Source organism: Vicia villosa, linkage group LG3, assembly GCF_029867415.1.
Source record: "Vicia villosa cultivar HV-30 ecotype Madison, WI linkage group LG3, Vvil1.0, whole genome shotgun sequence".
Classification (NCBI taxonomy): Eukaryota; Viridiplantae; Streptophyta; class Magnoliopsida; order Fabales; family Fabaceae; genus Vicia; species Vicia villosa.
In genome coordinates, this window is record NC_081182.1 from 112,786,254 (window position 1) to 112,930,432 (window position 144,179).

A 144,179-nucleotide genomic window follows, 5' to 3' on the forward strand; every position below is an offset into this window, starting at 1 on the left:
GCGCTTGATCTTCATCATCGATCTTCACATCAATATTTTCAAGATCAAGAATCAGCTTGTTGAACATATCCAACTGCTCAGCCAATACTTTGTCTTCAATCATCTTGAATGAATACAAAGCTTGCTTCAGGTAGAGTCGATTTACCAGCGATTTGGTCATATACAAACTTTCAAGTTTCACCCATAACCCTGATGCCGTCGTCTCCTTTGATACCTGTCGGAGAACCTTATCACCAAGGCTCAACAAAATTGCGCTGTGTGCTTTCTCGATCATAGTTGTCTTCTCCGCTGCCGTTAATGCAGCATTCATGGCTGCCTCTCCCTTCAACGCTTCCAAACAACCCTGCTGAACCAGTAGGGCTTTCATCTTCAAGCGCCACAGACCGAAATCATTCACTCCGGTGAATTTTTCAATCTCATACTTTGTTGACGGCATCTTCTCCACGCTCACCGCACCAATTTGTTGTGAAAAACGATACCAATAACAAAGTATAATAGGGAATTATAGGGGAGAAGAAGAACACAATAATTGGTTATAACCGTTATTCTTTTACTTTCTCTTAAAACAAGATTACAAGTTTACAAGAATAACAAATAACCTCTCTCACCCTAAATTAGGATTTGCAGCTTAGCAATGATGAGAGACTAGTATGCTATTTATAATAAAACCTAACATACTAACTAATGGGCTTTTTCCACAAGGCCCATTACACAAGTCAACTTAATAAACAAGCTAACTTAACAAATTAGGTTTAAACACTAAAACCTAATTTAACATGCTAACAACCCTAGCATCTTCGACACAAGCATGTGAACAACCTTCGACTTCATGCTTAACCCTGTCGAACCAAGAAGCTACCCTTCGGCCATACTAGAGTTCGATCCAAAATCTCACAGTGAGCTTACCCTGGTGTAAAAGATTTCATTTTGTTTGTGGGGTTATCCATAAAAATATCTATTTGGTTTCTAAGTTCAGCCCGACGTAAGAGCTCTGCTTGGTTCTAATATTATCCTGGTGTGAAATTTAATGTTTGAATTGGAGATAAATTCTCTGGTGCAATTTTTTCAACCCTTATCTCTTTATATTTTTTCCATTTATTTATTTCTATTGATTGCTTCTCTTCTTTACTCTAATTTTTTTGTCCTTAATTATTTTGCTGCGTATTCTTTGTTTGATTTACAAAATCGTATTAAACGTCTCCATTTATCAAATAAGTTTTTATTTGACATCGTTATTCAAACTTTCACAATTTACCTCCTCTATTTTGTATTTGGAGTCATTTGTCCAAATATATATATATATATATATATATGGATAATTAAAGAAGGCCCTGAGGCAAGGGCGGGAGGCGCACGCATTATCCTTCTAGAGTCGTCTCTTTACTAGTTTGAGCATCATGCCTCTAATTCGATCGCCCCTTGAACAAATATGTTGTCCAACTTTCATTTCCCCATCCAAAAAATGCATTTGTCGGTGTAGCGTGTAATAGGTCAACACAAGGTGCCCAAGAAGTTGCGGGGTCGACCATTCTCTCCTTGATTTATATACACTAACTAACCACTCTTACAAGGATCATGGGGGGATAGAGGGAATTGATGTTCTTTATATAAGGACCTTAGGGTGCTATGAATAGAGGGGAACCATGATAACATAGAGAAAGCCACCACACATGGCTTCTTAGTATCCCCGTGTGAGATATCTCTAAAATTTAACAAACCCTAAGCCTCTGACAGTCCCAATCCTTTTGTGGTTGTTACGCTCAATGCACTTATGTTACGCGTAGTTCTGGAGAGTTTGATCACTTCCTGGGTCGCAATTATAGGTCCCTCTATTTAGCCTAAAATAACTGTCCCTAATCTCTTTCTCTTGCTTTGTAGGAGTAGGGTTTTAACCATGATTTCTTTAGTCGGCCGTTTACCTGGCCTACATAAGTAGTCCTATCGTGACCTCATGGTTGTTGGGAGCTTAGATCTTTTAAATGTACCATATTTTCTAGGCATATTTCCACCTGTATCATCTTGATGACCTTTAGGATCTTAGAGTACTAAGCCACTTTTAGAAAAATTTGTATCATTGGTAGTGCTCATTTCCTTCTTTGTTTTAAGACATCAAACACTCCTTTGGGACAAATATAAAGCTTTTTAGACTTCTCTACCTTTGTAGTTGCACCGTCTTAATTCTCTCAACCCATTTCCTTCTCACTCTTCCAACTTTCTCCATCTTTTCCCTAAAGCATATGTTCAATGGAGATGATACACACCATGCACCTAAAATTGGGAGAGGATATTTTCGACGTTTGGGTCGACCTTGAGATTTTGGAGAATACTTCCTCTTTTACTCGCGAGGGAAATCTATATAAGGCTTCATGTGAGGTGGGATCTTCATATGATTGGGGTGTATTGACTCAATATAAATATAAAGAGATATATAGTTAATATGGTGGTGCATCATTCCCTTTTATGAGTGTAGGTTTTTATTGTGGGTCTCTGATTGCCTCTTAACGAATTAGTTGTTGGGGTTTAGAACCACTTGGTGATTGCTCATTTCAATTGAATCATGTGATTTGGAATTTCACTAAGTTCTTTCAATACTGGTGTGAATACCAAGGGGGAAGAAATCTTCGTATTTCTTCTAATATCTTTTCCAGGCCCAACGCAGTACAACGAATGATGCATAGGTTAGGATCTGATTACCCTAAAGCAAGTTATTCACTACTTTGAAGTGTACTCCAACAGTGTGAATCACTTCATAGATCAATTTTATTTGGTGAATCCCCTAAATGAAAAGGCCAGTGCAAATATTTGTGTTATAGAGACTAAGCAAGAGCACAAGTTTACAAATTTTTTTCGTTAGTTCTTGAGTTAAAGGCACTCCTTGACGGAAAATGGGCCATATGTTTACAAGGAAGATGACATGTCCCAAGAATAACTTTATTTGAAGAAATGATTAGTAACTTTCATCAAAGAGTTAGGTCACGCGATTCCCCGTTTACTACTACACCATGGAGTCCTCGGGATGATGCTGAGGGTTCCTCATAGATGCCACACCCTGCAGACATCATCGGGGCAGTTCTTCTACTTCTACTCCTGTGCCTATGCTAGTGATGGCTGTTGCAGGATCTACTGTGCCACCTTCGGAGCTGCACGAGGATGAGTGATCGGTCACCATTTCTACCTAATTTCTATCATGGATTCGGTCTAAATTTGTTGATTCGGTAACACTTTGATCAATGTTTTATTGTTTTTGTTTAAGTATTTCATGTTTGATTGTTTTTATGCTTACTTTGCATTATGTTTTAATTTAAGTTATTTAGATGCTTTTTATGCCGTTTGGTTAGTTGTGTACGAATTTCAGGTTTGAACAAGTCATCTTAAGTGTCAAAGCAACTATGAAGGAAGGAGAGGCAAGAGAAAGATGAAAATTCAAGGTTCTGGGGTCTAACACGGCCGCCCGTGCTTCCACGCACGACCCGTGTCAGGAGAATGGCACTCTCCATACAAAATCCAGGGACCACGCACGGCCGCCCGTGCTTCCACGCACGGCCCGTGTCAGGATGGCTGGGAGCAAAAATAAAAATAAAGAGCAGCACGGCCGCCCGTGCGTCCAAGCACGGCCAGTGATGCTGTGAGCGTGAAAACTTCCAATTTTAGGGCTTTTTCACTAAATCTCCACCTTGAGGGTACTTTAGACATTTCATTGGCCTGAGATTTGTACCTAGACTATTTAGTTGAGTTTGAGAGAATTATTTTGGGACTTTTGCATCATACGATAGAAAATCACAGAAGAGAGAAGAAAGCTTCATCAAGGGTTTCGGAGACGGAGAGATTCAACGGTGGACACCATTGAAGATCAAAGTTCCCAATTATCTTTGTAATGTCTAAATTCTTTACTTTGTCTTTCTTGAATATTATGAGAGGCTAAACCCCCCAATGCTAGAGGGGTGGTCCTGATTTGGTTTTTGTAATAACGATGAATTTGTGATTTCGTCAATACATTGGTTTATATTATTCAGTTAAATTATGCAATATTCTTCTTGTTTTCTTTATCGGTCAAATAAGGATGAATATATGGCTAACAAATACAGGACTGTAGTTGTTAGGGTTTGTGCATAATTTGATTATAGTAGATATCACCTAGGACTAGGGATACCCTATAATTACCACATAATCTTGATTATATAAAAGCTTGGTTTCAATTTAGGTTCCTAAGGACTTAGGATTTAGATTGGAAGACCAAAGGTTTCCTCACTAAGGACTTAGGAGGAAACACCCTAAGGATGTGGTAACTGAATGTTATGAACTTGTTGAAGAGATCTTAATTCTGAAAGTGTTACATGCCAAATCAACCACTCACCCTAGCATCTCATATATTTGATAACAAAACTAAATTTATTTTTCTCATTATTTTTCTTTGCAAGGATTAAATTCCCCAAAACCAAAACATTAGTTTTTGTTCAATTGAATTATATTTTACGAATCTGTATTTCCTACGCTGTCCTTGAGATCGACATTCGGGGAATTTCCCCTATTATTACTACAGAGGCAAAAATAGTACACTTGCTATTTTTCCGATCAAGTTTTTGGCGCCGTTGCCGGGGACTGCCAAAATACAGATTTTTAACTTAAGTTCAATTGAAATTTTGTTGCTCTGCGACTAAAATTTTATTTTCTGCATTTTTAATTTTTTTTGTATTATTCTAATAATTGTCTAATCTGTTTATGCGAGGTAAGGCCTCAGCTGAATTTCTTTTTGACGCAGAAATTGAAAGAACCTTGCACGCAAGGCGCAAACAAGCTCGTCGAGAAAAACTGGAATCTGAAGAAGAGATTATTTCAGTTCATTCTGGTTCAGATTCTGAAAGTGAAGAAGAAGTTATGGGCGAGAATCCACCGCCACCTGAGAGGCTTCTCGGAGACTATGGTGCTACGAACACACCGGGTGGTAGACTAACAATTGTCAACCAACCGGTAAATGCGGCAAATTTTCAATTGCATCCGAGTACAATAAATCAGCTGGAACGAAAACCTTTCACCGGAAAGGTTAATGAAGATGCAAACAAGCACCTACAGAGATTTCTGACCATGAGTACAACTCTAAAAATTGAAGGGCATACATAAGAGGCAAAGAAGCTGAGAATGTTCCCGTTCACATTAGCCGAGGAAGCAGAAGAGTGGTTCTATTCTCTTCCAGCAGGTAGTATCACATCATGGGAAGAGATGGAGAAGGCTTTCTTGAATGAGTATTTTCCCGCATCTGTATTTATAAGGAAGAGGTATGATATCTTGAACTTCAAGCAGAAAGAGGGTGAACCCTTAGGAGATGCCTACAAAAGATTCAAAAGAATTCTAGTAGCATGTCCCACTCATAATATGGACAAGACTGAACAAATGCAAGTATTTGTCAATGGGCTCAGAATGAAAACAAAGCAGTTGATTGATACAGCAGCTGGAGGCTCAACAAATTTCACAACAGCCTCCGGCATCATCAAAATCATTGAAGCAATAGCTGCAAATGAACATTTGGAGTTGTATGACAGGTGTGCTAGCAAACCGGAGGGAATCATTGACCTTAAATTGGAAACTTCAAAAATCCGGGTTGAAGATGCTATAGCTGCAGAAGTCGAAAAGAGACTGAAGGCTATGAACATAGGTACACAACAGGTGGCTCAAGTTCAACAAGCTCAACCTGTAAGTTGTGAAATTTGCCAAGGTCCTCACCAAACTGTATACTGTGTTGCTACGCCCAAGCAGATTGAAGAAATCAAATTCCTAAGACAAAACAATCCATATTCTAACACCTATAATCCAGGGTGGAAGAATCATCCCAACTTTGCTTGGAAAGATCAACAACAAAATCCTCAGAAGGCAGAGTGGGAAGTAGCTATGGAGAGACTGGTTGGACAATGCTCTCAGTTTCAAGAAGAAACCAGAAACAACCAAAGGAACACCACAGCTTCGATCAAAAATCTAGAAGTTCAAGTGGGTCAAATAGCACAACATCTCACTCTACAGGCACAAGGTAGCTTTCCGAGCGCAACTGTGAAAAATCTGAAAGATCAAGAGAAGATTAATGCTGTTACTACAAGAAGTAAGAAAGTGGCAGAATCGGAAAAAGAAAAAGAGGAAATAGATGACCCCATGGTAATAGAGGTGGATTTGGAAATAAGAGAAAACCCAAAAGAGCCAGAAGTTGTGATACCACCGGTTAAACCAGTTGAAGAAAAAAATAAGAAAAAGGCTGAACCGGCGATCAAACTACCTTTCCCTTCCAGGGTGACAAAGAAGGATTCAAAAGACAAAGACTTTGAGAAATTTACTGAATTGTTCAAAAAGCTAGAGGTGAATTTACCCTTCTTCGAAGCACTTGAGCACATGCCATTGTATAAGAAATTTCTGAAGGAGGTAATGACAAAGAAGAGATCAGTGGAAGGAGAACAAAAGATTGCAACTGAGAAGTGTGGTTTAGTCTCGTCAGTAAGGAAGATCCCAACCAAGAGGAAAGACCCTGGAGCTGTGGCGATACCATGCACTATCAAGAATCGAATGTTCAAAAAGGCACTCATTGATTCTGGTTCCAGTGTGAGTTTAATGCCACTATCTATTTTCAAAAAGCTTGAATTGGGAGAGGTTAAGGAAAGTAAGAAAAAGTTAAGGTTCGCTGATCACACCACCCAGAAATCTTATGGGGTAGCTGAAGATATACTAGTGGAGGTTGAAAAATTTGTATTCCCTGTTGACTTCCACATCATGGACATTCCGGAAGACGAAGAAACACCTATCCTTCTTGGGAGACCCTTTTTGTTGACAGGCCGCTGCAACTTTGACATTGAAAAAGGGACACTAACGCTAAAATCATTTGATGAAGAGGTAACCTTGAAGATGTTAGGAGTTAAGAAACATAGGACAGGTGTAAATGATCAAACTTCTGTGGATATGGCGGAAAGTGAAAAAAAAGACAAAAGGCTTGAACAGCTCCAAGAAAAAGTCTCAAGCATAGCTTCTCGGGTGGAAACAACTCAGGGAGCTATCAAAAATCCGAAGAAGGCTAAGGAAGTCAAGAAGAATGCGGGAAGTGAGTTGAAGAGAAAAGTGGTCCATGCTTATCCTCTTCATGAGTTCTTGGGTGAGAAAGTAACAAGCAACAAAGTTTGGAAAAGGAAATACCCTCCATAATAAAGGGTAATGGACCGTCGAGCCATGCGACGTTAAACGAAGCGCTTCGTGGGAGGCAACCCACAGTTTTAATAATTTATTTCTCTGTTTGTTTATTTTATTTTCAGGAAATAAAAGAGGGCATCTCTAGTGAAAGCTCGGAAGTGATCATTGGAGTGCAATACCCTCTGTAAGTAACCTCTCCAAGGCTTGTTCTAAAACATTGAGGACAATGTTTGGTTCAAGTGTGGGAGGGGTTCTTTTCATTTGCTTTTAATTGTTTTCCATTTTTGTTTTTGTTTGTGTGTTATGTTGACATTGTGTTATAGATCGACTTATGGATGCCGAATGAATGATGAATGGTATTTAGTGGATGAAAGGTGCAACCTGAACCTATTCCCCCGAGGCACCCTGGAAGTTGATGCAGCCGAAAGAAAAGTAACTGTTGGACGCAACTTGTTGATACTGGACAAAGAGGATTGTATGGTGTACCTACGCCGGAAAGAAGCCACATGACACGAGGAGTGCTTTGGAACCTGTAAGCTTACCCAACATGGCAAGGTTATAAAAAGCCAAACACAACAGATTATCATCAAGAGAGTTCATTCAGGTATGACTTTATCATTTTGATTTTGCGTATGTTCTACTGACACAGCATAATATGAGGACACACACTGAGGCATTTGTTTGTTTTACCACCTGAGCCTTTCTAGCCATCGAAATTATATGTTTATCCGTTGTTACCCCAGTTGAGCCATATCCTTTTGTTTGTTATAACCATATATGTAACCCGCAGCCAAACACTTCCAACCCTTGCTCGGCATAAATGTTGTGGTTTTCAGAGTTGTACTAAAATCTAAGTTTGGGGTAGTAATCATCAAAGAAGAGGGCAAGTAAAAAAAAATGAAAATAAAAATTTTGAGACATATGAATGTATATCCCATAAAAAAAAGAAAGAAAGAGAAAAACTTGCCCGAATGAAAGACTCAGTTACATTAAGCACTCACGGAAGAATGAGTGAAGCAAAAGAGTCTAAGTCGAATAAATTCCCAATGTAACAAGTTGAGCACAATTACGAGAAATACAACATGAATGTTGAACCCAAAACCAATTGTTTATCCATTTCCTTGTGTATCCCACCGTACCTAAACCCCATTACAACCCAGAAGACCTCGAAAAGTGTGTGAACTTTGCTAGTGTAGTGTAGGTAGAATTTATTCAAAATTAAGAGTTGATATTGCATACCTGTATTTTGTGAGTGCAAAACACTTTAACCCTGAGAGATTTGGCGAGAAGTGTGAAAAAGCTTGCAGGTAAAAAGGTACTCTGATGTGGAAGTGTGGTAGAAAGTTTGGTTCGGCAAGCCAGAGATTCTAATAGAAAGGTAGACGTAAGCGAATAATATCGGCAGTGTTGTGGAAAGAAAAATCCAGGGTGACCTCTGTTTGGTCTCTTGCATCGCTTGAGGACAAGCAATGAGATAAGTTTGGGGTTGTGATCGGTCACCATTTCTACCTAATTTCTATCATGGATTCGGTCTAAATTTGTTGATTCGGTAACACTTTGATCAATGTTTTATTGTTTTTGTTTAAGTATTTCATGTTTGAATGTTTTTATGCTTACTTTGCATTATGTTTTAATTTAAGTTATTTAGACGCTTTTTATGCCGTTTGGTTAGTTGTGTACGAATTTCAGGTTTGAACAAGTCATCTTAAGTGTCAAAGCAACTATGAAGGAAGGAGAGGCAAGAGAAAGATGAAAATTCAAGGTTCTGGGGTCTAACACGGCCGCCCGTGCTTCCACGCACGGCCCGTGTCAGGAGAATGGCACTCTCCATACAAAATCCAGGGACCACGCACGGCCGCCCGTGCGTCCAAGCACGGCCAGTGATGTTGTGAGCGTGAAAACTTCCAATTTTAGGGCTTTTTCACTAAATCTCCACCTTGAGGGTACTTTAGACATTTCATTGGCCTGAGATTTGTACCTAGACTATTTAGTTGAGTTTGAGAGAATTATTTTGGGACTTTTGCATCATACGATAGAAAATCACAGAAGAGAGAAGAAAGCTTCATCAAGGGTTTCGGAGACGGAGAGATTCAACGGTGGACACCATTGAAGATCAAAGTTCCCAATTATCTTTGTAATGTCTAAATTCTTTACTTTGTCTTTCTTGAATATTATGAGAGGCTAAACCCCCCAATGCTAGGGGGGTGGTCCTGATTTGGTTTTTGTAATAACGATGAATTTGTGATTTCGTCAATACATTGGTTTATATTATTCAGTTAAATTATGCGATGTTCTTCTTGTTTTCTTTATCGGTCAAATAAGGATGAATCTATGGCTAACAAATACAGGACTGTAGTTGTTAGGGTTTGTGCATAATTTGATTTTAGTAGATATCACCTAGGACTAGGGATACCCTATAATTACCACATAATCTTGATTATATAAAAGCTTGGTTTAAATTTAGGTTCCTAAGGACTTAGGATTTAGATTGGAAGACCAAAGGTTTCCTCACTAAGGACTTAGGAGGAAACACCCTAAGGATGTGGTAACTGAATGTTATGAACTTGTTGAAGAGATCTTAATTCTGAAAGTGTTACATGCCAAATCAACCACTCACCCTAGCATCTCATATATTTGATAACAAAACTAAATTTATTTTTCTCATTATTTTTCTTTGTAAGGATTAAATTCCCCAAAACCAAAACATTAGTTTTTGTTCAATTGAATTATATTTTACGAATCTGTATTTCCTACACAGTCCTTGAGATCGACATTCGGGGAATTTCCCCTATTATTACTACAGAGGCAAAAATAGTACACTTGCTATTTTTCCGATCAATGAGTCGGTGCCAGAGTTTATCTGATACCCGGGGATCCTATAGACGCATCCCTTTTGATAGGGTATGACGATCATGCAGCTCGTCGTATCTAGGATGGAGAGGTATATTTTCTTTGTTAATTACTTTTTTTTTCTTCAAGTTCTGAATTTGCTTATTAATAATCGTGTTTATTTTTGAAATAATTTCAGGATAGGGATCCGCAGAGGTTCTACAACCACTGCTGAAAGATTGCAGCTCTTGTGCAGCCTGACGAGTCATGGTTCTAAGATGTACTAGCAACTTCTAGCCTGAGGGACCTCTATCAGGTGGGCTACACGATGATACATGATGGGATGCTGATGGCATTTGCGGAGAGATGGCATCCAGAGACTTCCTCATTTCATCTTCCTCACGGTGAGATTACCATCACTCTTGATGATGTGACATGCCTCTTGCATCTACCTATCTGGGGTACCCTCATTGGTCACAGTAGGCTAACGAAGGAGGAAGCAATGGGGATGCTGATGAGCTAGGGTGTGATCCGCATGACACACTTGAGAAGGTCGAGAGGACCCACGGGACGCATGTGAGGTTTCACACATTAAAGAGGTTATATGATGCAGAGCTTCTTCCGGCACATCAGACTGCTGGCGATGAGGTGGAGGCAAATATACACAGAGAGCGTCGTTTATCTAACGCACTTATCTAACGTACTTCCTATATTTGATAGGCACTTAGCTCTTTGTAGAAACGAGCTCGTCGTACACATACGTCGTTTATCTAACGTACTTATCGGATACAGAATGTATCCATGAGTACAACTAGGGAGCGGCTGTACAGGCGTACAATTACTACAGACTCTAAGAGGGATGCATGTGAAAGGCAAGCACAGTGGCAGGTAAATGTACCTTTTTAGTGGTAACAATCTTATCCCCTTCTACTTATTATATATTTTTGATAACAAATTAAAATAACCGTGTTTTTTTCCAGGCTTGGATACTACATCACTTCCCAGACATTATTGGCTAGGAAGAGGTGCCTACCTACACTGAGCTCATGCCGCGTGCCAGTAAATTCAGTCCCCGCTGAGGGAACCAAGTGTCGGATTCTTACAGGCGCAAACTTGATCGCATGGCTTCCGAGGACATACATTATGACTGCTATGCTGAGCACCGGGAGACAGTTCCCTTTGATGAGATAACATTGTATTCTGGATGGTTGTCTGCAAGCTCAACCATCATTGTACATTATCTTCTGGAACGCGTTATGAGTCAGTTTGGCTACGCACAGATGATACCTCACGACCCTATAGTTTCTGCTCCTATCACCATGACTCGTAGGCAATTAGATGAGGTCTTTGCAGACTAGGAGCATCATATGGTTCCTAAGGAAGCTCGGGAGACGAGAGTAGAGAAGGACTAGAGATGCGTCAAGGGGTACATCATATGGTACTACATAGTGTCACACCCGTACATGGTGCTCGCTGCACCTGGAGATCCGCCCAGACCAGCCCACAAGGAGATTATGCAGGTTCATAAGGATGAGTTGGACCACACTCACGATTTTCTTCCTCGGTGTCGTCAGATGGCTGACACGGATCTGGGAGCCATTGCATATGGTTTATTCCCTGAGGGGTCTGAGGAGAGGCGTGTGGTGGATGTTATGATTAGGCTGGCACATGAGGCATTTATGTACCATAGAAATCGTGCCAGGACTGGTGGGGCACTTGACGCTAGAGGCAGAGCCAGGAGAGGGCATGGTGGACGTAGAGGCGGAGGTGGGGCCAGAGGCAGAGGAGAGCAGTGGGATGATGTCCAGCACACACAGTAGGGATGCCTGTGATTTTTTTGATGTTTGTATTTCTTTGATGATGTATGTATGTTACTTATGTTACTTTGATGATGTATTCTACATTATGACCGACATTATTTATACGATGTATTTTTTTGGTTTACCTACTATTTTATTTAAAATGCATTACTTTAATTTTATATTTTTGTAACCAAAATTTAGTTTTTGAATGAAATGAACATGATTTGAAAATATAGCAGACTGTTCCGAAGGTGCATCTACGAAACACTCTATTTTCACCATGTTCCGTAGATGCATCTACGGAAGGCTTCTTCAACTGAAATCACTTACTTTTATACTATACTATTTTTTTAATGCTTCCGTAGATGTACTACGGAAGAAATCAATTTTTTGGAAAAAAAAGGTGCTTCCGGAATTGCATATACTGAAGCAGGGGCAAAAATGGAATTTCACGTTGTGTGTAAGAGATCTATGAGGTGCATTGAGATATTATCTTTTTTTCTACCTCATCACCATTACCATCATCATCTTCTTCCAAACCGAGAGGGACAAAATTGTAGGGATTTTAAGAAGTTTTTTCTTCTTTCCATTATGTGAGACCCATGTTTCTTTGAATGTTTTCCTTTCATTTAATTTCATCATGTCCTTTTACAATATTAGGTATTTTGCACAATATATCCCTAAAGAAAAGAGGGGGGAATGTGGAGGGGAAAGAGAAGGCATGAAGAAAGGAACAACACAATGTTTTTCCTCCGAATCTTCATCTCATGATAATAAGAATTCTCATGATTTTCTGATAAAGTTTGAAACTAAAGACACCGAAACAGAAGGCAAGCACATAAATAATATAAAAATTACTATTAGAAAATATCTTCTTTACTTAAATTTGGGATGTTGAAAAAGAAATATAGAAAGATAGATGTTTTTCAATTCTCTACCTACCGAAAGGTTTGCTGAAAATAAAGAATAAGGATTTTGAGGCTTAAGAATTACAATGTTCCTGCTTTATTTTTTGAAAGATCTGAATTGTTAAATTTTTTTAACAAATCCAATTTTTTTAACAAATCCAATTTTTTTATTATAGAATTAATTTAGGTTTTTTTTTCTTAACATCTTGTTCTTTATATTAAATAGATTAATACCATATCAAGTTTTTTTAATGAAAAGTTTAAATAAATAAAATTGTATTTTTAGATCAACTCTTCAATTTTTTAATTTATTTTTTATATTCCAGCATTTGTAAATTTTATGTTAAATAAAAAAGTGCAACACATAAATTAAATTTGGTGTCATCTTTTTTTCTTCTTCTTGTATTTCATAAAAAATATTATTCTTTCTTCTTTTTTATATAACACTAGTGGGGTGCTCGTGCGTTCGTACGAGTACCGATGTGTTAAGCGTATTTGTTTCTAAAATATAAAATGAAAAGAAAGATAAAAAATTGCTTAATCAAAAGAGTTTATTATTTTTTTCATATATACAAATATTTTAATCAATCACATTTTTTCTCGTATATAAATATTTTTATTTTTTTGACATTATTTATAAATATATTCGAATCAATAATAAACTTGTTCTCGTAGATAATTTTAATTAATTTTTTTTTTAAATCTAGCCAAATCTATATTTTTTAAATAATTAAACATATTAAAATGAATTATACACCTTTAGAAATAAACATTATTTAATGTTGTATTAAATCATAAAAAATTGACAATAGTTTAACTGTACTAAAGTTCATACACAACTATCAACTGAATTGACTTAAGATACGTACTAAAGTTCAATTAAACTATTATGGTAGATTAAAATAGTTTGTCTGATACATTATTATGAAAGTAATCAAATATACCTTATCATATATAATAGTAATTGGTTAACAAAATTACAAATTTAGCTATGAAGTATACTACTGGTATGCATACATTATAAGATGAAATGTATCTTCAAAGTTTCTTGTTGATATAAAAGATGAATATAATATTTAAATATATTGGTATAATAAAGGTCTAGAAAACAAAATAAGCTACTACCAAATCAAAAACATCTTGCACAAACTTTTGATTACTCTTTCTTGAGGTGTTTCAGTTTGGTGGATGCCTCTTTAGGTGTTAGAAATTAATTTGCAGATAGCTCTTCAGGACCAATTGTGAACGCCACTCTTTTATGATCTCATGCAACACTCCAATAACATATAATAGACAAATAGAGACCCGTGTTCAGATTGTAAATTCATAAACTTTATAGAATGAAAATAGATATAAATATAGACAACACATGAATCTTACTTGTATATTCAGGTTGCTTATTTACATATACATCTAAAAAAATGAACAATGAGACTTAGATAACAAATATAGAACAGTGAGTAGTTAACAAACATATAAAGTAAACCAAACTTAAATATCTTATATCACCCACTGTAAATAAGGTTTGAAGTTAGCAAAACCAGCAAATCAAATCGAAACCTGAGAAAATTACAGTTCAAACAAAACTTGAATAGGGGTTGTTAAATCATACTTCAAAAATATGGAAATTATATAACAAATATATAACAATGAGTAATTAACAAAAATGTAAAGTAAGCTAAACCTGTATAAGGACTGTAAAATCTAAGTAAGCTAATGTTTATTGCAAACAAAAATTTGTAAAAATCATTGTCGTAGAAATAGAAGAAAAACATAAATCTATAAAATTTTGTAAGAGTCAAAATAAAATGAAGAACATCCATCTATTTTATTTCACACAAATAATATCATAAACATATAGTAGTCATAATAACAAATTAAAAACCATTGACCAAAGCAAAAAGAACCAAAACCTTTTCACAAAGACTAATGAAAAATTAACTTAACCCATTATTATTTCAGTCAATAAAACATAACAACCATTTCAAATACGACCACAACCACACTCGCCGCCGAAAACGCTATGCCGCTACCACAAATCTACAGCGCGAAACAGTGCGCCGCTGAAAAAAAGAAAATATTAACACAAAGACCAAACAAAATTAGAAATATGAACACAGAAAACTAACGATGCTAAAACTGGTGACTTTTTTCGAAACAATAACCATTGTATTCTTTGATTGTCAGAAAACGATATAGCAACACTTTTTGCATTATCAACAACCTGTCAAGTATAAATTACTAACAGTGGCATCATATCATGTTGGACCACAATATATGCACAAATATGGAGAAATTTACACTATTGACAACCAACAACATTGATTCCTTCTTGGCTTTGATCCAGAAGCATCATGCACCATATTCACCATCTCAATCACTATCAATATCCAAGCTGCAATATAAAATAAAAACAAAATCAGTTACAAATTTTCACAAATACATACATGAAAACACATAATTCTCTTTTACACGTTAGAAATAAAAGATCATTTTTAAGTTACAACAGGGATTAACCAAGAATATTTAGAAAATAAATTTGATAGTAATCAAATTCCCATTCTTCTTTTAGAATATCAAAGTCACAAACCACATCAGTGGAAGTGAAACTTAAAACTGAAGTAGTTCCAATATAGTACATAACAATATCCTAAAAACAAGATAGCAGTCAAATATAATTTTATTCCTAAACCCTTAAAATGATACCAAAATATTCATGAAGAATATTAAAAACAGAACGAAGAATATACCAAAATAGTCTTCACAAGAAACTGCAATATGCTCTCCGTGACAAGTTTCAACAGCCAGTTCAACAAATTTGCGCGTTCAATATTCACCTGCAAGAACAGCGATGCTATCGGACCTTCTCCTACATTTCTTTACACCTGCAATGGCTTCAACAAATCCTGCATGGTTTTTGTGAGATTCAAGAGCACTACGTATCAAGATCAATCTCAAATTCAAGAAGCAATAAAAGATAGTTGTCTATCAAAGATCCAAATGATTGAGATCCAATCCACTCTATTTAATCGAAGGTATAAAATCACCATTCAAGATCATTCATTCTCCAACTGCATTCATGTCTAGTTTTTTTTGAATAAAACAGTGACATCATCTATGCGAATCAAATTCTGATTCCTACGACTTCCACAAAAATAACATTCACTTCACAACAACATCAAGTGAACTTAGAAGTTCTAGATCTGGGTCTTCCGACTTTAGGCCCAAATCTCTTATTTGTCAGTTGGTGACCTTCTTAGGTTATCAAATCAAGAACAAACCGACTTTTAATTTCAATGTTTTACGCAAATTCGCAAACACTTTCCAACTTTACTAGTTGTAGCTTCATCAGATTTAAGAATCGAGAAACGCTAAGAAGCGTACACGAAGACCTATCACAACTGATTGAGTAGGTCATCGTGTTAGCTGCGACTCATCGAAATACAAATCTCAAATTTTCTTGAGAATACCGCAAAACAGCAAAGAAAGGATCTTAGATTCAGATCTATGGGTCCTCCATGGTGCGAAGGAAATTACCATGGAGGTCACACCAGTAATTCATGGTCAATAATCCGATATAAAGTTACCGGGGGACTCATGATTACGACCTAGAAGATAGTACGAGTTCATCGTTAACACTGGGCCCAAATCAAGTTCTAGGGAACCTTCCATGGATATCAAGGAATCTATGGCCATTCGATGAGCCTACCTTAGGTTAGATCTGATGTTCTCCTAAATGCTTGGCCCCGACCCACTATGGATCACTTAAGGTAGATACTCATTCCGGAATAAGAAGGAAGTCGGGGGGCCTCGACTCTTGTGATCAAAAAGCACCTCGCGCGAAGCATCAGACAATGCAATTCGACGGGCCTAAAGTTTCAACGTCGGCCTCAAGCTACATTCCCTGAGAAGCCGACCATCCAACTATATATCAACGGGAAAATACCAATACTACTCCATATAAGGGAAAAGACAACGCTTTTTTTAAATGCTAAAGCGCTACCTTTTGTCCCTTTTAAGCAACGCTTCATTTTAAAAGCCCTTTCTATTGTATTTTTAGGCAGCGTTTTTTTCTTGAAAAAGGCTTTCTTGTTGCTCCCTTTAGACAACGCTTTCTTTAAAAGTGCTTCGTATTCTCCTTTATTTGCAACATTTTTTTTATAAAACGCTTTCTATTCTCAACTTAGGCAGCGCTTTTTTTAAAAAGTGTTGTCTAATGTCTTATTTAGGAAGCATTTTTTGTTAAAAGCATTGTCTATTATGCACGTATGATAGCGTTTTTTGTTAAAGCGTTGGCAAAAGTCTTATGGGACCATAATTTTTAGAAGCTCTAGCACTATATATATATATATAGGGTCATGGAAGAACCTCCCCGTCTGTTCCATAACTAGTTCACAAATTCCAATCACGTCTTGTATAGTCTGCTCATGAGTCATGTAGCACCTGCTTTAGATCTGTGAAGACAAGCCTTCCAATATGTTTTGATGAAGAAAAGCTCCACAATGATCTTATCAAAAAGAAGAAGCAAGAAAAAGATTGAAGCATGTTCTAAATTGCAAAGCTTTGGTCAATCAAGTATAAAGGTATATGAAACTCTTAAAACATATAATTTTAGTGCTCAATCTTTTAATTCATGCATATAACATGTGGAATATGTTTTTGAAGTTGGGTTGATGACCTTCGTTAAATATTTGTAGACTTGCATGTTTATAATTTTTAACTTAGAAAATTTTCAAAAAAATTTAGAGTGCAATTAATTACAGTATTAGTACAATTGACTGTAATACCCCCTACCTGCGTTAAATTTCCATTTTTCACATATGACAATCGATTGTTGCTTTTATGCAATTGATTATTATCAATCTAGTTTTTAAAATTTTTAACATTGGCGTGATGTGCAATCGGTTGTTGTTATAGTACAATCGATTTCACCTATACTAGAAGTGAAAAGTACTTCGTTTTATTGCATCCATTCATCACCTCTTTTCATGGAAATCATTGCCATGTTCTTCAATGGTTGTTAACACTACTATAAATTGAATTCAAAGTTTCAACTTTTATTTACCTCTTTCAACCAAATTATCAAAAACTCTCTACATAATTTCTCCAACATAATTTCCATACTTATATACTTTTTTATCATACTTTCATATCATATTCAATAAAGTATCTTGAACACTTAAGATAGTATATGTTCTTGAGTTTCGTACTTGAAAGAGAAGAAGTTCTTGCATAGGATTTTTGTACTACAAACTATCTACTAAAAAAAATCTCTTGTTGTATAAATATCTTATTTTTCTAGGATTGTTTGAAATAAGATTGTGTGAAGTGTATTGCTTGTTTTTTCATAATTGTTGGAAACAAGTGTATGCAAGAAAAGGGAGAATTGTTTTCCTTTCTCATGGAACAAGTTTCAAGAGAATTGTTCTTGATAGCTTGGTTAGAGTCTTATTAAAGAAGATCTAACAATAATAAAATCTCCTACAGTTGATAAGGGGACTAGAAGTATTCTCAAATTGTGAGAAAAACTAGGATATATTCTCGGTGTTCTTTACTTTCCGCACTTTAGCACTAAAGTTAGAAACAATATTCATAAAAACCAGATATAAAAGAAGAGAGAGAATGTTGTGACTAACTTTTTAGTCAATTGAAAGAAACAGTAACAATAATTATACACGCTACTCTCTTCTCTACTAATTACAAAGCATAAATTCCCATAAATAAATATATTGCACTTCAACAGTTTGAACTTGAAGGCATTGTTTGCTTTAAATAAATAAATAAATAAATATATATACTAAACTCATATTTGACCAATTAAAACTCAACTCAATACCCGTAATAAACTAATGGCAAATACACTTAGAATGTGGAATTGCACTTCAACATTTTGAACTTGAAGGCATTGTTTGATTTGCATTTGTTGCTTCTATGTTTTTAACTCTTAATAATGTTGTTGATGCCTAATGTTACTCAACAAATTTTTGTATATGTTTATTCTTATTTTATTTCAATTTAAATATAAAATTATTGTAAACTAAAGTTAATAATACGTTGGAGAATGATTTAAGTCTAATCTCAAATTATTTATTTATAATAATAAAACTTATATCACTACTAGAAATACACGTATTACCTGCGGAAAATATTCCGCAGGTATACCTGCGGAATTTTCTGGGATTTTCCTAAATAAAATAAGTTTCCTGCGGATCCAGCATTGGCAGAAAATTCCGCAGGTATACCTGCGGATTTTCCTGCGAAATGTATATTTTAAACAAAATATCTAACAAAAATATAAATTCCGCAGGTAATTTCGCAGGAAAGTTACCTGCGGAATTTCCTGCGAATATCTATTTTAATAAAACGCAACTGTAACACAAATTCCGCAGGTAAATCCGCAGGTAACTTTCCTGCGAAATTACCTGCGGATTTAACATATTTCAATATTTTAATTTATAAAAAAAATTAATCATTATTTTTTCTCTTTTATTAATTATTTTTATGGTATTTTTTTTATTTAGTTTAATTTTTATTTTTAATCATAATTTTTTCTATGTTATTAATTATTTTTATAATGTATTTTAGTTAATTTTTAATTTTAATTTTAGTCTTAATTTTAATCTTATTTTTAATCTTAATTTTTAATAAAATAAATAAATGGTATGCAAATTTTTAATAATTGGTATAATAGTTTTTAAAAAATAAAATAAAAAAAAACTATATAAAAACAATAGGTATCAAAGTTTTTTAAAAATAAAATTAAAAAACTAAAAAAAAATTGGAAAGAAATTATATTTGATGAAAACTAAGACTAAAAAACGTTAAGACTCAAAAACCTTGTTACTGCTCAAAAACGTAAAACTCAAAAACCTAAACCTCAAAACTCAACGTTCTTCGCCGCAACCTCGCCATAGTCGTAGCCGGCCCATCACCGCATCTTCGCCGGTGTTCTGTTGCCACAATCTCGCCGGAGCTTTTCTCGCGTTGTGGTCTTCTTCATCTTCACACTTCAACTCAGGTATTCTCTAAACATTATATACATTTCGTTCCTCGGAGTCCCATCACCGCATCTTCACACTTTAATAAGAAATACCAGTGCTATCAAGTTATGGCTTAAGCTAAAAATCAATTGAAATCATGAATGTTACAAGAGTTTCAGTTTCCATAGCTAGGGTTTTGTTCCTGTTTTTCTGATGTGGTAAATTTGTTCCTATTCATTTCTGAAATTAGATGATTTTAAGTTAGGTTGAATATAAACTTATGTGATTTTTGTAAACAAGGTGTTTGTTGAAATGATTTTAGTCTTAGGCTTCAAAGTTGTTGTCTTGTAACTGGTGAAGGGCTTAAGGCTCTTGGTATGGCAGTGAGTAATGATTTTATAACTACCCTCAAGTTGTGCTGATGAATTTATTTTCCCTAATGATGTCTCTAATCATGCAAATTCTAATCACATTGGAAAGGATATAAGGCAAGGAATTGATTTAGCAACCACATTGGAAAGGATAGAAAAGAATTTTGTGATTTCTGATTCTAGACTTCCAGATTGTCCTATAGTAAGATTAATTAATGTTCTTTTTAATTTTTTTTAGAGCAATTGGTGCTATCTTTCCTTGAAAATGATAACTGATTGTCTTAGAAGCATACTTTATCATCTTCTTTTATTCACCTAATACATATTAAACTTTTAAGTTTAACTTACATTCACAAAAGATGCTAGATATCATGTGACTATAAAGTATGAAACTTGTTATGTGTGCTGATATCATACCTTATGAGTGATTATTGTTGGTTTCTTTACAGATATTTGCATCAGATAGCTTTCTTGAGCTTACAGAATACACACGAGAAGAAATTTTGGGTCGAAACTGCCGGTATAAATTTTACTATAGCTTCGTATACAAGGACCATATGTCATGTATCTTGGATTTTATGTTCTACATTTTTCATTCGATTAATTGAATTTTTTTTTACACAATTCGATTAATTGAAGTTATATAAACGTATAGATAGTGTGTACGCCTATATTTGAGAAAGCTGATTAGACATTTTGGAAATATTAATTCATAGTAAATAAAGTAAACAAAAATAAATCTCTAGTCCTATTGGCTTTTACAAATATCTGATGTTGCATTTGATAATCTTATGACTGGTGCTCGTTAAACATTACTTGCTTCTCCAAATATGGTGCAGAATTATAAGCCAATCAATCTATAACAGCTGTAATCTGGTGCAGAATTGAAGTGTTTAGTTTCTTTTGTAGTAACTTTGATTTGACATTATTAAAGGTTGTGATTTTTGTTTGTTTGTTTTGATTTGTGATTTAACAGAAACAAACAAAATTGGCCCAAGATGAGAACCTTTTTCTAGAAAACATTCTACAGCTTCTACTTCAAGAATTTGTGGTATGTTAAACTGTTGCCTATGTTTATAGATTGTTCTTTTTTATTGTTTGATAGTTGAATATGTTTATAGATCTTAAGCTAAATTTCTTCTAGGTTAGCAGCCTAGGACAATGATAATTTGGATATTTTTCTCGATAAAGACACTGCCATTTTTGTGATGAGAATTTGTGTTAGGAATTAGGACTCTTAGAGTTAGTTAATTAGTACAATTGTAATTTCTTCAAATTCTTCATGTTTAATATAAAAGAATTGAATACATGAGAATGGGATATATATGTTGGTTGTAACTTATATAGGAGCTGCAAAGGAAATGGAAATTCCCCGACATCGAACATGGATGTATAATAGGCTTCTCCCTGGTCGGAGCGGACATACATATGAATTTTTAAAAGGAGTTGAAGAGTTTATAACCTTTGCTTGTCAACAAAGAGAGTATTTGAAGGATGGTGTAATAAGATGTCCATGTAAGAAATGCAAAAATGAGGACCACCTCACCCCGGATGAAGCAAACACTCATATTCACCAACACGGGTTTACACCGGAATATTGGAATTGGACATGCCATGGAGAGATAATCCCTCACATCAATGATAGCGACAATGATGATATAGATATGGTTGCACCTTGTAGTAGTAGTCAACAGTGGAGTTATGAACATGTTCATAGATACCAAGACATGGTGTTTGATGCTGCCGGTTTTAATCGCGAGCAACATTTTGCACAACATGAAGAGGAACCTCCAAACATGGAAGCAAAAAAATTTTATGACATGTTGAATTCAACTCAGCAACCATTGTGGCCGGGATGTAAAAACACAACAGAGTTATCTGCTTCTATTAAGATGTTGAATTTAAAATCTAAACACAACATGTCACAAGCATGTTTCGATGATATGGTGAAGTTTATGAAGGAATCAAGCCACCCAGAGAATGTCATTCCCTCTAACTTTAGGGAAACAAAAAAACTTGTGGCTGGACTTGGTTTATCAAGGATAAAGATAGATTGTTGCATTGGTGGGTGTATGTTGTATTACAAAGAGGACATAAATTTGAAGGAGTGCAAGTTTTGCAATGAGCCTCGATACAAAACTGAAGGATAGAAAAACACTTAGAAAGGGGGGGTTTGAATAAGTGTAGCTTTAAAAACTTGACCGATAAATATAAATTGCACAGTTATTTTTATCCTGGTTCGTTGTTAACTAAACTACTCCAGTCCACCCCCGCAGAGATGATTTACCTCAACTGAGGATTTAATCCACTAATCGCACGGATTACAATGGTTCTCCACTTAGTCAGCAACTAAGTCTTCCAGAGTCTTCTGATCACACACTGATCACTCCAGGAACAACTGCTTAGATACCCTCTAAGACTTTCTAGAGTATTCTGATCCACACGATCACTCTAGTTACAACCTGCTTAGATAACCTCTAAGACTTCCTAGAGTATTCTGATCCACACGATCACTCTAGTTCCTTACAACTTAATGTAATCAATTCTAAGAGTATTACAATTGCTCCTTAAAAGCTATAATCACAAACTGTGATATTTCTCTTAACGTTTAAGCTTAATCTCACTAATATATTACAACAGCAATGTAGTGAGCTTTGATGAAGATGAAGATTCTGAGCTTTGAATAGAACAGAGTTTCAGCAAGTTAATATGAGTTGTTTTGTTCAGAATCGTTAACCTTGCTTCTCATCAGAACTTCATATTTATAGGCGTTGAAGAAGATGACCGTTGAGTGCATTTAATGCTTTGCGTGTTCCGTACAGCATCGCATTTAATGTTATACGCTTTTGTCAACTACCTCGAGCCTTGTTCACGCTGTGTCTACTGACGTTGCCTTTAATAGCTTTTAACGTTCCTTTTGTCAGTCAGCGTAGCTTGCCACTTGTACTTCCTTCTGATCTGATGTTTGTGAATACAACGTTTGAATATCATCAGAGTCAAACAGCTTGGTGCAAAGCATCTTCTGATCTTCTGACCTTGAAGTGCTTCTGTGCGTGATACCATCAGAACTTCAGTGCTTCTGATCTCATGTTCTTCTGATGCTTCCATAGACCCATGTTCTGATTCTGCTTCGACCATCTTCTGATGTCTTGCCAGACCATGTTCTGATGTTGCATGCTGAACCCTTGAGACAAAGCTTCTGAGCGCTGAATTATGCATACTCTTTATATAATTCCTGAAAAGGAAATTGCATTGGATTAGAGTACCATATTATCTTAAGCAAAATTCATATTATTGTTATCATCAAAACTAAGATAATTGATCAGAACAAATCTTGTTCTAACAATCTCCCCCTTTTTGATGATGACAAAAACATATATAAATGATATGAATTTGCGATCAGAAAGAGCAGACGGCAAAAAACAAATTACACAGCTATAGCATAAGCATGTGAATATGTCTCCCCCTAAAATTAACAATCTCCCCCTGAGATAAATAATCTCCCCCTGAAATAAATACTCGAAGAACTTTAATAAAAGACTTCCCTGATTATTTCGGTAGAGACGATCACATAAGCTTCTGTCTTCAGAGAATTCATAGCTTCTGACTTCTGCTTCCATTGGACAGCTTCAGAACTAGAATTTCTTTAGATCCTTAGAACACTCACAGCTTCTGATTCCTGCTTCCGTTTAGGACAGCTTCAGAACTTGAATTTCTTTAGATCAACAGAACATTCACAACTTCTGATTCCTGCTTCCATCTAGGACAGCTTCAGAACTTGAATTTCTTTGATCTTCAGAACATTCACAGCTTCTGATTTCTGCTTCCATTTAGGACAGCTTCAGAGCTTGAGTTTTCTGGATCTTTAGAACATTCACAGCTTCTGATTTCTGCTTCCCTCGGATAGCTTCAGAGCTTTGAATTTCTACCAACATCACTTCATGCTAGAACAAAAACTAAACGACAAAAGTCAGCATGTTACAGAACAAAAACTAAACGACAAAAGTCAGCATGAACGAGTCAGAACATAAAATGTATATTAGAACACATGATATGTATCAGAGCCATATAGGCTAAAATAATGTATCAGAGCAAATAGAATTTTGTCAGAGCAAATAGACAAATATGGATCAAATTCTATTATCAGTGCTTCTGATTCATTCTTCTTTCTTGCTTCTGATTTCTGAAGCTTGACAGCACTCAGCTTGCTTCAGTTTCCATGAGCTTATTCTTTTTACAGAATAACGCTTCTTATGGTTTTGCTTCTTGTGTTTGCTTTGAAGATTCTCTTCACTTCTTTATACCTGCAAAACACTTAAACCATATAGAACTTGCAGTTCTTGTTAGTAAATGTGTGGGAGCTTTACCCAGCAACTGATAGATTAATCAAATCATTTATCATTTATCTTCTCCCCCTTTTTGTCATAACATCAAAAAGAATATTTCAAAAGATTCAGATGTATAAAACGACAAACAAAATCAATGAAATGTAAAACAAAGAAACTTTTCATTGATAATCAAAAGATATTACATGAGAAGATGTTTAACAAGCAGATGCAACAAGGAAAGAAAACTACTAAGACCAAAGACTAAGACCCTAGCTAAGACAAAATCTGCGCTAGCATGTCTTGAACCCTGTCATAATTTGCAGTTATCCTTGCCATGAAGGAGTGAAACGCATCATTTACTGCTTCTTGGGCTTCCAGGCGAGGGGTCAGGGAGACTTGATTCTGATGCAGATCTTCCACAATCTCTATCAGAAACAACATTCTCAGCAGGTGAAGATGAAGAGATTTCTTTGGAATGGGTTGAGGGAGAGGAAAGGTTAGATGAAGAGGAAGTTGAGTCTTGAAGGTAAAAAGATGAGGAAGAAGATGGAGATGATGGAGGGCTTTCACCAGGGGGTTGAAACACACGTCTAGAATAGTTTCCAGACAACTTTGCTTCGAATGGATTCACCTTGAGAGGGTCATAGGTGATCTTTATCTTTTTGGGTTTGGAAGAAGATGTTTCAACAGCTTTTCTCTTTTTGTTTTGATCATTTTCATGGTTTCCTGGGCTTGATGAAGAGTTCATGATGGATTTGCAGATAATGAACAGCTAGGGTTTGATATGAATGCAAAAAGATAGAGAAAGAAAACAAAGACAGAGTGTAATAGAGAAAATATAAGAGGGAAGGAGAAGCGTTTGAAGAGTATTTAAAAGAAAATAAAATGAAACAAATGATGGATAGCATTTAATGTTACGTGACATGAGGAGAGATAATAAAGACAAATGAGGTGACTAGCACAGTTACCTATGGTCGGCGTCCCTTCAACTGCACGCGCGCTTATCCATGAACAGTAAAGACAGGTTTACCATCCGAGATAAAACGTTACAGCTGTTTTGCTTTAAAAGAGGTTCTGAATCAACTTAGACAATGAAACGTTAGTAATAACCGAATCATAATTTCTAAAAGATTTCAATCAGAACTTCTGATTAAAAAATAATCCACTTTCATTTCAGAAGATACTCATACATAAGAACTTCGCATCTTCTCATTCTGGGCATAAATCCATACTGATGTTCTTCAGAATGAACTTAAACCTATCTTCAGCCAGGGGTTTTGTAAAGATATCAGCCCATTGATGGTCTGTATCCACAAAGTTTAAAGATATAACACCCTTCTGAACATAGTCCCTTATGAAATGATGTTTAATCTCAATATGTTTAGCTTTTGAATGAAGAATATGATTCTTAGATAAACATATAGCAGAAGTATTATCACAGAATATAGGAATGTTACTCTCATATATCTGATAATCTTCTAGCTGACTCTTCATCCAGAGCATCTGTGTACTGCAACCAGCAGCAGCGACATATTCTGCTTCTGTTGTTGAGAGAGCAATAGTTGCTTGCTTCTTGCTATACCAGGAGATCAAATGACTTCCAAGAAATTGGCAACTTCCTGAAGTACTCTTTCTTTCAATTCTGTCTCCAGCATAGTCAGCATCGCAGAATCCTACTAAGTTGTATTCTTTAGATTTTCTGTAAACTAAGCCAACATTAGTAGTACCTTTCAGATACCTTAGAATTCTCTTAACAGCAGTTAAATGAGATTCTCTAGGATCTGATTGGAATCTAGCACACAAACAAACACTGAACAGAATGTCAGGTCTAGAAGCAGTCAAATATAGAAGAGATCCAATCATACCTCTGTATAACTTCTGATCTACCTTCTTACTTACCTCATCCTTACCTAGGATGCATGTTGGATGCATAGGAGTTTTGGCTTCTTTGCAGTCTAGAAGATTAAACTTCTTCAGAAGTTCCTTCACATACTTGGTTTGGTGAACATACGTTCCTTCTGATGTTTGATTTATTTGTATTCCAAGGAAATACTTGAGTTCTCCCATCATGCTCATTTCAAACTCAGCCTGCATAGACTCAGCAAACTCCTTTCCAAGTGTAGCATTAGATGTTCCAAAAATAATATCATCTACATATATTTGACAAATTAAAATATCCCTTTTAAAGGTTTTACAAAAGAGAGTAGTGTCCACTTTTCCTCTAGTGAAACCATTATCCAGAAGAAAAGAACTTAAGCGTTCATACCAAGCTCTGGGAGCTTGTTTCAATCCATACAACGATTTCTTTAGTTTAAAAACATGATTAGGAGACATGGAGTCTTCAAAACCAGGAGGTTGATGGACATAAACTTCTTCATCTATATAACCATTTAAGAAGGCACTCTTAACATCCATCTGATAGAGAGTAATGTTATGTTGAGTGGCAAATGAAATTAATAGACGAATAGATTCTAACCTGGCCACTGGTGCAAAGGTTTCTGTATAGTCAATCCCTTCTTGCTGACTATAACCCTGAGCCACCAGTCTGGCTTTGTTCCTTACCACTTCACCTTTCTCACTGAGCTTGTTTCTGAAGACCCATTTTGTACCGATTATATTGAATCCATCTGGTCTAGGAACAAGATCCCAAACATCATTCCTTGTAAACTGATTCAGTTCTTCTTGCATAGCAATTATCCAGTCTGGATCTTCTAGAGCATGATCAACAGAAGTTGGCTCGATCAAAGATACAAGACCTAATTGACAGTCTGCATTGTTCTTAAGGAATGCTCTTGTTCTGATTGGATCATCCTTCTTTCCAAGAATGACATCTTCTGAATGACCAGAAATGAGTCTGGATGATCTTCTGACAGATGGTTCTTCAGAAATGCTTAGATTCTCCAGAGAAGCTGATACTTGATCTTCAGATTCTTTGCTTCTGAGAAGCTCTGCTTCTGATGCGTTGCTTCTTGGCTCAACAACTTCTGATATATCAATATCACAATCTGCAAAATTATCAAACTGCTTTGGTTTTTCAGAACCAAGCTTATCATCAAACCTGATATTGATTGATTCTTCTACAATCAATGTTTCAGTATTGTATACTCTGTAGCCTTTTGAGCGTTCAGAATATCCAAGAAGGAAACATTTTTGTGCTTTGGAATCAAACTTACCAAGATGATCTTTAGTGTTCAGAATAAAGCATACACATCCAAAAGGATGGAAATATGAAATGTTGGGCTTTATATTCTTCCACAATTCATAAGGAGTCTTATTTAGAATAGGTCTGATAGAGATTCTATTCTGAATATAGCATGCAGTGTTTATTGCTTCTGCCCAGAAATGCTTAGCCATATTGGTTTCATTGATCATGGTTCTGGCCATTTCTTGCAGAGTCCTATTCTTTCGTTCTACAACTCCATTTTGCTGTGGAGTTCTAGGACAAGAGAAATCATGGGCAATACCATTTTCTTTGAAGAACTCTTCAACGGATCTGTTCTCAAATTCACCACCATGATCACTTCTGACCTTTATGATTTTACACTCTTTTTCAGATTGAATCTGAATGCAGAAATCAAAGAACACTGAATGAGACTCATCCTTGTGTTTCAAGAATTTTACCCACGTCCAGCGGCTATAATCATCTACGATGACTAATCCATATTTCTTCCCTCTGACAGATGCTGTTTTGACTGGGCCAAACAGATCAATGTGCAAGAGTTCTAATGGCCTTGAGGTAGAAACAACATTCTTGGACTTGAATGCAGGTTTGGAGAACTTGCCCTTCTGACATGCTTCACAAAGAGCATCTGATTTGAATTTCAGATTAGGGAGTCCTCTGACAAGATCCAGTTTGTTAATCTGAGAAATCTTTCTCAAACTAGCATGACCTAATCTTCTGTGCCAGACCCACTGCTCTTCAGAAACAGACATAAGACAAGTCACCTTCTGACTCATAAGATCTTGCAGATCTGTCTTATAAATGTTATTCTTCCTCTTGCCTGTAAATAGGATTGAGCCATCCTTCTGATTTACAGCCTTGCAAGACTTTTGATTAAAGATTATATCATAACCATTGTCACTCAATTGACTGATAGATAAGAGGTTATGTGTTAATCCTTCTACAAGAAGTACATTAGAAATGGAAGGAGAGTTACCAGACTTTATAGTTCCAGAGCCAATTATCTTGCCCTTCTGATCTCCTCCAAACTTGACTTCTCCTCCAGACTTAAGCACCAGGTCTTGGAAGACAGTCCTTCTTCCCTTCAAGTGTTGAGACCAACTTGAGTCCAGGTGACATGACATGTTGACTTTTATCTTCTTTGTCGCCAAGAGAATCTGCAAAAGAAATAGTCTTTTTCTTTGGTACCCACATCTTCTTGGGTCCTTTCTTGTTGGTTCTCCTCAAGTTCTGATTGAACTTGGGTTTGACATTGTAAGCAATAGGAGGAACAGCATGATAATTTTTAATGTGAGTTTCATGATATTTCCTAGGTTGTGTCACATGCTTCTTAGTGTGTGTAATGTGAAAACTTTGAGCATGTGAAGTGTGCCTAATATCATGGGAGTGGCCATACTTGAACTGATCATACAATGGCTTGTATGTGATTTTCATTTCATCAACAGGTTCAAGTTTGTATGGGGTTTCACCCTCAAAACCAATGCCGACTCTTTTGTTTCCAGACACAGCATATATCATAGAAGCTAGCTGACTTCTGCCAATACTTCTAGATAAGAACTTCCTGAAACTTAAATCATATTCTTTCAGAATATGGTTTAGACTAGGAGTGGATTTTTCTGAATCAGAAGGAGATCCAACATTATTGGATAATTTTAAAAGTTTTTCTTTTAATTCAGAATTCTCCAACTCAAGCTTCTTTGTTTCAAATTCAAATAGCTTTTTCAGCTTTTTGTATTTGAGACTAATCTGAGACTTGAATTCCAGAAGTTCTGTTAGACCGGAAACTAACTCATCTCTAGTAAGTTCAGAAAATACCTCTTCAGAATCTGATTCTGATGTAGATTCTGATCCGTCATCTTCTGTCGCCATCAGCGCACAGTTAGCCTGCTCATCTTCAGAGTCTGAATCATCTTCTGACTCATCCCAGGTTGCCATAAGACCTTTCTTCTTATGAAACTTCTTCTTGGGATTTTCCTTCTGAAGTTTTGGACATTCATTCTTGAAGTGTCCAGGCTCATTGCATTCATAGCACATGACCTTCTTCTTGTCAAATCTTCTGTCATCAGAAGATTCTCCACGTTCAAATTTCTTTGAACTTCTGACGCCTCTGAACTTCCTTTGCTTGTTCTTCCAGAGTTGATTTAGCCTTCTGGAGATCAAGGACAGTTCATCTTCTTCTTCAGATTCTGATTCTTCAGGATCTTCTTCTCTAGCCTGAAAAGCGTTAGTGCATTTCTTGATATTGGATTTTAATGCAATAGACTTACCTTTCTTTTGAGGCTCGTTTGCATCCAGTTCAATTTCATGACTCCTCAGGGCACTGATCAGCTCTTCCAAAGAGACTTCATTTAGATTCTTCGCAATCTTAAATGCGGTCACCATAGGACCCCATCTTCTGGGTAAGCTTCTGATGATCTTCTTTACGTGATCAGCCTTGGTGTATCCCTTGTCAAGAACTCTCAATCCAGCAGTAAGAGTTTGAAATCTTGAAAACATCTTTTCAATGTCTTCATCATCCTCCATCTTGAAGGCTTCATACTTCTGGATTAAAGCGAGAGCTTTAGTCTCCTTGACTTGAGCATTTCCTTCATGAGTCATTTTCAAGGACTCATATATGTCATAGGTCGTTTCCCTGTTAGATATCTTCTCATACTCAGCATGAGAGATAGCATTCAGCAAAACAGTTCTGCATTTATGATGATTCCTGAAAAGCTTCTTCTGATCATCACTCATTTCTTGCCTTGTCAGCTTTACGCCACTGGCATTTACCGGATGTTTGTAACCATCCATCAGAAGATCCCATAGATCACCATCTAGACCAAGAAAGTAACTTTCCAGTTTATGTTTCCAGTATTCAAAGTTTTCACCATCAAATACCGGCGGTCTAGTATAACCATTGTTACCGTTGTGTTGCTCAGCAGAGCCAGATGTAGATGTAGACTTTGCAGTTTCATCATCCATCTTTTACTGAAGCGTTTTTCTCTTCCTGAATCTTTTCTAAACACGGTTAAGTGCTTGCACCTTAGAACCGGCGCTCTGATACCAATTGAAGGATAGAAAAACACTTAGAAAGGGGGGGTTTGAATAAGTATAGCTTTAAAAACTTGACCGATAAATATAAATTGCACAGTTATTTTTATCCTGGTTCGTTGTTAACTAAACTACTCCAGTCCACCCCCGCAGAGATGATTTACCTCAACTGAGGATTTAATCCACTAATCGCACAGATTACAATGGTTCTCCACTTAGTCAGCAACTAAGTCTTCCAGAGTCTTCTGATCACACACTGATCACTCCAGGAACAACTGCTTAGATACCCTCTAAGACTTTCTAGAGTATTCTAATCCACACGATCACTCTAGTTACAACCTGCTTAGATAACCTCTAAGACTTCCTAGAGTATTCTGATCCACACGATCACTCTAGTTCCTTACAACTTAATGTAATCAATTCTAAGAGTATTACAATTGCTTCTTAAAAGCTATAATCACAAACTGTGATATTTCTCTTAACGTTTAAGCTTAATCTCACTAATATATTACAACAGCAATGTAGTGAGCTTTGATGAAGATGAAGATTCTGAGCTTTGAATAGAACAGAGTTTCAGCAAGTTAATATGAGTTGTTTTGTTCAGAATCGTTAACCTTGCTTCTCATCAGAACTTCATATTTATAGGCGTTGGAGAAGATGACCGTTGAGTGCATTTAATGCTTTGCGTGTTCCGTACAGCATCGCATTTAATGTTATACGCTTTTGTCAACTACCTCGAGCCTTGTTCACGCTGTGTCTACTGACGTTGCCTTTAATAGCTTTTAACGTTCCTTTTGTCAGTCAGCGTAGCTTGCCACTTGTACTTCCTTCTGATCTGATGTTTGTGAATACAACGTTTGAATATCATCAGAGTCAAACAGCTTGGTGCAAAGCATCTTCTGATCTTCTGACCTTGAAGTGCTTCTGTGCGTGATACCATCAGAACTTCAGTGCTTCTGATCTCATGTTCTTCTGATGCTTCCATAGACCCATGTTCTGATTCTGCTTCGACCATCTTCTGATGTCTTGCCAGACCATGTTCTGATGTTGCATGCTGAACCCTTGAGACAAAGCTTCTGAGCGCTGAATTATGCATACTCTTTATATATTTCCTGAAAAGGAAATTGCATTGGATTAGAGTACCATATTATCTTAAGCAAAATTCATATTATTGTTATCATCAAAACTAAGATAATTGATCAGAACAAATCTTGTTCTAACAAAAACATGTATTTTGCGTAAGCGTAAGCGAAACTCTAAAGATGTTCCTCGCAAGAGATTGCATTACTTGCCTTTAATCCCCCGCCTTCAAAGATTGTATGCTTCGGAAAGATCTGCAAAGCATATGAGGCGGCACTATGAAAATCGTAGGGAAGAAGGTGTGTTATGTCATCCTTCAGATGGGGAAGCTTGGAAACATTTTGACCAAGTATATCCTGCATTTGCTTCTGAACCTCGAAACGTTAGACTTGGTCTATGTGCTGATGGCTTCACCCCTTTTAGCCAATCTGCAAAACCATATTCTTGTTGGCCAGTAATTGTCACACCATATAACCTACCTCCTGAGCTATGCATGATGATGCCTTATATGTACTTGACCTTGATCATTCCAGGTCCAGACAATCCAAAAGGTAAAATTGATGTGTATTTGCAACCGTTGATAGATGAATTGCAACAATTGTGGAATGATGGTGTAGTAACATATGATTCATCAAAGAGGCAAAATTTTCGATTGAGAGCTGCATTAATATGGACAATAAATGATTTTCCTGCCTATGGGATGTTGTCAGGGTGGAGTACTTCAGGAATATTTGCTTGTCCAGTATGGACAATAAATGATTTTCAAGTAGTCTTGTAAAACATTTATATAATTGTGTGGGGATGTCCTTAAACCTTAATGTGCTTAAGGGTCTTTTCTGTTTTTTCATCTTCTTTTCTCCATTATGATTTTTGAGGCTATGTGATGCAGCTAACCTGAGCTTCAAAATTGATCTGTTTTGCTCACAATTTTATGTCTTTGTATCTGATGATAAACGCAATGAACAAGGTTTGATAAAAATTATAAGAATGATCACTAAACAAAAACAATGCTCACAATACATGGTTTTTTTAATAAAGAAAAAGTTTTCATGGCCACCGGAACACAAGGTTACGGTGCGACGTAACTTTGAAAGAAGAGGTGCAGCAAAGATGTCTCAGCTACTACAAGATGTTCGCAAAGACTTGGAGTATAGACCGGGTTGGATGGGAGCTGATGTGTGGCAGCAATTATTGGACCATTGGAATTCGTTAAAGTTTAAAAAAACATCTGAGACGAATAAAAGAAACCGGTCTTCTATGGATGGCGCATCTCTTCACACCGGAGGGTCTATTCCTCATCGTTTGCATTGGAAAAGAATGGTATATATTATATGTTTTTCATTATATTTCGGTAGAGAAAATATACTGACTTGTTAATTTTGAAGTTTAGTATCCAAGGATGAATGGTTGTTGTCATGAGAGTAACTCAAATCAATTATAGGGATTGTGTCTAGAGATTTAACTTCTGAAAGATTTGGTCTTTTGCTTTGTGGGAAGATGAATTTATAAAGCATTTTTATAAACATAGTCAAAGAAGGAAAATCTAGTTTATAGTATAGTGACATACAGGGCACACTACCAGACCATTTATAAATCCACAAGCTCTATCATCGAACAGACATATAATGTTGGTAGGGAGTAAAAGTTAGAAATACAATTATCTAAATTAGAAGCAAACTAGTAAATCTATTAATTTTTTATATGAAATAAAGAGAATTAACTATCACCTTTAAGAAATCTGAAAATATATTTGTTTGCTTGTAATGGAGTCCAAAGGGATGAGAAAGTAAGTTTATCTTTCTAGTAGGGAGATCCATATATGAAGTGGAATAAGATGTGAGTTCTAGTAGGGAAATCACATAATCAAACCGAACTGTTATTAAATAATCGAATAGTCTTTTAGTTAATGAACTGAATCATAATCTACTTAATAGTTTGATACGATAGTAAAAGAGAAACATATATGAAGTGGAATAAGATGTGAGTTCTACTTAGAAGTAACCATGATTGAACTGTTTCTTTGTGAAGTGTGAAAGTTGCCATAACAAGTCAATAACTTTGAATATTTTTCAATGTTGTTGTGTATGGTTTATAGAAGGTGCAGTTTCATTTATAGAACGTGTGTTCATATATAATTTTGAAATAAGTTATCAATAATATGGATTAAATCTTCATACTCTTTGTCCAGTAGCAACAATTTGCAGGATGGTTGTTGCAGGTGGTGTTTTGAATTAACTAATTGTACATAGGATATAGACAATTCTGTTTTTAATTATTGATCAGTGTTCTCGTTTTGGTTAGAGACACTGGAGAATATGAGTATAATTTGACATGTTAAGTATCACTATACCAATATCATATACTTTGATACATAAAATTATTGAGTTCTATTTCTTTTGTAATTTGTAGAGAAAGGAAAAGGGTGCAGATCCATCATTGACCGAGTTCTATTTTCGCACACATCGGAAAAAGGATCAAAGTTGGGTTGGAGTTCATGCTGAATCTGCATATGTAAGTATTTCGGGAAGTGTTAATTTGATTGAATTTTAAATCTACACACGAGTCTTTTAGAAAATATCACTTTTATTGAATTTAGTTCCTTACTATTTTTTTCAATTTTCTTTTAGGATAAATTTGAACAGAAAAAGTTGGAGATTTCTTCTCAGAATCCAACTATTCCAGGAGAGGACGAAGCTGATAGTCAACCAACTAATGAAATGCCACCTGATTTGGATATATGGGTAGAGTCGGTTGGAAAGAAGAAAGGGAATAGGGTATTTGGTCTTGGAACCGCATCTAAGACTTTGGTTTCTGTATCAAAGAAACCCTCAAGTCTTTCAAGTGACTCTCAAGAGGTTGATATTTTGAGAAGTCAAGTCCATGCCTTAAATGCATCGTTGCAAAGACAAGAACAAGAGAAGATGGTGATGAGGCAACAATTGCATCGACATGAAGAAAAGATGGCCGAAGCGAATAATAAAATTTCATTTTTAATGAATCATTTAGGATTTGTTGGATCTTCTTCTCATCCACCACAACCCATTAATGAAAGTGATCACACAAATGAAGATGTCGTCGATGAAACAGATGAAGAAGACCTTAGTAATGAATTTTGATTTGTATTTTTTTCATTTTGACTTAGTTTTTGGATTGTATTATCTTTTTAACCTGTCAAACAAATGATTAGTAATAACTTGATTTTTTGAGTCATTTTTAGTAATGACTATGTAAGTACTTCTTACCAATTATGTTCTATGAATTCAAGTTTAATTTAAATTGAAAATTATAGTTTTATTTTATATTATAGTTAAATATATATAATGGTTCAAAAGTTTATTAAAATAAAAAAATTATTTAATTTCAGAAAGAAATTTCCTGCGGATTTACCTGTGGATAGACATTTCCTGCAAATTTACCTGCGGAATTAGCTGCGGATTTACCTGCGCATTGTTTCCTGCGGATTTACCTGCGGAAATACCTGCGGAATTACCTGCGAAAAATATTACCCACGAAGGTTTTAGCTGGGGGCATAAATCCGCAGGAAATTCCGCAGGAAACACGTTTCCTGCGGAAATTTAGCAAAATTCCGCAGGTAATACGTGTATTTCTAGTAGTGTATATAATAATAATAAGAATCACTTTTTTAAAAACGAAAATATATAATTAAAATAAGATATTTCTCTTTAATGGGATGATTTGATTCATTATGGTAATTGATAAATTGATTTTACTATTTTTTTTCCATAAAGGTATGTTTTTATGAAAAACGAAAATCGAATTAATTATCTTATTAAATGCTTAACCCTAATTTACTATTATAAATAAGAATCATTGAATTAAAAAATAAAAAAAGACACTACCAAATTATGAAGAAAAATTCTTGAAGAAAAAGAATAGTGAAAAATGGAAGATGAAGCAAACAAAGAGAAGCAAGCAAGAAACCTAATGATCAACCGCATGATGAATATAATGTAATCAATCAATTCTATATCTTATAATTTATATTTATAAAAAGCTTTTTAGATATTGAAATTAACTATCCAATTTTGCTTTTTTAAATATTGAAAACTTGTTATAGATTCAATAAGAATGAATATGATTTTCCATCTTTGAAAGAATACAATGACTACAAGGAAGATGCAACCAACATGAGTAAGTTTTACTTAATTTCTTTATTAATTTTTTATTAATTAATTAGATGATGATTTATATTTTATAGTCTACTTAATTTCCCTCTTGCAGCATTTAAATTGATCGAAGGAGAAGATGTTGAGTTTATTGAGGCAAAGATTGAAAGATATGTGAATGAAAATATGGAATTAATAGAAACTCGTAATAATCAAAGGGTAAAACTTAATATGATTTTAGTCTCTTTCATATAATTTATTAATTTTTTTATAAGTGTTTTTTCTACTTGTGATTGTGATTTTAATGTGTTTTGTTATGAATAATAATTTAAGCAGACTATGGAAATGCAGGGACCATTTTGGGATGAGAAAATTATTATGGTAAGAATTACATTTCTATTTTTATTATTTAATTATAATTCATTTTTATATTTTATTTTATTATATAAATATTGATTTTCTATAATTTTAACATGTCATGGATATGTTATAGGAATTTGTTGAGAGTACGTCCCCTGGAGCTTCATCAACGAATTTAAAGCTAACTCCGTTCTTAACAACACTACAAAATATTTCACCCTTCAAATTATTTAGAAAATATAATAATTAGTTACATTTTATGTTTACATTTCATTTATCGTTTTGATATATGATTTGTTTGGTTTCCTCTTTCATATTTTTATATTGATTTAATCATCGATCCTTGACCTACTTTGCTTCTTTTTATTATAAGTTTTATATAATAAAGTAATTAGCAATTCGCAGCAGCAAAAAAATTCTTTAAACTTATAAGAATCTTTAACTATCAACAACAATACAACAGTAAATTGAATAAATAAATCAATATTTAAACATGAAAATTCTCGATGTGAGAATAAAAAATTATGAATGGTCCAAAAACTAAAAATACTTAATCTATAGCTTTAGTGTGATATCAATATTTCTCTTTTTTTTTTCTTTTTTTTGAAGTTGATGTTTGTACCTTCTTCTTCTTTTTCTCTCAGTCGATTCTAAATTGACGCCTCCCACTTAAAATAATTGAGACATAAATGAACTAATTTATCTGAGTTTTTCTCGACGTAGGAAGGAAGTACAAATCCAACATTTTATATAACTATCAACTAATCGTAAACAACAACGGTAAAGCAAAGACAAGTGCAAAGATCTAAAGTGAATAACACTTTAATAATCGAGGTAAAATATAGGCTAAATTACCTCCTGGGTCCTTTAAGTTATTTAATTATAACAAGTTAGTCCTTTATGTTTTAATTGTAACAAGTTAGTCCTTTTTCGCTACATGTTAGTCCTTTATGTTAACTAACGTTTGCGCCGTTGATCTTTTTCTCAAAATCCTTTCGAAAAAAACTAAAGTAACATTAATGATAGTGATATGTCATGTAACATAGGTCAAAGAATATCATTGGATCATATAATAAAATTTTCAGAATTTTTTAGTACATAAAAGTATTTTTAAACTAATTAAAATGCACGCAAAAGAAAAAATTGAAGAAAAATAGTAAAACAGAAAATAAAATTCTCATAAAATTACACGAAATGTAAAATGAGAAGAAATGTTTTTAGAAATTTTTTCATAATTTTTGGACAAACAACGGATTAAATATGAATTTTAGAAGTTAAGATAAAATTAATAGAACAAAATAAAATAGAAATAGGTCAACGGTGCATACGTTAATTAACATAAAAAACTCACATGGAATGAAAAATACATAAAGGACTGATTTGTTACAATTAAATAACTTAAAGGACCCTGAAGGTAATTTAGCCTAAAATATATTTCTTAAAACATTAAATATTGTTACACCCAAAGCACAAAATCCTAGGAAGCATTGTAGGAAATACAATAATACAAGGAAAACTAAAATTAAGCCGAAGCATCTAGATCTGAGGTACATGGACCACCCTTCTGAGCCACCCTGAGAACGGACTTAAACGGGTATAGTGTCTCGGCAGAAATTATGGCATCATGGAAGAACCTCCCTGTATGTTCCACAACTAGTTCACGGACTCTGAGCACGTCCTGCATAGTCTATTCATGAGAGTCACGTAGCTCCTGCTTTAGATTGGCTACCTTGTCTTAGAGAGCTTTCAAAACCCCAGCATGGGCCTTGGTCTCCTAAAAGATGACTTTTCAGTGATCCTCTACATGGTGAGTTTTCTCCTCAACTGAATAAAAAATAATCTGATACCACTTCTCCAAATCTTTGAGGGATCCTTCAGATAAGCCACTCGAGCAGCCATAGTAGAAAATGAGCCAAATATTTTGCATCCTCTTGCAAAGAGTTGGCAGCTTGAACCTCTTCCTGCAGCACGACAAGATCCTTCTAGATAGTAGAGCACCTCATCTCCATAAGGCTTTGACTAATATGCATAAGAATTTTACTTATGCACCATGCATAAGCCTACATAAGCCATTAGATCATGTTTTTAATTCAGTATTGAGTATTGAGAATTGAGTGGTGAGTATTGAGTATTGAGTAATAACAATTGATGTCTAGAATTTGATCCAATGATCCAAGGCTCCATAATAATCTATGCATGGTGCATAGATTTTTATGCACGGTAACTGCACCCTCTCCATAACTTGATAAATATATTATATAATAATGTAAGATATAGTAATGTAGCTATACTGTAGCGCGTGAAATTCATATGCTGTTTCCATGTAGTTTTAAATTTCTATGCATGTTTTGCTTGTAATTTCCTATATACAGTAGCGTCAAATTGAAAACAAGCAATTTGAACGTTACAATTTAGTAACATGTAATAATAATAATAATAATAATAATAATAATAATAATAATAATAATAATAATAATAATAATAATAATAATAATAATAATAATAATAATAATAATAATAATAAATAATAATAATAATAATGATTTAATACAGTGTTTTAAAAACCAGACCGGATATCAAACCGGTGAGGGTAATGGGTCACTGGTTTATTGGTCGAACCACTGGATTACTGGTCGAACCGCATGACTAAACCAGATTAAACCGGATAACTCGGTTGATCAGTCCAGTTGTTATAACAAAATTATATAGGTATAAAACATGTCAAACATGATGATTCAGTCTCTACAATATATAACTGGCACTTAAATATTTTTAAAATATCATATCCTAAATAAATTCTCAAGTTCATAAATTAAATTCAAATTTTAAACACATGTATCACACATTATAAAATAGTACAAAATTACAAATTATATATTTGCAAACTAAATTTAATTGCACATTTGAATAAATTATAATAAAATAACTTTATTGTCTACTAAATTTAATTTCAAAGAAAAAATTATTTCAATGTTGGTATCTCCTTCTTCAATATCAAAATCATCTGCAACAAATTCAACCGCATCCGAAACATTTTTGTTTTTATTTTTTTTTCATTAAAATAATTAAAATGATGTTGTTTTAAGTTTTTAAAATAAAATAAAAAAATTAAAAATGCATTTAAACCACCGGTTCTAGAAAACCGCCGGTTTACACCGGCTCAATGACATATCTGATCTAACAATCGAACCAGACCGATTACTTGGCCGGTTCCCGATTTTTAAAACACTGATTTAATATTTTATTAATATAATATTTTGAGAAGTTTCGAGTTGTTTAGAGCAAAATTTTAAAATTTGAAATTTTAAAATTTGACCTGATCCACAAATACTCATTGTGTAATGTTTGTTCAGAGTATATAAACATTTCAACATTTTTTCACCTAAACAATGTGAGACTATTCTCTTTGTCTTTCTGCAACCTAACTGTACAATCATCTTCCTCAACTCCAAACTGCTCAGCACATAAGAGTAGCGTAAGAAACAACAAAAGCTGTAATATTACATTGTAGTAATTAAATTTTTGGTAATAGCGGCGTAATCTCCCGAAGAAGGCACAAATTACAATACAAAGAGTATGAGTGGGAGATGAGTGGGAGATAGTGATATTGTAAAATGATATTGTCACTGGAGTAAGGTTGAGGAAGATGGTTGTGCAGTTAGGTTGCAGAAAGAGAATACTAGTCCAACGTTGTTTTCACAATGAAATGTTCAAATATTTCTATAGTCCAAACAAACATAACACATTGACTACTTGTGGACTTGTGAGATCCATGGTTGTAATGGGCCTATAGCCGAAAAATATTATTTTAAAATTTGTGTTTAATAATTTCATAATGCATTTATAAAAAATTTACAACTTAATTAAATAAATAAATAAATAAATAAACTAAAAAATATTAATAAATTAATTATCCTAGTCACTAATGCCATGTAACTAAAAATAATTTTTTAACTGGCTTTTAAAATGAAATGACTAAAACTTAAAAATAAGGGGACCAAATGTGCATTTAAACCTATATATTATTATAATTTGCCACGACTTAAGAGTATAGAATAATTTAATAAAAAAATATATTTGTTTGGAGTGTTGAATGAGTATGAAATTATAATGATGTTGTTGTATATTGGTTGTATGTGTCAGTGTGTTGTTTTTGTGTGAATAAACGGTGAGTATGAATTTTGTTGTGTTGTCTCTAATTATTAACAAGACTAAGTTGTAGGCCTATGGCCAGTGACGATGTGATGCTATTATTATATTAATATTGCAAAGTGCGGGAATTATTGTGATGATTAATTACCTCTATTTACTGATAATAATGGTGATATAGGCGTATGCCTCGTAACGAGTTTTGTTGTGATGGTGTATGTGATGTTGCATTCATTGAGTCACATATATTTGCATTTTTGTGATGGCCTGGATTGGAAAACAGTGACGAAGGCTTATGCCATGTTTGATACCTCTATTAATTGAAAATTGGCGATGGGGGCTGAAGCCTTAGGTACCATATGCATGTGCATTGTTAGTGTCGCATTTTATTTGCATAAGTGTGATTTAACTGTGAAGTGTTGTGATTTGATTTTATGAACGTATGCGACGTATTATGACGTGAATTGTGATGTGAATTACTTGCTGGATATTATGATGTGAATTGTGATGCTAATACTGTGAAGTGATGATTTTATGATATTCGAACTCTAATGCATATTATTTATCATACTCCTGTTTATATGGTTCGATATCTCACCCCTTCAATTTGAATGTTACCCATATGTTGGTAACGTGCAGGTTAAAGAAGATTAGTTCCTCTGCGGGATAGCTTGGAAAATGTTAATCTTCTGTTGCTTCTGTTGAGTCGGGTCTTGCTCTGATACGTAACACTCGGGAAGGGATGAACATTTAGTCGTTGTGTAATGATGTAAATATTTTTTTGATAACATGAACCTGAATAATTTCCGTTGTGTATGAAAATGTGAAGTTTAATGTTTTATGAAGTATACTTAGGTTCATCCGAATATCAGTGTTATGTATCTGTTTTATTAAAATGAGAAGTTGTTTTATGATGTATGATTTAATGTGACGTGTGACATCTTAATTGTATGATTATAATTTGTAAAAGAATTACTCTGATTTTCTTAATATTCTACGGGGTAAATTGGGGTGTTACATTAGTGGTATTAGAGCAGGTCGGTCTGTCCGGCCAAGTTGTATAATATGTTGTTTGTCCCTTAGTACGCGACAAGTGTGTGAAACACTGTCGGTACTTGTTTGCCTTGTTTTCAGGATTTAGTTTGAGCGAAGTGGGGGAGAAGCTTTACTTCTCGGAATGTGTATCAGTTGCAAGATTGCTGAGATGATTGATGTCTCGATGTTTCGAAAACCGAATTTCGGTGAAGGATGTGCCTCTCGAGCTATAAGAAGTTTGAGAACAAGGAGATGTGTTAAGGGTTGTTTGGAATATGATTGAGTTGAAGGAAAGTGAGTTTTGGAGTGGGATTTGTAACACCCCAAATTCTACCCTGCAATTATAAGAGAAAATCGGAGTACATTTATAAATATTCATCAAAAGATGGGATGTCACATTACGACTTAACCAAACAAACATACTCATATTGCATTTAACAAAGATACATAGAATTCAGAAACGAAACTTTATCCAACATATTTCCAATTTCAACTTATAAGCATCTTTCAATTCAACTTAAAACAAATGTCATCATGGAATACAATTAAATAATAACAACTAATCCCCCCCCCCCCGAGTGCTACGTATCAGAGCAATAGAAACCAACTCGACTTGCCATAAATCAACATAAAGACTTTATGAAGTCACTTCGAACATCCACAGTTAATCTCGAGTACCTGCCCATTTCCCATGGTAGGGGAAATATCAGCAAAGGGGTGAGATATCTTACAATATAAAGGAATGCATGATAAATAAAATGGGGATATAGATCATACATAATTTCACCACTTCGCATCACACAACATCTTACAACAATTTTCATCACAAAACAACTTACCAATATAATACAACTTTCAAAATGACAACAATGTCATTAATCAATTAAGACAACATATTCAAATTTACAAGTATGATGTCAAATACGTCACAACAAACATCTCATCATCACGTTACAACAAACATCTCATCATCTCAACAATCCAAACATAATTCAAATGCAATTCAAATGCGACTCGAATGTGACTCAAACTTATGCACATGCATGTGGTACCATTGGAGTAAACTCCCATCTCAAACAGTTTCCCATTGGACCGTCTAAAACATTTGCCACAAAGGTCGTCTCAAACATTTGCCATAAGGGCCGTCTCAAACATTTGCCACAAGGGCTATCTCAAACAATGCAATGGATGCGACTCAATGATACACATCCACAAACACAACTTAAACCACTTAATCAACTTAAACGACATAATCAACTTGAACGACATAATCAACTTAAACAACATATGCAACACAAACAACTTAAGCAACACGTCATGCATCGTCTCAAACGAACCAACTCAATGCCAAGGTTCTATGGCAATAACCTTATCATTACTATCATAGTAATTCACCACGTCTCAATCACGTCTTTAAGTCATATCATCATACAATAATTATTCGATTCACAACACATCATAATACAACTTATCAACATTGACCATAGAATTTACGACAACAACAACAATTTCCACATACTAGCACAACGACAACAAATTCATCGTGTCATCATGTAAAACTTTAATTTGAATTTAAAGTAATTAAAAGAATGAATCTAATTTTTTTAATATATTCTTTATTTCTATATGTGATATTTTTTTTAAATTATTCTGTATATTTTTCATCTTAAACAAAAGGGTAGAGAGGGACAATAAACAAAAATAAAAGGTGAGTTCAGAATGCTAAAATGGAAAAAGTTGTCTAATTGCCTCTAATTGAAATTTATTAGGACTTTGTTAGTACACGTGATCTATTTTTTTATAAAATTAGGAACTTGTATTTATCCTTAACTAAATTGTTTCTTTTTTTAATTTCATTCCTATTGGCCATAAGAGATTTCCTGCAGATATCTCAATTTTAATATATTATTCTTTAGTTGTTTTATATGTCATATAATTGTTTTACATTTACTATCAGTGTGGAATTTTGATGGGCTTGTTTGGCTTGACCCCACACTAACTATTAATTATTTATTATTAGATTTCACATTTAGGTTTAATAAAATAAAATAAAAAGAAATGAAATACCTTATTAACATATTTATTAGCAGATATAATAAAAATTAAAAATAAATAGTATTGATTATGGAGGTATTATATTATTGTTTGTTGTTATTTGAAGAAGGAAAATTAAAACAACATGCAATTGTAAGAAAATGAGAGAATCAAAGTCTAACACAAAAATCACATCAAAATTCTTACATTCAAAGATTCAAACGCAGAACGTTCACGAAAAAAACTCTCAACCCAGATTTCATCAAAGCTCTCAAATCATAAATCTTCCCTTCATACCTTCAAAGTCTTCATAAACATAATTTTTTTTCAATCTTCTTTCCTTCATCATGTTTTTACCCAAAACTCCAAATCATTGTTGGATTCTCTCTTCTTTTTCTATTTCGTATATGATATCAAAATAACATATCTAAAAATAACAAATAGAAAAAATAGATGTAATCTAACATTATTAATAAAATTTTATATTTTCACAAATATGATAGATGTTATTTTAGTATCTTTGTTCATCTTTATTTTTGTATATTTAGTACCTGAAAAAATAAAAGAAGTGAATAAGATGTTAAGAAGATGAAAAGGAGAAAACTTTTATGTTCAAATTTACATTGATGAAGATCTACAACTTGAAAAAATTCACAAATGTGTAAAACACACTACAAAAAAACTCTAATCCAGCGACATAATTAGCGACGTGTGAACAACGTGGCTAATTAATGTTAGTTGCAACGTGAATCCAACATCGCCACCTGTATTTTATTATTAAATAACTTTGCAGTATTAAAGTGGTTGGGAGTCAGACATGGGGGGCTGTGAATAACAGTTGCGACGTGTGTAGCACGTCGCTACATTAATGACATAAATTAATTCATCACACCCCATAACGTTCAAATGGGGGGAATATTCAAATTTTTGTAAAATTTGGTGGTGACGTTATTGTCACGTCGCTACATTTATAATTCAAAATGGGGGGAAATATGATCTGACACATTGGCAGCTTTGCAGTTGTGTAAGTGACCGTTGAAGGTTGCGACGTGGATATCACGTGGCAAGTAGCGATGTGCCTTCCACGTCGCTACATTATGTATTAATCCACCCATTTCACTTCCCCCCACCACCATTCACGAACAGAAGTCTCAAAACCCTTCTCTTCTCTTCTCTGCAACCAAACCCATTTCTCTCCCAAAATCATCTACTCCTAAAATCCAACCTTTCTCTCCCAAGTTAATTCAATCCCAGTTCAATTTCAAAGGTAGTTAAGATTATTTTGATATTTTGTTTATTTCTTATAATTTTATTGTATGTTGTTGTTAATTTTTTATTTTTTTTTTGTATAGGTTAATTAGTAGATTGAAGAAGGTTGTAGATTGAAGAAGGAGGAGTAGATTGAAGAAGAGGTAAGTTATTTTTGTGTATTATAGTATATATTAAATAGATTTAATAGGTATATATGTTAATTTGTTTATAAAATTTGTTTAATAGGTATTGTATTTGTTGAAAATATATTGTGTTTGTTATAAAATTTATAAAATTCTAGTATATATTGTGTTTGTATATATTGTGTTTGTTATATTGTGTTTGTATTTGTTGTAGTATATATATATATATATATATATATATATATATATATATATATATATATATATATATATATATATATATATATATATATAGGTATGTTTATTATATATGTTTATTTATTAGGAATATTATAAAGTTTTCATTTTAATTTTTATTATATATATTAGTTATTATAATGAGTAATATTATACTATATTTTAAAAAAACAGAATATATATTAGATATGTTTATTATACTATATTTATATATATTTGTTTATTAGATATGTTTATTATATATGTTTGTTTATTAGGTATATTATACTTTATTATAAAAAAATAAAATATTTATTAAAATATTTATATAGAATTTAATTTTTATTATAAATTTAATTTTTACATATATAGAAAATAACTTTTTATGTTTATAATAAAAAGATAATATTTTTATATTATGGATTATGAAAATAAAATTTTAAAAAGAAAATAATTTTATACATATAAGTTATGAATTTTTTATGTTTATATAAAATAAGTTATTTTTTTGAAGAATAGAAAGATAAACAAACTATAATTAAAAATACATCATTTTTATATATATTTGATAAAAATAGTTTTATTAAAAAAATTCTAATAGAATATGTTTTATATGTAATATATATTATTGTTTTTAAAAATAGAAATTATTATTAAAAATAATATACATATTAATCTTAATGAGTGTAAAAGTTATGTTTACAATATATTATTTATATCTAAAAATAAAAAATAAAATATTATAATTTAAAATAAAATAATATTTTTAATAATAGTAAATATTTAAAATTAGTATTTTTATTAAAGAATATTTTCAATATGTGTAGCTTAAAATGTGTATTTAATAAAATAGTAACTTTATGGTTAACATAAATATTAAAAAGAAAATAATTTTATACATATAAGTTATGAATTTTTTATGTTTATATAAAATAAGTTATTTTTTTGAAGAATAGAAAGATAAACAAACTATAATTAAAAATACATCATTTTTATATATATTTGATAAAAATAGTTTTATTAAAAAAATTGTAATAGAATATGTTTTATATGTAATATATATTATTATTTTTAAAAATAGAAATTATTATTAAAAATAATATACATATTAATCTTAATGAGTGTAAAATTTATGTTTACAATATATTATTAATATTTAAAAATAAAAAATAAAATATTATAATTTAAAATAAAATAATATTTTTAGTAATAGTAAATATTTAAAAGTAGTATTTTTATTAAAGAATATTTTCAATGTGTGTAGCTTAAAATGTGTAGTTAATAAAATAGTAACTTTATGGTTAACATAGGTTCAATATAACATGTGTAGTTAAAAATATTAGTAGTATTGTTATTAAATAATATTTTTAAGAATAGTAAATATTAACTAGTATACGTCTAAGAATAATATCAAGTTGATTAGTATTCTAACTCAAAATGACAATGATTGTATAAATGTGCAGTATGGAATATTATCGGTATTATCGTAGTTGGATGTACGATAGAACATTTCCAGGAAGAATGGGACTTAAACCCAATTTTATAGTAGGAGTTGAAGGGTTTATCAGTTGGGCGTTTGCTCAGGAATTATGTCGAAGCGAAGGAGGAGTTAGGTGTCCCTGTCTTAAATGTGAATGTAGACCAATAATTAGTGACCCACAGGAAATAATAGCTCATTTGCATAGAAGGGGTTTCATTGCAAATTATTGGGTTTGGACGTTTAACGGTGAAGAACTGCCTAGTAACGTACCAGAGACTAGCAACTCTCATGCTTCAAGTAGTCGGTCGCCTGTGGAATATGAGGAAAACTTTAATCTGATTAGTGACATGGTTGAGGATGCTTTTGGTGTGAACGTGACCTATGATGATCCTGAAGATTTTGGTGGGGAAGAGTTGCCGAATGAGGAAGCGCAGAAATTTTATCAGTTGTTGAATGAGATGAATACGCCGTTGTTTGATGGATCGTCTGACTCAAAGTTATCAATGTGTGTGAGATTTTTGGCCGCCAAGGCAAATTGGAATGTTCCTGATCAGTGTTTGGAATTCTTCGTAAAGATGATGTTGGACTCAACTGCAATGAAAGACAACTTTCCTACAACATTTTATGAAGCAAAGAAGTTGGTGTCGAAGTTGGGCTTAAGAGTAAGAAAGATTGATTGTTGCATTAATGGCTGTATGTTGTTCTACGACAATGAGTTTGGTACTCAAGATGGGTTGTTGGAGGAATGTAAGTTTTGTAAGAGTCCAAGATATAAAGTTCCCAGTAGAGCCGTTAACACTAATCAAGACCGTGTAGCAGTAAAGTCCATGTTTTATCTTCCGATAATACCAAGGTTAAAAAGAATGTTTGCTTCAATGCACAGTGCAAGTCAAATGACATGGCATCACACAAATAACACAAGTCCAGGCACTATGCGGCATCCATCTGATGGCGAGGCATGGAAGCATTTTGATCGAATGCATCCTGATTTTGCCGCAGAACCTAGAAATGTCAGGCTTGGATTATGCTCAGATGGTTTTACTCCTTATGTTCAAGCGTCGGGAAGTATGTATTCTTGTTGGCCAGTTATTGTAACCCCTTACAACCTCCCTCCTGAGATGTGCATGACAAAACCATACATGTTTTTGACGTGCGTCATTCCAGGACCTTCGAGTCCAAAAGCAGGAATTGATGTGTATTTACAGCCTTTAATTGATGATTTGAAGAGATTGTGGATTGGAGAATGGACTTATGATATATCACGTAAAGAAAACTTTATAATGCGAGCTTCATTGATGTGGACCATCAACGACTTTCCAGCATATGGCATGTTGTCTGGTTGGGGTACGCATGGCAAAATGGGTTGTCCGCATTGCATGGGAAACAACAAAGGGTTCACGTTGGATAAAGGTGGAAAATGCTCGTGGTTTGACTATCACCGAAGATTCCTACCACGAAATCACTCCTATAGAAGAAACATGACAAACTTTAAAAAAGATGTACGAGTGAAAGATTCGCCTCCGCCTCGATTGTCACCATGGGCTATATGGGAACAAGTTAGTGAGCTACCAAAATTTACAGATACTGGCAAAGAATGCCGAATTGAAGGATACGGAGTCACGCACAATTGGACAAAAAGAAGTATATTTTGGGACCTCCCGTATTGGAAAGATAACTTGTTGCGCCATAATCTAGATGTTATGCATATTGAGAAGAATTTTTTTGATAATGTATTTAACACAGTGATGGATGTGAAAGGCAAAACGAAAGATAATGAAAAGGCCAGACAAGACATGGAAAAATGGTGTAACAGAAGAGAGTTGGAGTTGAAGCCTCTACCGAATGGAAAGTTATTAAAACCCAAGGCTTGTTTCACTTTGACTTCCCAAGAAGCTAAAGCTGTTTGTCGATGGCTAAAAGATTTGAGAATGCCCGATGGGTATTCATCAAATTTATCAAGGTGTGCTGACCCTAACACTGGGAAGTTGCATGGAATGAAAAGTCACGATTGTCACATTTTCATGGAACAATTGTTACCAATTGCATTTGGCTCGCTACCCAAACATGTTCTTGATCCACTAACTGAAATTAGTCAGTTTTTTAGAGATATTTGTGCGTCAGCTTTAAAAGTGGAAGACATCATGAAGTTGGACCAAAACATTGCAATCATTCTTTGTAAGTTGGAACAAGTATTTCCGCCTGGTTTCTTCGACTCCATGGAACATTTACCTGTGCATCTTGCATATGAAGCTTTTCTTGGTGGACCAGTTCAATATAGGTGGATGTATCCGTTTGAAAGGTTCATGGGTGATTCAAAGCGATCAGTGAAGAATAAAGCAAGAGTTGAAGGTTCTATATGTGCACATTACCTGCATCGAGAAACATCACATTTTTGCAGTCATTATTTCAATCACTTGATGTTAACTCCTAGAACCATACGGAATCCGGTAAATGTCAACCAGAGGAGTCAATTCACCTTATCAGTATTCGGTCTTCCAGGTCGACCTTCTGGAAAGAAGAGTGTGCATTGGTTGACCCAGAAAGAAATGCAATCCGCACATGTCCATGTCTTGATCAACTGCGTTGAAGTTAAACAATACCTTGAGTAAGTTTACCCAATAGTTTTTTTTACCTTTGTTGACAATGTCTGTATACCAAACTTATTTAACTTATGGTGTATATTTTGTAGGGAATTTAACAATGCTTATTTTCATAGTACCGGTGTACAGTCAACATCCGGCGTCATTCATGCTCAATTTCCCTTATGGTTCAAGCAAAGATTGTCTACGGTGTTTCCACCAACTCCAGAAATACTCCATTTGAGAAACTTGGCAGAAGGCCCTATCCAAAGCGCAAATGAATGGCACACATACTTCGTGAATGGATATAAGTTTCACAATGAGGCATGGACCGAAGGGAAAAAAACCATAAACAGTGGTGTATTTGTAAAAGGAGTTACAGATGGTGGTGAAGATGACTTTTATGGAGTTATTAAACATATCTACGAGTTGGTATCCCATTACATGGATTCAGAAAATAAATTTGTCTTGTTTTATTGTGAATGATATGATCCAAGTAGAGGCACAAAAATAGACAGGTCATACGGTACTGTTGAGATTCAAATGAACCGGAAATACAAAGAGTATGATCCTTTCATAATGTCAAATATTGTTAGGCAAGTTTATTATGTACCTTATCCTTCATTTGTGACACGTAAAAGAGGATGGTGTGTTGTAATAAAAACAAAACCGCAAGGTCATATTGAAAATGGCGATCAAGTAGAAGATATTGCCTATCAAGTTGATGATGTTGATCAAATTAATGAAGTGGTTGCAGCTGAAGACATTACAAGTTTGTCTGATACAATTGTTGAGGGACATCAAGTTGATGCATCTATATTGTTGGTTGAAAATAATGTGGATGAAGAGAATGATGAAGAGTTTGAATCCGATAACAACAATGAAGAGAATGACGAAGAGAACGACGAAGAGAATGATGAAGAGAATGATGAAGAGAATGATGTGGATAGCGAAGATGAAGAATAACTAAACATTGAATGTATATTTATATGTTAATGAATATTTATTTATGTGTTAATGAATATTTACTTATGTGTTAATGAATATCTATTTATGTGTTAATGGATATCTATTAAATATATATTTATGTGTTAATGAATATCTATTTATGTGTTAATGAATATTTATGTGTTGATGAATAATAAAATAGGTAAAATGCCACACAAGCTGGACGATCTCCCCGTCCACGTCCGACACAGGCTGGACGATCTCCTAGTCCACGCCCCACACAGCTTGGAGGCTCACGCACCCCACATCCCACACATGTACCAGCCCGTGAGGTTGATGAGGCAGTTGATGAGATAGACGGAGCTGATCTTCGTGGGAGGGATGATCCCGATGAGATTCATGTCGTTGACGGTAGATTTTGGACTCATCCCGAAGGAAGCAAGTAAGTTTCCTATTTAAAAACTTTTATAGTATGTATACATTTTCATTTTTTATATAAATTTATATCTAACATTTTCATTTTTTGTTTCAGTTTTACGCCGAGTCGGACTGCTGCTAGGATTGTTAACTATATAATTCAGCAGATGTATAAATCAGCTTTTAAGAGCTATGGGGACGTCAAAAATAAAGATGAATGGTTTAGAATGTTTAAGGTATTGTTATTTATATAGGTTATACATTTAATTTATTGTTTTAGTTATAGTTATTTAAATAAAATTCTCATTATAATTACTTAACATTTTATTTTAATGTCATACAACATTATTGCAGGAGAAATGTGTGTGAGATCCTTTGAGTGAAAAAAGTGTTCAGAAAGTTTTCAATACCAGATGCTCTAAAAGAATGTCTGATATGCTGCGACGAGTAAGGGAGAATTATGAGCTTCACGGCATCCGTCCTAGCTGGATAGGCGAGGAGGTTTTTCAGGAGCTTCTAATATATTGGAGGACTCCAGAATTCCGGGCTAAATCAGAAACTTTTAAGAAGATGAGGGCATCTGAAAAGGGCGGTTGTGTCAACACAGTTGGAAGTATTAGCACCGCCGAGCATGCCCGACGATTGGTAAAAGTTTTAAAATTTTTAAGTTACTTCTTTATTCATAATATAATTTACTAATTATTTTTAATTATATTATTTAGGCTAAGCAGTTGGGGAGAAGACCATTGATGCCTGAGCTGATTTCGAGGACCCGGACAAGGAGATCGGGAGGTGTTGTCGACGAGCGCACGAGGATGTATCTTGTAAGTGAAATTTACGTTGTTTATTTTTTTTATATTGATACAAAGTTTGTGATGTGAATTTCATGTGGCAATTGATAATTTGCCACGTGAAAATCATGTGGCAAATCATAAGTTGTGGCGTGAAAATCACGTGGCAACGTTTTAATATATTTTAATTTATAATATGTATATATTTATTTAGTATCATTAAATATGCATTTAAATATTTAACTTGATTTTTTTATTGAATATGTGTGCAGGAAGAATATGATAGACGACTTGCCATTTTTCTGGAAAATAATCCTCAATTCATGCCAGCAGAGGGGGAGCCGCTTAACGCGGATGTTGATCACTACATTTGGTGTGAGGTTATTAAAGATAAAGGGCCTAATGGTTGCTTTTTTGGGGCTGGAAATTTGGCGTCCAGGTATAGATCTGGTGACCGTAATCTGTTCCAAAGAGTTCAGGATGGAGAGGGTGGATCGCGTCAACCAAATCTGACACAGGAACAAACTGAATTAATAAGGCAAATGGCGAGACGCGATAGTGAGGCCCAGTTGGAAATGATGCGGAAGAGGCAGGCTGATATGGAGGAGCAGCATGCGCGGCAGATAGAGGGCATTATGAAGAAACAAGCTGAGATGGAGGAGCAGATGAGACGGTTTATGCAAGGAGGTGGGAATTACAGTAATGTTCCTCCTCAAGATCAGTCGGAGGATGACGGAGTGGCTGATGATTTTAATCCGGATAATTATTTTCCGGATGATGGTGCTTCTTAAAAACATTTTGTATTTTATTTGTTTTTAATTTATTTTTATGTAACTTATTATACATTTTAATTTATTAAAATATTAGTTTTAATTAATTGAATTTATTATATAATGTTTATTATATGAATTTATTTTATACAAATTTATTATATAAATTAGTTTTTATAGATTTTATTATATATATTTTATTATATAAATTTTATTTTATAGATTTTATTATATAAATTTTATTATATAAATTTTATTATATAAATTTTATTATATATATTTTATTATATAAATTTTATTTTATAGATTTTATTATATAAATTTTATTATATAAATTTTATTATATAAATTTTATTATATATATTTTATTATATATTTATTAATTATATAAAATATATAAAACAAAACAAAACAAATCTAGCGTGAATAAATTTTTTAAAAAAAAAAAGCATTTAATGTAGCGATGTGGTAAACACGTCGCTACATTGGTCAACAAACACATTTTCCCACACCAACCACACCTGCTGTGTGTGCAAGGAGCTGTTTCCTATGTCATCCTGTTGCGACGTGGTAGTCACGTCGCTACTTTCTGACGTGGTCTCCACGTCGCTACAATGTTGTCACGCTTGCTCCTGCGACATACATGCTCACGTCGCTACTTTTAGGTTGCCACGTGATTTTTCACGTTGCGACGTGTATTCCACTTCGTTGCAGAGAACATTTTTTGTAGTGACTTTGATGAAGATAAAGATATGAAATATAAGTGAATGAGAGAATGAGAAAAAATTAAGAAGAAAGAAAAAGAGAGAGCATGAGGAAGAGTGAAAGAGAGAGAGAGAGTAAAGAAGAAAACAATGACGGCAATGTAGAAAAAAACAATGACATGAATAGACATATTTGAAAGAAAGAAGAGAAAAGAGAAAAGAATGGAAGTTGATAAAACCATCCACGTGGATGGTTTTATCTTCTTTCTTCCAAATATGTCTATTCATGTCATTGTTTTTTTCTACATTGCCGTCATTTATTGTTAAGATTAAGAGTTGCATTTATTGTTAAGGTTAATCATTGAAAAAAGAGAAAAGAATGGAAGTTGATAAAACCATCCACGTGGAGGGCTGTTGAAACAGTCAGACAAAAAGAAATTTCTACAACACTAAATTTTTTTGAATTTTTTTATATGATAGATATAATCATGATTTTTTTAACAAGGCACTTTTTATTGATACATATAACCATGACTATTTTTACAAGCCACTTTTTATTTATAATACAACCATGACTTTTTTTTACAAGCCACTTTTATTGATACATATAACCATGACGATAGATAGCACAATACATAATAAGTTAAGCATGACTATTTATAGATTTAAAATAAATAAGTTTTCTGGAGTCAAGCCATGATTGCTCCAACACAACAGTTTCATGGATCATCAAAAGTGGACCTTCGCTAGTGGAGAGTGTGAGGCGGTAGTTAACCCCGTTAACAATCTGCGTTTCACCTTTGATTACCTTATGTAACTTAAGCTTTGAACCACTTTGTTTGTTGTGTTCAGATACGGCAAATTTAGCGATTTCGATGACATGAACAGCATTGAGGTTTGGGATGGGCTTATATCCACCCAGCACAGGCTCAGGCCCAGACACAGGCACAGGTGTAAAATAAATAAGTTTTCGGGAGGTGTCAAGATCCTCCCGCACAACAGTCTCATAGGTCGTCAAAAGCGGACCTTCGCCGGTGGAGAGTGTGAGGTGGTAGTTAACCCCGGTAACAATCTGATATTCACCTTTGATTACCTTATTTAACTTGAGCTTCGAGCCACTTTGTTTATTGTATTCAGATACGGCAAATTTCGCGACTTCGATGACGTGGAGAGCGTTGGTGTTTGGGATGGGGTGATATTCACCGGTTGCAGCCGCGGAGGCCATTAGAAAAAGAAAAACAGCTGCAAGAGCTTGGAGTTTCATGATTTTTTTTAAGCTTTAGCGAATTTCTTGTTTGAGTTGATTGCATAAACATGCAAGTTACTCCTTTTAATATGAAAATTACTTGCCATGCGTCATCGTAATTGTATAAAAATGTGCCTTGTTGTAGCCCACCGACCAAAAGGATTTTGAATACTCTCCCAGTGTCATATTTCAAATATTAGCTGGCTGTTGCCCAAAAGATTCTGCATGGAAGAATAAACCAAAGATCCATGAATGAAAAGAGTGATTTCGTTAAGTTTCGAATATTTGATTCCAGGAAAAGGTTAACTAAAGTTACTTACTCTAGTTAATAACAAACACCTAGATACATGTTAATGCGTGATTTTGTTTGTGGTGATGTAATGAAACAAAGTTACTTACTCATTCATGCTAGTAATAGTATTTTACTCATATATACAAAATTTCTTTTATTGAGGTATTGAAAACAAATGTTTTTTTTTTATTTATTTAAGAAAAAGTGTGCCTTAGTGCAATATGACCAGCCATTTATGAGAAATAAACTAATGTAAGAAAACATTTACTCACAACTATTTGTAAGAAGGCTGGATTCAATCACCTTGAAGACCATAATAATGACATCACAAGAAGATCAAAAGGACTAGGCAACTTGAGTGTAGCTATCAATAATGTATGCGGCATTCCTTTAGTCAGCTTTCTATTCCCTGTGGAGACTAATTAGAAATATTTGTTTTAAAAACTGGACCGATTATCAAACCGTTGAAGATATTAGATCACTGGTTCATTGGTTGAACCACTGGGTTATTGGTCAAAATGCATGACTAAATCGGATTAAACCAGATAACTCGGTTGAATAAACCAGTTTCTATTGCAATACTATATATTTATTAAATCGGTCAAATCGGATGACTTAGTCTTTAAAAAATATCACAAACACCTACAAAATTTTACAATTTTAAAATATCATAATTTCACATGTTTATTTTTTACATTCAAATTCTAAATATAATCATCACTCACGACAAAATAATACAAAATATAAATTTAAATAAATTTTTAAACCAAGTCTAATTGCAGGGAAAAAGTTGTTTCAAATAAAGTTTGAATAAAGTCTAATTATATTTTAATTATATTTAAAAAAATCATGAAAACGACGTCGTTCTGTGCGAATAAAAAAGGAGTATGCACTTGAACCACCGGTTTTCTAAAACCGCCAGTTCACCGGTTTTTTCCGGTTTTGACCGATTTTGACCGGTTCTCACCGGTTCAATAGCATATCTGGTTCAACAATCAGACCAGACCGGTGACCCATCCGGTTCCCTGTCCGACCGGCCGGTTCGGTCCGGTTTTTAAAACACTGAAGTAGTCATTTCGGAGGAGGAGTACTAGCTGAGGTGGATTATTTGTGCAAGTATATAGAGTCTATCAAAGTAATACAAAAGGTTGTCAAACCCACATAGACCTAATGGGCAATCTATCATTTTCTATTGCTATGGTGTTTATCTAAGGTGATCAGAACAAATATTGGAATAGGAAAAATAAAATAAAATAATTAATTTGAATGAATTTATAGATGTAATACTAGAATACGACTCTCATTGATTAATGGTACTCTTATTATTTCTAAATTGAACTACCTTTGGGACAATATTTTCTTCCTTGAAAAAGAATTAATTAAAAGGGAATCGTCGCTCTCGCGTATTCAGAATCATATTTTACTCTCTAGTTTCTACACTTTACGCTCGCGTACCCGACACACTTGCGTTAAAGAATCAAAAGCCTTATTTAGAAATTAGATTCTTTTACTTGGTTAAAAAGTGGTTTTGATTGGAAAATTTAACTTTAAAGGGTTTCCGGCTTTCGCTTAGCCAATCAAATTCTAAACTTATAAACGCGCCCGAAAATAGTTTTAAAATCACTTTGTGAAAATATCAAACTTTCATAATTAATTAGTAAAGAGCTCTCGCGTTATTTATTTATAAAAAACTTAACAATTTAATCTTTAGTACCATACGACTTTCGATCTTACTCGGTGTATTTACGGACCTACTCTCGTAGTATTAATGTATAAATACTGGATTGGGTCGGCCCATATTTGTTTTTGGGCTTTTGCTTGTAAGGTTTCTTTTACTCATTGTTCATACTATTGTATAGGATAGTATATATGTGGATAAGCTAAGGTTATTACTTCTTGATGCACAGTAACCAATTGTAACAAAATTCAGTTAACTTCATCTTCTTCTAGTTATGAGATTGCTGAGCTTCTCAAACTCTATCATGGTATCAATCGTCGTTGTTCCAACCAAACTTCCGCTACTCACATAGTTCACTGATCAATATCGTTACAGCTTCTTCATGAAGCTCATCTCCTCTCGCTGCAAGAAGCGATTCTCTCTGTTACAAGAAGTAGTTACACAGCTTCTAAGAAACGTCAATCATGGATGCTTCACCGGAAAACTCTGACTCGCAATCACCACATGCGGTAACAAAGTTATCGTCGTTTGCCAACACATCCAATCACACGGTGTTTGGACCAAAACTCTCTATCAAACTGCAAGAAAAGAATTTTCTTCTCTGGAATCAGCAGGTTGAAGGAATTATACTCGCACAAAAGCTTCATCGATTTGTGGTCAATCCGCAAATTCCTCTAATGTTCAAGAATGAAGAAGATCGTCGCGCTGATGTTCGATCTGAGGAGTACGAATCTTGGATTGTTCAAGATCAAGCCCTATTCACATGGCTGTTATAAACAATTTCTGAGTCAGTTTTGCCTCGTGTGCTATCTTGCAAGCACTCATACCAAATCTGGGATCAGATACACAAGTATTTCACTGTAGTCATGAAGGCGAGGGTGCATCAACTTCGTGCTGATCTGAAAGTCACGAAAAAGGAAAGTAGTTCTATCTTTGAGTTTGTACTTCGTATTCGTGCAATCTCCGATGCTCTCCTTGCTGTAGGGGAACCTATTTCTGAGCGTGATCAGATTGGTGCTATTTTGCAAGGACTTCTAGAAGAGTATAATCCATTCATTATGATGGTGTATGAGAAACTCGAGCCACCCACACTATATGAGATTGAAGCCTTGCTTTATGTGCAAGAAGCACAACACGGAAAATATCGGCAAGAGGTCTCAATGGTTAATGCTACTGCAAATATAGCTCACACTGGAAAAAAATTCAGTCACAAAGCCACTAGAGGTGGTCCTCAGCATCATAGAGGCAGAGGAAATTTCAGAGGAAGAGGTCGTGGAAGAGCCAGATCAAACTACTAAATTGGAAATAGGCCAACTTATCAAATGTGTGGCAAGTATGATCATGCGGTCATGGATTGCTGGCACAGGTATGATGAGAATTTTGAACCAGCTCCTTCAAAGAATCAATCATGAAATTCAGCAAATGAGAATTCCAAAGGTGAGAAGAAGGATCAAGTATCTGATACCATACAAGCTTCAGGCTTTTTAGCTCATCAAGAGGGCCTTGAAGTTCCAACCAACTTAGAGTCTCAAGCCTGGTTTGCTGATTCAGGTGCATCTCACCATTTAACCCCTTATAGTAGTTGTTTGAAAAATTCACATGAGTACAAAGGTTCTAATCAAGTCTTAGTAGGTAATGGGCAAGATCTTAACATTAGGGCTGTAGGATTAGCTGATATACAATCCTCTATGAATTCTCACACACCTTTAGCCTTGAAACACTTACTTTATGTGCCAAATATAACTAGAAATATCTTGTCTGTTTCAAAGTTTGCTAAAGACAAAAATGTCTTTTTTGAATTCCATGCTAACAATTTTTTTGTCAAATCTCAAGTATCTAAGGAGATTCTTTTAGAAGGATTCCTGGATACTAGTGGCCTATAACGTTTCTCATCTCAGCCAGTGGAGTCCTCTACTGCCAACATTGTTTGTATATCATCAAAAGATCAGGTCTCAGCCTTTTCAAGTGCTTGTTTCAATCAATTTTCCCTTTGGCATAATAGGCTAGGGCATATTAATTCTATAGCTCTCAAGTCTATCTTGAAACTTTGTAACATTTCATTACCTAATAAAGAAAGTACTGAATTTTGTAGTTCTTGTAGCATTGGTAAATCTCATAGATTACATGCTCCACTGTCTAATACTGTTTATTCAAATGCCTTTGAACTTGTTCATGTTTACTTATGGGGTCCTTCACCTAATCTCTCAATTCAAGGCTACTCATACTATATAGTCATAGTTGATACTTACACAAAATATACCTGGATTTATTTTTTGAAACAAAAGTCTGAAGCCTTAGGTATCTTTAAACAGTTCCTATCTTATGTTCAAACCCAATTCAATACTAGAGTTAAAGCAGTTCAGTCTGACTTTGGGTGTGAATTTAGACCATTCACAAGGTACCTAAATGAACTTGGCATTGTCCATAGGTTGATATGTCCTCACGCTTCACATCAAAATGGTTTAGTAGAAAGAAAGCATAGAAGTATAGTAGAAATGGGCTTGACACTTTTAGCTCATGCTAACATGCCTTGGAATTTTGGGATCATAGCTTCACACATGTTGTTTACCTTCTGAATAGGGTACCAACATCTTACTTTCCAGCCTTTACTTCTCCATTTCATGCTCTTTTTAATACACTACCAGATTATAAAGTGCTCAGAGCATTTGGATGTTCTTGTTTTCCTCATCTTAGGCCCTTTAATAAAAACAAACTTCAACTTAGAAGTTCTGAATGCATATATCTAGGCATATCTCCACAGCATAAGGGTCACAAGTGTCTTAGTAGTGAAGGTAAGTTGTATATTTCAAAATATGTTGTCTTTGATGAGACAAAGTTTCCTTTTCACTCTATCATAGATAGTCCAAATGAGAGAAGTCATACCAGTTCTGTTAATTCTGTGGCTACCTCTAGGTTACTACTTCATAAAGTCAGTCATATAAACAACTTGCCACCTAATGTTACACAGGCTGCTCAGTCTAATCATGCACAGCAAGTTGCTTTTTCTCATCAAACTGATGCTAATTCAGGTCAGGTCAATGTCATTCCGGCTGTCAATTCTGTCAATGACCAACAGTCCTTATTCAATAGGTCTCAACATCTACTGTTGGACACTTACAACAGTCAACATAAAAGCCTGTTATTCCTACATCCTCTGAGCTGCCCTTGTCATCACTGGTTCCTGATTCAATACCACAAACAACCCTTGTTACCAATAAGCATTCTATGTTACCAGGGGCAAAAAAGGAAATTTAAAACCAAAAACCTTTTTGGTTCATACTGTCAAGCAGGCCTTAGCTCACCCCAAGTGGCTTGAAGCTATGCAACAAGAGTACAATGCTCTAATTACCAAAAACACTTGGACTCTAACCTCTCTTCCTGCTCATAGAAAAGCTATAGGATGTAAATGGTGTTAGAACAAGATTTGTTCTGATCAATATTCTTAGTTTTGATGATAACAAGGATATGAATTTTGTGTGAGATAATGTGGTACTCTAATACATTGCAATTTCCCTTTCAGGAAATATATAAAGAGTATGCACAAATCAGCGCTCAGAAGCTTTGTCTCAGAAGGTTCAGCATGCAACATCAGAACATGGTCTGGCAAGACATCAGAAGATGGTCAAAGCAGAATCAGAACATGGGTCTATGGAAGCATCAGAAGAACTTGAGCTCAGAAGCAGAAGCACTAAAGTTCTCATGGTATCACGCTCAGAAGCACTTCAAGGTCAGAAGACAAGAAGATGTTATGCACCAAGCTGTTTGACTCTGATGATATTCAAACATTGTATACACAAACATCAGATCAGAAGAAAGTACAGGTGACAGGCTACGCTGACTGACAAAAGGAACGTTGGAAGCTATTAAAGGCAACGTCAGTAGACACAGCGTGAACAAGGCTCGAGGTAGTCGACAAAAGCGTGAAACATTAAATGCAATGTTGTACGGAATACACAAAGCATTAAATGCTCCCAACGGTCATCTTCTCAAGTGCCTATAAATATGAAGTTCTGATGAGAAGCAAGGTTACCAATTCTTGACGATTTCTGTGAATATTAACTTGCTGAAATGCTGTTCAAATCAAAGCTCAGAAACTTCATCTTCATCAAAGCTCACTACATTGCTGTTGTAATATATTAGTGAGATTAAGCTTAAACATTAAGAGAAATATCATTGTCGTGATTATAGCTTTTCAGAAGCAATTGTAATACTCTTATTTGATTACATTAATTTGTAAGTAACTAGAGTGATCAAGTGTTGATCAGGATACTCTAGGAAGTCTTAGCTTGTGTCTAAGCAGTTGTAATTAGAGTGATCACGTGGTGGTCAGGATACTCTAAGAAAGTCTTAGCTTGTGTCTAAGCATTTGTTCCTAGAGTGATCAAGTTGTGATCAGGATACTCTAGAAGACTTAGTAGTGGGCTAAGTGAAAAACCATTGTAATCTGTTGCGATTAGTGGATTAAATCCTCAGGTGAGGTAAATCACTCCGTGGGGGTGGACTGGAGTAGTTTAGTTAACAACGAACCAGGATAAAAATAAATGTGCAATCTGTTTTTATCGTTCAAGTTTTTACGACTACACTTATTCAAACCCCCCCTTTCTAAGTGTTTTTCTATCCTTCAATTGGTATCAGAGCGCCGGTTCTAAGGTCCAAGCACTTAACCGTGTTTAGAAAAGATTCAGGAAGAGAAAAACGCTTCAGTAAAAGATGGCTGGTGAAGTTCAAACAAATCCAACAACATCTACATCTGGCTCTGCTGAGCAATACAACGGTAACAATGGTTATACTAGACCACCAGTATTTGATGGTGAAAACTTTGAATACTGGAAAGATAAACTGGAAAGTTACTTTCTTGGTCTAGATGGTGAATTATGGGATCTTCTGATGGATGGTTACAAACATCCAGTGAAAGCCAGTGGCGTAAGGCTTACAAGGCAAGAAATGGATGATGATCAGAAGAAGCTTTTCAAGAATCATCATAAATGTAGGACTGTTTTGCTGAATGCTATCTCTCATGCTGAGTATGAGAAGATATCTAACAGGGAAACTGCCCATGATATATATGAGTCATTGAAAATGACCCATGAGGGAAATGCTCAAGTCAAGGAGACTAAAGCTCTTGCTCTAATCCAGAAATATGAAGCCTTCAAGATGGAGGATGATGAAAACATTGAGAAGATGTTCTCAAGATTTCAAACGCTAACTGCTAGATTAAGAGTTCTGGATAAAGGCTACACCAAGGCTGGTCATGTAAAGAAGATTATCAGAAGCTTACCCAAAAGATGGGGTCCAATGGTAACAGCATTCAAGATTGCAAAGAATATGAATGAAGTCTCTTTGGAAAAGCTTATCAGTGCCTTGAGAAGCCATGAAATAGAGCTGGATGCAAACGAGCCTCAGAAGAAAGGTAAGTCTATTGCATTAAAATCTAATGTTAAGAAATGCACTAACGCTTTTCAGGCTAGAGAAGAAGATTCTGAAAAATCAGAATCTGAAGAAGAAGATGAACTGTCCATGATCTCCAGAAGGGTAAACTAACTCTGGAAGAGCAAGCAAAGGAAGTTCAGAGACTTCAGAAGTTCAAAGAGATTTGAACGAGGAGAATCTTCTGGTGACAGAAGATCTGACAAGAAGAAGGCTGTCTTCTATGAGTGCAATGAGCCTAGACATTACAAGAACGAGTGTCCAAAACTTCAGAAGGAGAATCCCAAGAAGAAGTTTCATAATAAGAAAGGTCTTATGGCAACATGGGATGATTCTGAATCAGAATCAGAATCAGACTCTGAAGAAGAGCAAGCCAACTTCGCGCTGATGGCTACAGAAGATGATGGATCAGAATCTACATCAGAATCAGATTCTGAAGAGGTATTTACTGAACTATCTAGAGAAGAGTTAGTTTTCAGTTTAATAGAACTTCTGGAACTCAAGGCTCATCTTAGTATCAAATACAAAAAGCTGAAAAAGCAGTTTGAATTTGAAACTAAGAAGCTGGAATTGGAAAATTCTGAACTGAAGGAAAAAGTTTTAAATCTACCCAAAGATAGTGGATCTCCTTCTGAAACAGAAAAATCCATTCCTAGCATGAATCATATTCTAAACGAATATGACTCGAGCTTCAGAAAGTTCTTATCTAGAAGTATTGGCAGAAGTCATCTTGCTTCTATGATATATGGTGTTTCTGGAAACAGAAGGTTTGGTTTTGGCTATGAGGGTGATACCTCACATAAATTTGAACCTGTTGATGATCTGAAGATCACATACAAGCCATTGTATGATCAGTTCAAATATGGCCATGCTCATGATATTAGGCTCACTTCACATGCACAAAAGTTTAACAATGTTCACACCAAGAAGCATGTGACAAATCCTAAAAAATATCATGCTGACAAACCTAAAGAATATCATGTTGTTCCTCCTGTTAAATATTTTGCTAAACCCAAGTTCAATCAGAACTTGAGGAGAACTAACAAGAAAGGACCCAAGAAATTGTGGGTACCTAAGGAGAAGATAATTTATGTTGCAGATATCCTTGGCGGCAAAGAGGACAAAAAGCAAAATGTCATGGTACCTGGACTCTGGGTGCTCGCGACACATGACGGGAAGAAGGTCTACATTCCAAGACCTGGTGCTTAAACCAGGTGGAGAAGTCAAGTTTGGAGGAGATCAGAAGGGCAAAATCATTGGTTCTGGAACCATAAGTCATGGTAACTCTCCTTCCATAACTAATGTACTTCTTGTAGAAGGATTAACGCATAACTTATTGTCCATAAGTCAATTAAGTGACAATGGTTATGATATAATCTTCAACCAAAAGTCTTGCAAGGCTGTAAGTCAGAAGGATGGCTCAATCCTATTTACAGGCAAGAGAAAGAACAACATTTATAAGATTGATCTTTCTGATCTTGAGAAGCAGAAGGTGACTTGTCTTATGTCTGTTTCTGAGGAGCAATGGGTCTGGCACAGAAGATTAGGACATGCTAGTTTGAGAAAGATTTCTCATATTAACAAACAAAATCTGGTCAGAGGACTCCCAAATCTGAAATACAAATTAGATGCTCTTTGTGAAGCATGTTAGAAGGGCAAGTTCTCTAGACCTGCATTCAAGTCTAAGAATGTTGTTTCTTCCTCAAGGCCGTTAGAACTCTTGCACATTGATCTTTTTGGCCCAGTCAAAACAGCATCTGTCAGAGGGAAGAAATATGGATTAGTCATCGTAGATGATTATAGCCGCTGGACATGGGTAAAGTTCTTGAAACACAAGGATGAGTCTCATTCAGTGTTCTTTGAATTCTGCACTCAGATCCAATCTGAGAAAGAGTGCAAAATCATAAAGGTCAGAAGTGATCATGGTGGCGAATTTGAGAACAGATTCTTTGAGGAGTTCTTCAAAGAAAATGGTATTGCCCATGATTTCTCTTGTCCTAGAACTCCACAGCAAAATGGAGTTGTAGAGCGAAAGAATAGGACTCTACAAGAAATGACCAGAACCATGATCAATGAAACCAATATGGCTAAGCATTTCTGGGCAGAAGCAATAAACACTGCGTGTTATATTTAGAATAGAATATCTATAAGACCTATTCTAAATAAGACTCCTTATGAATTGTGGAAGAACAGAAAGCCCAACATTTCATATTTCCATCCTTTTGGATGTGTATGTTTTATTCTGAATACTAAAGATCATCTTGGTAAGTTTGATTCTAAAGCACAAAAGTGTTTCCTTCTTGGATATTCTGAACGCTCTAAAGGCTACAGAGTATACAATACTGAAACATTGATTGTAGAAGAATCAATCAATATCAGGTTTGATGATAAGCTTGGTCTTGAAAAACCAAAGCAGTTTGAGAATTTTGCAGATTTTGATATTGATATATCAGAAGCAGTAGAACCAAGAAGAAAAGCTGCAGAAGCTGATAGTCTCAGAAGCAATGGATCAGAAGATCAAGTTGCTGCATCTTTAGAAAATCTCAGGATTTCTGAAGAGCCAACAGTCAGAAGATCACCTAGACTTGTTTCAGCTCATTCAGAAGATGTGATCCTTGGGAAGAAAGATGATCCCATCAGAACAAGGGCATTCCTTAAGAACAATTCAGAATGTCAATTAGGTCTTGTTTCTTTGATCGAGCCAACTTCTGTTGATCAAGTTCTAGAAGATCCAGACTGGATAATTGCCATGCAAGAAGAACTCAATCAGTTTACAAGGAATGATGTATGGGACTTGGTTCCTAGACCAAAAGGATTTAACATCATCGGCACTAAGTGGGTGTTCAGAAACAAGCTAAGCGAGAAGGGAGAAGTGGTAAGAAACAAAGCCAGACTGGTTGCTCAAGGTTATAGTCAGCAAGAAGGATTTGACTACACAGAAACCTTTGCACCAGTGGCCAGGTTAGAATCTATTCGTCTATTAATTTCTTTTGCCACTCAACATAACATCACTCTTTATCAGATGGATGTCAAGAGTGCCTTCTTAAATGGTTATATAGATGAAGAAGTGTATGTCCATCAACCTCCTGGTTTTGAAGACTCCAAGTCTCCAAATCATGTTTTTAAATTAAAGAAATCACTATACGGATTGAAGCAAGCTCCTAGAGCTTGGTATGAACGTTTAAGTTCTTTCCTTCTGGAAAATGGTTTCACTAGAGGAAAAGTGGACACTACTCTTTTTTGTAAAACCTTTAAAAAGGATATTTTAATATGTCAAATATATGTTGATGATATCATCTTTGGAACATCTAATGCTACACTTGGAAAGGAGTTTGCTGAGTCTATGCAGGCTGAATTTGAAATGAGCATGACGGGAGAACTCAAGTATTTCCTTGGGATTCAAATCAACCAAACTTCTGATGGAACCTATGTTCATCAAACGAAGTATGTGAAAGAACTTCTAAAGAAGTTTAATCTTTCTGAAAGTAAAGAAGCCAAAACTCCTATGCATCCAACATGTGTCCTATGTAAGGATGAGGTAAGTAAGAAGGTAGATCAGAAGTTGTACAGAGGTATGATTGGATCTCTTCTATACCTAACTGCTTCTAGACCTGACATTCTCTTCAGTGTTTGTTTATGTGCTAGATTCCAATCAGATCCGAGAGAATCTCATTTAACTACGGTTAAGAGAATTCTGAGGTATCTGAAAGGTACTACTAATATTGGTTTAGTTTACAGAAGATCCAAAGATTACAACTTAGTAGGATTCTGTGATGTTGACTATGCTGGAGATAGAATAGAAAGGAAGAGCACTTCTGGAAGTTGTCAATTTCTTGGAAGTCATCTGATCTCATGGTACAGCAAGAAGCAAGCTACAATTGCCCTCTCAACAACAGAAGCAGAATATGTTGCTGCTGCTGGTTGTAGCACACAAATGCTCTAGATGAGAAGTCAGCTAGAAGATTATCAGATATATGAGAGTAACATTCCTATTTTCTGTGATAATACTTCTGCTATATGTTTATCTAAGAATCCTATCTTGCATTCAAAAGCTAAACATATTGAGATTAAACATCATTTCATAAGGGACTATGTTCAGAAGGGTGTTATATCTTTAAACTTTGTGGATACAGACCATCAATGGGCTGATATCTTTACAAAACCCCTTGCTGAAGATAGGTTTAAGTTCATTCGGAAGAATATCAGTATGGATTTATGCCCAGAATGAGAAGATGAGAAGATCTTATGTATGAGTATCTTCTGAAATGAGATTGGATTAGTCTTTTATAAGAAGTTCTGATTGTAATCAATTAGAAGTAGTGATTCTGTTATTACTAACGTTTCATTGTCTAAGTTGACTCAGAATCTCTTTAAAAGTAAAACAGCTGTAACTGGCTATCCAGATGGTAAACACGTGTTCACTATTTCTGGACAAGCGTGTGTGCAGTTGAGGGGACGCCTACTTAGGTAACTGTGCTAATCACTTCTTTTGTCATTATTATCTCTCCTCACGTCACGTAACATTAAATGCTATCCATAATTTCCTTTTTATTTTTTCTTTTAATACTCTTCAAACGTTTCTTTTCCCTCTTATATTTCTCTCTCTTGCATATAGTTTCTTTTTCGCTCTCTCTCTCTTTGCATTCATATCATAAACCCTAGCAGTTTTCACTATCTGTAACTTCATCATGAATCCTCCGTCAAGTTCTGCAAATCAAGAAACTGATCGTAAACAAAAGAGAAAGGCAACTGATGAACCAGAAAACAAACCAAAAAGAGTAGGGATCACCTATGACCCTCTCAAGGTGAATCCCTTTGAAGCTATGATGTCTGGAAACTACTCTAGACGTGTGTATCAACCCCTTGATGGTATCCCTCAATCACCTCCCTCTTCACAGACTTCCACCACCTCTTCCTCTTCTTTCACCTCCCTGGAACCACCATCTCCACCATCTGATATCCCTTCCCCCTCAACTCATCTCACAGATATCTCCTCACCGCTCTCACACCCTTTTCCCACTAGAACACCTAACCCCTACAGTTTTGTGTTTCCTGACTCCAGATTCACTGTCAACCCTCCAACACCTACCACTCATTCTTCTCTAGAGCTTTTACACTCAGATGTAAATAGCTGGTTGGAGATTCTGGGTGCTCTCACCTTAATCATCTGGATGAGTATGCTACTTGCAACCTCTGGGAAGCCTTTCGCCAGGATTTTCTGGTTAAGGCTACGGACGTCCAGAGAATGATCATGACTGAAGCACCTGGGCCTCGCGGTCTTCGCTTGGAAGTTGGTGAAAGCAGCTATCACCATCTCATCAGGAACAAAAGAGTTCTTGAAGAGAGGATACCTGCAGATGAGATGGTAGAAGAAAATCTCTGCAGAGACATCGTGGTATGGAGACCAAGGTATCTTATGTTGACTGGAGATTTTCAATGGTTGTTTGATTGGTTCAGAATGAATCCTTCTGAAAGTGCTCCTCACATGGTCTTTTCGAAAGTGGTTTATCCTGCTGAAGTTACTGGTCCTACTCCTCCAACAAACCTTGCAGCTATTCTTCAGGCGTTGGAAGTTGGAGCTTCTGAGTTGCCTGAACCAGAATATGCTGAGGCTGCTCCTGAGTCAGACTCAGATGTTGAGATGGAAGGTACAGAAGCTGAAGACCTTCCAGAAGATCGTCCTGCTGAGATTGCTGTCCCTGTTGGCAGAAGTTCTGGTGTTTCTTATTCTGGTGTACCCTCAGCTCTGATGGAGACCTTGGAAGCTCTGCATCAGAATCAAGCTATGCTGGCTTCTCGTTTGGACGCGCAAGAAGCAGCCAACGCTGAGTTTCGCTCCTTCATGGCAAGGCAAACTACAAGCACTGACGGGGTTCATGACATTCTGGCGCAGATTTTGTCTAAGCTAGGGTCTTAGTCTTTGGTCTTTGTAGTTTTCTTTCTTTGTTGCATCTGCTTGTTCTGCATACATCTTTTGTAATTCTGTTTGTTTAATCAATGAAAAGTTTGATTCTGTTTCTTTCCTTTGTCGTTTTCTACATCTGAATCTTTTATATTCTTTTTTTTGATGTTATGACAAAAAGGGGGAGAAAATATATGATAAATGATCTGATTAATATTATTAGTTACCGGGTAAAAGACCCCACATTACTAACAGAACTTGCAAAGTTCTATGCTTTAAGTTGTGTTGTTGCAGGAATTGAAGATTCAAGATCAACATAAGAAGCAACAAGATGAATCAAGTTCTTGGATTCTTGAAGCAAGCTGAGTGCGATGAAGCTTCAGAATCAGAAGCAAGAAGGAAGAATGTTCAGATATTCTGATGATAGAATATGATCTGAAACATTATGTCTATTTGTTCTGATACATTCTATATGGCTCTGATACATATTATGTGTTCTGAAACATATTCTATGTTCTGACTCATTCATGCTGACTTTTGTCGTTTAGTTTTGTGCTATAACATTTCAGGATGTAGAGATGCTCTGATGATGCTCTGGCACATTCAACAATGTTCTGATACAATCTAGCATGAAGTGATGAAAGAAGAAATTCAAGTTCTGAAGCTGTCCGATGGAAGCAAGAATCAGAAGCTGGGAATGTTCTAAAGATCAGAGAAATTCAAGCTCTGAAGCTGTCCCAATGGAAGCAAGAATCAGAAGCTGTGGATGCTCTGAAGATCTAAAGAAATTCAATGTTCTGAAGCTGTCCTATGGAAGCAGAAATCAGAAGTCATGAATGTTCTGTAGATCAAGCACTGTGAACGTCTCAACTGAAATACTCAGGGAAGTCTTTTATTATTAAAATTCTTCTAGTATTAATTTCAGGGGGAGATTATTCATCTCAGGGGGAGATTGTTAATCTCAGGGGGAGACATATTCACATGCTTATGATATAGTTGTGTAAATTGTCTTTAGCCGTCTGCTCTTTCTGATCGCAAATTCATATCATTTATATATGTTTTTGTCATCATCAAAAAGGGGGAGATTGTTAGAATAAGATTTTTTCTGATCAATATTCTTAGTTTTGATGATAACAAGGATATGAATTTTTTGTGAGATAATGTGGTACTCTAATACATTGCAATTTCCCTTTCAGGAAATATATAAAGAGTATGCACAAATCAGCGCTCAGAAGCTTTGTCTCAGAAGGTTCAGCATGCAACATCAGAACATGGTCTGGCAAGACATCAGAAGATGGTCAAAGCAGAATCAGAACATGGGTCTATGGAAGCATCAGAAGAAGTTGAGATCAGAAGCAGAAGCACTGAAGTTCTCATGGTATCACGCTCAGAAGCACTTCAAGGTCAGAAGACAAGAAGATGCTATGCACCAAGCTGTTTGACTCTGATGATATTCAAACGTTGTATACACAAACATCAGATCAGAAGAAAGTACAGGTGGCAGGCTACGCTGACTGACAAAATGAACGTTGGAAGCTATTAAAGGCAACGTCAGTAGACACAGCGTGAACAAGGCTCGAGGTAGTCGACAAAAGCGTGAAACATTAAATGCAATGTTGTACGGAATACGCAAAGCATTAAATGCTCCCAACGGTCTTCTTCTCAAGTGCCTATAAATATGAAGTTCTGATGAGAAGCAAGGTTACCAATTCTTGACGATTTCTGTGAATATTAACTTGCTGAAACGCTGTTCAAATCAAAGCTCAGAAACTTCATCTTCATCAAAGCTCACTACATTGCTGTTGTAATATATTAGTGAGATTAAGCTTAAACATTAAGATAAATATCACTGTCGTGATTATAGCTTTTCAGAAGCAATTGTAATACTCTTATTTGATTACATTAATTTGTAAGTAACTAGAGTGATCAAGTGTTGATCAGGATACTCTAGGAAGTCTTAGCTTGTGTCTAAGCAGTTGTAATTAGAGTGATCACGTGGTGGTCAGGATACTCTAAGAAAGTCTTAGCTTGTGTCTAAGCATTTGTTCCTAGAGTGATCAGGTTGTGATCAGGATACTCTAGAAGACTTAGTCGTGGGCTAAGTGGAAAACCATTGTAATCTGTTGCGATTAGTGGATTAAATCCTCAGGTAAGGTAAATCACTCCGTGGGGGTGGACTGGAGTAGTTTAGTTAAAAACGAACCAGGATAAAAATAACTGTGCAAATTGTTTTTATCGTTCAAGTTTTTAGACTACACTTATTCAAACCCCCCCCCTTTCTAAGTGTTTTTCTATCCTTCAAATGGGTGTTTAGGATCAAAGAAAATTTTGATGGTTCCCTTAACAAGTACAAAGCTAGATTGATTACCAAAGGCTTCAATCCACAATATGGCTTTGATTATCATGAAACATTTGCACCTATCATCAACCTGCAACTATCATGATTCTATTTACTCTTGCTCTAACATATAAGTGGGACATTAAACAAATTGACACAAACAATGCCTTTTTGAATGGATCCCTTGAGGAGGAAGTATATATGGTCCAACCACCAGGATTTATGAATGAAAATAAAGCATTGGTGTGTAAACTAAGTAGGGCTCTCTATGGTATGAAGCAGGCCCCAAGATCCTGGTATGAGAAACTTCATAAGACTCTTTTTCAGTTTGAATTTGTGGCAAGCAGGTTTGATCATTCACTGTTCATTTACAGTCATCAAGGTACAACTCTATATGCCTTAGTCTATGTAGATGATATACTTATCACAGGTTCTTCAACTACTCTTACTCACAAGGTAATCTCTAAGCTTCACCATGAATTTTCTCTCAAACAACTTGGGAAACTAGAATATTTTTTGGGGCTTGAGGTGAGATATCAAACTAATGGCTCACTTATCCTTACTCAAATTAAGTACATCAGAGATCTATTTAGTAGAGTCAACATGGAAGAAGCCAATAGTGTGGCAGCACCTATGTTCGGTCATTGTAAGCTCAGTAAATTTGCTACTGATGTCATGGCAGATCCTTTGTTATACAAGTCTATTGTAGGTGCCTTACAATACATTACTCTCACCAGGCCTGATATAGTCTACAGTGTGAATGAGGCTTGCCAATTTATTGCTAATCCCTTAGATAGTCATTGGAGCATGGTAACACGTATCCTCAGATATCTCAGTGGCACTGCCACCCTTGGCCTCATGCTAGCCCCTGCAAATCTGAATCAAGATCTCTCCATAAGAGCCTATAGTGACTCTGACTGGGCCAATGACCCTGATGACAGGTGGTCAACATCTGGATCTTGCATATTTGTTGGACCTAATCTCATTTCATGGAGCTCTAAGAAACAATCACTTGTGGCTAGATCAAGTGCAGAAGTTGACTGCAGAGCATTGGCACACACTACATCTGAGTTACTCTGGTTACAGTCCTTACTTGCAGAATTGAATGTCAAATGCTTAGCTCATACTCTATTGTGTGACAATTTAAGTGTTGTGATGTTGAGTCACAATCCAGTTATCCATGCCCCTACAAAACATATTGAGCTGGATATACATTTTGTAAGGGAAAGGGTAGCTGCCAACAAACTTAAAACCCAACATGTACCTGCATCTGCTCAGCTAGCTGATATCATGACCAAGACTTTGCCAAAGTGATGCCTTTAAAGATCTTCGAAGCAAGCTCAAAGTAGTGCCATTGTCACCTCCTTGATCTTGAGGGGAGTATTAGTGTATATATACTGGATTGGGCCGACCCATATTTATTATTGGGCTTTTGCTTGTAAAGTTTCTTTTACTCATTGTTCATACTATTGTATAGGATAGTATATATGTGGATAAGCTAAGGTTATTACTTCTTGATGCACAGTAACCAATTGTAACATAATTTAGTTAACTTCATCTTCTTCTAGTTATGAGATTACTGAGCTTCTCAAACTCTATCACATAGTAACCAATTAAATTAATCTTGAAAAATTGAAATAAAACCAAAATTGTCCCAAAAATATTTCTAAAGAAGTAATAAACAGAGTGTCGTTGAATCAACGGTCCTTACATTCCAGCACTATCAGATTAGCTTGACATATTCATAATAAACAATGAAACATTTAATTGAAAATTATAATTAAACATATTCGGCAAAGCAATTAAGATTAAAAGATGCAATTGATAAATTAGACTTAGAAATTAAAATAAAGACAAGAACTTGTAACTGATAAAAGTATAACGATTCAATTTAGAAAGTAAAGGTTAAAATAGATCTTCCAAAGTAAAATAATAAAGATGTATATAAATGAACAAACAGTAGAATTAATAAAATGCTAATAATAAAAACCAAATAGATCTTCCTAATTAAAACAATAAAGATGTATATAAATGAACAAACAGTAGAACTAATCTACAATATAAGAAAATAAATGGTCTTGAAAAATACTTTTTTACCCCATGCTTCTTGGTTACTCCACGTGTACACCTTGGTTGCTTTGCAACCTTTCTTCACGTGAACCTAGTTGAACATCTCTACAATACAGCTTTTGATACAAGCTGAACAATGTTTAAAATATTATTGTATAAAACCTACTTGTTTTTCCAATACACTACCATCATCTACAGTATAATCTTGGAAAGAGAAGCTACTTTTACCCAACTCACTTCCTATCTCTCTTACAAACTAGCGTGAAACCCGTGCCTCCGCACGGGTTCTGGTGTGGACCGGTTTTATGTTACAAGTTAGAATATGAAATTCATAAATAATAGAAAAAATTAAAATAAATTATAAAAAAAGATAAAAAAGAAGTCTAAGATTAATATATAAGTTCAAATTTAAAATACTAAATTTGTTCCAATATAATATAGGAGTTTGTTATAAACCACTACAGTAATATTTAGGTTTTTGTCGGCCACCTTGAATAATTCCTAAAAATTTTAAGAAGATTTTTTTTATTTGATCAATAAATATTATTTTTCTATATATGAAAATATGTTTTCCGGTATTTATTTCTCGTATGTAAATATTTTTTTTTGACATTCTTTATAAAATTATTGGAATCTATAGTAAGTTTATTCCCGTATATAAATTTTAATTTTTTGAATTAATAGTAAAAAATTTCTGATATATAAAAAGGGTTTGCCAAACAGAACCTTATATATTACAATGAAAAAGTTAATATAAATAATTTAAGAAATTATTAAAAAAATATAATAAAGTTACGTTAAATCATATAAAAAAAAACCTAAATGTGATATGTATTTAAAAAAAGTCATAAAAGAAAAAGTCAAATGTGATATTAATAAAAATATATTATATACATACTAAAGTGTTATATTTGGATTAAGAATATATATTTTCCATACATAAATTTTATTTTTGTTTTGTCATTATTTTTATTTTTTTATATTATTTATAAAAATATTTAAATCAATAGTAAATTTGTTCCGTTTATTATAAAGTGTTACAGTGTTTATAAATAAATAAATTTATTTATTTAAAATTCAATAATAAATTATTTTAAATTACCTTAAATAATGTTAAACAAAAAATAAAGGAGTTACTATATTTTTTCTCTTACCCTAAATTAGTATATATAGAAGATAATACTATAAATTTATCATGCAAATAGAAGAAATTTTGGAGACATGTCCCACATTGATTTTAAATATAAAAAAAAAATGTTATTTGTGTATAGTATCCAAACAGGTATCATAGTTATTATCAATTAGAAACTTTGAAGTTGTGTTTCTAATGTAAAGAAAAATGACTATTTTGATTTGATTGTAATTGGATACACTAATGTAAAGAAAAATGACTACTTTGAAGTTGTGTTTCAGTACAAAAAACTTTATTGGTTGTGTGGGATACATCAGTACACTATTTCACACGGCAGTAGACTATTTCTTCCCCATACTCCTCAAAATATGTGTTTTTTTCTTAATTGATTATGTGGAATAGGATGTGGGATAGGGGTGTTTTTTAATATTTAGTTTATTAGTAGTATTACTAAAGGAAGAACGTGACTTGTCAGTAAATTATAGAAAAATATGCTTTTTATGACAACACATATATCATATATCAAATCAGTTTGTTTCATTCTTAAAATCATTTAATTTTTTAAACTTTAAAAAAATAGATAACTATTATATTAATTAAACTTAAAAAAATGGAATTATTTGTTTAGACCAAAATGATAACTGAAAATGTTGCTCTTCTTCTTCTTGAGACGCCACCACCATTCTCTGTCTCATAATTTTCTCTTTCATTCCTTTTTTTTCCACTCATCATCACCATCACCCAAACAACTTCTCCTTTATGTTTTCTTTTCCATTATTATTAATATTTGATTTTAGTGTATGTATATATCTCTTCTTATAAATACATAATCAATATTTAAATATTTCCACTACTTCACTTTCTTTCTCTGGTTTTTTGGGTGACTTTGACTATATATTCATCATCAAAATTATATTAGTATTAAAAGAAAATGACAAATTAATGACACTTAAATGTATCCAATATCAATAAATATTTTTTTCCATTAATATCCTTTATGAATATTTTTTCCCATAACATTTAAACACATATTTTATAAAAAACAATTGGGAAAAATAGAAAAAAAATATTTTCTTTTTATTGACAGAGTTGTAATAATAATTAAAATTAAAATTTAATAAATAAAAAAGAAAGATGGAAATAAATTCATAGTTTGAATTTTTCTGCGAAAAGTTTAAATTTGAATTTGAAAATAAAACAGACCACTAATTTACCAAAAATCAATCAAATTATATGGAAATAGACTATAAAATACATTTGCAAATACAAAATATTAGACTAAGATTGGACAATGTATAAGTTGTTGTTTTGTGCAGGAAGAATTCATCATTGTGTAGATTTTAGGTCCAAGTATCGATGGATGTGACACATGAAAGGGTTGTTTGTAAACACAATTGTCTTAAGCAACATAATAGGCAAAAACAAATGTCTAATCATAGAGAAATATAAAATATAAACAATTGTAACTTGAATTTTAGTCTAATAGTGTTGCAGCTTTTAGTCTCATTTATGTTTTGAAAATCAAGTTGAAGATGAGTTTATTAAATGATTAAGAAATGGCATGTCTGAGCAAAGAGAAATATAAAATAAAATCAATTCATGAGAGTTTTAGTCTAATAGTGATGCTTGTTACTTAGTCTCATGATATCCAAAATTTGTATATTATTATAAATTTTTCTATAAATAATTTATCAAATATCAAATTTTTTCTCATGATATTTATCATATTATCAAATATTTATAATATTTATCAAATATTTTCATATTATCATAAATTTTGATATAAAAAATTGTCATATAATTTTTTTCCTTCATTATATCATAACTTTCATTTTAAATTATTTAGTTTTGATAATGATATCAAATATATATGACATATTTATTATTTTGAACTATTATTAAAAATAAATATTAATTAGTTTTTATTGGTCTTTTCTATTCCACTAATGTAGGGTGATTCAAGTTATCATTACAATTATAACTCATAGTATTAAATTTTTAATAATATTAATATCATATTTTTCTATATATCAGTCTTTCTCTCAAATTTTCCTTTTCCTTTCATTCTTTCTCTCTCCCCATCTTTCTCTCTATCTCACCAAAATCTCATTCTTTCCCAGAACATTTATCAACAAATATTTTTTTTCATTAATTCTAAATTAACAAATAAACTCTAAAATGTTTATGGTAGTAATTTTTTTTATTGGAAAAGCTCATATTTAAAAAAAAAAACAATAATAGGTTGATAGTCTTCAATTTCATGCATTGATAGTTAATGACACAATTTACAAATTAAAATAGATTAAAATAATTTATCTAAACTTTCAAAAATACTATTATGACAACACTATGAATCTATCCAATTGATATGATATATAACTGATATGATAACAGTACCATCTGTTTGAAATTTCTATTCCTTTCATTTCTCAATGAAACCACTTTGAATATATCCTCTCTCCATAAATTTTCTTTTCTTCTTCTTATATAAATTTTTTTATCTAACTTCAATCTCTTTGAGAAAAATAAAATTATTATTTTGATTTTTTTCTAATGATGATGCCAATAATATCAACAATAATTATAATAATGATGATAAAAAATATTAAATTAAAATAGTTTTTTTTTTCAATTTCAATGTTTAGAAACATTACAAAAATAGATACACTACTTCATAATTATAAAATTTTAAAAATATATGACAAATTCTAAAAAGAAGAGAGAGAAATTAATAAAAATAAAAAGAAGTGAAAAAAAATGTTAAGAAATTGTCCATATGTTTAACTTTTTGTTTTCCTATCAGAAGATGTAGAACCTGAAAATAAAACAAAAACAAATGGAAAAGATGTTAAAAAGATTTTTAAAAATACTGTTCTCAAAAATAAAAATAGAAGATCTATACTATCCAAAGAATACACAAATTGTTATATATATGATATAAAAATAACACATCTGAAAATAACATGTATAAAAATAATAGATCTGGTGTAAAAATAACATATCTGAAAAATATATCTATAAATTACTAACCATAATTTATATTGTCACACATATTGTCGTTGTTGTTTTAGTACCCGGATTCGTCTTTGTTTTAATAGATCTACAACATGTAAAAATAAAAGAAGTGAAAATTATGGAACAGAGAAAACTTATATGTTGTTACTTACACTTTAAAATCATTTTTATCATCTTCATATAGATCTACAACCTGGAAAACAAAAAACTTCAAAATCAGTTTTCATCTTCGTATAGATCTGCAACCTGAAAAAACAAAAAATTAAAATGAAAAAGAAATCACAAATCATTGATGAAGATAAAAAGAGGAGTGAAAATGAAGTATTAAATCCAATTTAGATAAAAAGGAAGAAGAAAGTAACAGAGAGTGTGAGAGATGTAGCAAGCAAAGAGAGAAAGAAAACTCACAGGAAATTTTTTTTAGAGGGACTGAGGAAAAAAGAGAGAGAAAAAGTTTGCAAATGTGTAAAAAAATCAGTTTAGGCCTTATATAAAATAATCACCCTAATATAATAATAATAAAATGTGACAAAAAATTGAGAAAAGACAACAAATAAGCAAAATTTAATAGGTGTTGACAAAAGCAGCAAGGGCACATGCGTCTTTTCCAGGTACATTTGTTTTCTTATTTTATAGATATTTTTTTTATCAAATATATGTTAATGGAATTATTAATAAAAATTAAAATATTTTTGATTTAATGATTTGATCTTATTTTTTTAATTTTTAATATTATAATTAATTGAATTGAAAATTTTCATTTACTCTTCACTATTAAATGTTTTCACAATTAATAATTTTTAATATACAGTTTTTAAAATTTTCACTTTTAAAAAAGCTTAATTTTTACAATATATTTATATTGTAAAGAAGTGTTATCTTTTGAAAAAAACTATAATAAATTGGTATCTTGCTATTGATCATGAGCAAGTCAAATGTTTTGATAATAGCTTACACAATTTTTTCTCCAATTATAAATTTTAAACACGGTCTTTAATGACTATTATTATAAAATAAACACTAATTAATAATAATAATAATAATAATTATTATTATTATTATTATTATTATTATTTATAGAGTTAAAACAATATTTACAAATATTAAGTTTTAAAGAAAAACGATATATATATATATATATATATATATATATATATATATATATATATATATATATATATATATATATATATATATATATATATATATATATATATATAAGGAGGGTTATATTTATTCCAAGAGTAAGTATTTAACACTTACTCCAAATCATAACCGATTATCAGTAATCCAACGACTTTAATTAAAATTTTATATAAAAAAATATTTCCAAAAATAATTAGATTAAATGATCAATTAAAACCGTTAGATTAATGAAAATCAATGGTTATGATTTGGAGTATGTTAGGAAGCAAAATCTAAACCCTAACAAACTAAGGAAAAGCTGTAAAATAAAAGAGACATTAAAAGCTAACTAAGAAAATAAATTTCATTTCTTTTCATTGATACCCTAATGTCTCAAAGAGACTACAATATATAATACTTCTAATGGGTAATAAATTTAAAGACCCAAATACTTGTAAAAGCCCAACTAAAATATAATATCACTACAACTAATAAAGTAACTTAAATAATATAATTCTACTCTCTATCACTACTCACCCCTTCAAAATCAACCTTGTCCTCAAGGTTGTAACAATAATGTCCCAATTTTTCTTCTTCTTCCTGGATCCCACCTCTTAAACCAAGAAAATTTAATCTTTATAACTTGAGCAACTAAAAACATTTCTTTCACTGGTTTCCCTAGCAGAAAAATTAGCAAACCATTTGAAAAAGTGGAACCAAGAGTCCAATATTGGAATTTGTTCAAGAGACACTTAAAAACCATTGTTAATAATGGAGTTGAAGGAGATTCTTTTAGATTAGAATCTTTTTCCGAATCGATAGTCTCGGTCGGATCATCAACTTGTTGGCTTTCATCAAGAGCAGAAGAATCTGACACTTCACTTTGATTGAGCTTAGGAACAATGTTGCATGTTGAATTTGAGATTTGAAATTTGAGCATCCATGGTTGAATCAAGCCAACATAATGTTCACATGATTTGTTAGTGATCTTTCCAATGTTCACAGATGAACAAACAAAATCATGTGAGTAAGACCGCATCATCACCATGACACCAACAACTAGCCAAGGAACATGGTAATTATAACGCACATCTGCCACAACACAGTCGAATGAATTAAACTTCCCTTTGACTTCAGCTACTGGGCTCTTTGACATGTCTTGTATTGAAGGGGACTGATCAGCCTTTTGCAGGATTCTATGTGTGTTATCAGTTAATAGACAAAGTGAGGGGGCTATTGGGCTAGAAAAGTTGACGCGCTGTACACTATTTGTCTTGTAGTGGCAAGGAGTTAGTTCTAGCTATAAAGTTATTTGTGTGTTGGGGGGCCACTTATTCTCCATAGTATGCAAACTTGGTGGAATAAGAAAATTAAAACAAAACACGTGTTGTGTAGTGGGTGGATGGTAAATTTTGACACGGATTGTGTTTTCACCAAACCATTGAGATTTACTTTTGCAAAAGATATTCCGATCTAACAGTGAAAAGTAAATCAAATTTTCTGGAGTCATAACAGCTTGTAATACGATATGAAACGTTGAATTGTCTGGGTACAAGGACAACCTCAATGCCTGAGATGATGGATAAGCAATGTAAAAATTACTATAAGACAATGAAAAATCATTTAAAATGGTTTTAGTAATTTTCATGCTTAACGAATTTATTGGTGGTGGTGACAAAGAAGAAGTAATACTTATCGGTTTCAATAGTGGTGGCTGAGATGAATCTCTATTTGGAGGTTTTAATGGTGGTTTCAAAGGTGGCAAATCTTTTTCTGCTAGAGTGTGTGGCAGAGTTACCTGGTCAGGTATTGATCTTAGTGGTGGTAGATTAGAAATCGATGAGTTCAAACCAAGATCTCCTACATCTGATGATTCTTGTTCATCAACTGGATTTTCTGGATGGAAAGCTAGTAGTTCTGCTTGCAGATCTGGTGGTTCCGGTATTAGTGTCTGAGGTGACCTCGGAAGTGGCATTAAAATTGTTAACGAAGTCAAAAATATCGTTGGAGAAGCTGCTGGAAATGTTGCCAGCGTCGGAAATATCATCCGAGAACATGTCGGGGTTGTCGTCGGAGCCAGCAACGTCACCGGAGAAGACGTTGGAGTTGTCTTTGTTTCTTCATCAATGTCTTCTTCTTTGTCTTTTGTAGTTCTCTTAACCACATAATTTATTTTCAATTTTTGTTGTGTTCCATGCAAATTAGGTTTTCTTGGTTGTGGACTTGTGGTTTGTATAGATCTGGTGATTTTTTCTTATAAGCAAGTTGTGATGCTTTGAGAGAAAGACCCAAATTTTGAATCTGTTCTTTCAATTCTTCTCTAGATTTTTGTTGGATTTCATGAGTTTCAATCAAATATTGTTTTAGGGTTTCTAGTTGTGAATAGAAATCTTGAGATTGAGGTTGGTGACCATGGTAACTTGAATGCTCATGGAAGGTGGAAGATGATTGTTAAGGTGAAATAGAAATTATGTGTTGTTGTTGATATGGAATGTATGGAGTGTATGGGGTGTAGGAATGATAATATGGATATGCCATGAGAGGTTTTGATGTTCAAGAATGAGAGCACCAATGTTAGGAAGCAAAATCTAAACCCTAACAAACTAAGGAAAAGCTGTAAAATAAAAGAGACATTAAAAGCTAACTAAGAAAATAAACTTCATTTCTTTTCATTGATACTCTAATGTCTCAAAGAGACTACAATATATAATACTTCTAGTGGGTAATAAATTTAGAGAATTTCTTCACCCACCTCCTAACCTTCTTGCCCACCCCTGGTGAATTTACCACACTACCCCTTGTTTCGGAAGTTCATTTCCGAAAAGGTACTTTTTTTTGGAAAAAAGGTGTTTTCGGAAATGAACTTCCGAAAACGTGTTTTTTTTAATATAAAATATTGATTTCGGAGATGCATCTCCGAAATAAAGTTACATTTTCAGAAAATGTGGTGTTTCGGAAGTTCATCTCCGAACTCACCCCCCATGATGGAATTCAGAAATGAACCTCTGAATTTATGTCTGGACAGAAGAAAAAAGAAAAACAACAACGATTCGCTTTATTTAATCGGGTGAAGATTACAACGATAATATTACTGAAAATTAAAGTTACATATTGTTGAACACGGGTAGGTGGGGATGAGTCAACATTTTGATAACGTCGTCCGCCGATCTTTGAAGTTTTGCGTCCAACTCGATCGGGCCTTTCGAAGAAAATCGGTCGAACGTTGTCCACATAACCGCTAAATCTTCGTCGTTCTTGATCTCAAAATGTGTGAACTTAATGCCTCCCTCGTCGTTAAGCGATGGCGAGCGGTACTTGAGCTTGACAACCTTTCGATTCTCGGGATAGCGCAAAAGCGTGTTGAGCGACGGTATCAATTCCGCAAACGGCGTGTCGCGCGAGAAGCGAAATTGGAACGGCATCGGGTAGCCGGTTTCAAAGTAGACGAATGCTAGGTGGGGGTAGGTTTGTGTCATTTGTGTTTTGTGGTGTGAAGAGGATGAAGAAGAGTGTGTAGTATTTATAGACTTATTGGAGCATTGATGGCCCAACAAACCTTATCCTGCCTCAGAGGACATTTCGGAAATGAACTTCCGAAAATAGGCTCCAGACATGTATATTTCGGAAGTTCATTTCCGAATTATGTAGAAACAGACTTAAATTTTACTTTTTGTTGATTGCTTAGTGTGTTGTGTAAATTGAACAAATGGAATTTAAAATAGACATAAATTACACAAAGATGACATAAAACATAATTATATTATATATGTATTGAATCGGTCCGTTTTACATGATAAACAACAATACATACAAAAAATGATCGTTACAAACAAAAACGATCCGGAACGAACTAAAATTCACCGAACCAATCGGTGGATCCTAAGTCCAAAATAGGCACGTTCTTCGACCGCTCTCTATTTTGCTCGCGCTCTTTGCTCATCATTTCTTCAAACTCCGCCATCCTCGAAACGAACGGATCCGGCCAAGTCTCCTCCTCATTTGAACGATGTGCCGTCCATTGACAAGAAGTAGCCGGTATAGGACAACCCGGTTTCAAAAACACTTGAACGAAGTGCCGCGATCGTAGATACCCGATGCATATGATGCGGCCCGACGCGTCCAACGGCGGTCGACTATGAAGTGGAAAGAAAGTCTCACTTAGTCCAAACCTCGTCAAATCGATACACACCATATCATACGCACTTGCTATTAGATGACCCATATCGGGGAATGACATCCACTTCGAAACCGGAGCGATACCGGTAAGTGATGGAACAAGTGCATCATGAATTTTTGCAAACTTTTCTTGATTTTCATATAGTCGGCCGTAGATGTCCCGATACGAAGTCAACTCCGCAATGAGTTCCCGTCGGACTAAAGTGTGATTATTTTCCCCTTTACCGAGCAAACCCGCAACGGCCCGATATCCACAATTGCCGTCGCCTCCAACATCAACGATGTTATCGATATATTTGTGCATAAAAAGTGGCATCTCATCAATGTAGACAATTGGTGATTTTTTGATCGGCGGTGTGCGAGGTGGCTTCGAAATACGGGCTCCTTTGTTACCACTACACTTAGACTTCGGTGTCTCATGAATTTTCGGGAACGATGCATCCACATGTTCAAAATAGGAAGGAGATCGTTTTGTTGACGTGTCATCTTGTGTAATTTTGGACTTTTTCGGTGCACCTTTCGTTTTAACCGGTTGAGATGGCGGTTTCAAATCGGTGGTCTCCGGAAACGCGATCTTTCGCAATTGTTCTTTTATGTGCATTTTTGTTGTGTCGTCTGCTTTAGCAAACTTCTCCATTATCACTTCCAACTCGTCGGAGATGGTGATTTTGGAGTCATTTTCTTTCGGCGGGTCAAAATCATCAAAACGAAGTTTCTTCCAATGGTCGGCTACCTCATCCATGCGTATGGGTGAATTCAAATTTTTCTTTTTTGCAAGTATACAAGCACACGGAAGGCCGTATGTAGTTCTAATGGTGCACCCACATAATGAACTATCCGTCCCCGTGGTCTCCGACCGCTTAGCTTCATGAAACAAAAAATTCAAACCCGTTCGAGATATGTTGTAAATCAATTGGGAGAATAGAATTTGGCCCTTATACCGGTGTTCCATAACCGTCTTGCTCCGACCGAACGATGTTTGAATTTCATTGTGTTGATTTTCAAGCATTTGGTTCACGGTGTCCCATCCGCGACACAAATCTCCCTTGCTATCACCCAACCACCTCTTGAAGACCGCATGTGCGGATTCAACACGGTTAGTCGTGGTGCAACCAAGATGTCTAACCCGATTTGTCCAAGCGCACACGACTTTTTCTCTAACTTTGTCAAGAATGGTGGATTCGACGTAATGACAAAAAGTCTTAATGGAACCACACAAAGACCTAAAGTGTACCAATTTCTCGGTATACACCTCTTCGGAGTGTGCATCCAAAATTTCCTTCCATGCCGACATTATCCTTTCAACCACAACACCGGCTTTGACAACTTTACCATTTTCATCCGGCCTATCTTTTGTCCCAACCGCGGGTTTCAACTTGCTTCTCATGTTGCAAGTTGTGTGATACCGGCAAAGTAAAGTGGTAGATGTCGGGAAGATGGTATCGACCGCATTCATCAAAGCATTGTCTCGATCGGTGACAATGACGTTTGGCATAACCTCTTGATCAACTAACAAAGACTTGCAAATTCCCAAGGCCCACGTAAAGTTTTCTTCTTTTTCACACTCCAAAAAAGCAAACCCCACCGAATAAGTCTTGTCCGTCGAGGTCACACCGACGATCTCTAGAAGAGGAAGCCTATACTTGTTTGTCTTGTACGTCGAATCCATGACTAGAACGGTTGGAAATGTGTTGAACAATTTGATACTTTCGGGATGAGTCCAAAAAATATCACGCACGGTAACTTTGTCCTCGGAGGTTCGGAAGCTTGAAACATAATTGTTATCGCCTAGAAGTTTCAAAAGTTGTTGCATTTCCGACCGAGGGCCCATATTTAAAACCTTGAGATTGTGCCGTTCATTGTAAACTTGCTTGATATTTGAAACGCTATCTGGTTTCTTACGCTTCAAATCGGCAAGTATGTTGCGAGGCGCCACTTTGACTATCGTTAGGTCCGATATCACTTTCCTCTCTTCGCGGGACAAACGACACGCCATTGGATGTCCGTGTAACTTGACATCCAAGGCATGATTATGAATTCCACAAATTACGGTTAACCGCCACATATCATCAACCCTCCGAGTGGCACGCAACTTAAACGGACAACCGCACTTTCTCGATCCCGTGTCCTCGTGTTTTAGCACACGGTTTGATTGTCCATAACTACCACCCCGTTCGCAATTTAAAATAACGAAAGCTTTCCGCCTACTATTTCCGTTGTCCGACCTTAAAATAACAATTCCAAATCCAAGTTTACTAGCTTCGTTCCGAACCCACTCAATCAATTATTCGCGACTACCGAAGCTCCGATCATTTGTAAATTCTTGCCGAACATCAACCGCATTGATCATAGGAGTAACGTCAATAACCGGATCGTTATTAACGTTGACAATTTCCGGATTTAATACTCCATCGTCTTGCACAATGTTGTCCGGATGCACCATACCTAACAAATGCAAAAATTAGCAAAATTGGCCAAAACTGTTTTTTTTTAACTGCCAGGGCATATTTCGGAAGTTCATTTCCGAAATTTATTAGGTGATATATTTCGGAAATGAACTTCCGAACCATATCAGTTTTCAGCATAAATTTGTTGAATCAATGTAGTGAAATAGGGGATGAAATGAGAGATGTTTACCTGAAATTGTAGCTTTCTATGCTCCCTTTAACGTGATCAACGGTTTGAAACTTGATTTTAGGGCGAAAAATTGATGGGGATTGATTGGGTTTTAGAGAGGGTTTTGAGAAGTTTTGGAGAAAAATGATGAAATAGTGAAGGAGGGAAATTTGTATATGCAGCAATATTTTCGGAAATGAACTTCCGAAAATATTCACGGTTTTGAATTTTTTTGACTTCGGAAATGTATCTCCGAAAACACCACTTTTTTGGTGTTTTCGGAGATACATTTCCGAAGTCAAAAAAAATTCAAAAAAAAAATAACTTCGGAGATGCATCTCCGAAGCAGGGGCAGTTTTGGGTTTTCGCTGGGGGTGACCCCCATAGGGAGGTGGGTAAAGAAATTTTCTAAATTTAAAGACCCAAATACTTGTAAAAGCCCAACTAAAATATAATATCACTACAACTAATAAAGTAACTTAAATAATATAATTCTACTCTCTATCAGAGTAAGTGATCAACACTTACTCTTTGAGTAAATATCTCTCTCTCTCTATATATATATATATATATATATATATATATATATATATTAGCATCTTAAGAGAAGAAAGAGAAAAAGATTGAATCATTTTGTGATAGAAATAAAAAAAAAAACAAAATCTTACCTTCTCTTATTAAATAAATAGAAAATATACATAAACAATAAACAATGTTATTAATATAAGATAAAATGGGTTATACCCTGACATTATGAAGCTTTTATGTTTATATAGTCAAATTGATAGTTTTGCATTAATATACGATAATACACATTCATTTAGAAAAAAATATTTTTTTTTGTATTTTTAGATTTTCAAAAAATTTGCATAAAAAACTAATTTATTTTTTTTTACCAATTTTTGAGATGAAAATATACTTGTATAGAAGTGTGTATATTCAAAATCAATGAATATACTTCACACATATTATAATATTTGTTTTCGTGCTGATAATATTGGATTACATGCGATCAATGACTTTTAGTACAAGAAATCGAAAATTTATATAATCTATGATTTAATAACAATATTCTATAGTGTTTAATTAAAATTTATGATTTCACTATTATTGAATCTCAATATTTATGATTTTCTTTTTTATGGTCAATCTTTGTTTATGATATCACTAATACTAGAAAATCTAAAAATTATTTGTTGAAAAGACAAATATAATCTAAAATATTAAAAATCTTCCATCTTAGAAAGACAAATATTTAGTTTCTATTTGCTTCTAATATTTGCTTTCTTCTATTTTTTTATTACATTTTTTTAGCTTCTATTATTCACATATATTATAATAAAATTGTATTTTGGATTAAAAAATCTTATTGATCTAAATATTTTTATGGGTACCAGACATTTTTCTATACATTTAATTATTATTTTGTCACGGGTACCAGAAATTTTTGTATATATTTAGATTATTATTTTTTCACGGGTACCAGACATTTTTCTAAACATTCAATTATTATTTTTTCACGGGTACCAGACATTTTTTTATATATTCAATTATTATTTTTTCACGGGTACCAGACATTTTTCTAAACATTCAATTATTATTTTTTTCACTGGTACTAGACATTTTTCTATACATTCAATTATTATTTTTTCACGGATACCAGACATTTTTCTAAACATTCAATTATTATTTTTTCACGGGTACCATACATTTTTCTAAACATTCAATTATTATTTTTTCACGGGTACCGAAAATTTTTCTATGCATTCAATTATTATTTTTTTCACAGGTACCAGGCATTTTTCTATACATTCAATTATTATTTTTTCACGGGTAACAGACATTTTTCTATACATTCAATTATTATTTTTTCAGGGGTATCATACATTTTTCTATATATTCAATTATTATTTTTTCACAGGTACTAGACATTTTTTATTAAAAAATATATGTGAAACAAATGCGCGTCCCGTACCAGAACCCGTGCGAATGCACGGGTTTGTTACTAGTAAAATGTTAATATTAAAAACCTGCTCCGACGTATACGTGATGATGAATGCCAAACGTCAGAATTTTACTCATTTGATGGCTCCTTTTGCCAACATAAATCATGGTCTTAAATGGTTCATTAGACCAAGTGCAATGGGGAGTTGAATTGAACAAAGTTTGGAATGTTCCGTGATTGAATTATTTGTGTGTTGTATTGCATTTTAAATTATTTGTATCGTACTAATTACGTTACTTGTGTGTTGTATTGCATTTTAAATTATTTGTAACGTACTAATTACGTTAATTGTGTGTTGTATTTTAAATTAATTTAAGATGATTTGTATCGTATCCAATTATTTAAATAAATTTTGTTTTTATTACAAAAAATTAAAAAATAAATTATTAGGTATTTATTATTTTAATTTAATTTTAATCGATAATTGTAATTTTATGTAATCATAAAAATAAAATTTAAATAAGAATATGAAAATAAAAAGTGGTGGGGTAGGGTGTTGAATGAAAAACCATTGGAGAGGGTAAAAGTTGAATGGGTGTTGAGTTATTAGGTGGAAGAAAGAGAAAATGATGTGGAGTGTTGGGAGTTGAAAAAGTTGGTGTTGAGTTTTTCAACCATTGTAAATGGTCTTAGGGAATTCCGTGCTTCTTCGTCTAATCAAGCAGAATCTTTAGCTGGCCAATAAATACTATTGAATGTGGCACAATTTAAAATTTGAGGTCCTCTTATTTTTGAGGCCATGTGCAACGGACCAGGTTGTTCAGGTCTAAAATCGGCCCTGCCTTGATTTGTACTACAATATATGTATTTTTTAATTTTTTTTTAATAATAATGACACAAATAAAAATACATGATATGAAAATTAATATTCATGTATATCTCTACATTAATTGTTAAAAATTATATTTACTTCTTTTATTTTTGTAATTAAAAAGCATTTATTATATCAATTGTGCCAATTTAATTAAATTTTCAATTTTTCAATAATCTGATACAAAATTTTAATATGGTGAGTGTCATATCATATTTTATTATTTTTAACTATCACAAGCATTACAAATATCTTACAACAACAAAAAACAAGACGTAAATATGATACGTCAAAATATTTTTATTTAATCTTTATGATTGTAATTCACAATCTTGAATTATAATGATGTTTTAAAAATGATGTATTTTTTTTTTTTAAAGAAAAACTCTGTATTGTAAAGAACTTTAAATTTAGAAAGAAAAAAAATTAAACTGAAAATATCAATAAAAGAAAAAAAAAAAGGAAAACAAGGTACACAAGGGGACCATGCCAAAACCCCTTAAGAGAAAAGTCTAAGCCTAGGGGTACCTTCCTTGTCTAAAAGGTAATCCTTAACTAAAATAGAATGCACAAAAGAAAACCAAGAGAATCTACCAATAAACAATCCTAAGTTCGCAAGAAAGTCAGCACAAAGATTGGCTTCTCTAAAGACATGAGAGATCATAAACTCGATCGTGCGAGTATATGCAATACAACGAAGCCAATGAGATCTAATCTTCCAAGGAACAATGTTTGAATCAAAAAAAGCTTTCACAACAAGCATGAAATCAGATTCCATCCATAGCTTCTTATAACCCAAAGTTTTTGCCTTTTCAATCGCAACAATAGCTGCCAATAAATTGGCCAAGGCAACATCTCCTTCCCCCATGAAATCACAAAAGCTCCCCACATGAGAAGCATCATCAGTCCGAAAAATACCGCCACACGCAATCAACGAAGGCGAACCTCTAGCAAGGCCATCCACATTCACCTTAATCCAACCATTAGGGGGAGGACTCCAAAGAACATCCAACATAGTCACAAGCTTGCTAGGGAGAATAGTAACACCAAATCCCTTAAGAGTGGAAAAACTAGCCATATTGTTGTTAGAAAAATTTGAAGTGGTGTTACCAACTAGTTTGTCCCTTGAAATAATATTGTTAATGCATGTTTTCCAATGCAGCATCCTATCTTCAAAATGGTTCAGATTTCTCGCACGCCCGACCTGATAAAACACATTGCAAATACACGAAAGGGCCACATCCTTCGCCTGCGGAAACCACCAAGACTTAATCAGAGCCGAGCAATCTTGCATACAAGTGATACGGCCAGAAAATTGAAGCTTATGCAGCAACCAATTCCATATGTTTTGACATACTTGTAGTGAAAGAAAATATGCAGAGATGTCTCAATGCTTTCACGGCACAACGAACACATTAAAGGAAAATGGAAACCTCTAATAACCATATGCTCATCAATGGGCATTTTGTCATGAGTAATTCTCCAAATTAACATGGACGGAGAAGGAGGCACGCTCTTGTCCCATGAGAATAAACAAAAAGCCCTGGAGGAATTCTGCTTTTGAAAAAAACCATAAGCCAATTTCAAACTTAAATCCCCATTAACAGCATCTGTCTAAATGATTGAATCTGCCAAATCCAATTCAGGAATATCAATAGTAGCCCCTAAAGACATCAGATTGGGATAGGAAACAAGGACATTCGCAGGAATGCACCATCTTTTATCAACAAGCCAGTCCTTAACCAAAACAAACAGATTTTTATGAAAAATCTCTAGGATTTTGAACAATCTAACCAAAGGTTCATCCAACCAAGGATCTAGCCAAAAGTTTACTCTAGTACCATCACCAATGATCCATTTAGAATTGTCTAACACAATCTGATAACACTCCTTTATGCTAGTCCAAATAGAAGATCTTATATGATAAGAGATAGTTCCTTTGTTTCTTATCACACGAGCAGTAAGAAGAGTTGCCCAACATTTATCTCCTTTAACAAAATTCCAGCATAAGTGTAAGTTGGTGGCCGAATTAAAAGCCTCAAGAGACTTGAGACCAAGACCCCCATCCTTCAAACTCTTACAACACTGCTTCCAAGCAACAGTCACGATCTTTTGCTGCTCCAAATTGCCACTCCAAATAAAATTTCTTATCCAAGTTGTTATCTGTTTTGTGAGAGTTCCAGGCTAATTGTAAACTGAAATACAGTGCACCATCATGCTTTGAATCACTGACTTTACTAACTGAAGCTTGCTCTCTAAAAAATTCATCTCTAACGAAGAGGCGTAAGGTATACCAACTGAAGTTTCCTATGAAAGAGCTATTTAATCGAGATAAAATCCGCTCAATAAATTTACAATTTTTCCTTCACCAATAACAATATACTTTTTGAAACTCAAGAACACTCTCAAAGTACTATACCTAAAATATGTGAGAAAAATAAGAATGATTTATAGAGGTGATAAGAGAAATGAAAAATGAGGGTTTTCATATTTTCTGGATGTTTAAAAGTGGTAGAGAAACTCTTTATTTATAGGTCAATCAATATGTGGTATAGATTTGGAAATGATCCATGAACCAATTAATTCACCTAATCGATTAGGCTAGTTGGAATGTTTTGATATTGTGTTGTTTTTAGTCATTAAGAGACTGTCTCAATAGATTATAGACTAAATTAAGCATCATCTATTTGATTAGGTCAAAGATCTAATCGATTAGACAATTAGAAAAAGTCATCTAATCAAATGAACACTTTCCTGGTTAACTTGTTAGGCCTTAAAAGCATTTTTTTATGATTTTATTAAAACATGAGAACATTCTAAAGGGTTTTTAATGTGTGTGGGGGTGTGGGTGTGTGTGCGCGCGTGAGAGAGAGAGAGTGTGTGTGTGTGTGTGTGTGAGTGTGTGTGTGTGTGTGTGTGTGTTTATGTACACGTATGTGTTTGTCTGTGTGCGTGAGATTTATCCATAAAGTTTTCAAAAATTCCCTTATGTCTTTTTATAATACATTGATCATTTATATAGAAACGGTCATACCAGTTTCACACTTCCTATCTTTCACAACTATGAAGTTTTAAATCTTGGACAGTATGTTTGACTTTAGAACCACAAGAACATTGAGTCTTCTTGATGAGGCTTGGCATGTCTTCAGGTTGATTACCATGATTTAAGAGTTTGAAAGGTTAAACCACAAATGTTCCTTGAAACCTAAGTATTCACTTGAAGTCGTTGGACTATAGTTTTGACTTTAAACGGATGTCTGGTAACTTGATATAGAAGGATAACGAGATCTACCATCTTGTGGATATTTGAACTCTTCAACTATTTTCAGAGATTGCTTGACTTCAAGTTTTTTCATTCTAAAAATAAGCAACTACTAGCTGACTTCCAGCTTTTCTATCCATAAGTTTCACCACTTTAGATCCTTTTTTACTATACTTGCAAACACATAGATCAATAGGAATATAGTATAATTTTAAATGTTCTAAAAATCAAGAAAGTAAGTGTTAGAACAAGATTTGTTCTGATCAATATTCTTAGTTTTGATGATAACAAGGATATGAATTTTGTGTGAGATAATGTGGTACTCTAATACATTGCAATTTCCCTTTCAGGAAATATATAAAGAGTATGCACAAATCAGCGCTCAGAAGCTTTGACTCAGAAGGTTCAGCATGCAACATCAGAACAGGGTCTGGCAAGACATCAGAAGATGGTCAAAGCAGAATCAGAACATGGGTCTATGGAAGCATCAGAAGAACTTGAGATCAGAAGCAGAAGCACTGAAGTTCTAATGGTATCACGCTCAGAAGCACTTCAAGGTCAGAAGACAAGAAGATGCTATGCACCAAGCTGTTTGACTCTGATGATATTCAAACGTTGTATACACAAACAGCAGATCAGAAGAAAGTACAGGTGGCAGGCTACGCTGACTGACAAAAGGAACGTTGGAAGCTATTAAAGGCAACGTCAGTAGACACAGCGTGAACAAGGCTCGAGGTAGTTGACAAAAGCGTGAAACATTAAATGCAATGCTGTACGGAATACGCAAAGCATTAAATGCTCCCAACGGTCATCTTCTCAAGTGCCTATAAATATGAAGTTCTGATGAGAAGCAAGGTTACCAATTCTGAATGAACTTATTCTGAAAAACTTGCTGAAACGCTGTTCAACTAAAAGCTCAGAAACTTCATCTTCATCAAAGCTCACTACATTGCTGTTGTAATATATTAGTGAGATTAAGCTTAAACGTTAAGAGAAATATCACTGTTGTGATTATAGCTTTTCAGAAGCATTTGTAATACTCTTAGAATTGATTACATTAATTTGTAAGTAACTAGAGTGATCAAGTGTTGATCAGGATACTCTAGGAAGTCTTAGCTTGTGTCTAAGCAGTTGTAATTAGAGTGATCACGTGGTGGTCAGGATACTCTAAGAAAGTCTTAGCTTGTGTCTAAGCATTTGTTCCTAGAGTGATCAGGTTGTGATCAGGATACTCTAGAAGACTTAGTCGTGGGCTAAGTGGAAAACCATTGTAATCTGTTGCGATTAGTGGATTAAATCCTTAGGTGAGGTAAATCACTCCGTGGGGGTGGACTGGAGTAGTTTAGTTAACAACGAACCAGGATAAAAATAACTGTGCAAATTGTTTTTATCGTTCAAGTTTTTAGACTACACTTATTCAAACCCCCCCTTTCTAAGTGTTTTTCTATCCTTCAATTGGCATCAGAGCGCCGGTTCTAAGGTGCAAGCACTTAACCGTGTTTAGAAAAGATTCAGGAAGAGAAAAACGCTTCAGTAAAAGATGGCTGGTGAAATTCCAACAGATCCACCTGCATCTACATCCGGCTCTGCTGAGCAATACAATGGTAACAATGGTTATACTAGACCACCAGTATTTGATGGTGAAAACTTTGAATACTGGAAAGATAAACTGGAAAGTTACTTTCTTGGTCTAGATGGTGAACTATGGGATCTTCTGATGGATGATTACAAACATACAGTGAAAGCTAGTGGCGTAAAGCTTACGAGGCAAGAAATGGATGATGATCAGAAGAAGCTTTTCAAGAATCATCATAAATGTAGGACTGTTTTGCTGAATGCTATCTCTCATGTTGAGTATGAGAAGATATCTAACAGGGAAACTGCCTATGATATATATGAGTCATTGAAAATGACCCATGAGGGAAATGCTCAAGTCAAGAAGACTAAAGCTCTTGCTCTAATCCAAAAATATGAAGCCTTCAAGATGGAGGATGATGAAAACATTGAGAAGATGTTCTCAAGATTTCAAACGCTAACTGCTGGATTAAGAGTTCTGGATAAAGGCTACACCAAGGCTGATCATGTAAAGAAGATTATCAGAAGCTTACCCAGAAGATGGGGTCCAATGGTGACTGCATTCAAGATTGCCAAGAATCTGAATGAAGTTTCTTTGGAAGAGCTTATCAGTGCCTTGAGAAGCCATGAAATAGAGCTGGATGCAAACGAGCCTCAGAAGAAAGGTAAGTCTATTGCATTAAAATCTAATGTTAAAAAATGCACTAACGCTTTTCAGGCTAGAGAAGAAGATCCTGAAGAATCAGAATCTGAAGAAGAAGATGAACTGTCCATGATCTCCAGAAGGGTAAACCAACTATGGAAGAGCAAGCAAAGGAAGTTCAGAAGCTTCAGAAGTTCAAAGAGATTTGAACGTGGAGAATCTTCTGGTGACAGAAGATCTGACAAGAAGAAGGCTGTCTGCTATGAGTGCAATGAGCCTGGACATTACAAGAACGAGTGTCCAAAACTTCAGAAGGAGAATCCCAAGAAGAAGTTTCATAAGAAGAAAGGTCTTATGGCAACATGGGATGATTCTGAATCAGAATCAGAATCAGACTCTGAAGGAGAGCAAGCCAACTTCGCGCTGATGGCTACAGAAGATGATGGATCAGAATCTACATCAGAATCAGATTCTGAAGAGGTATTTTCTGAACTATCTAGAGAAGAGTTAGTTTCCAGTTTAACAGAACTTCTGGAACTCAAGGCTCATCTTAGTATCAAATACAAAAAGCTGAAAAAGCAGTTTGAATTTGAAACTAAGAAGCTGGAATTGGAAAATTTTGAACTGAAGGAAAAAGTTTTAAATCTATCCAAAGATAGTGGATCTCCTTCTGAAACAGAAAAATCCATTCCTAGCATGAATCATATTCTGAAAGAATATGACTCGAGCTTCAGAAAGTTCTTATCTAGAAGTATTAGCAGAAGTCATCTTGCTTCTATGATATATGGTGTTTCTGGAAACAAAAGGTTTGGTTTTGGCTATGAGGGTGACACCTCACATAAATTTGAACCTGTTGATGATCTGAAGATCACATACAAGCCATTGTATGATCAGTTCAAATATGGCCATGCTCATGATATTAGGCTCACTTCACATGCACATAAGTTTAACACTGCTCACACCAAGAAGCATGTGACACATCCTAAGAAATATCATGCTTACAAACCTAAAGAATATCATGCTGTTCCTCCTGTTAAATATTTTGCTAAACCCAAGTTCAATCAGAACTTGAGGAAAACTAACAAGAAAGGACCCAAGAAATTGTGGGTACCTAAGGAGAAGATAATTTCTGTTGCAGATATCCTTGGCGGCAAAAAGGACAAAAAGCAAAATGTCATGGTACCTGGACTCTGGGTGCTCGCGACACATGACGGGAAGAAGGTCTACATTCCAAGACCTGGTGCTTAAACCAGGTGGAGAAGTCAAGTTTGGAGGAGATCAGAAGGGCAAAATCATTGGCTCTGGAACCATAAGTCTTGGTAACTCTCCTTCCATAACTAATGTACTTCTTGTAGAAGGATTAACGCATAACTTATTGTCCATAAGTCAATTAAGTGACAATGGTTATGATATAATCTTCAATCAAAAGTCTTGCAAGGCTGTAAGTCAGAAGGATGGCTCAATCCTATTTACAGGCAAGAGGAAGAACAACATTTATAAGATTGATCTTTCTGATCTTGAGAAGCAGAAGGTGACTTGTCTTATGTCTGTTTTTGAGGAGCAATGGGTCTGGCACAGAAGATTAGGACATGCTAGTTTGAGAAAGATTTCTCAGATTAACAAACAAAATCTGGTCAGAGGACTCCCAAATCTGAAATACAAATCAGATGCTCTTTGTGAAGCATGTCAGAAGGGCAAGTTCTCCAAACCTGCATTCAAGTCTAAGAATGTTGTGTCTACCTCAAGGCCATTAGAACTCTTGCACATTGATCTGTTTGGCCCAGTCAAAACAGCATCTATCAGAGGGAAGAAATATGGATTAGTCATCGTAGATGATTATAGCCGCTGGACATGGGTAAAGTTCTTAAAACACAAGGATGAGTCTCATTCAGTGTTCTTTGAATTCTGCACTCAGATCCAATCTGAGAAAGAGTGTAAAATCATAAAGGGTAGAAGTGATCATGGTGGTGAATTTGAGAACAAATTCTTTGAGGAGTTCTTCAAATAAAATGGTTTTGCCCATGATTTCTCTTGTCCTAGAACTCCACAGCAAAATGGAGTTGTAGAGCGAAAGAATAGGACTCTACAAGAAATGGCCAGAACCATAATCAATGAAACCAATATGGCTAAGCATTTCTGGGCAGAAGCAATAAACACTGCGTGTTATATTCAGAATAGAATCTCTATCGAACCTATTCTAAATAAGACTCCTTATGAATTGTGGAAGAACAGAAAGCCCAACATTTCTTATTTCCATCCTTTTGGATGTGTATGTTTTATTCTAAATACTAAAGACTATCTTGGTAAGTTTGATTCTAAAGCACAAAAGTGTTTCCTTCTTGGATATTCTGAACGCTCTAAAGGCTACAGAGTATACAATACTGAAACATTGATTGTAGAAGAATCAATCAATATCAGGTTTGATGATAAGCTTGGTCTTGAAAAACCAAAGCAGTTTGAGAATTTTGCAGATTTTGATATTGATATATCAGAAGCAGTAGAACCAAGAAGCAAAGCTGCAGAAGCTGATAGTCTCAGAAGCAATGGATCAGAAGATCAAGTTGCTGCATCTTTAGAGAATCTCAGGATTTCTGAAGAGCCAACAGTCAGAAGATCACCTAGACTTGTTTCAGCTCATTCAGAAGATGTGATCCTTGGGAAGAAAGATGATCCCATCAGAACAAGGGCATTCCTTAAGAACAATGCAGAATGTCAATTAGGTCTTGTTTCTTTGATCGAGCCAACTTCTGTTGATCAAGCTCTAGAAGATCCAGACTGGATAATTGCCATGCAAGAAGAACTTAATCAGTTTACAAGGAATGATGTATGAGACTCGGTTCCTAGACCAAAAGGATTTAACATCATCGGCACTAAGTGGGTGTTCAGAAACAAGCTAAGCGAGAAGGGAGAAGTGGTAAGAAACAAAGCCAGACTGGTTGCTCAAGGTTATAGTCAGCAAGAAGGGATTGACTACACAGAAACCTTTGCACCAGTGGCCAGGATAGAATCTATTCGTCTATTAATTTCTTTTGCCACTCAACATAACATCACTCTTTATCAGATGGATGTCAAGAGTGCCTTCTTAAATGGTTATATAGATGAAGAAGTTTAAGTCCATCAACCTCCTGGTTTTGAAGACTCCAAGTCTCCAAATCATGTTTTTAAATTAAAGAAATCATTATACGGATTGAAGCAAGCTCCTAGAGCTTCGTATGAACGTTTAAGTTCTTTCCTTCTGGAAAATGGTTTCACTAGAGGAAAAGTGGACACTACTCTCTTTTGTAAAACCTTTAAAAAGGATATTTTAATATGTCAAATATATGTTGATGATATCATCTTTGGAACATCTAATGCTACACTTGGAAAGGAGTTTGCTGAGTCTATGCAGGCTGAATTTGAAATGAGCATGACGGGAGAACTCAAGTATTTCCTTGGGATTCAAATCAACCAAACTTCTGATGGAACCTATGTTCATCAAACGAAGTATGTGAAAGAACTTCTAAAGAAGTTTAATCTTTCTGAAAGTAAAGAAGCCAAAACTCCTATGCATCCAACATGTGTCCTATGTAAGGATGAGGTAAGTAAGAAGGTAGATCAGAAGTTGTACAGAGGTATGATTGGATCTCTTCTATACCTAACTGCTTCTAGACCTGACATTCTCTTCAGTGTTTGTTTGTGTGCTAGATTCCAATCAGATCCGAGAGAATCTCATTTAACTGCGGTTAAGAGAATTCTGAGGTATCTGAAAGGTACTACTAATGTTAGTTTAGTTTACAGAAGATCCAAAGATTACAACTTAGTAGGATTCTGTGATGCTGACTATGCTGGAGATAGAATAGAAATGAAGAGCACTTCTGGAAGTTGTCAATTTCTTGGAAGTCATCTGATCTCATGGTACAGCAAGAAGCAAGCTACAATTGCCCTCTCAACAACAGAAGCAGAATATGTTGCTGCTGCTGGATGTAGCACACAAATGCTCTGGATGAGAAGTCAGCTAGAAGATTATCAGATATATGAGAGTAACATTCCTATTTTCTGTGATAATACTTCTGCCATATGTTTATCTAAGAATCCTATCTTACATTCAAAAGCTAAACATATTGAGATTAAACATCATTTCATAAGGGACTATGTTCAGAAGGGTGTTATATCTTTAAACTTTGTGAATACAGACCATCAATGGGCTGATATCTTTACAAAACCCCTTGCTGAAGATAGGTTTAAGTTCATTCTGAAGAATATCAGTATGGAGTTATGCCCAGAATGAGAAGATGAGAAGATCTTATGTATGAGTATCTTCTGAAATGAGATTGGATTAGTCTTTTATAAGAAGTTATGATTGTAATCAATTAGAAGTAGTGATTCTGGTATTACTAACGTTTCATTGTCTAAGTTGATTCAGAATCTCTTTAAAAGTAAAACAGCTGTAACTGGCTATCGAGATGGTAAACACGTGTTCACTATTTCTGGACAAGCGTGCGTGCAGTTGAGGGGACGCCTACTTAGGTAACTGTGCTAATCACTTCTGTTGTCATTATTATCTCTCCTCACGTCATGTAACATTAAATGCTATTCATCATTTCAGTTTTTTTTTTGGTCTTCAAACGTTTCTTTTCCCTCTATTTATTTCTCTCTCTCTCTCTCTCTCTCTCTCTCTCTCTCTCTCTCTCTCTCTTTATCTGCATTTTGCATAAACCCTAGTTTATTAATCTTCAACCTAGCATTCATCATGAATCCTTTTTCAAGTTCCTCCCAACAAGCATTCAACAGACAAGAGGTTTCTCCACTGAAAACTCGCTACATTCCTCCATCAGAAATGGAAGTTTTGTGTAAATCTTCTGTGGACTCTGATGACTTGGGTGCTTATGGTTTCAAACCAAAAACGAAGACGAATGCTCAAGGGTGGTCGAGCTATTTGAATAGAACGGTTGGAAGGGTTGTCTGGTTCCAGGTTGAGAAACAAATCTCGGGGATCGCTGACATTGATTTCAAGACGGATCTCTCAAGATTCCAAGAAGTCTCAAGTCAGATCTCTTCTGTGATGCTTTTATCAACATTTATCCAAAGGAAGAAGACTTTCTTGAGATATTGGATTAAGTTAAGCATCATGTTCTTGACTTCTATGTTAAGGGAAAGCCCCGTTTGAGACATTAGCTCTCTTCTTGTGAACTGTCTCTCACTTCCTCCTTAAATTCATGCATTCTCTTACAGTGGAGGTTCTAGTCCGGACAGGCATGCAGAGTTTCAAGCTTTCATGGCTAGACAAACTGAGAACACCGCAGGGATTCATGATATGTTAGCTAAGATTATGTCTAAGCTAGGGTTGTAGTCTTTAAGTCCTTGTAGTTTTCTTTGTTTGTTGCATCTGCTTATTCTGCATACATCTTTTGTAATTCTGTTTGCTTAATCAATGAAAAGTTTGATTCTGTTTCTTTCCTTTGTCATTTTCTACATCTGAATCTTTTATATTCGTTTTTGATGTTATGACAAAAAGGGGGAGAAAATATATGATAAATGATCTGATTAATATTATCAGTTACCGGGTAAAAGACCCCATATTACTAACAGAACTTGCAAAGTTCTATGCTTTAAGTTGTGTTGTTGCAGGAATTGAAGATTCAAGATCAACATAAGAAGCAACAAGATGAATCAAGCTCTTGGATTCTTGAAGCAAGCTGAGTGCTATGAAGCTTCAGAATCAGAAGCAAGAAGGAAGAATGTTCAGATATTCTGATGATAGAATATGATCTGAAACATTATGTCTATTTGTTCTGATACATTCTATATGGCTCTGATACATATTATGTGTTCTGAAACATATTCTATGTTCTGACTCATTCATGCTGACTTTTGTCGTTTAGTTTTGTTCTGTAACATTTCAGGATGTAGAGATGCTCTAATGATGCTCTGGTACATTCAACAATGTTCTGATACAATCTAGCATGATGTGATGAAAGAAGAAATTCAAGCTCTGAAGCTGTCCCAATGGAAGCAAGAATCAGAAGGTGTGAATGTTCTGAAGATCAAAGAAATTCAAGTTCTGAAGCTGTCCGATGGAAGCAGAAGTCAGAAGCTGTGAATGTTCTGAAGATCAAAGAAATTCAAGTTCTGAAGCTGTCCGATGGAAGAAGGAGTCAGAAGCTGTGAATGTTCTGAGGATCTAAAGAAATTCAATGTTCTGAAGCTGTCCTATGGAAACAGAAATCAGAAGTCATGAATGTTCTGAAGATCAAGCACTGTGAACGTCTCTACTGAAATACTCAGGGAAGTCTTTTATTTATAAAATTCTTCTAGTATTAATTTCAGGGGGAGATTATTCATCTCAGGGGGAGATTGTTAATCTCAGGGGGAGACATATTCACATGCTTATGTTATAGCTGTGTAATTGTCTTTAGCTGTCTGCTCTTTCTGATCGGAAATTCATATCATTTATATATGTTTTTGTCATCATCAAAAAGGGGGAGATTGTTAGAACAAGATTTGTTCTGATCAATATTCTTAGTTTTGATGATAACAAGGATATGAATTTTGTGTGAGATAATGTGGTACTCTAATACATTGCAATTTCCCTTTCAGGAAATATATAAAGAGTATGCACAAATCAGCGCTTAGAAGCTTTGACTCAGAAGGTTCAGCATGCAACATCAGAACATGGTCTGGCAAGACATCAGAAGATGGTCAAAGCAGAATCAGAACATGGGTCTATGGAAGCATCAGAAGAACTTGAGATCAGAAGCAGAAGCACTGAAGTTCTAATGGTATCACGCTCAGAAGCACTTCAAGGTCAGAAGACAAGAAGATGCTATGCACCAAGCTGTTTGACTCTGATGATATTCAAACGTTGTATACACAAACAACAGATCAGAAGAAAGTACAGGTGGCAGGCTACGCTGACTGACAAAAGGAACGTTGGAAGCTATTAAAGGCAACGTCAGTAGACACAGCGTGAACAAGGCTCGAGGTAGTTGACAAAAGCGTGAAACATTAAATGCAATGCTGTACGGAATACGCAAAGCATTAAATGCTCCCAACGGTCATCTTCTCAAGTGCCTATAAATATGAAGTTCTGATGAGAAGCAAGGTTACCAATTCTGAACGAACTTATTCTGAAAAACTTGCTGAAACGCTGTTCAACTCAAAGCTCAGAAACTTCATCTTCATCAAAGCTCGCTACATTGCTGTTGTAATATATTAGTGAGATTAAGCTTAAACGTTAAGAGAAATATCACTGTTGTGATTATAGCTTTTCAGAAGCATTTGTAATACTCTTAGAATTGATTACATTAATTTGTAAGTAACTAGAGTGATCAAGTGTTGATCAGGATACTCTAGGAAGTCTTAGCTTGTGTCTAAGCAGTTGTAATTAGAGTGATCACGTGGTGGTCAGGATACTCTAAGAAAGTCTTAGCTTGTGTCTAAGCATTTGTTCCTAGAGTGATCAGGTTGTGATCAGGATACTCTAGAAGACTTAGTCGTGGGCTAAGTGGAAAACCATTGTAATCTGTTGCGATTAGTGGATTAAATCCTCAGGTGAGGTAAATCACTCCGTGGGGGTGGACTGGAGTAGTTTAGTTAACAACGAACCAGGATAAAAATAACTGTGCAAATTGTTTTTATCGTTCAAGTTTTTAGACTACACTTATTCAAACCCCCCCTTTCTAAGTGTTTTTCTATCCTTCAATTGTAAGAACTGTCAATGAGTGGTTTATGGCTTAAAAGATATCTTACAAGGTTCTCTAATCTCTCTAGTTTTATAGTCATAATTTTAAGGCTTTAATACAAAAAAACCCTTTAGGGATGGGTGACTCTCTAGTTAGTTATGGACAAATCATGGCAGATTTCAACCTTGAAAAAATAAACTTACTTTCTGATTTCTAGATGGCCCATAATACCTAGGTGAATAATCAAGATACGCCCAAAAATGTTGTCTATGAAGGTTCAGAGAAACACAAGAAAGGGGGTTTGAAATTGGGTAGCAAGATTTAAAGCTTTTTTAACACCCAAACACAAAAACGGATAAAGAACACAAGATTTTATCCCTTTTCACAATTAACTAGGATACCTCCAGTCTACCCTACCTAGGTGATTTTTCCCTATCAACAAGGACTTAATCCAATAATCAAATAACCTTTTGATTACAATCTCAATGACACACTAGTAAAAAACTTCTTTAGGCTCTTGACTAAATATTTAGTCCCTCAAATAAAATAACTGGCGCGGTTAAATTACAAGGTTTGTGTTTACAAGAGCTTCTTGAAAAGCTGATACACACGGTTACAATACAACAAGATTTATAAATAATTAATGTTATAAAACTTTCAACAAAATAACAACTTTATTCTTTGTGTTGATACTCGACTTTTTGTTTCTTAGTGTTTTTATCGAATTGTTTTGTATATGAGTTCGAAGTTGTTCGTTCACGTTCATTGTTTTTTTGTTCCTTTACTTTTTCCATGGCTTGAAGCACTCATTTATATAGATGAGAGATATATTCGTTGAAGAGAAAAGTTAGAAATTCATACTCCGCTGCTTCTTTGAAGACATTGAGTAGTATAGTTGTAAAGTGGCGGTAGCAGGACAATGGAAGGTCAGGATGAGACATATTAAAAAAGTTGGTACTAAGAAACATTCCTATGTTAAATCTCACAGAGTAGTGTAAATGATGATTATTTGTATTATTTAATATTTTAACACTATTTCTCTCCAAAGTAATCTTCCCGAGTTCAGAGGGATTTAGATATAGTGTGGTAAAGCTTGATCAGAGTCTAGAGTTACTATCTTTTTCTTCACGTCTAACTTATTGAGTCATAGGCTTTTGATATAATTATATGAATCTTGACTAGAGTATGTCTTCAGTGCTTGAAAAATGTTTAGTATTCATATTCTTGAATAATCAGAGTCAGTTTGGATATTTTCCTTTGGTAGATGACTTGACATTTGTAGAAGCATATTTGTCGTTGTAACCACTTTACTGCATTCTTCATCAGTTCAAAGTGCATTTAAATTCTAGAGTTCTAAGATGCTTTGTTCAGAGTCTAGAACTTTACTTGTCCAGAGTCCACAACATGCATGCTAAGAGTCCAAAGTCTATAATTGAAATCTACACACTTTAAAAAACCATTATAAAAAAATTATTCTTCATACAAGTTTACTTTTTATCATAAAAACTTCAAGGATTAGTTAATGAACCAAAATTATTCCAACAATCTCTGCCTTTTTGACGATGACAATATCATGTATTTTGATGAACAATTTCTCTTTGATAAATGCATAGTAGTTAAAAACATTGGAGTTAAGTTTGTAAGCTCCCCCTTAATTTAAAACTTATTAAAGTTTTCACCTTCAACAGAGTGAGGTTTGCAAGCTCCCCTTGAGAATATTATCGAAAATTTTCATGACTACTTCAGATTGAGGTTTGCAAGGTCCCCCTAAGAGTTAGAAAATGTTGATAGTCTAGAAAATTTTAATTAGATGAAAGTGTCTAGTTTATCAACAATAGATGCACAATACTTTAAAACATCATAGTCAGGTTTGCAAGCTCCCTCTGAGCTGAAACTTATTAAAATCTCAAATTCATTAGATTGAGGTTTGCAAGCTCCTTTTAAGAATTATAAAACTTTAATTAGAGTAAATGTGCCATCCATCAGACTATGTGCTTGTTAATATTTATTAGAGTGTATGCATACATAATGTCTTCAGAGAAAATATGGATATTGCAATCAGATTTAGATTTTCTTGTATATAAAAGTTTCCACAAAATAGTTCAAAAGTATGTGTTCTATTTTCAGAAACAGATTTATCAAAATCATTACTCTTTTCTCCCCATTTGTCATCAATAAAAAAAAGTATACTAAGAGGCATGATTGAGTGAAAAGGATAAATAATGAACTAGAAATATAAATATTTTTCATTGATCATTGAAATGAGACGAGTATAGTAAACAAAGAATATAAAAACCAAGAGATTAACAAGATGATAATGATGAACTGAGACGACAACAACCAACAAATAATCAACAACAACTTATCCAAGATACTCAAACATTTTACATTCTTCCACATCTAGGGAATCATCATGCCTTTGCCTTCTCACTTGATTAACTATCTTAGTTCTTATGAAAAGCTAAGATAGAAATCTTCCATATGGAATGAAGAAGGATGTCTTCCTTCTAGAGGCCTCGATTGTCTCCTTAAAATAATTAAAGATTGTTGAGGGAAGATAAATGTAAACATTATATAGAGGGAAGTACAGGAAATGTTTGTCCTCATAGGTCATGAAATGTTTGCACTCTTAGCTCTGAATTTGATGCCAAACTCTCGCCTCTGGACGAAGAGTCGATGTATAGTTGATCATATCAATATTGTTGTAGATACTGTCAATCAAAGACGTATAGAAGGAGTTTTTAAACCTGTTATGTTTCATATTTGACCCTCTCCTTGCAACCAACTGCTACAATGATGGAGGTATGAGTTATCGTAATTGGAAATCCGTAAATAAAAGATCCCATCTCTATTCCATTATTCCCAATAGAAGCATAAACACATTATTCTTTAACAAGATTAGGGTAAATGGGAGAATTTAGCATATTAAAATATTCTACCCACCTTTGTTTGAGGACTGTATTCAATAGATCAGATCCTTAAAGTTTCAACTCATAGATGTTGATAGTCTTTTCGTTTATCACGAAAAGAAGTTTTTCATCACCAGCAAAGCTTTTGTAGGGAATTTTGAATGGATGATAGAAACACTGAAGAAGAGAATATGATTGAAGAAAAGTGAAAGTGAATAAATAAGAGGACGAGAGAAGAGAGGGAAAGAAGACCGCCTTTTTTAAAACATCCATGATTAATAACAATAACACACCAATAACTAATGACTTAGGAGAGAGAAATAATAACGATTCCATCAGTTTCCAAGACATAGAGTGGCCTAAAAATCTTATCAAATATTTGATATCTGCATGTATGATTGTTGTCATACTTCAAAGTCTCAACAATTAAAACATAACTTTTACTTTTCCTCCGATTTTAGTCATTAGATTATTTCAAAAGAGAACTTGACTAAGATCAAATCCGAGAATAATAACTTCTATATCCAGAAGAATAACGGTCCAAACTTCATTTTCCATAGTCTTATATTACATCATCAGAGGCAAAAAATATTTTCTCATTCTTGACATAATACCATGTTAAGATTTTTCAAGACAAAAACAAATTGGTCATATACAAGAGATTTTTCAAGTTGGTCTCCAGCATAGTCAGCATCACAATAACCTACTAACTTGTATTATTTTGATTTTCTATATACCAAACCAAGGTTAGTAGTTCCTTTCAGATATCTAAAGATTCTTTTAACAGTTGTTAAATGAGACTCTTTAGGATCTGATTGGAATCTGGCACATAAGCATACACTATATAGAATGTCATGTCTAGAAGAAGTCAATAAAAAAGAGAACAAATCACACCTCTAAATAACTTTTGTTCTGTGTTCTTACATGCTTCATCCATATCAAGAATACACGTTGTATGCATTGAAGTCTTAAGAGTTTTATATTTTGATAAGTCAAACTTCTTCAGAAGCTCCTTTATGTATTTGCTTTGATGAATATATGTTCCTTCTGGACTTTGATTGATCTTTATCCCCATAAATAACTTTAGCTCAACCATCAGACTTATTTTGAATTCTACATGTATAGACTTAAAAAATTCCTTGTAGAGCGAGGCATTAGCATAACCAAATGTAATATCATTCACATAAATTTGAACAACTAGAATATCATTTTTGAATGAATTTCAAAATAGAGTTGTATCGACCATTCATCTAGTAAAATCTATTCTTACAAGAAAGTTGCTTGATCTTTTATACTATGCTCCGAGAGCTTGTTTCAGACCATACAATGATTTCTTTAATTTATAAACAAAGTCAAGGTTTTTATGGTATTCAAAATCGGTGGTTGATGCACATAAACTTCTTTTGTTATATAATCATTCAAGAATGCACTCTTGAGATCCATTTGATATAAAATAATGCCATGATTAACATAAGACATATAGATTATAATCTAGCCAGTGGTGCAAAAGTTTCAGTATAGTCAATTCCTTCATGCTGACTATAGTCTTGCGTAACCAGTCTGACTTTAGTTCTCCATCACATCGGGAGATACGTATGAGAAATATTCAACATCTTGTCAAGCACCCTAATAAAAAAATCAATATTCCCTCTTTCTTTATTTTTGTAAGTATGTCATATTATTAGAAGAAATCAAAATACTTTAAGCTAACACTCATATTTGCAAAATTTACTAAACGGTTCTTGTGGGATACAAAGGATATCACTGGGTGCTAATACATTCCCTGCGCCTAACAAAATCTTATATCTGAATTTGGTTGTGACGACCATATTTTGTTCTTTAAAGCTTTTATCAATGTTTCCCTTTTGAAAATAAAACTTTGGTGGCGACTCTTCTTGTATTTCTAGCGTTCATACGCTCATGTATTTTTCGTGTTGCGACACTAATCATTGTAGGAACACAAGTTGCATAAATACATCATTGATTTCTTAAGAGGGAGATATCAAAGTAAAGGGGAAACCTTTGTAAAGAATTAACTTCAAATGATTAAATAAGAACTAGTTGTAATCACCAATAAAAGGGAGATTGTAAATACAAGCTTCTAACATTATCTTATGCTTGATAGTGACAAAAGATTAGCTCAAATGCATTATCAAAGAAGAGAAAATATCATAGTTTCAAAGAAATCGTTTATCTCAAAGCTTCATACTAAAGTAATCTTTAAATACAATGGAAATGGATGAATTGATCTTAAGAAAAAGTTACAAATTGTGATTATGCTTTGTATATCACTTTATAAGCTCGAAACAAATTGCATTCGTCATATCTAATCATCTGTGCATATTTTAAAATTATTTGGAATAGAACTATGATGTTATAAGCTGGAATTCAATATTTTCAAACAGCCGTAACAAATTACACAAAACCTGTACTAGGTTACAGGGGATTGGAGTAGCGGTTAATCTAATACCCATTACATTGATCTCTATACTTAAACTTGAATCATTGGATGCGTTGATGGGGATGAAACTTCAACAGGTAATCTTCATAACTTGCAAAGAATAATATACAAATTTCGTGGGAGTGTTGGTATTTAATCATTATATTATGTTGTGTTTGTGTTTAATTTAAGTGCTTTTGGATGTATAATTTCATTACCACATCATTGATTTTAAGATAGACTTTCTTTTAGTTTTAAGTTCCATTTTTAAGCACCTAGGACCACTACTACAAAAAGTGCTTTGAACCTCAAACGAAATGTATATAATCTTCGTTACACAGGCAATGTAATGAATGACATCATGAAAAGTTATAACTTGTCACCTTGGTGATTTAAAAATCGAGGGAAAAAGTGGCAGTGGTCATGTGTTTGATCCCTAGCAACTACATTTTTTGGATTTTCAAAATTGCGCTACTTTTTACCTCGATTTTTTACAATAACCGATGGGTAAAGTCCTATTTACAAAATTTTAATTTTAACCTGTATTTTTACATTTTAATCCGTAGAGCACTAATTTTTTTGGACAAATTCTAAATCTTCCTCATCATCATCAACAACAACACCTATAACAACAAGAAAAACAAAATCAATAGAATCCTTAAACATTAAATCTCACAACAACAAGAACAACAACAACAACAACAACAAAATCCATGGAATTTTTAAATGTTAAATCTCAACAACAACAACAACAAAAAATAAAAAAATCAATAGAACAACGAAGTAACAACAACAACAATAACAAAATCCATGGAATCTTTAAACATTAAATCTCAACAATATCAACAACAACGACAAATAAACAAAATTAATAGAAACGTTAAATAATAAATTTCTACAAGAACAACAACAACAACATTAAACATTTTACATGATACAACTACAACTAACATTGAACAATTTTAACAAGGAACTACTAGTAACCTGGTAGGCACTTCCTCCACCAGTCTGGATCATGTGGATATCATGGCTCTTAGAAAAGGTGCTCAGCTGAGGGAGGAACAAAGAATTGATCTGGAGAAACCTATCACTGATAAAGAAATCTTGGATGCCTTAAAAAGCATTGGTGATAATAAGGCACCTGGAATTGATGGATACAATTCTAAGTTCTTCAAAGATAGTTGGCAAGTGATCAAGAAGGAAGTGATTGAGGCTACCAAAGATTTTTTCAATAAGAACAGACTCTATCCAGCCATTAACTGCACTCTGGTAACTCTTATTCCTAAGAATAATGAAGCAAGAAGTATGAAGGACATGAGACCTATAACATGCTGCACTACTCTATACAAAATCATCTCAAAAATATTAACTGCCAGGTTGAGTAAAGTCATTGGATCTGTTGTTGATTCTAGCCAATCTGCCTTCATTCCTGGCAGAGTGATACATGATAATATACTCATGGCTTAGGAACTTCTGAGAAAGTATAATTGCAAGAATCTGTCCCCTAGATGTGCAATCCAGATGGACCTACAAAATGCTTATGATACTGTGGAATGGTATGCACTGGAATGTATCTTAAGAGAAATGAGCTTCCCTCCTCAGTTTACCCAATGGATAATGATGTGTGTGACCACTGTGTCATATAGATACTCTATCCAAGGAAGACATAGTAGAATCCTTAAGGCTAAGAGAGGTTTGAGACAAGGAGATCCAATCTCCCCTCTCCTTTTTGTTCTCATTATGGAGTATTTACATAGATGTCTGAGCAAGCTTAAGAGTAAGCCCATGTTTAAACTTCATCCCAAATGTGAGAAGGTAGATCTTACTAATATTTGCTTTGCAGATGATCTCATTTTATTTGCTAGGGGGGATATCAATTCTGTCCAGCTTATGATGGAGGAAGTCAGAAGGTTCTCATGTGCCACTGGCTTGAAAGTTAATCCATAAAAGTGTAAGGTTTATTTTGGTGGGGTAAATACTGAGGTAAAGAATGAGATTCTGGCTATTACTGGTTTTAGTGCAGGTACTTTACCATTCAAATACCTGGGGGTCCCAATCACGAGTAGGAAACTTCACATTGCGCTATACCAGCCCCTCATTAACAAAATAGTGCAGAGAATGAGTTCTTGGACAGCTAGTCTTTTGAGTTATGCAGGCAGATGGCTGCTAATTCAAAGTGTGATCCAATCCATGACTGCTTATTGGATGCAAATATATCCTATGCCTAAAAAAGTGATCCATCATATAGGTGCTATTTGCAGGACCTTCCTCTGGTGCAATAAGAGTAACATTAGTAAAAAGTCCCCCATTTCTTGGGAATCCATCCGTGAACCTCGAAATGCAGGGGGTTTAAACCTGGTGGAGCTAAATTGCTGGAACAAAGCAACCATCATCAAACTCCTTTGGAACCTCCAGGCCAAAGCTGATAAGTTGTGGGTCCTTTGGATGCACACTTATTACTTGAAGGGGAATGAGGTCAATCATTGGCATATGCCTAGTAGTTGTTCCTGGATAATGAGAAAGATGTTAAGCTATAGAGAGGAACTAGAGAATAGTAGCTATTGGCACTCTGTTGTTCAGGCTGGTAAGTACAAGACCAAACACGTGTATAATGAACTCAGATGTGAGAAACCTAATGTGCCATGGTACAAGATATTCTATCAGAATGCTGCAAGGCCTCGTGCGAAATTTATACTTTGGATAGATCTTTGGGACAGGTTGCCAACAAAGAGTAGGCTGGCTAGGTTTGGGATTATAACATATGGAGAATGTGTCTTCTGTGGGAAGGAGGAGACTCAAGAGCACCTTCGTTTTGCTTGTGTTTTTACTGGGAAATTATGGAGGACAATGCTGAACTGGATTGGTATGGACAGGGTTCCACATGGATGGAGGAATGAGAAGGCCTGGATCTGTATGGAAACATCGAGAAAAGGCTGGCGAAGACTCCTTCTTAAGGCTGTTATCACATAAACGGTGTATGTTGTGTGGACACTTCGAAACGACATCATCTTCAGGAACCAAACCATGGATGAGGACCTGCACCAAAAGATCAAAAGTAATGTAGCTACTAGATGTAGTGTGTTTACTAAGCTCTCCAACCATATCAACCTAGGGGAGCTTTGCATTTGTTAGTTTTGAAGCATTGTTGTTTGATGGCCGTTAGGTTGTTTTGATAGCCTGGATCCGTTTTGGATCGGTTTGTACTAAACTGTTTTTGGCTAGTAATAAAGTTTATATTCTACCCAAACAAGGAATTACTAGATAAAAGATTACCTTAAGAAATTAACCTTGAAATATTTTTCTGCTCTTGCTTTCATTATCAATTGTTCAATATGTTAAACTTCAACACATTGCATCCAAGATGCATAGTTGTGGCACTCACATTTTGATTGGCTAGTGAGAGTTTTATGTGGATCACTAATGTTTCACGTGGAGTGATGAATTGACAATGTTTTGACCATTATTACTTTATAAATGGATGGCAATCATTCCTTACTTAATTTTATTTCATCAAATTGGTCTTAATTTAAAATTAAAAAAAACGCTAGTTTACCCCTTGATTTTTAGCAAAAACGAGGTAATAGGTCTTAAAAAAAATTTAAATAAATTTAAAGGTAATATTGGTCATGGGTTCAATCCCCAGCAACTGAATTTGTTTTATTTTCAAAATTGAGATACTTGTTACATTGGTTATTAACAAACACCGAGGGGGTAAAGTCCTGTTAAAAAAACTAAAAAAAATAAAAAGTGATAAAGTGTAGTTGTTTGGATTCGAAGACGTGTCCTCTAAATATTTTACCCCTCAATTTTCAGCAAAATTGAGGTAATATTTCATTAAAAAATTAAAAGATGATAAAATGTAGTTGTTGGGATTCAAAGATGTGTCCTATAAATATTTTCCGTCGGTTTCCAGCAAATCCTAGGGTATATATGGTATTAAATGCTATCTTTCACATTTTTTTATACATCTTTCTAATAATTTATCAATGTAATGATTTTGCTACATCCAAGGAATGATTGTGGCATACCTTTGTTTTCTTCTTTTGTGTTTCACCTATAGATTGAAAATCATTTGTACTTGTTTCATTTCTATAAGTAGTTTTTTCGCCAATAGATGAAGAAGAGGCCATCTATCAAGAAGTAAAAAAAACAACCTTAAGGCATAAACACAAACATCAACCACACAAGCACGTATACTAGCTATTTCAACATCAAGAAATAATGACATCAACAAAACCATTGGCATAATCACTAACAACATATTGGCATCACCATCAATAATGGCATCATCAACCCAATTTCATCAACAACACAATGTCATCAACAACATTTGCATATCAATAAAAATGACATCATCAACAAGAAATATTGGCATTATCAACAACAATGACATATCAACAACAATGACATATCAACAACAAAGACATCATCAACAACAAATATTGGCATCATCAAAAATAATATTGGCATCATCAACACAATGGCATCAACAACAACAAATACATAAACAACAACACCAGTAGTGTTGGATGTATTTATGATTATAAACAACATATCATCATCAACAACATAAACACAAACACAATGGAAAAACATAGAAAGCCTACTCATAAAACATATCATCATCAACAACATAAACACAAACACAATGGAAAAACATAGAAAGCCTACTCATAAAACATATCATCATCAACAACATAAACAGAAATACAATCACTACTACAAAAAGCACTTTTAACGTCAGACACGAAATTCAATTAACTTCGGCTAAAGAAGGGAGGTAACGAAGGGCGTCATGATAAGTATCCACTTTCCACCTCTATGGAATAATAACCGAGAGATAATGTTATACGCACATGGGTTCGAATCACATCAGCCTCATTTTTATTATTTTTAAAATTAACTTATCTTATATCTTGGCTTACAAATAAAACCGATGGATAAGATCATTTCTTTACTTTTTTAAAAAAAAATTGTTAAATTGTATACCAAGAATATTAATACAGTTATTTGATTACAAATTATATTGTTTACCCATAATATATTTATAGAGATTATTACATTAAAAAAACAATTTCAATGAAGAGAAGATGTTGGGTCTAATATATTTACAATTGTTTTTTCTTGCATTTGTCTCTGATATAAAACAAAAAAAGGGTTAGACAAAAAAATGACTTTTTCTCAGAAAAATATTTTCAGAAAACAAGCCTTAACACATATAATTTTCTGCTCTTGCAAATTATTATAGAAAATTTCCTGCTATGAAAAAAAATAAGGGTATTTAGGTTTCAAGCGCATCATGTTTCATTTCGGATGATTTTCAATATTCAGCATGCTTTTATAATGAATGTCCCTTAGGTTTCACCTGAATCACTAATGGCAGATTCTTGAGCATTGATATTCAGCAAATGGACGACAAATATTTGTTTAAGACTGGTGAATATAGTAAAATAATTGTTTAACTATCCCCTCGGTTACAAAGAAAACCGAGGTGAATAAGTTATTTTAAAATTAAAATATTAGCATCTCTATCATCTCAGTTTTCCAAGAAAATCGAGGGGTAAGATTATTTTTTTTTACAAAAATCATTACATTGTTTACCAGAACATTAATAGATTAACTTGTTTACAAAGTATTATTTACCCAAAATATTAAAAATACATTGTATGCAATATATTTTGGTTGATATCAAGATTTAGTTCTCCCTAAGATTGTCCAGCTCTCATGCAAGATACTAGAGATCTGTTTATCTTTATTTTTCGTTGATATCCATCTTCTGAAAAGTTAAGCTCTCTTCATTATTTAACTTTTTAAAGGTTGAGCTCCCATCTTTGTGTAAATTGAAGCAAGAAGGATCTTTTGTAATTGCAATCTATCAAATGAGCAAAAATACAATAACAACAACAAAAACAAAATCAACCCCATTATGTGAGATAGATTGTAAGGGCAAAAAAACATTTTATTTTAGATAGAAGAACATTGAAGATTTATTATGTCTTGCAATCCATCCTAAATAATGATGCATGCGAGTTTGGGGCGACTTCATATTAGTAAGGATTAGGGTAAAATCTGTTTTGCGAGTGCTTTTATAGTAAAATATGATTATATTATCACTTGGTTTTATCAGAAACCGAAGGGTTAGATAATTTAGTTTACACTTATAAACAAATAAAAACATGAACTATAATATTTGGGAAACGAAGCGTGTGCTTTTATAGTAAAATCTGATTATATTATCCCTTGGTGGAATATGTGGTTTTTTATTTTTATAAAAATAAAAGATGGTGCGCCTTGGCATTATACATCGGTTTTTCGTTGGTTGAGGTGAAAGCTTTGTCATGTAAAATGTTATTTGTTTTAGTGAATGGAAAATAAAGTTTACTGTAGATGCATGGGAAAAAATGTTTACGTAGCAGAAACATGATGATTAAGTAAAGAATGTTGTCAAAAGATTTGTCTTCCTCCTCAATGATACATGCACCAAGAACGATGAAATTGATGTCGTCTTCCAACTCGACGGTACATAAGCCTATAACGATGAAGTTGGATGAAAAGGGTAATTTTGGTTGAAAATGGTGTTGTTTCGCTAGAGTTGAAAATGATGTTGTTTTCTTAGGGTTGAAAATGGTGTTTGTTTCGTTAGGGTTGAAAATGGAGAAGTTGTTTTGTCAAGGATGAAATGACGTTGTTTTGCTAATGAAAATGAAAAAATGCAACAGAAGAGACAAGCTACCTAGTTGTGTTTCTTTTAAGTGAATAAGTCATTCTACTACGGTCTTATAAACCAATTGATGTGATATATGACTAACTTAATGAAATTTATTAAAAAAGCATCAGGTTTTAAGCATCTAAAAATAAAAAAATAGAAACATATATTACAATAGTAGGAGTAAAACATGGTTCTAAACAATTGTGGTAATATGTTAGAAATATTTAATAAAAAAATAAAATAATGACGCTTGAATTTAGAGATATCACCACGGTTCTTCAAAGGACAGTGATAACTTAAACGTTGTTGTATATACTTTTCGTAATAGTGACTTGGTGATGACCAACCAATAAGACAAGAGACATTGATAGTGTGAATCACTTAATATTCCACTTCAATGATGTTAACTATAGATGCATCACCAACTTTCTAAAAAACAACCACTTTATCATGTGGCTTTATAACCTTAATGCTTTTCCATGATCAATTATTACTTTCAGAATAGACTCGTTACTGGAACTTTCTTATTCCTGCTTACCTGAGCATGATGGCATTCTTTCATATGAATGAAGAAAAAATACATCATCTTAGCCATAAAAATCAATGAGTAAATAATGATCTGAAACGTGAATAAATATATCAGAACACTAGAGTAGTTTAGTTGAATAGACATAATAGTACTTAGTGAGTATATTTAAGGATGATCTACAAAATAAAGTATAACAATAACTACTTTAACCAACACAATTAGGCATAGTTTTATATTCTAATATAAACCATGCATAGAAAAATTGATATAGAAAACAAAAGATTCTAATAAGCCTAAAGAACTCGATGAAATAAAATCCTGAATTATTTTGCCAGTCAAACTAAGCACTCAAAACTTCAAAATTCACTAATAACTTTAGTTTTGTGATGTCTCTGCAGTCTCATTAAGCATATATCAGAACTATATGCAGAACCTATTACATATTTTCTTTCCATTACAGTTACAACCTTATTACATGTAATGTACTACAACAGCCTTTGATAAGAGTATGCACCTTTAGTAAAATGATTCCATCTGAGTAAAATATGTTCCTACCCCAGTGATCACAATGCTCACTGAAGCCACATATCGACCGATAACAATTAGTCTTATAAGGCATATATTGCAGTTTACAACTGATGAAGAAACAAATTGTTTATGGAGAGTCTAATTATACCATTAGTGATTTAAATCCAGCAGATTGTCTTGTTCCTGTTTGCCACTATGATCCTAACCAGTAAAAAAAGTGTATAATTAAGTTAATTTAAGCCTCTAAATTGTATTGTATTTGAATGTATCTATAGTTTCACTTTCTAGTAATTTGTATACCACAAAAGAAACTAGGTTATTGTAGTAATCAATAACCGGGAACAAATATGGATTTCAAGTTTATAATTATGATAATATGAAAAAGAATGATTGAGAAAAATTTTTTACATCAAACATACTTCACAAATACTAGTTTTCGTTTTGTCATTGTGTTACCATAGGCTCACAACTCGCAATTTAGCATCATGTCCAAAAGAACCAATAGATTGAAGTTGATCACACAAGATATGCTACCATTAACATAAATTATAATTATATAAATAACATTAATTCTCTCACATGCCTTAAAAACTCTTTCAAGTCCACCACAACAAATGATGTTTTTAGATTTTAAGTTTTTTTTAATAAAAACTAGAGGAACATGAATATATGATTATTTCATGAAACTGGTATGTGTAAGATGGATTTATGGGGGATTTAGGGGCTATGGCAGTAGCGAACCAGTTGCAGAATTTTTCTGCATAATCGACAGTGCGCTTAGCGAGCTCTGTCATGAAAAGTTTTATTTTTCAAAACTGAATTGGGTCTTGGACAATAGTGATTTATCAAGAATTTTCTAGAATTTATTGGAGTCGTTTGAATGGTTTTTGAAACAAATTTTGATGGAAACCGATTACTTGAATTTTCAATGTTTTCGCATCGGAATGGATGATTGCTTGAGAAAGACTTTCTAATCTTGTTTGATAATTGTTGTTTGTGATAGTGTGATGTAATTTTGCAATGACGAAGAAGCAATGGCCTATGTTGGCGTTTGATGACGACTTATGCCTTAAAGTTGCATAATTGCGATATTGCATGACATGTCGCATACATTGTATTTGTGATTGGAGCTTATGGTCTGTAAGATGACCTAGATTGGAAAATTAAGATGAAGGCTAATGCCTTGTTGCTGCCTCTATTTATTAGCGATTTGAGATGGGGAATTATGTCCTGTTGGTACCACATGCATTTGCATAGTCGTTGGTTTCATTGCATTTTACATGATGATGGATGATGATGAGCTGGTTGGTGATGAATTTGTATAACTAATGTTATGATGATGAGCTGCTTGTTGATTAATTACTTGTATACTACTTGTTGATAGATGATATTGATGTTTTGCGAAGTGGTGAATTGTGTATGACTTTATTCTCATATACTTGTTATCATACGCTTTTTTTTATTGTTATGATATCTCATCCCCTTATGTTTGAATGTTACCCCTATGTTGGTAACGTGCAGGTGAGCAGGAGTGAAGGATGTTTCCTTTTGTTAGTTCGAATCAGCGTTGCATGATCACCTCTAGACATCATATAAATACATTCATGCATCCATTTCAATATAACTTTGAAGCCTGAAAGAGATAAACATTCTTCTCATCTTCATTCTTTATCTTGCTCATTCATCGAATACACATAATCATTTTTTATTAAGTGGTCATAGAGTGAAAGTGATAATGTTCAAGATTTGGAATTTGTAGATTCCGAATGGGTGAAATTTTTTTGGGGGATTCATTGAATAAAATCAATGGAGTTTTATCCTCCAAGGTTGGATTGACTTGGGGTTTTTTGACAAGAAGCTTTGGATTCAATTCAGCCAAGTGAAAGCCTTGAAGAACGGTGGGTTCGATTAAGGAAGTAACGATAGATGGAGGATCAATCAAACTTATTAGGTGACAACAATTTACAATTGCAATTCAGCCGAGTGAAAGCCTTAAAGAACAGGGGGTTTGATCAAGGGAGTAACGGTAACTGGAGGATTGATTCGACATTGTTAGGTGACTTCATCTTACTTAAGATCAAGGGGAAAGAAGATACAGAGTCAACATTAAAGCTGAGTTTGTTTGTTTGTTTATTTAACTTATCTTGTAATAACAATTTGCAAGGAAATAAAAACCATCTGAGTTGTGAGATATCATCATCGCACTGTAGCTGCATATTTGGAAAAATTTCCAGGTTTTGATTCTGATTAAGAAGAGAAAAGGTGGGAAGCTAGGGCAAAAGCTAAGTTCAATTGGCAGAACAGAGCAGTATGCAATCCAAGGTAAGGGTGGGGTTCTAACTCTATAATGGGGTATATGATGAATATTATGTGGGATTTGAGTTGTGTAAAATTTTTGTTGTGTATGCGTGTTGATTTAAGTGGATGTTTCTGAAATTGATGAAATTGTTCTACTCGCAATGAATCTATTCTTGAAAAATATTCTATGTTGATGTTGGTATAGTTGTTACTTTGTTGTGATCATATGTTGTATTGTTCTGGTGTGAGAAACTGTCAATTGAAGGGAAATTGGACAAGAAGAAAGAAAATACAGAAATGCGTCACCAGGAAAACAGGTGTGTCGAAGGGCACACAAGGTGTGACAGACGACATGCATGAATGAAGTGTTCCGAGGGGCACAGGAAGCATGCCGATCGGCATGGCTTGGTGGTGGTGGGTGTCGAGCGGCACCATGTTTGTATGCCGAGGGGCACATGCTTTTGGTCTTAATTATGTTTTTGTCCTGCGTGTCTTCTTTTTGGGTGTCGTCTTAGCTAACAATTTTGGTATAAGTGAATCAAAGAGTAGTATACATCTATGTAGCGGACAGTAGGAATTAATTGTGGAATAAATTAGTAATAGCACGTGAGGATATTTAGTAGAGTTCCAGTAGCATGAAGTAGTAGAGATATCTAGTAGCATAAATAGCAGATTTAGTATAATTAGTGTAGTTAGTATTAAATAGCAGAAAATATTGATTATAAGTATCAGTAGGAAATAGATTAGTAGTAAAGTAGAAAAACAAGTTTGTTAGTTGCAAGGATTGGTTTATTTTAGGGAATTCAGTAACAAAAGTAAATAGTAACAGTAGCGGTAATTTGATAACAAAAAATTAGTAGCTTCATGGAGTTAACAAAAATGATTAATAAGGTTTATCAGTGGATTATTTTAGTAGAATTAATTTAGTGGCTGATTGGTTTTATATAGCAAAAGTATTCCATTAGAAGACTAGTAATTTTGGCAAAAAAACAATATTAACAGTATAGACTATTCGATAGAAGTGTAATTAGTAGATCCAATTAATTTAACAGAAAATTAATAAGATACATTAGTACTAAGTAGAAATAATAGAATTCGTAATTGATAACTAATTGGCCGGTATAGTTGAATTGTCCGTGTAATTACGGAACGTTTGTCATATATTTTGGTTGATTCGGTGTGTTGTATACTTGCTGAAAAATGTGAAATTTTAGGTGACGTTGAATTTGGTTGCATTGCCAATATTAATTGGCAAATTCAAGTTATAGGCTTATAGCCAATATTGATGTTGGTGTTATGTTGTTGTTTAACAATTGTTGTTGTGTTGTTGTTGTCACATACATATCATATTCAAGTTGGAGCTGATGCTCGGTAAGTTGGCCTGAATTGGCAAATATTAAGTTGCAAACTTATGCCATGTTGACGCCTCTATTAACTGGCGGTTTCTAAGTTGAGAGTTTTGCTCTATTGGTATCACATGCACGTGCATTATACAAGTCGCATTTCGTGTCGCAAATTTGAATTGTTATTATTATAATATAATGATGGTTGTGTTGTTGAATTGTGATGCTTGATGTTGTTTGAAAGTTGTTGAAGTGGTGATTTTATATAATTTGAACTAATATATTATTTATCATACACTCGACTATATCGTTTGATATCTCTCCCCTTCTGTTTGAATGTTTCCCTTATGTTGGTAACGTGCAGGTAATCCAGAATAAAGGCTATTTATCTTCATTAGTTCAAGTCGGTATCGTTGCTCTGTTACGTAACACCCGGGGGGATGAATGATTGTTGCTTTATTGTTGTTATTACTTCAGTTGTCGAATTTTAAGTTGAGTTTGTTAAGTACTTGTTATTTTGAAGTTGTTTCAGTTGGACAAAGATGATATGTCATTTGAAGTTGGAAATTGTGATTCCGCTGCTTAATTAAAAAGTTGTTTTATTTTAAAGAATAAACAATGTTGTTATCGGTTCATCCAAGCTTTATGTGTTATGTATTTGTTTTACATGTGATTAAATGAAGTTGTTTTTAAGTAGTAAGTGTAGCATCTCATTTGTATGTTGAAATTTTTTAACTCTGATTTAATAATATTCGCCGGGTAGAAATAGGGTGTTACATTAGTGGTATCAGAGCAGGTCGATCCGTCCGACCAAGTTGTCGAGTCAGTAGAATATTGTAACAGTTCAAGACTATCGATATGTTATTTCTTATTACGTGACATGTGTTTGAAACACTGTCGGTACTTGTGTGTTTTTCTAATCGATTATGTGTAGGAGTTAGTTTGAGATAAGTGGGAGAGAAGCTTTGCTTCTCGGATGTGTTTTAGTTGTATGATGTTGGTTCAGTGTGCTGCTGATGGAGACATTACAAGTATTGTTGAAGTTTCGTTGTTTCCCGAATCTGAAGGTGGCATGGATTCAAGATTTTGTTTGTTAATCAAGTTGAAGTGTCTCGATGGAGGATGATCAGACATCGTTGATATTTACTTCTCGAAGGATGAAGAGCAATGTAATGGTTGTTGATATACGAGTAGAGTGTAAATCCATGAAGTTTCGAAAGGTGATTGTGAAATACAAGGATGATTTTCAAATACGTTCTATCCTATGAAGTGTTTTCAAATACGGTAGATGCATCCTTATATGGAGAGACTCCGAAGTTGGTTACTAAACTAGAGGCTTTTGGGCATAAATGTTTATTGCCGCAGTCGTCCGAGAAGAGGTCAAGTGTAATATGCAGATGGCGAATAAGTTGAGAAAGGAGATGTTCATTATTAGAAAGGATGTAAAAGTATTGGAGAAGCGTATAGAGATGCAGCTAATGTTGATCAACAATGATTAGAATGAATACGTCCTTTTTCAGGGAAAATATTTTTAAGAGGAATTAGATTCGTGGTTACGATGCCAAAGTGGCGGCATGTGTAAAGAAATAATTTGGAGAGGTTCCATCATCAAACCAATGTGGAACGGTATTGTTGAAATTTCAATTGGAATGGGACAAATTGTAATATATTAGTATAGTAGTAATTATTGAGACGAAGAAGACTTAACCTTCGTGTGATGCAAAGTGAGTGTAATATGGATCATGTAATATACTGAGTGGTGGTGTCTCATCGACAAGATCGAACGAGAGGAAATTTGTGGAAGGAATTGTAAACCTCAACGTAAATTGTTCGGTTATGGTGCTTCAGGTGACTTGAGTACAAGTTCTAAAGGAATGCTATTATAGTTGGTAACGATGGTTTATACTCCGTTATGGTTGTCGCCTGTCTATTGATAAATTTAAGAACTGATCACCCTTAATCTCTTCTTGATAGTAGACGAGATCATGTTTGATGGTATAGACTTGTCTTGCTATCTTAATAGTGTGTAAAGTGATTTACGTTATATCGTGAAGCTAGTTGCTCACCGGATTAATGGAGAAGTAGCTAGGAAGAGTTGAGATGTGTTGAACAATTCGGAGTAGCGGAATTGCATGCAAGCTAATGTCGCAAGATGAAAGATTGAGAATATCAAGTGAACAACAATTTTATGGTGGATGTTAAAGAAAGTACGAAACTAGATTTAAATTTGTAAACCATGTAGTTGACGGAAATTTTAATGAGGATGGTGACTTAAGATGGATGATCTGAGTTGCGCAGCTGAAGCGTGTTGTGGCGCAGTTACTATGCGCGTACGACTCGTTTGAAGTGAAGGACTAAATATCAGAAATCTATGAGAATGATATGTCTTAATCTACATGTTTGATTTGGTGGATTATTGATAAAGGGATGATGTTCTAGGACACTGTCTTTTCTCAAAAATATTTGCTGATTTTATAAGGATATTATTGTGCTTGTTGGTTGATGGTGAGTTGTGTGTATATTAGTTGAGCTATATTGTTAAGTTGACGTTATAATGATATTGTTCCTATTGCCGAATGTTGTTGTTGGTTACTGTGAATGATGAATAATACTCCATAATATGACGGAGTTCATTATGTTGGCTATATTGATGTCACTATAAGGGTGATACGACGATATGAATGGAGTTTATGATATTTTGTTAATAATTGACATATATATATATATATATATGTGAGATATTGGATCGAACTCTAGTATTGTCGAATGGTAGCTTCTTGGTTCGACAGTTCGACAGAGTTAAGCATGAAGTCGAAGGATTGTTCACATGCTGGTGTCGAAGTGTGCATGCTGTAGTCGAAGATGGGTCTAGCATGCAGATGTCGAAGATGCTAGAGTTGTTAGCATGTTAAATTAGGTTTTAGTGTTTAAACCCTAATTTGTTAAGTTAGCTTGTGTATTAAGTTGGCTTGTGTAATGGGCCTTGCTGAAAAAGCCCATTAGTTAGTATGTTAGGTTTTATTATAAATAGCATACTAGTCTCTCATCATTGCTAAGCTGCAAATCCTAATTTAGGGTGAGAGAGGTTATTTGTTATTCTTGTAAACTTGTAATCTTGTTTTAAGAGAAAGTAAAAGAATAACGGTTATAACCAATTATTTGTTCTTCTTCTCCCATATAATTCCCTATTATACTTTGTTATTGGTATCGTTTTTCACAACAAATTGGTGCGGTGAGCGTGGAGAAGATGCCGTCAACAAAGTATGAGATTGAAAAATTCACCGGAGTGAATGATTTCGGTCTGTGGCGCTTGAAGATGAAAGCCCTACTGGTTCAGCAGGGTTGTTTGGAAGCGTTGAAGGGAGAGGCAGCCATGAATGCAGAATTAACGGCAGCGGAGAAGACAAATATGATCGAGAAAGCACACAGCGCAATTTTGTTGAGCCTTGGTGATAAGGTTCTCCGGCAGGTATCAAAGGAGACGACGGCATCAGGGTTATGGGTGAAACTTGAAAGTTTGTATATGACCAAATCGCTGGTAAATCGACTCTACCTGAAGCAAGCTTTGTATTCATTCAAGATGATTGAAGACAAAGTATTGGCTGAGCAGTTGGATATGTTCAACAAGCTGATTCTTGATCTTGAAAATATTGATGTGAAGATCGATGATGAAGATCAAGCGCTGTTACTATTGTGTTCTTTGCCTCGATCACATGCTCACTTCAAAGAAACTCTCTTGTATGGAAGGGAGTCCCTGACGTTTGAAGAAGTTCAATCAGCCTTGTACTCTAAGGACTTGAATGAACGAAAGGAGCATAAACCTTCGACTGTTGGCGAAGGTTTGGCCGTTAAAGGAAAACTCTTACGAAAGGATGGTAAGTTCGACAAGAAGAAAGGAAAAAGCCAGTCGAAGACTTACAGTGGCGAAGCATCTGGCATTCGGTGCTACCATTGTAAAAAGGAGGGTCACACAAGAAAGGTGTGCCCTGAACGCCTGAAATATCATGGAGGTAAGGATAATGGCAACGCTGCCATTGTTCAAGATGATTTCGAATCATCTGATGTTCTTATGGTTTCAAGCAGTGACTCTAAGAAGGAGTGGATTATGGATTCAGGTTGCACTTGGCACATGACTCCAAACAAAGACTTGTTCGAGGAATTATGTGATCAAGATGGTGGATCAGTATTGCTGGGAAACAACAAGGCTTGCAAGATTGCAGGTGTTGGATCTGTGAGATTCAAGCTCCATGATGAGTCAATAAGGTTGTTGACTGAAGTCAGGTATGTTCCTGATTTGAAGAGAAATTTGCTTTCTCTTGGTGAATTCGACAAGAAAGGATATGTTTTCCAAGGAGAGAAAAGTATCCTAAGAGTCATGAAGGGGTCGAAGGAAGTCTTGAGAGGCGTGAAGAAACAAGGCTTATATACCCTTGAGGCTGAAGTTGTAAGTGGTTCGACAAATGTTGTATCCACGAAACCTTTGTCGAAGACAGAAATCTGGCACATGAGATTGGGCCATGTCAGTGAAAGGGGTCTGGTCGAATTAGGGAAACAAAATCTGCTTGGTGGAGACAAAGTCGAAAAGCTGAAGTTTTGTGAACCCTGTGTACTTGGAAAATCTTGCAGAGTGAAGTTCAACAAAGGCAAACAAAGAACACATGGATCCCTTGATTACATCCATGCTGATCTTTGGGGGCCTGCAAGGTGTCCATCACATTCAGGAGCAAGGTATTTTCTATCCATAGTAGATGATTATTCCAGAAAATTATGGGTATTCATCCAGAAGACTAAGGATGAAACTTTTGAGAATTTCAAAAGTTGGAAGACTCTGGTTGAAAATCAGACTGGCAGAAAGGTCAAGAGGTTGAGAACCGACAATGGCCTTGAATTTTGCAATGAGGCATTCGACAGTTTTTGTGCTGCCTTTGGTATTGCAAGGCACAGAACTACTGCAGGTACTCCACAGCAAAATGGTTTGGCTGAAAGATTTAATCGAACTATTTTGGAGAGAGTCAGATGCATGTTGACTAGTGCGGGGTTAAAGAAGGTGTTCTGGGCTGAGGCTGTTTCGACAGCAACATATCTAATAAATAGATGTCCTTCGACAGCGTTAGATATGAAGACACCTGAAGAAGTTTGGTCGGGACATCCACCAGATCTCGACAAACTGAGAGTATTTGGCTGCGTAGCCTATGCTCACATTAGGCAAGACAAGGTCGAACCTAGAGCTCTGAAATGCATGTTCATGGGATACCCAGAAGGAGTCAAAGCTTATAGGCTATGGTGCCTAGAGCCAGGTCACAGGAGGTGTATCACCAGTCGAGATGTTGTTTTCAATGAAGCTGAAATGGCTTTTAAGAAAACTGATGATGTTGGTCGAAGTACAGAAACATCTGACGAAGAGCTGGAACAGGTAGAGATTCCTGTTGAGGTGGAGCATGTTGATGCTGAATTGCATATCCCAGATGAAGTTGAAGAAGAAGCAGAAGATGCTGAAGTTGAGGAAACTGACGATGACTACCTATTGTCGAGAGATAGGTCGAGAAGAGTCATCAAGCCACCTCAAAGACTTGGATATGCAGATCTTATAGCTTATGCCTTAATCTCTGCAAGTGAGGTTCTAGACGAAGAACCTAGAGATTATAAGGGAGTTATGAGGAGTCAAAATAAGACTGAATGGCTGAAGGCCATGGATGATGAGATGAAATCTCTTCATGATAATCACACTTGGGAACTGATCAAGAAACCTGTTGGGGCAAGGTTAGTCAGCTGTAAATGGATTTTCAAAGTTAAGGAAGGAATCGAAGGAGTGACGTCGAAAAGATACAAGGCAAGGCTGGTCGCAAGGGGTTTCACTCAGAAAGAAGGTGTCGACTTCAATGATGTGTTCTCTCCTGTTGTGAAGCATAGGTCCATTCGAATGTTGCTTGCCATGGTGGCACAGTTCAATCTTGAACTGGAACAGATGGATGTGAAGACTGCGTTCTTGTATGGTGATCTAGATGAAACGATCCTGATGAGGCAACCTGAAGGGTATGTCGAAAAGGGGAAGGAAGATTATGTGTGCAAGTTAAAGAGATCTTTGTATGGGCTGAAACAATCTCCTCGACAGTGGAATAGGAGATTCGACAAGTTCATGGCACGCATAAGTTTCATTAGAAGTCAGTTCGACCACTGCGTTTACTTCAGATTTCGACCTGGTAATTCATTTGTTATTTTGTTGCTTTATGTGGATGATATTCTCATAGCAAGCAACAGTGTTGAAGATGTGATGAGGGTGAAGGCTGAACTCAATAAGGAGTTCGATATGAAGGATCTGGGAGCTGCTTCCAGGATTCTTGGAATTGACATTCGAAGAGATAGAAAGAAGTCGAAGTTATGCCTATCTCAAGAGGCATATCTACGGAAGACTCTTGAAAAGTATGGTATGTCGAATTCGAAGCCAGTTGTGACTCCAACAAACCCTCAATTCAAGCTGAGTATTGATCAGTGTCCCAGTACTGATGTCGAAAGAGCCTATATGAATAACATCCCATATGCTAATATAGTCGGCTCTTTGATGTATGCTATGGTCTGTACTAGACCCGACATAGCATACGCAGTAAGTCTTGTAAGCAGGTACATGGCGAATCCTGGAAAGGCTCACTGGCAAGCATTGAAGTGGATTTTAAGGTACATAAATGGGTCTCTGAATAGAGTCCTAATTTATGGTGGAGCCTTGGGTGAAAATAGTAAAGCAGTAATAGAAGGATATGTCGACTCTGATTATGCAGGTTGTATGGATTCCAGAAAATCTATTTCTGGATATGTTTTCACTATGTTTGGCACTGCAATTAGTTGGAAAGCAACACTTCAGAAGGTTGTTGCTCTATCAACCACTGAAGCGGAGTATATTGCCCTAACTGAAGCTGTGAAAGAAGCATTGTGGCTTGAAGGTTTTGCGAAGGAGCTGAAACTTCAAGGTCGAGGTATCACTGTTAAATGTGATAGTCAAAGTGCAATACACCTGTCGAAGAATTCAGCCTATCATGAGCGAACTAAGCACATTGATGTGAGGCTGCATTTCGTCAGAGGAGTAATCGAGCGTGGAGAAGTCCAAGTGCTGAAGGTTTCGACTGAAGACAATGCTGCTGATATGATCACCAAGACATTGCCGAGTTGCAAGTTTTTCCACTGTATGCAGTTGATAAAGCTGCATGAAGAAAGCTAGTTTGTTCCTTGACGTTGTAGAGTTAGGTCCAAGGTGGAGATTTGTGAGATATTGGATCGAACTCTAGTATTGTCGAATGGTAGCTTCTTGGTTCGACAGTTCGACAGAGTTAAGCATGAAGTCGAAGGATTGTTCACATGCTGGTGTCGAAGTGTGCATGCTGTAGTCGAAGATGGGTCTAGCATGCAGATGTCGAAGATGCTAGAGTTGTTAGCATGTTAAATTAGGTTTTAGTGTTTAAACCCTAATTTGTTAAGTTAGCTTGTGTATTAAGTTGGCTTGTGTAATGGGCCTTGCTGAAAAAGCCCATTAGTTAGTATGTTAGGTTTTATTATAAATAGCATACTAGTCTCTCATCATTGCTAAGCTGCAAATCCTAATTTAGGGTGAGAGAGGTTATTTGTTATTCTTGTAAACTTGTAATCTTGTTTTAAGAGAAAGTAAAAGAATAACGGTTATAACCAATTATTGTGTTCTTCTTCTCCCATATAATTCCCTATTATACTTTGTTATTGGTATCGTTTTTCACAACAATATATATATATATATGGGAATGAATTGTGAATGTGTTTTGGTGTTGACAATGTTGTTAAGATGATAACATGATGTTGTATATCCAAGTATAAGTGTGTGAGGGTTGTTAATCCTTTAAAAGTTGATATGTCAAGATATTTTGAAGTGGTTGATAAGTTATTGACAATTACATCCGAAGGGGTTGAATGATTAGCATGTGTTTATTTGATTTAAATCGTGTTGAGTTATTGTTATATCGGGAAAGTATCGGTCGAAGTGTTGTCAAAAGCGGCATGGGGATCAGAGAGTTGGATGCGAAATTCGCGTTAAGAGTGGTAGTATCGAGTAGATTTTCGAGGAAGAAAACATTATATCCGGGGGAGAGTTGTAACGCCCGATAATTAAATTAAATTATCTTTGGATTAATTGTTGAAGTTGTGAAATGTTGTGATGAGTTGCTAAGTTGATTAATTAGTGGAATTATTGAGTTGATTATTTATGTTGATTTGCAGTAGTAATATATATGAATAATATAAGATTTTGTTGGGCTTATTTCAATGGTTGTGTGTAGTATAACTGGGGGTGTGAATGTTAGGCCCAAAAGTTTAATGAAATTAGGTTAAGTTAATTATATAAGGATTAGGTTAATTAGAAGGAAAAAAGGCTTGGGGAATTGGTCATGGGAAGTTTCATAGAAGAGAGAAAAGAGGAGATAAACTCATTCCCGTTTTTCTTGCAGCAGTCTCACTAAATCGACGATCCCCAATTCGTTAACCGTTGGATCGTGCTCAAATTTTGAGGGTAGGTTCGCAATACCTTTATCTAACTTTGGAGTGTTTGGATGTTTAAAATAAGGTCTGAGTTGTGAGATATCATAATCGCATTGTAGATGCATATTTTGGAAAAAAAATTAAGCTTTTGATCTGATTTAGAAGAGAAAAGGTTGGAAGCTAGGGCAAAAGCTAGGTTCAATTGGCAGAATAGAGCGGTCTCCAATACAAGGTAAGGGTGGGGTTCTGACTCTATAATGGGGTATATGATGAATAATATGTAGGATTTGGGTTATGTAAAATTGTTTCCATGTAATTGTGTTGATTTGATGTGGATGTTTTTGAAATTGATGAAATTGTTCTACTGCCAATGAATCTATTGTTGAAAATTATTCTATGTTGATGTTTGTATAGTTGTTACTTTTTTGTGATCATATGTTGTATTATTCTGGTGTGAGAAACTGTCAATTGAAGGGAAATTGGACAAGAAGAAAGAAAATACAGAAGTGCGTCACTAGGAAAACAGGTGTGCCGAGGGGCACACAATGTGTGAAGGACGACATGCATGAAGGAAGTGTTCTGAGGGGCACAGGAAGCAAACCGATCGGAATGGCTTGGTGGTGGTGGGTGCCGAGCGGTACCATGTTTGTGTGCCGAGGGGCACAGGCTTTTGGTTTTAATTCTGGTTTTTGTCCTGCGTGTCTGCTTTTTGGGTGTCGTCTTAGCTTACAATTTTGGTATAAGTGAATCACAAAGTAGTATACATCTATGTAGGACAGTAGGAATTAATTATGGAATAAATTAGAAATAGAACATGAGGATATTTAGTAGAGTTCCAATAGCATGAAGTAGTAGAGATATTTAGTAGCAAAAATAGCAAATTTAGTATAATTAGTATAGTTATTATTAAATAGCAGAAAATATTGATTATAAGTATCAGTAGGAAATAAAGTAGAAGTAAAGTAGAAAAACAAGTTTGTTAGTTGCAAGGATTGATTTATATTAGGGAATTCAGTAACAAAAGTACATAGTAACAATAGAGGTAATTTGATAACAGAAAATTAGTAGCTTCATGGAGTTAGTAGAAAATGATTAATAAGGTTTATCAGTGGAATATTTTAGTAGAATTAATTTAGTGGTTGATTGGTTTTATATAGCAGAAGTATTCAAATAGGTGACTAGTAATTTTGGCAGAAAAACAATATTAATTGTATAGACTATTCAATAGTAGTGTAATTAGTAAATCCAATTAATTTAATAAAAACTTAATAAGACACATTAGTACTAAGTAGAAATAATATAATTCGTAATTGATAACTAATCGGTCGGTATAGTTGAATTGTCCAGTTAATAACGGAATGTTTGTCATATATTTTGGTTGATTCAGTGTGTTGTATACTTGCTGAAAAATATGAAATTCCAGGTGACGTTGAATTTGGTTGCATTGCCTCTATTAATTGGCAAATTCAAGTTGTAGGCTTATGGCTAATGTTGATGTTGTCGTTATGTTGTTGTTTAATAATTGTTGTTGTGTTGTTGTCGCATTCATTGTTGTCGCGTACATAGCATATTCAAGTTGGAGCTGATGCTCGGTAAGTTAGCCTGAATTGGAGAATATTAAGTTGAAGGCTTATGCCTTGTTGAAGCCTCTATTAACCGGTGGTTTCTAATTGGGAGTTTTGCTCCATTTGTACCACATGCATGTGCACTGTACAAGTCGCACTTCTTGTCGCATATTTGAATTATTGTTATTATACTATAATGATGGTTGTGTTGTTGAATTGTGATGCCTGATGTTGTTTGAAAGTTGTTGAAGTGGTGATTTTATATAATCTGAAGTAATATATTGTTTATCATACACTCGACTATATGGTTCGATATCTCACCCATTCTGTTTGAATGTTGCCCCTATGTTGGTAATGCGCAGGTAATCCAAAAGGAAGGTTATTAATCTTCATTAGTTCAATTCAATATCGTTGTTGTGATACGTAATACCCAGGGGTGAACGATTGTGCTTTATTATTATTATTACTTCAGTTGTCGAATTTTAAGTTAAGTTTGTTAAGTACTTGTTGTTTTGAAGTTGTTTTAGTTGGACAAAGATGATATGTCATTTGAAGTTGAAAATTGTGATTCTGATGCTTAATTAAAAAGTTATTTTATTTTACAGAATAAACTATGTTGTTATGGGTTCATGCGAGCTTTATGTGTTATGTATCTATTTTACATGCGATTAAATGAAGTTGTTTTTAAGTAGTAAGTGTAGCATCTCATTTATATGTTGAATTTTGTAACTTTGATTTAATACTATTCGGCGGGTAGAAATGGGGTGTTACATTAGTGATATTAGAGCACGTTCGTCCGTCCGACCAAGTTGTCGAGTCAGTAGATTAGTGTGACAGTTGAATATTATCGATATGTTGTTTCTTAGTACGTGACATGTGTGCGAAACACTGTCGATACTTGTGTGTTTTTCTAATCAATTGTGTGCAGGATTTAGTTTGAGATAAGTGGGGGAGAAGCTTTGTTTCTCTTATGTGTTTCAGTTGTAAGATGTTGGTTCAGTGTGCTGCTGATGGAGACAATATAAGTATTGTTGAAGTTTCGTTGTTTCCCGAATCTAATGGTGACATGGATTCAAGATTTTGTTTGTTAATCAAGTTGGAGCATCTCGATGGAGGATGATCAGACATTGTTGATATTTACTTCTCGAAGGATGAAGAGCAATGTAATGGTTGTTGATATACGAGTAGAGTGTAAATCCCTGAAGTTTTGGAAGGTGATTGTTAAGTACAAGGATGATTCTTAGAAGATGGAATCTATAAAGTTGTGAAGTTTCAGCGCTTTTGAGGGACTGTGAAGTTGTCGGTTTAAGTCGCCCTTGCATATGATGTCGATGTTTGAATGGTGGTACAGTGACAGATTGTTGTAGACCTTGTCATGAGATCCTATGAATGATGGTTAAAGTTGTTGGAATATTTTGAGTCGCGAATCAGAGTCGGAATGCGAGGAGATGAGTATGATTTCAAGGATGGTAAGAGTTAGTACTGGAACAAAGGAATTCTGTTCGAATGTTATCATAAAGTGTGTAATAGTATGTTAATGGATGACGTCGGTGTTTGCATTTTCGGATAACTTTGGAAATTCATATCTGGTGTTCCGAGTATCAGATTGATGTTCTGTATGAACCTATGAAGAGATAAGAATATGCTCTATCCTATGAAGTGTTTTCAAATACGGTAGATGCATCCTTATATGGAGAGACTCCGAAGTTAGTTACTGAACTAGAGGCTTTTGGGCATAAATGGTTATTACCGCAGTCGTCCGAGAAGAGGTCAAGTGTAATATGTAGATGGCGAATAAGTTGAGATAGGAGATGTTCAATATTAGAAAGGATGTGAAAGTATTGGAGAAACGTATAGAGATGCAACTAATGCTGATCAACAATGATTAGAATGAAGACGTCCTTTTTTAGGGAAAAATACTTTTAAGAGGAATTAGAGTCGGGATTACGATGCCAAAGTGGCGGCATGTGTAAAGAAATAATTTAGAGAGGTTCCATCATCAAACCAATGTTGAACGTTATTGTTGAGATTTCAGTTAGAATGAGATGAATTGTAAAATATTGGTATAGTAGTAATTATTGACTGAAGAAGACTTAACCTTCGTGTGATGCTAAGTGAGTGTAATATGGACTGTGTAATATGCTGAGTGGAGGTGTCTCATCGACAAGATCGAACGAGAGGAAATATGTGGAAGGAATTGTAAACCTCAACGTAAATTGCTGGGTTATGGTGCTTCAGGTGACTTGAGTACAAGTTCTAAAGAAATGCTATTATAGTTGGTAACGATGGTTAATACTCCATTATGGTTGTCGACTGTCTATTGACAAATTTAGGAACTAATCACCCTTAATCTCTTCTTGATAGTAGACGAGATCTTGTTGGTTGGTATAGACTTGTCTTGCTATCTTAATAGTGTGTAAAGTGATTTACATTATATCGTGAAGCTAGTCGCTCGCCGGATTAATGGAGAAGTAGCTAGGAAGAGTTGAGATGTATTGAACAGTTTGGAGTAGCGGAATTGCATGCAAGCTAATGTCGCAAGATGAAAGATTGAGAATATCAAGTGAACAACGATTTTATGGTGGATGTTAAAGAAAGTCCGAAATTAGATTTAAACTTGTAAACCATGTAGTTGACAGAAATTTTAATGAGGACGGTGACTTAAGATGGACGATCAGAGTTGCGCAGCTGAAGCGTGATGTGGCGCAGTTGCTATGCGCGTACGACTCGTTTGAAGTGAAGGACTAAATATCAGAAACCTATGAGAATGATATATCTTGATCTACATGTTTGATTTTGTGGATTGTGGATAAAGGGACGATGTTCCAGGATATTGTGTTTTCTCAAAAATATTTGCTAATTTTATAAGGATATTATTAGCGTTGTTGGTTGATGGTGAGTTGTGTGTATATTTGTTGAGTTATACTGTTAAGTTGACGTTATAATGATGTCGTTCCCATTGTCGTGATGTTGTTGTTGGTTAGCGTAAATGATGAATAATGCTCCATCATATGACGAAGTTGATTATGTTGCCTATGTTGATGTCACTATAAGGGTGATACAACGATATGAATGGAGTTGTTGATTTTTTATTGAAAATTGACATATATATATATATATGAGAAAGAATTGTGAATGTGTTTTGGTGCTGACAATGTTGTTAAGATGATAACATGATGTTGTATATCAAAGTATAAGTGTGTGTGAGGGTTGTTACTCCTTTAAAAATTGATATGTCAAGATATTTTGATGTGGTTGATAAGTTAATGAAGATTACATCGCGAAGGTGTTGAATGATTAGCATGTGTGTATTTGATTTAAATCGTGTTGAGTTATTGTTATATCGGAAAAGTAGTGGTCAAAGTGTTGTCAAAAGAGACTTGGAGATCAGAGAGTTGGATGTGAAATTCGCGTTAAGAGTGGTAGTATCAAGTATATTTTCGAGGACGAAAATATTCTAAGTGAGGGAGAGTTGTAACGTTTGATAATTTAATTAAATTATCTTTGGATTAAGTGTTGAAGTTGTGAAATGTTGTGATGAGTTGCTAAGTTGATTAATTAGTAGAATTATTGAGTTGATTATTTAAGTCGATTTGTAGTAGTAATATATTTGAATAATATAAGATTTTGTTGGGCTTATTTCTATGGTTGTGTGTAGTATAACTGGGGGTGTGAATGTTAGGCCGAATAAGTTTAATGAAATTAGGTTAAGTTAGTTATATAAAGATTAAGTTAATTAGAAGGGAAAAGGCTTGGGGAATTGGTCATGGGAAGTTGCATAGAAGAGAGAAAAGATGAGAGACTCAAATTCCCGTTTTTCTTGCAGCAGTCTCACTAAATCGACGACTCCCAATTTGTTAACTGTTTGATCGTGCTCAAATTTTGAGGGTAGGTTTGAAGGATAGAAAAACACTTAGAAAGGGGGGGTTTGAATAAATGTAGTCTAAAAACTTGAACGATAAAAACAAATTGCACAGTTATTTTTATCCTGGTTCGTTGTTAACTAAACTACTCCAGTCCACCCCCACGGAGTGATTTACCTCACCTGAGGATTTAATCCACTAATCGCAACAGATTACAATGGTTTTCCACTTAGTCCGCGACTAAGTCTTCTAGAGTATCCTGATCACAACCTGATCACTCTAGGAACAAATTCTTAGACACAAGCTAAGACTTTCTTAGAGTATCCTGACCACCACGTGATCACTCTAATTACAACTGCTTAGACTCAAGCTAAGACTTCCTAGAGTATTCTGATCAACACTTGATCACTCTAGTTGCTTACAAATTAATGTAATCAAATAAGAGTTTTACAATGCTTCTGAAAAGCTATAATCACAACAGTGATATTTCTCTTAACGTTTAAGCTTAATCTCACTAATATATTACAACAGCAATGTAGTGAGCTTTGATGAAGATGAAGTTTCTGAGCTTTGAGTTGAACAGCGTTTCAGCAAGTTTTTCAGAATAAGTTCGTTCAGTATTAGTAACCTTGCTTCTCATCAGAACTTCATATTTATAGGCACTTGAGAAGATGACCGTTGGGAGCATTTAATGCTTTGCGTATTCCGTACAGCATTGCATTTAATGTTTCACGCTTTTGTCAACTACCTCGAGCCTTGTTCACGCTGTGTCTACTGACGTTGCCTTTAATAGCTTCCAACGTTCCTTTTGTCAGTCAGCGTAGCCTGCCACTTGTACTTTCTTCTGATCTGATGTTTGTGTATACAATGTTTGAATATCACCAGAGTCAAACAACTTGGTGCATAGCATCTTCTTGTCTTCTGACCTTGAAGTGCTTCTGAGCGTGATACCATGAGAACTTCAATGCTTCTGCTTCTGAACTCAAGTTCTTCTGATGCTTCCATAGACCCATGTTCTGATTCTGCCTTGACCATCTTCTGATGTCTTGCCATACCATGTTCTGATGTTGCATGCTGAACCTTCTGAGACAGAGCTTCTGAGCGCTGATTTGTGCATACTCTTTATATATTTCCTGAAAGGGAAATTGCAATGTATTAGAGTACCACATTATCTCACACAAAATTCATATCCTTGTTATCATCAAAACTAAGAATATTGATCAGAACAAATCTTGTTCTAACAATCTCCCCCCTTTTTGATGATGACAAAAACATATATAAATGATATGAATTTGCGATCAGAAAGAGCAGACGGCTAAAGACAATTACACATCTAAATCATAAGCATGTGAATATGTCTCCCCCTGAGATTTACAATCTCCCCCTGAGATGAATAATCTCCCCCTGAAATTAATACTAGAAGAGTTTTATAAATAAAAGACTTCCCTGAGTATTTCAGTAGAGACGTTCACAGTGCTTGATCTTCAGAACATTCATGACTTCTGATTCTTGCTTCCATAGGACAGCTTCAGAACTTTGAATTTCTTTGATCTTCAGAACATTCACAGCTTCTGACTTCTGCTTCCATCGGACAGCTTCAGAACTTGAATTTCTTTGATCTTCAGAACATTCACAGCTTCTGACTTCTGCTTCCATCGGACAGCTTCAGAACTTGAATTTCTTTGATCTTCAGAACATTCACAACTTCTGATTCCTGCTTCCATCAGGACAGCTTCAGAGCTTGAATTTCTTCTTACATCACTTCATGCTAGTTTGTATCAGAACATTATTGAATGTACCAGAGCATCATCAGAGCATCTCTACATCCTGAAATGTTACAGAACAAAACTGAACGACAAAAGTCAGCATGAATGAGTCAGAACATAGAATATGTTTCAGAACACATATGTATCAGAGTCATATAGAATGTATCAGATCCATATAAAATATATCAGAACAAATCGACATAATGTTTCAGATCTTATTCTATCATCATAATATCTGAACATTCTTCCTTCTTGCTTCTTGCTTCTGATTCTGAAGCTGCATAGCACTCAGCTTGCTTCAAGAATCCAAGAGCTTGATTCATCTTGTTGCTTCTTATGTTGATCTTGAGTCTTCAATTCCTGCAACAACACAACTTAAAGTATAGAACTTTGCAAGTTCTGTTAGTAAAGCAACTGATTAAATCAAATCATTTATCACATATTTCTCCCCCTTTTTGTCATAACATCAAAAACATAAAAGATTCAGATGAAAAAACAAAAAGAAACACATGGAAGAAAAAGATAATTTTCATTGAAGTTCAAGCAGACAAAAGTACAGAAGTACAAGAAGATAAGGAAGAGAAGATGCACAAAACAGATGCAGCAAAAGCAAAAACAAAACAACTAAGACTCAATCTAAGATGACCCTAGCCTCGACAAGATCTTGGCCAGCATCTCTTGAACCCCATTGTTGTGCTCATTCTGCTTCTCTATGAAAGCTCTAAACTCAGCATTGACTGAGCTTTGCTCATCCTGGTTCTTCTGAAGAACTTCCAGAGTCCTTGCAAGACGGGAAGGTTCATCAAAAGAAGCTTCACAGCTTCTATCCAACGGGATGGCATTGTGATCTGTAGCTTCCATTGATAGATCATTTGCAGGGATTTCCTCAACAGGAACTGATTTAGCAACATGATCTTCTACATCTGCTTCTTGCATAGAAGCATCTCCATACTCTGCAGCAGGAACCTCAGAATCTCCATTCTCAAGTGCCTGAAGAATGACAGCTAGATTCCTAGGGGCAGAAGGACCTTCAACTTCTGGTGGGTCAACAACTTCTGGAATGACCAAGATTGGGTCTTTCTTAGAAGGGTTTTCCCACAAAAAGTCAAAAAGAGTCTTGAAATCTCCGAGCAGAACAGGATATTGAGGTATCCAGACCACAATCTCCCTGCAAGGATTAGCTTCCAATGCAACAGCCCGTCTTGCTTCTTCCAATTCATCCACAAACTGCTTCTCCTCAGCAGCAACACAATTTCTGAGAGGATGGTAGTATATACCATTATCACCCTCCAGAAGGTAACCACGGTAACCAGGGGCAGCAGCCACTAGTCTTTTCTGTACTCCCATTGCTTCTACTTGAAAATCCTTGCGAAAGCTTTTCCAGAGATTTCTTGTAGAAACATCATCCAGACCATTTAGAAAGGCATCCTTCAGAAGGTCTAGACTGCTAATCACCTCATGTCTGAATAGTTCCAGGTAGGTATAGGGTTCAGGTTCAGGCGGATTGAAGGTAAATTTGTAGTCAGGGTAGAGAAGAAGACAGTAGGGTTTGGATTTTCTGGTAGGTAGGGGATGGGATATAGAAGGTGGAGGTGCGGTGGATGAGGAAGAAGGGATATCTGAGAGAATGATTGATGAGGATGGAATATCAGAAAGGATAGATTGAGAAGAGGATGGAGTATTTGTAAAGGGAATTGGTGAGAAAGATTTATCAGAAGGAGTTGGGGGAAGAATACTTAGAGGTGTGGGGTTTAGAATGGGAGAGGAAAAAGATGATGGAGAAGGATTTGGTAAAGTGAAGTTTACTTTTGGTTCAGATGGAGGTGATTGGAGAGATGGTTTGGGGACAGAAGGAGGTGGAGTAAAAACCTGCCTGGAGACGTGTTCAGAAGAAGCATGTGAAGATCTGGTTCTGTGAAAGGAGTCTCTGATCCTTTTCTCCCTTCGTTCTTCAGAGTCCACCTTGTCAGGATCATAGGTGACCCTCAATTTCTTGGCTTTCTTAACCTCATCTTCTCGGGCCTTTCTTTTTAGCCTAGCCTTTTGTTCCTTCTGATCCTTCTTTAGAAGATCAGCTTTGGACGGAAGTACTCTGCCACGGATCCAAGCATGATCAATATCTGATTGCTTCCTAACACAATCTTCCAGGTAAAGCTTGACAACCTGATGCAGTTCTTTATGAAACAAAGAGACAAAACCTTCAACAGCAACTCTTCTTGACAGGATGTCAGGAAAGCTTGTGCACACAGAAGGTACATTTTGAATGAGTTCCAGTCTGAACAAATCCACACCATTGAAGATGGGACCTTGAACTACTCCAAGAAAATGGGACGCATTGAGTTTTCTGATGGAGTCCAGCACTTTGCTTTCAATCAAAATGTCTAAAATCATTCTTCCGAAGGGAATAGTCTTTCTTGAAATATGAGGTTACTTCGTCCTTTCATCTTCTCTTGACTCAAAAATAGAAGTTTTCAGATTCTCAAACAGAATATGAGAGATGTTGATCTCTATCTTTCTGCCAATGCAGAAAAGAGTATACTTGTGATCCGGACTGATGTAGGAGGAGGAGAGCATCTTCTTTCTATGGTGAAGAGAACCCAGAATAATCTCAGCCCATACTTGATAAAACGGCCTTAAGGTGCCCGTGTTATGAGAATCAATTCCAAAGGCCAGAGAGATTAGTTGTTCAACTTTAAACCAGTCAACTGTTGCATTTTGAAGACCAGACCAACCTTCATCATTCAGATTGTACAGCTTCCTGATGAGCTTTTCAGTGATAACCACTTCATGCCCTAGCACGAATGAAATGATGGCAGTTGGGGTAACCGTTGCATGTACCCAGAAATCCTTCACAAGTTCAGGATAAATTGGACCAACCAATCTATCAAGATATTTAGACCATCCTTGCTCAAAGATTCTTGCATCACACTTAAAGCCATTTGCTTTTAGGTTGTTGATGTCCACAGCAGATTCACATAGAACTTCCAGTTCTTCTGTGGGAATTAAGAATGTTTTCAATGGAGCATACTCATATTTGCGTAGAAGGATCTGTGTATAAGTGAGTCTTTCTTTTGGATTTGATGAACATGAAGATGAGTTCACGATGATTATGCTTTGAGATCAAATCAAAAACTAGGGTTTGAAAAACAGATGCAACGAAAGGGATGCACAAAAGAGAGAGAGAGAGAGAGAGAGAGAGAGAGAGAGAGAGAGAGAGAGAGAGAGAGAGAGAGAGAGAGAGAGAAAGAAGGAATGAAGGTGAAGCGGGTTATTTAAAAGATTTGAAATTTAAGAAATCATTATGCATTTAATGAGAAATGACATTAGGAGAGAGAACATGGTAAATGAAATGATTTAACACAGTTACCTAGATCGGCGTCTTTTCAACTGCACGCTTTTTACTAACCGTACAGACACGCGTTCACCATCGAAAATAGATGACAGCTGTATTTTTCTGAAAGAGCTTTACGCCTTCTAATTCTGATCACTGCTTCTGATTGTCATTCTTTAGAAATGATCTTGTTCTGATAGGATCATCTTTCTTTCCAAGGATCACATCTTCTGAATGAGCTGAAGCAAGTCTAGGTGATCTTCTGACTGCTGGCTCTTCAGAAATCCTGAGATTCTCTAAGGATGCAGCAACTTGATCTTCTGATCCATTGCTTCTGAGACTGCCAGCTTCTGCAGCTTTGCTTCTTGGTTCTACTGCTTCTGATATATCAATATCAAAATCTGCAAAATTCTCAAACTGCTTTGGTTTTTCAAGACCAAGCTTATCATCAAACCTGATATTGATTGATTCTTCTACAATCAATGTTTCAGTATTGTATACTCTGTAGCCTTTAGAGCGTTCAGAATATCCAAGAAGGAAACACTTTTGTGCCTTAGAATCAAACTTACCAAGATGATCTTTAGTGTTCAGAATAAAACAAACACATCCAAAAGGATGAAAATATGAAATGTTGGGCTTTCTGTTCTTCCACAATTCATAAGGAGTCTTATTTAGAATAGGTCTTATAGAGATTCTATTCTGAATATAACATGCAGTGTTTATTGCTTCTGCCCAGGAGTGCTTAGCCATATTGGTTTCGTTGATCATGGTTCTGGCCATTTCTTGTAGAGTCCTATTCTTTCGTTCTACAACTCCATTTTGTTGTGGAGTTCTAGGACAAGAGAAATCATGGGCAATACCATTTTCTTTGAAGAACTCCTCAAAGAATTTGTTCTCAAATTCACCACCATGATCACTTCTGACCTTTATGATTTTACACTCCTTCTCAGTTTGGGTCTGGGTGCAGAATTCAAAGAACACTGAATGAGACTCATCCTTGTGTTTCAAGAACTTTACCCATGTCCAGCGGCTATAATCATCAACGATGACTAATCCATATTTCTTCCCTTTGACAGATGCTGTTTTGACTGGGCCAAACAGATCAATGTGCAAAAGTTCTAACGGCCTTGAGGAAGAGACAACATTCTTAGACTTGAATGCAGGTTTGGAGAACTTGCCCTTCTGACATGCTTCACAAAGAGCATCTGATTTGTATTTCAGATTAGGGAGTCCTCTGACAAGATTTAGTTTGTTAATCTGAGAAATCTTTCTCAAACTAGCATGTCCTAATCTTCTGTGCCAGACCCATTGCTCTTCAGAAACAGACATAAGACAAGTCACCTTCTGATTCTTAAGATCCTGAAGATCTGTCTTATAAATGTTGTTCTTTCTCTTGCCTGTAAATAGGATTGAGCCATCCTTCTGACTTACAGCCTTGCAAGACTTTTGATTAAAGATTATGTCATAACCATTGTCACTTAATTGACTTATGGACAATAAGTTATGAGCTAATCCATCTACTAGAAGAACATTAGAAATAGAAGGAGAGTTACCAGACTTTATAGTTCCTGAGCCAATAATTTTGCCCTTCTGATCTCCTCCAAACTTCACTTCTCCAGCAGATTTAAGCACCAGGTCTTGGAACATAGACCTTCTTCCTGTCATGTGTCGCGAGCATCCAGAGTCCAGGTACCATGACATGTTGTGCTTTTCCTTCTTTGCAGCCAAGGATATCTCTTCAGAATCTGATTCTGATGTAGATTCTGATCCATCATCTTCTGTAGCCATCAGCGCGAAGTTGGCTTGTTCTCCTTCAGAGTCTGATTCTGATTTTGATTCAGAATCATCCCATGTTGCCATAAGACCTTTCTTCTTATGAAACTTCTTCTTGGGATTCTCCTTTTGAAGTTTTGGACACTCGTTCTTGTAATGTCCAGGCTCATTGCACTCATAGCAGACAGCCTTCTTCTTGTCAGATCTTCTGTCTCCAGAAGATTCTCCTCGTTCAAATCTCTTTGAACTTCTGAAGCCTTTGAACTTCCTTTGCTTGCTCTTCCAGAGTTGGTTTACCCTTCTGGAGATCATGGACAGTTCATCTTCTTCTTCAGATTCTGATTCTTCAGGATCTTCTTCTCTAGCCTGAAAAGCGTTAGTGCCTTTTTTAACATTAGATTTTAATGCAATAGACTTACCTTTCTTTTGAGGCTCGTTTGCGTCCAGCTCTATTTCATGGCTTCTCAAGGCACTGATAAGCTCTTCCAACGAAACTTCATTCAGATTCTTGGCAATCTTGAATGCAGTCACCATTGGACCCCATCTTCTGGGTAAGCTTTTGATAATCTTTTTTACATGATCAGCCTTGGTGTAGCCTTTATCCAAAACTCTTAATCCAGCAGTTAGCGTTTGAAATCTTGAGAACATCTTCTCAATGTTTTCATCATCCTCCATCTTGAAGGCTTCATATTTCTGGATTAGAGCAAGAGCTTTAGTCTCCTTGACTTGGGCATTTCCCTCATGGGTCATTTTCAATGACTCATATATATCATAGGCCGTTTCCCTGTTAGATATCTTCTCATACTCAGCATGAGAGATAGCATTCAGCAAAACAGTTCTACATTTATGATGATTCTTGAAAAGCTTCTTCTGATCATCATTCATTTCTTGCCTTGTAAGCCTTACTCCACTAGCTTTCACTGGATGTTTGTAACCATCCATCAGAAGATCCCATAGTTCACCATCTAGACCAAGAAAGTAACTTTCCAGTTTATCTTTCCAGTATTCAAAGTTTTCACCATCAAATACTGGTGGTCTAGTATAACCATTGTTACCATTGTATTGCTCAGCAGAGCCAGATGTAGATGCAGGTGGATCTGTTGGAATTTCACCAGGCATCTTTTACTGAAGCGTTTTTCTCTTCCTGAATCTTTTCTAAACACGGTTAAGTGCTTGCACCTTAGAACCGGCGCTCTGATACCAATTGAAGGATAGAAAAACACTTAGAAAGGGGGGGTTTGAATAAGTGTAGTCTAAAAACTTAAACGATAAAAACAAATTGCACAGTTATTTTTATCCTGGTTCGTTGTTAACTAAACTACTCCAGTCCACCCCCACGGAGTGATTTACCTCACCTGAGGATTTAATCCACTAATCGCAACAGATTACAATGGTTTTCCACTTAGTCCGCGACTAAGTCTTCTAGAGTATCCTGATCACAACCTGATCACTCTAGGAACAAATGCTTAGACACAAGCTAAGACTTTCTTAGAGTATCCTGACCACCACGTGATCACTCTAATTACAACTGCTTAGACTCAAGCTAAGACTTCCTAGAGTATTCTGATCAACACTTGATCACTCTAGTTGCTTACAAATTAATGTAATCAAATAAGAGTTTTACAATGCTTCTGAAAAGCTATAATCACAACAGTGATACTTCTCTTAATGTTTAAGCTTAATCTCACTAATATATTACAACAGCAATGTAGTGAGCTTTGATGAAGATGAAGTTTCTGAGCTTTGAGTTGAACAGCGTTTCAGCAAGTTTTTCAGAATAAGTTCGTTCAGTATTAGTAACCTTGCTTCTCATCAGAACTTCATATTTATAGGCACTTGAGAAGATGACCGTTGGGAGCATTTAATGCTTTGCGTATTCCGTACAGCATTGCATTTAATGTTTCACGCTTTTGTCAACTACCTCGAGCCTTGTTCACGCTGTGTCTACTGACGTTGCCTTTAATAGCTTCCAACGTTCCTTTTGTCAGTCAGCGTAGCCTGCCACTTGTACTTTCTTCTGATCTGATGTTTGTGTATACAATGTTTGAATATCATCAGAGTCAAACAACTTGGTGCATAGCATCTTCTTGTCTTCTGACCTTGAAGTGCTTCTGAGCGTGATACCATGAGAACTTCAATGCTTCTGCTTCTGAACTCAAGTTCTTCTGATGCTTCCATAGACCCATGTTCTGATTCTGCCTTGACCATCTTCTGATGTCTTGCCATACCATGTTCTGATGTTGCATGCTGAACCTTCTGAGACAGAGCTTCTGAGCGCTGATTTGTGCATACTCTTTATATATTTCCTGAAAGGGAAATTGCAATGTATTAGAGTACCACATTATCTCACACAAAATTCATATCCTTGTTATCATCAAAACTAAGAATATTGATCAGAACAAATCTTGTTCTAACAAGGTTCGCAACACCTATATCTAACTTTTGACCGTTGGGATCTTCAAAATAAGGTCTGAGTTATGAGATATCATCATCGAATTGTAGCTTCATATTTGGGGAAAATTTTCAACTTTTAATTCTGATTTAGAAGAGAAAAAGTTGGAAGCTAGGGCAAAAGCTAGGTTCAATTGGCCGAATAGAGCGGTCTCCAATCCAAGGTAAGGGTGGGGTTCTGACTATATAATGGGGTATATGATGAATAGTATGTAGGATTTGGATTGTGTAAAATTATTGTCGTGTAAGTGTGTTGATTTAATGTGGATGTTTCCAAAATTGATGAAATTGTTCTACTGCCAATGAATCTATTGTTGAAAATTATTCTATGTAGATGTTGGTATAGTTGTTACTTTGTTGTGATCATATGTTGTATTGTTCTGGTGTGAGAAACTATCAATTGAAGGGAAATTGGACAAGAAGAAAGAAAATACAGAAGTGCGTCACTAGGAAAACAGGTGTGCCAAGGGGCACACAAGGTGTGACGGACGGCCTGCATGAAAGAAGTGTTCTGAGGGGCACAGGAAGCACACGGATCAGCATGGCTTGGTGGTGGTGGGTGCCGAGCTGCACCATGTTTGTGTGCCAAGGGGCACAGGCTTTTGGTCTCAATTCTGGTTTTTGTCCTGCATGTTTGCTTTTTGGGTGTCGTCTTAGCTAACAATTTTGGTATACTTTAATCACAGGGTAGTATACATCTATGTAGCGGACAGTAGGAATTAATTGTGGAATAAATTAGTAATAGCACAGGAGGATATTTAGTAGAGTTCCAGTAGCAGGAAGTAGCATATATATTTAGTAGCATAAATAGCATATTTAGTATAACTAGTATAGTTAGTATTAAATAGCATAAATATTGATTATAAGTATCAGTAGGAAATAGATTAGCAGTAAAGTAGAAAAACAAGTTTGTTAGTTGCAAGGATTGGTTTATATTAGGGAATTCGGTAACAAAAGTACATAGTAACAATAGCGGTAATTTGATAACAGAAAATTAGTAGCTTCATCGAGTTATCGAAAAGTGATTAATAAGGTTTAACAGTGGAATATTTTAGTAGAATTAATTTAGTGGCTGGTTGGTTTTATGTAGCAGAAGTATTCAAATAGCAGACTTGTAATTTTGGCAGAAAAACTATATTAACAGTATAGACTATTCGATAGCAGTGTAATTAGTAGATCCAATTAAATTTACAGAAACTTACTAAGATACATTAGTACCAAGTAGAAATAATAGAACTCGCAATTGATAACTAATTGGCCAGTATAGTTGAATTGTCTGGTTAATTACGGAACATTTGTCATATATTTTGGTATATTCGGTGTGTTGTATACTTGCTGAAAAATGTGAAATTTCAGGTGACGTTGAATTTGTTTGCATTGCCTCTATTAATTTGCAAATTCAAGTTGTAGGCTTATGGCCAATGTTGATGTTGTCGTTATGTTGTTGGTTAACAATTGTTGTTGTGTTGTTGTTGTCGCATTCATTGTTGTCGCATACATAGCATATTCAAGTTGGAGATGATGCTCGGTAAGTTGGCCTGAATTGGCAAATATTAAGTTGAAGGCTTATGCCTTGTTAACGCCTCTATTAACTGGCGGTTTCTAAGTTGGGAGTTTTGCTTCATTTGTACCACATGCATGTGCATTGTACAAGTCGCATTTTGTGTCGCATATTTGAAACGTTGTTATTATAATATAATGTTGGTTGTGTTGTTGAATTGTGATGCCTGATGTTGTTTGAAAGTTGTTGAAGTGGCGATTTTATATAATTTGAACTAATATATTATTTATCATACACTTGATTATATGGTTCGATATCTCACCCATTTTGTTTGAATGTTGCCCTTATGTTGGTAACGCGCAGGTAATCCAGAATGAAGGTTATTTATCTTCATTAGTTCAAGTCGTTATCATTGCTCTGATACGTAACACCCGAGGGGGATGAACGATTGTTGCTTTATTGTTGTTATTACTTCAGTTGTCGAATTTTAAGTTGAGTTTGTTAAGTACTTGTTGTTTTGAAGTTGTTTCAGTTAGACAAAGATGATATGTCATTTGAAGTTGAAAATTGTGATTCCCCTGCTTAATTAAAAAGTTGTTTTATTTTAAAGACGAAACTATGTTGTTATCGGTTCATCCAAGCTTTATGTGTTATGTATTTGTTTTACATGCGATTAAATGAAGTTGTTTTTAAGTAGTAAGTGTAGCATCTTATTTGTATGTTGAAATTTTGTAACTCTGATTTAATAATATTCGCCGGGTAGAAATAGGGTGTTACAAGTTGCATATTTGATTCTGCCAATAGTAGTTCGGAATAGACGCAAGTCGATCCTGGAGCGCTTCCGCAAGCCATCTTTGAAAACAATTTTTAAAAAACAAACAAACTTTTTAGTGGGATTTATTCACCCCCTCTAGATCTTAAGTCTAGCGTCTAACAAAAACAAGACCACAAAACTAAAAAGAAATAGAAGAATTAAGACCTTGGAGTCTATCCAACAAGGAATCCGAAAGGGATTTACTACCCACTCCAATCTACAAACAAAGCTTAGATCAAAAATATGAAGATAAAGGGCAAGAAGCAAACAAATGTTCACCATCCTCTTCCTCCATAAAACTAAAAGGACAAACCACATTATGAACACCTTGAATAATGCCATGTATAGCCAGCTCCACCATCGTGGGCATTTTATTAAGAATTAAACGCCAACCAAAAATATGAATCTTACTACGAGCTTTGGATTTCCAAAGGCAAGATAAAGCGTTTGTCTTTAGGGTATCCAAGAAAGGCACAAAAACACTAGAATAAAGAATCATCTTGTAAGCCACTTTAACCGAGAAGCCATTTTTATCCATCCACTATTGTGGACCTCCGTTTTTTAATCCCGGGCCATACCTCTGTTCTGTAGAGATACGTGAACTGACTCTTTTTTATCGCTTAATGCTTTCGCATTTTTGAAAATTCACAGAGTCGCCACCGACCTTTTATTTTATCCAATTAAGGAAAGGTTTATAAAAGAAACAGAAAAAAGACCTTTAAGAAATTCTGGGTAAGGGGGTAGGTTATACAAAGGGAAGGTGTTAGCACCCTTTGTATCCATGGTTATCCATGGGCTCTTAAGTTTGCTTAGCTCACTTGTTTTTCGATCACTTTTCAATTGCTTTAGAATGCTCATATGTGGCTTCAAATACTTTTGTAAATTGAATTTTGTAATGATCCGTGTGTGGATGTATACAAAATGCTTGTTTATCTTTCGAAAGATGTTTTGAAAAGAACGTTAACTTTGTAATGATCCGTGTTTGGATGTATACAAAGTATTGTCTTTTTTGAAAGTTTTGTTTTGAAAAACAACAGTGTATGAGAATTTTGTTTGTTTTGATTTGAGCAAGCAAACTAGGAGGTCTACCTTGAGTTGTAAGGTATTTATCCTATTTCCTTTAAAAATCTATCCTTTCACCGGATATAAAAGCAAGGTTCGATTTTGTACTCGAAACAGTAGAATTTTGACTTTGATTTTGAAAACAATGAGAAGGGATTACCTTAGGAGGTGCAAGTGTGATTGTGATTGGATTCAGATATTTTATCTTTGAAGTTAGTGATCTAACGGTTCAATTTTATCTTTGACATACACGCAGTTTATATTTGCTGGAAATTAAAATGCGGAAATGTAAAGTGCGGAAAGTAAATCTACGCTATTACATCGATTGTGCAGGAAATGTAAACTAGCCTATTTACATGAATTTGACATCCTATACATTTATCTAGGAATTTAAATTGCAAGAAAAATAAAAGGCATGTTTTTGGATTTTTTTATGATTGATTTTAATTATAATTAATGCATGATTAATTAAATTAAAATGAAGAAAAAAGATGAAAATAGATTTAAACCTAGAAATTAAGTTTAAAATATGTACAAAATATTTGTCAATTAATTTTAAAACAAAACTAATTTTTTTGGAATTTTTGAAATTTGATTTGAAATTGATTAAGCTAATTAATACATAATTATACAAATAATTATACAAATAATTAAAACTTAAAGAGAAAATTATTCAAAATATGTAGAAAATTAGTTTATAATGTATAAACAATATTTAACATGAAGAACAATTTTTTTTATGATTTTTTGATTGGTTAGAATAATTAAAAAGCAAATATAAATATATACTAATTAATTATGCAAAATATTGAAATTTTGAAGAAAAATAAAATATTTTTATTTCAGAAAATAATATATTATTTTAGAAGTCTAAAAATATTTTTTGTGTATTTTTTGGATTTTTGAAACTATTTTTAAATTAATTTAACAAAGAAATTAAAATAAAAATAGAAAATAAAAGGATACTAATCAGATGTGGTATGCATGTGAGGGAACATGATGTAGCTGCATGATCTGGCGCGTTGGATTAGGAGATGGATGGATCAGATGGTGGAAAGCATGAGGGACCATAGCACGTGGAACACCTGCAAAACACTGAATCCAAGGTCAGTTTAAAAAATCACGCGCGCGCCTCCCAACCAATCAGAGGACGCCACGC

General features: G+C 34.8%; 4 protein-coding genes and 1 long non-coding RNA gene across 8 annotated transcripts; 3 read left to right on the forward strand and 2 right to left on the reverse strand.

Annotated features, from left to right (window-relative positions):
• Positions 1-19,485: 19,485 nt before the first annotated feature.
• On the forward strand, positions 19,486-34,873 carry LOC131662346 (uncharacterized). Of its 4 annotated transcripts, none has more exons than XM_058932110.1 (6): positions 19,486-19,715; positions 20,498-20,568; positions 21,025-21,099; positions 32,706-32,987; positions 34,077-34,178; positions 34,295-34,873. In XM_058932110.1, exons 4-6 carry the CDS (start codon positions 32,778-32,780, stop codon positions 34,781-34,783), a joined length of 801 nt encoding a protein of 266 aa, XP_058788093.1. In that variant the 5' UTR covers positions 19,486-19,715; positions 20,498-20,568; positions 21,025-21,099; positions 32,706-32,777; the 3' UTR covers positions 34,784-34,873. The 4 variants fall into 4 exon arrangements, with proteins under 4 accessions (XP_058788093.1, XP_058788094.1, XP_058788091.1 ...); XM_058932111.1 differs by lacking the exon at positions 19,486-19,715 and adding an exon at positions 19,757-20,250; XM_058932108.1 differs by lacking the exons at positions 19,486-19,715; positions 20,498-20,568; positions 21,025-21,099 and adding an exon at positions 32,556-32,634.
• Positions 34,874-35,570: 697 nt separating this feature from the next.
• Positions 35,571-36,404, forward strand: LOC131658814 (uncharacterized). The gene is made up of 5 exons (XM_058928067.1): positions 35,571-35,638; positions 35,746-35,819; positions 35,910-36,013; positions 36,131-36,175; positions 36,288-36,404. Exons 1-5 carry the CDS (start codon positions 35,571-35,573, stop codon positions 36,402-36,404), a joined length of 408 nt encoding a protein of 135 aa, XP_058784050.1.
• Positions 36,405-53,160: 16,756 nt separating this feature from the next.
• LOC131656545 (multicystatin-like) lies at positions 53,161-53,987 on the reverse strand. The gene has a single exon (XM_058926242.1). It carries the CDS (start codon positions 53,933-53,935, stop codon positions 53,315-53,317), a length of 621 nt encoding a protein of 206 aa, XP_058782225.1. The 5' UTR covers positions 53,936-53,987; the 3' UTR covers positions 53,161-53,314.
• A 21,442-nt stretch (positions 53,988-75,429) lies between these two features.
• On the reverse strand, positions 75,430-76,225 carry LOC131656546 (uncharacterized). Its single transcript, XR_009300138.1, has 3 exons — positions 76,180-76,225; positions 75,787-76,017; positions 75,430-75,571 (listed from the first exon to the last, which is right to left on the reverse strand). It is a non-coding gene; the product is annotated as an uncharacterized LOC131656546 (long non-coding RNA).
• Positions 76,226-106,515: 30,290 nt separating this feature from the next.
• On the forward strand, positions 106,516-107,964 carry LOC131658815 (uncharacterized). The gene is made up of 2 exons (XM_058928068.1): positions 106,516-106,904; positions 107,013-107,964. The coding sequence occupies exons 1-2, from the start codon at positions 106,516-106,518 to the stop codon at positions 107,962-107,964; spliced, it is 1,341 nt and encodes a 446-aa protein (XP_058784051.1).
• Positions 107,965-144,179: the final 36,215 nt, after the last annotated feature.

What these genes read in the sequence shown, in the direction of transcription:
- LOC131662346 (XM_058932108.1), top strand. Translation starts at nt 32,599, where the DNA reads ATGTCTTTGTATCTGATGATAAACGCAATGAACAAG. An exon ending in GTTTGCATTGGAAAAGAATG is followed by an intron (nt 32,988 to 34,076) that starts GTATATATTATA and finishes TGTAATTTGTAG; the next exon opens with AGAAAGGAAAAGGGTGCAGA. An exon ending in TTCATGCTGAATCTGCATAT is followed by an intron (nt 34,179 to 34,294) that starts GTAAGTATTTCG and finishes ATTTTCTTTTAG; the next exon opens with GATAAATTTGAACAGAAAAA.
- LOC131656545 (XM_058926242.1), bottom strand. Translation starts at nt 53,935, where the DNA reads ATGAAACTCCAAGCTCTTGCAGCTGTTTTTCTTTTTCTAATGGCCTCC.
- LOC131658814 (XM_058928067.1), top strand. Translation starts at nt 35,571, where the DNA reads ATGGAAGATGAAGCAAACAAAGAGAAGCAAGCAAGAAACCTAATGATC. An exon ending in AACCGCATGATGAATATAAT is followed by an intron (nt 35,639 to 35,745) that starts GTAATCAATCAA and finishes AACTTGTTATAG; the next exon opens with ATTCAATAAGAATGAATATG. An exon ending in AAACTCGTAATAATCAAAGG is followed by an intron (nt 36,014 to 36,130) that starts GTAAAACTTAAT and finishes TAATTTAAGCAG; the next exon opens with ACTATGGAAATGCAGGGACC.
- LOC131658815 (XM_058928068.1), top strand. Translation starts at nt 106,516, where the DNA reads ATGGACCTACAAAATGCTTATGATACTGTGGAATGGTATGCACTGGAA. An exon ending in ATGATGGAGGAAGTCAGAAG is followed by an intron (nt 106,905 to 107,012) that starts GTTCTCATGTGC and finishes TACTGGTTTTAG; the next exon opens with TGCAGGTACTTTACCATTCA.